The sequence below is a fragment of the Ovis canadensis genome, chromosome 3, assembly GCF_042477335.2.
Source record: "Ovis canadensis isolate MfBH-ARS-UI-01 breed Bighorn chromosome 3, ARS-UI_OviCan_v2, whole genome shotgun sequence".
NCBI lineage: Eukaryota > Metazoa > Chordata > Mammalia > Artiodactyla > Bovidae > Ovis > Ovis canadensis.
In genome coordinates this window covers 60,513,937-60,658,115 of record NC_091247.1, presented here as the reverse complement: position 1 = coordinate 60,658,115, position 144,179 = coordinate 60,513,937, and the positions used below count along the sequence as shown (strand labels likewise).

Genomic DNA, 144,179 nt, shown 5'->3' with positions numbered 1-144,179 from the left:
CCCAGTTTCCCTCACCCTCCTGCCCTCCGCCCCAGCACCCCTTCCCAATAAAGTCTCTGGTTTTGACAGCACTCGTCTCCCTGGACAATTCATTTCAGACTGAAGATGCATTCCATAGTATTGCCATCTTAAGTCTTTTCATCGCTGTGGAAAAAGATTCAATATGAATTACAAAAGGCCTTTAGGAGAAAACACATAAGTTGACCCTAACAGACATGTGGAATTACAAGGGACTCCAAAGAGCCAAAACAATCACATGAGTCTAGAGTTCAAAGTTCCTCTGTGTGTGCTGTGCTAAGTCACTTCAGTCATTTCTGACTCTTTGCAACACTATGGACTGTAGCCCACCAGGCTCCTCTGTCTATGGGATTCGCCAGGCAAGAATACTGGAGTGGGTTGCCATGCCCTCCTCCAGGGGATCTTCCCATCCCAGGAACATCAGCAGTGTCAGGTAGGTTCTTTACCACTAGTGCCACCCGGAGCAAAGGTGCCTGAATGGAGATCAGGAAAACCCAATTAAGAGAAGGGTCTCGGGATCAGGAAAGGAAGTGAGGGAAGGAGGCTCATATCACATTCAGGGAATCCCAGCAGGTAGTTCTGTAGGTGGAAGAGGAAGAGGAAGCCGGCTGGAGCTGTGTAGAAGATGAAAGAGGGAACTAAAGCAGGGACCCCGACCTCTAGGATTTAATGTCTGATGATCTGAGGTGGAGCTGATATAATAATAATAGAAATAAGTGTTAGTCACTCAGCCATGTATGACTCTTTGTGACCCTATGAACTGTAGTCCACCAGACTCCTTTGTCCACGGAATTCTCAAGGCAAGAAAACTGGAGTGGGTTGTCATTTCCTTCCCCAGGAGATCTTCCTGACCCAGGGATTGAACCCAGGTCTCCCACATTGCAGGCAGACTCTCTACCAACCGAGCCAGCAGGGATGACCATAGAAACAGAAATAGAGTGCACAACAAATGTACTTCACTTGAATCATCCCAAAGCCTTCCCCCACCCCTGTCTGTCAAAAAATTGTCTTCCACAAAAAACCCCAAAGTCAAAGAACGAACTTCAAGTGTACTCAGCTGTCCCAGGTTGCTGGCTTAGGGAGATGCTGGATCAGGGGTGTCCCAAGAGATAGAACTTCCCTTGCATGGGGTCCTCAACAGACCTCCAACAGCCTTGGAGATGATGGGAGAGATTTGCTTCATTTTAAAAAAATATCCTGGTGGGATAAACTTAAAACTTAGCAATTCTGTTACGGTCCTCCTAATAAAAAGAGTTCTCTTTCTTTACTAGTCTGTGAAGTACCAACTGTGAGGACCACTGTTGGTCCTCTATGTTGCTGACACTATGGATATAATTATGTGAAACTGAACTTATTCAATAAAAACTATAAAGCACCTGCCCTGTGCCCAGCACTCTCCCAGGATTGGGGATATGGTGAAAATTCTCCATAAGATGCACAACTGGTAGGCACATTCTTTAAAAAAGCCTTCTACATTTTCACCAACAGTTTATCCTCAATGTTAACACTTGCCAATTAATGACTATGCTGTGTACGAAGCTCATTAAAAACCCAGAAGCCAGGGCTCCTGGATGGATATGCCATTCTCCATATGCCAGTCCTCCACCCTCTCTGGGTCTCAGTTTCCTCACTTGTGAAAATATGGCCATCCGACTATAATTCATTCCTGGAACCCAAGCCTATTGAGGGGGGTGGGAAATATCACTCAGGCCTACTCTAAGGCCTGGATGATAGATCAGATTTAAAGAAATAAGATTTAAAGAAAAATATGTCATTGATGGCTTTCAGTCAAGCAGACAGATACAATGAAGGAAGGAACCCCTGGCCCTGTATTTGCCTGAGGACCTAGTCTTGGGAATTTTAATACATCAAGAGATGGCTCTGAGCAGGATTTCCACAAAGAGTATCCATGCAAAGGGCAACCCAGCAGAGCTTTGCACCCATCAGCCACAGGAAGAGACTGCTTCCCAACAGCCAGCAGCATTTACAAGTGGCCTCCCATGGCCTCTGACAAACTACAGGGGCACCGCTGGGTTTTCTGCTTCCTTCCCTCACTGTTTTCTCAAAAAATGCACATGTCTTCACAGAATGCCAGAGTGGAAGGAAAATAGGCCTTCAACTTTTAGACCTCAATTTACAAAAAACTTAGAGGTTCTAGGAGTTTTGTTTTTAAGTTAAAGGACCATATAATTTAAATTTTTTTAATATTCTAATTATTCAGTTACAAGACACCCAACTCATTGCACAGGGTCACCATGGAAAGGCCCCTCTCGGTGGGACAGCCATTGATTGCACCATGAAAGGGCACCAAGGTGCCCTCCTCCCTTCTCTTCTGCCTGGGTGGCTACCAGGTTTTTAAATCCATGCACCTTAGCAAGTTTCTAGGGTGCAATTCGGAGACCCTTCCCTTTCCCATCCCAGCAGGTGGCCAAGGGCCTGCTGGGCTGCAAAAGTGTAGGAAGGTTGGGAGGAGGCAGCCGGCCAGATTGGGAGTTGCGGGGTCCCAGCAGGTGAAATCACCATGTAGGATAAACCCTTGGACTTCCCGTAGGCCAAGGGCGACTCTCTCAGAGCAACGCCCCCTCTCAGGGTCTGCAGAGAACCTCGCTGGGGGCACTAGGCTGCTTGGGAAAACCACGGAGGACGGAGCTTTATGCGAGTGGGTAGGCTTGGAAATGTCCTCAAAGCCTTTACCCCAAAAGCAAGCCCTTTCTGCGACCATCAGGTTAGGGGCTCCGAGACTGTGCCAACAGGGAGGGTATAATACGTGGCTCCCTGCTCCACTCTCCGCCACCGAGTGCCAGTCTCCTACCTGTAGTCCGCACCCCTCCGCTCTGCGCACGGATGCCAATCAGGAGCCAGGATCCCACGAAGTGGGCGCTCGCAGCCACCATACATTGGCTCCCAAGATCCCTGCCAGCTCGCCTGGGACGAATGGCAAGAGCAGAGGGGAGACATGCAAGCACGTGCCAGGTGCCCTCCGCCCCTGACTCACGCCTCTTCCGCTCCACCCCGACACGCCTACTTCAGGGAGAGGTGCGTGGGCCTCGCTGGTGCGCCCAGGTGAAACACAGCCAATGCCGAGAAAATCCCAAACCGCCAAGACTGCGTCCACGTGGAGCCACAGATTTCCTCCCCTCCCCTCGCAACATACACACCCCAAACTGCACTGCGGGAGGCTGGAGCACTTAGGGCTTGGAGTGCCCTCCCCTGCAAGCGACAGGGAGGAACCAGCGCACCTGTAACGCCACTAACGATGCCCAGGTACAGAACTCCCCCTGTATAGAGACCACGCCAGGCTGGACTCACTGAGACCAATGCCACCAAGAGGACCAACCACCTGGCAGACCTGGCTTGGGCCAGGGTGTGCTGCAAGCCCCTGCAAACACACACGTTTTTAAATGGAAAAAGGATTTCAGTAAGACATCTTATCTTCTCCAGATAAGACATACAAATGGTCAACAAGCATGTAAAAAATATTATCCATCATTAGCCATGTTCAGTTCAGTCCCTCAGTGGTGTCCGACTCTTTGCGACCCCATGAACTGCAGCACAAAAGGCTTTCCTATCCATCATCAACTCCCGGAGCTTACTCAAACTCATGTCCATGGTGTCGGGGATGCCGTCCAACCATCTCGTCCTCTGTTCTCCCCTCTCCTGCTGCCTTCAGTCTTTCCCAGCATCAGGGTCTTTTCCAATGAGTCAGTTCTTCACATCAGGTGGCCAAAATATTGGAGTTTCAGCTTCAGCTCAGTCCTTCCAATGAATATTCAGGACTGATTTCCTTTAGAATATACTGGTTCATCTCCTTGCAGTCCAAGGGACTCTCAAGAATCTTCTCCAACACCACAGTTCAAAAGCATCAATTCTTTTGCACTCAGCTGTCTTTACGTCCAACTCTCACATCCATGCAAGACTACTGGAAAAACCATAGCTTTGACTAGATGGACCTTTGTTGGCAAAGTAACGCCTTTGCTTTTTAATATGCTGTCTAGGGTGGTCATAGCTTTTCTTCCAAGGAGCAATCATCTTTTAATTTCATGGCTGCAGTCACCATCTGCAGTGATTTTGGAGCCCCCAAAATAAAGTCTCTCACTGTTTCTATTTTTTTCCCCATCTATTTGCCATGAAGTAATGGGACCAGATGCCATGATCTTAGTTTTCTGAATGTTGAGCTTTAAGCCAACTTTTTCACTCTCCTCTTTCACTTTCATTAAGAGGCTCTTTAGTTCCTCTTCACTTTCTGCCATAAGCGTGGTGTCATCTGCATATCTGAGGTTATTGATATTTCTCCCAGCAATCTTGATTCCAGCTTGCGCTTCTTCCAGCCCAGCGTTTCTCATGATGTACTCTGCAAATTAAATAAGCAGGGTGACAATATACAGCCTTGATGTACTCCTTTCCCAATTTGAAACCAGTCTGTTTTTCCATGTCTAGTTATAACTGTTGCTTCTTGACCTGCATACAGATTTCTCAGGAGGCAGGTAAGGTAGTCTGGTATTCTCATCTCTTGAAGAATTTTTTACAGTTTGCTGTGATCTATAGAGTCAAAGGCTTTGGCATAATCAATAAAGCAGAAGTGGGTGTTTTTCTGGAACTCTGTTGCTTTTTTGAAGATCCAATGGATGTTGGCAGTTCCATTTCTGATTTCTCTGCCTTTTCTAAATACAGCTTGAACATCTGGAAGTTCACAGTTCACATACTGTTGAAGCCTGGCTTGGAGAATTTTAAGCATTACTTTGCTAGCATGTGAGATGAGTGCAATTGTGTGGTAGTGTGAACATTTTTTTGGCATTGCCCTTCTTTGGGATTGGAATGAAAACTGACCTTTTCCAGTCCTGTGGCCACTGCTGAGTTTTCCAAAGATGCTGGTATATCAAGTGCAGCACTTTCACAGCATCATCTTTTAGGATTTGAAATAACTCAACTGGAATTCCATCACCTCCACTAGCTTTGTTTGTTCCTAAGGCCTACTTGACTTCACATTCCAGGATGTCTGGCTCTATGTGAGTGATCAGATCATCGTGGTTATCTGGGTCATGAAGATCTTTTTTGTATAGTTTTTATGTGTATTCTTGCCACTTCTTAATATCTTCTGCTTCTGTTTGGTCCATACCATGTCTGTCCTTTATTGAATCCATCTTTGCATGAAATGTTCCCTTGGTATCTCTAATTTTCTTGAATAGATCTCTAGTCTTTCCCATTCTGTTCTTTTCCTCTATTTCTTTGCATTGATCACTGAGGAAGGCTTTCTTATCTCTCCTTGCTATTCTTTGGAACTCTGCATTCAAATGGGTATATCTTTCCTTTTCTCTTGTGCCTTTAGCTTCTTTTCTTTTCTCAGCTATTTGTAAGGCCTCCTCAGACAGCCATTTTGCCTTTTTGCATTTCTGTACAATGTCACGAACCTCCATCCATAGTTCTTCAGGCACTCTGTCTATCAGATCTAATCCCATGAATCTATTTCTCACTTCCACTGTATAATTGTAAGGGATTTGATTTAGGTCATACCTGAATGGCCTGGTGGTTTTCCCTACTTTCTTCAATTTAAGTCTGAATTTTGCAATAAGGAGTTCATGATCTGAGCCACAGTCAGCTCCCGGTCTTTTTATTTTTTTATTTTTTGCTGACTATATAGAACTTCTCCAACTTTGGCTGCAAAGAATATAATCAATCTGATTTCGGTATTGACCATCTGGTGACCATCCACGTGTAGAATCATCTCTTATATTGTTGAAAGAGGGTGTTTGCTATGACCAGTGCTTTCTCTTAGCAAAACTCTGTTAGCCTTTGCCCTGCTTTGTTTTGTACTCCCAGGCCAAATTTGCCTGTTACTCCAGGTGGCTTCCCTGGTGGCTCAGATGGTAAAGTGTCTGTCTGCAGTGCAGGAGACCCAGGTTCAATTCCTGGGTTGGGAAGATGCCCTGACGAAGGAAATGGCAGCCCACTCCAGTATTCTTCCCTGGAAAATCCCATGGACGGAGGAGCCTTATAGGCTATAATCCATGGGGTCGCAAAGAGTGGGACACTACTGAATGACTTCACTTCACTTCCAGGTATCTCTTGACTTCCTACTTTTGCATTCCAGTCCCTTATAATGAAAAGGACATCTTTTTTTTGGTGTTAGTTCTAGAAGGTCTTGTAGAACAGTTCATAGAACCATTCAGCTTCAGCTTCTTCAGCATTACTGGTTGGGTCATAGACTTGGATTACTGTGATATTGAATGGTTTGCCTTGGAAAGGAACAGAGATCATTCTGTCGTTTCTGAGACTGCACCCAAATACTGCATTTTGGACTCTTTTGTGGACTATGATGGCTACTCCATTTCTTCTAAGGGATTCTTGCCCACAGTAGTAGATAGAAAGATCATCTGAATTTAATTCACCCATTCCAGTCCATTTTAGTTCACTGATTGCTAAAATGTCCATGTTCACTCTTGCCATCACCTGTTCAACCACTTCCAATTTACCTTGATTCATGGACCTAACATTCCAGGTTCCTATGCAGTATTGTTCTCTACAACATAGGACTTTACTTCCATCACCAGTCACATCCACAGCTGGTTGCTATTTTTGCTTTGGCTCTGTCTGTTCATTCTCTGGATCGAATTAGGGGCAGGAGTGGTGGTGCAGCCCCCAGGATAGTGGCTGCCTCCTGACAATGACAGATCTCCACAGCGCCCCCCCTCCACCTCTCTGGGGCAGGGAGCCGAGGCAGCTCGTTTCCCGGATTCCCTGGGGCCCAACACCCCCAAAATCGGGCAGGTCGGCTGGGCGGATAGCTGAGCAGTGGGAGGCTCCATGAGCCGGAGCAGATGTCTGGCTGGAGTCCTCTTGGAAATTTCCTCCTCCGAGGATTCCACCCTTTCTGTGTGGGCTTGGGAGGGGTGCTTGCATGTGTTGAAAGCCCTGAGGATTGAGCTCCCTGAAGGTTCACATAAATTGTCAGGGGATTTGGAAAAGACCTCTGAATTCTGAAAGCAGGAGCTTAAGCTTGTGAAAGCAGTGAGCCCAGCCTGGGAAAGGGCGGAAGGGTGTCTGATTTTAGACCATCCCTTGGCTTCACCAAAGAACATGTTTCCACAGCTGCATATTGAATGCAGATTTTTCGTGACACTGAATTCCCTGCCCTGCTTTCTCCGAGGGAGTTCCCTTCCTGCCCGTGGTTGCAACAAGCAACACCACATCTCCATATCTGCCTGTAGGAAGAGGCTGGGGAAGGAGAGGACCAGCGGCTCCTTTTTAGATGAAGTAATCCAGAAGTTGTACGGATCACTTCCTTTCACATCCCATTGACCTGAGCATAGTCTCATGGCTGCTTCTCACTGCACAGCCATCCAGGAACTGCAGCCTCACTCAAGGTCACCAGTGCACCTGCCAAAATTCCCCTGGGGTTGTTATCCCAACGTATTGCCAAAGAATGGAAGGGGAGGACTGATAACGAGAAAAAGTCATCTGTGCCTTAGAGGGCGTCCCAAAGAGGGCAGTGTCTTACCTCCAGTAGAGAAGACCGTTTTCAGAAATAGGTGTGGTCAGAGGGTGGAGAGATGGAAGAGGCAAAGAACGAAAATAGCCATTTGGAACTGACTTGCCCTTGCTGAGGGCTTCCCTCATGGCTCAGCAGTAAAGAATCCACCTGCCAATGCAGGAGACATGGGTTTGATCCCAAGATGGAGAAGATCCCCTGGAGAAGGAAATGGCAACCCTCTCCAGCATTTTTGCCTGGAGAATCGCATGGACAGAGAAGCCTGGCGGCCTAGAGTCCATGGGGTCACAAAAATCAGACACAACTTAGTGGCTGAAAAACAATAAGCTTGCAGACAGAGCACAGTTGGGGGTAGGGGGCTGTAGATTGTAATGATTTGAGCAATGAAGGGGGCTCACCCTAGGCTTACTGAAATTTCTTTCATTAAAATGGGACCATGAACAACTTTTTCTTCTTATACAAATTTCTAATGTATGATGGGGACTCCATGGAAGAGCTGATTCCAACCCCCAGAAATCCTAGAATACAGAGAATGTGCCTGGAGAGTGCCTTTTGTTAAACTGTCTCCCCAGGAAGCCCCCAGCAAGAGGAATACCTTCCCTGAAAGAAGAAAAACTGCTTATAGCTGAGAACGTTAAATTTCCTCCTTGCTCTCTCTGCTTCCCTGCCTGACAGACTTTCTTCTTTTGACTGGGCGGTACCTGGCTGAAAGAGCTGAGGTTGGAATCCTAAAATTAAAAACGGACAACAATGGCTCAGCGGGGGTAGAAGCAAACCAAATGTTTGGGCTCCACAGTGTCTGACCCTGTCTGGTGCTGCAGAAGGAAACAACCATGCATGAAAGGCGTTCAACATGAAAGGTTTTCAGTGAGTCTTTCTTTTTGCCTACGAGGATTCAAGCTGCATTCCTGCCACTTGCAAACCAAAGAACCCTGCTGGGAGCAGGCAGGTAACCCTGGAGGTCAAGGTGGCATGAAGCAGCGGGATCCGTAGGAGTGCAGTCAGTCACAACTAGAGGAATCCCCTCCTCACGGAAAATGAAAGTGTTAGTCACTCAGTCATGTCCGACTCTTTGCGATCACATGGATGGTAGCCCGCCAGGCCCCTCTGTCCACAGAATTCTCCAGGCAGGAATTCTGGAGTGGGTTGCCACTCCCTTCTCCAGGAAACCTTTCCAACTTAGGGGTCAGACCCTGGTCTCCCACACGGCAGGCAGATTCTTTACCGTCTGAGCTACCAGGGAAGCCTGGAGGCCATGGGGAAAACTCCACAGAAGTCATCCATTGTAGGCCCTACCACTGGGCACTAACCATATGCCAGGCCAGGGCAAGTACTTACAGGGACACTTTCATCAGCCCCCCTCCAGGAAAGTATCAATGTGCCCATTTTCTAGACTAGAATCTTCCAGAATAGCTAAGAAACTCCTCTGAGATCTCAGAACTTGAAAATGGCAGAGGCATACGCCGTCCAGGCCATGATCTGGTTCCTGATCCTGGATTCTCAAAGACTGTGTGCCTGCCAGGTGTGAATTACACATGTGGGCACCAAGAGAACCTTTTCTGGAACCTTTTCTGGGTGTGGTGGTGGGGGTTGGGGACTTTCCAGGTGGTGCTGGTGGTAGAGAACCCACCTGCCAATGCAGGAGACAGAAGAGACACAGGTTTGATCCCTGGTTAGGAAGATCCCCTGGAGAAGGGCATGGCAACCCACTCCAGTATTCTTGCTTGGAAAATTCCAAGGGCAGAGTAGCCTAGTGAGCTACAGTCCATGGGGTAACAAAGAGTCGGACACAACTGAAGCAGCTTAGCACAGCACACAACACGGGAAGTTTTGGTGACTGGAAAGAAGGCTAAGGTGGGAGAGGAGAAGAGATGCTGACTTTCCTACCATGCCCAGCTGTGCAACTGTCCTGGTGATGCCTGAGTGGGCAGTGCAGTCCCCACAGAGTTCCTGAGGGTGTTTCTTGGGGCTGCGCCCTGAGAATCTACAGTGCTGCCTTCAGCGCCTCCGGATGCGCCTGCCCCATGGTAGAAATGGACTTGGGCAGGCTCTTGTTCATCACTGGGCTTCAAGCGCTGGGCCCAGAGTTTCCAGGCCTTGGTGTGACTGCCTTTCCAGGCCCGGAGCTGGGCCACAGCATGGAGGGCCTTGGCTGCCCACTCCTGCTGAAGCCAGTCCTCTGAGTGTCCTTGAAGCATGGGGACCTGCTGGGCCACCTCTTTGGTGAGGACAAGAATGTTCTCCAGAGCCATAAGAAGGTCTTCCTGACAGACCCCGACTCCTGGCCTCCTGCCACAATTCTCTGCACAACTTGGATACCAGACACCATTCTTTGCAGAGAGCTTTCTGGCTGGGTCTGGGGGTCTCAGCAGACAGCCTTGGGCAGAGGGCATCTCAGAAGGCATGTTCATAGTCTGTGTTGCTGCTGCTGAGGTGACCAGTCAGGGCCCTGGCTTGCAGGGTGAGCTCCAGGCAGAGAAGTTCAAGGCGTGTGGACAGGCTGGGAGATGGTTTGGGGGAGGAAGCCAGGATCTGAGCCACATCCAGCAGAGCATCTGTGAGCACATGAACTTCCCCACAAAGGAAGGAGATCTCGCCCTTGACCTGCTCATCTGCACACAGGAGGCAAGAGAGCCTGGCAGCCTCTCGTAGCCTTTGAGAAACGTCTGCTGCCTGAGCCAACCCTTCCTGCAACCCCTGCTAGCCCCTCGCAGCCTGTCTCAAGGGCTGGAGGAACAGGCCTTGTCTCCTGCTGAGCCTCTCCAGGCCCTGGAGAAGGTTCTGGACAGCCACTGACCACAGAAGGCAGTCATCCTTGATGCTCTCCTCCCATGACCTGGGGGCCTGGAAACCATCAGAAGCCAGAACCTTGTCCAAAAGCTGTTTGGCACGGGTCTCTACCTCCTCCAATCTGCCTTGCACTTGTAAACTTGCTTCTGGATGCCCAGTGGAGATAGAATCCTTCTTCCTCGAATCCATGGGCCCACTTTTAGCCGCTAGTTGAACCACTGAGGCTAAATTCTGCTGAAGTTCCGTGAACACTGTCACGTTCTCTTGAAGATCAGAGTTGTTGCAAAACAGCTGTTGACACAGAGAATACCACTCACTGGTTGTGGTTGCCAAACCTTGCCTGATTTCTCTGGTTTTCCCAGACCCTTGGAGAGCCACTTCCAGGAACCTATCAGTTCTAACGGTTGTGGCATGTTCTATCTCCCTTGCTTGGGCAATAATAGGAGGTGCCAGCAATGGGATTTCTTGGAGGCCAGTCATCCTCTCTGACCCCAGTGGTCCCTCGCCAGCCAGGGCCTCTTAAGCTGCATCCACAGCTCCATTCCATTCCTGCAGGATGGTGGGAGTTGGGGTCCTTCCCTGGTGGCTCCTACTATGTCAAGGATGGGGTTGCTGATGGCAGGGAGTGGACAACCCCCACTCTGTGGACTGGTGTCAAGAAACAGGGGACAAAAAATATGGTCTCTAGATGGATAGAAGGAACCTGGGTCACTTTTCCCCAACCCAGGCTCCCTTTGGTGTTTCAGTTCAGGAACTGTGCCACGCTGGAGGCTGGGGAGAATGAAATAAGGCTGTCTCTTTAGTTCAGTTCAGTTCAGATGCTCAGCCGTGTCTGACTCTTTGCACCCCATGAATCGCAGCACACCAGGCCTCCATGTCCATCACCAACTCCCGGAGTTCACTCAGACTCATGTCCATCGAGTCAGTGATGCCATCCAGCCATTTCACCCTCTGTCATCCCCTTCTCCTCCTGCCCCCAATTCCTCCCAGCATCAGACTCTTTTCCAATGAGTCAACTCTTCGCAACTCAGCTTTAGCATCAGTACTTCCAAAGAAATCCCAGGGCTGATCTCCTTCAGAATGGACTGCTTGGATCTCCTTGCAGTCCAAGGGACTCTCGAGTCTTCTCCAACACCACAGTTCAAAAGCATCAATTCTTTGGCACACAGTCCAACTCTCACATCCATACATGACTACTGGAAAAACCATAGCCTTGACTAGACGGACCTTAGTCGGCAAAGTAATGTCTCTGCTTTTGAATATGCTATCTAGGTTGCTCATAACTTTTCTTCCAAGGAGTAAGCGTCTTTTAATTTCATGGCTGCAATCACCATCTGCAGTGATTTTGGAGCCCAAAAAAATAAAGTCTGACACTGTTTCCACTGTTTCCTCATCTATTTCCCTTGAAGTGATGGGACTGGATGCCATGATCTTCGTTTTCTGAATGTTGAGCTTTAAGCCAACTTTTTCATTCTCCATTTTCACTCTCATCAAGAGGCTTTTTAGCTCCTCTTCACTTTCTGCCATAAGGGTGGTGTCATCTGCATATCTGAGGTTATTGATATTTCTCCTGGCAATCTTAATTCCAGCTTGTGTTTCTTCCAGCCCAGCGTTTCTCATGATGTACTCTGCATATAAGTTAAATAAGCAGGGTGACAATATACAGCCTTAACATACTCCTTTTCCTATTTGGAACTAGTCTGTTGTTCCATGTCCAGTTCTAACTGCTGCTTCCTGACCTGCATACAGATTTCTCAAGAGGCAGGTTAGGTGGTCTGGTATTCCCATCTCTTTCAGAATTTTCCACAGTTTCTTGTGATACACACAGTCAAAAGCTTTGGCATAGTCAATAAAGCAAAAATAGATGTTTTTCTGGAACTCTCTTGCTTTTACGATGATCCAGCAGATGTTGGCAATTTGATCTCTGGTTCCTCTGCCTTTTCTAAAACCAGCTTGAACATCAGGGAGTTCACGGTTCACGTATTGCTGAAGCCTGGCTTGGAGAATTTTGAGCATTACTTTACTAGCGTGTGAGATGAGTGTAATTGTGGGGTAGTTTGAGCATTCTTTGGTATTGCCTTTCCTTGGGATTGGAATGAAAAATGACCTTTTCCAGTCCTGTGGCCACTGCTGAGTTTTCCAAATTTGCTGGTATATTGAGTGCAGCACTTTCACAGCATCATCTTTCAGGATTTGAAATAGCTCAACTGGAATTCCATCACCTCCACTAGCTTTGTTCATAGCGATGCTTTCCAAGGCCCGCTTGACTTCACATTCCAGGATGTCTGGCTCTAGATGAGTGATTACACCATCGTGATTATCTGGGTCATGAAGATCTTTTTTGTACAGTTCTTCTGTGTATTGTTGCCACCTCTTCTTAATATCTTCTGCTTCTGTTAGGTCCAGACCATTTCTGTCCTTTATTGAGCCCATCTTTGCATGAAATATTCCCTTGGTATCTCTAATTTTCTTGAAGAGATCTCTAGTCTTTCCCATTCTGTTCTTTTCCTCTATTTCTTTGCATTGATCGCTGAAGAAGGCTTTCTTATCTCTTCTTGCTATCCTCTGGAACTCTGCATTCAGATGCTTCTATCTTTCCTTTTCTCCTTTGCTTTTCGCCTCTCTTCTTCTCACAGCTATTTGTAAGGCCTCCGCAGACAGCCATTTTGCTTTTTTGCATTTCTTTTCCATGGGGATGGTCTTGATCCCTGTCTCCTGTACAATGTCACGAACCTCATTCCATAGTTCATCAGGCACTCTATCTATCAGACCTAGGCCCTTAAATCTATTTCTCACTTCCACTGTATAATCATAAGGGATTTGATTTAGGTCATACCTGAATGGTCTAGTGGTTTTCCCTACTTTCTTCAATTTGAGTCTGATTTGGTAATAAGGAGTTCATGACCTGAGACACAGTCAACTCCTAGTCTTGTTTTTGTTGACTGTATAGAGCTTCTCCATCTTTGGCTGCAAAGAATACAATCAATCTGATTTCAGTGTTGACCATCTGGTGATGTCCATGTGTAGAGTCTTCTCTTGTGTTGTTGGAAGAGGGTGTTTGCTATGACCAGTGCATTTTCTTGGCAAAACTCTTGTTAGTCTTTGCCCTGCTTCATTCCGCATTCCAAGGCCAAATTTGCCTGTTACTCCAGGTGTTTCTTGACTTCCTACTTTTGCATTCCAGCCCCCTATAATGAAAAGGACATCTTTTTTGGTGTTAGTTCTAAAAGGATTTGTAGGTCTTCATAGAACTGTTCAACTTCAGCTTCTTCAGCATTACTGGTTGGGGCATAGACTTGGATTACTGTGATATTGAATGGTTTGCCTTGGAGACGAACAGAGATCATTCTGTCGTTTTTTAGATTGCATCCAAGTACTGCATTTCGGACTCTTTTTTTGACCATGATGGCTACTCCATTTCTTCTGAGGGATTCCTGCCCACAATAGTAGATATAATGGTCATCTGAGTTAAATTCACCCATTCCAGTCCATTTTAGTTCACTGATTCCTAGAATGTCGACGTTCACCCTTGCCATCTCTTGTTTGACCACTTCCAATTTGCCTTGATTCATGGACCTGACATTCCAGGTTCCTATGCAATATTGCTCTTTACAGCATCAGACCTTGCTTCTATCACCAGTCACATCCACAACTGGGTATTGTTTTTGCTTTGGCTCCATCCCTTCATTCTTTCTGGAGTTATTTCTCCACTGATCTCCAGTAGCATATTGGGCACCTACTGACCTGGGGAGTTCCTCTTTCAGTATCCTATCATTTTGCCTTTTCATACTGTTCATGGGGTTCTCAAGGCAAGAATACTGAAGTGGTTTGCCATTCCCTTCTCCAGTGGACCACATTCTGTCAGACGTCTCCACCATGACCTGCCCGTCTTGGGTTGCCCCAGGGGCATGGCTTGGTTTCATTGAGTTAGACAAGGCTGTGGTCCTAGTGTGATTAGATTGACTAGTTTTCTGTGAGTATGGTTTCAGTGTGTCTGCCCTCTGATGCCCTCTTGCAACACCTACCATCTTACTTGGGTTTCTCTTACCTTGGGCGTGGGGTATCTCTTCACGTCTGCTCCAGCAAAGGACAGACACTGCTCCTTACCTTGGTGTCAAATTTCTGGACTCGGTCCCGAAGTGGGCTGAGGATATCTGGGTGGTTTGTCCATCCAGCCCCTCTTGGATGCTCTGAACTGAAGAGATCACATATTTCGCTGCGGTTACAAGTGCATCCGGGTCCTGAGGGCCGTGCCCACCTGAACAGCACTGGGTAGCTGCACCCAGGACCCAGGAGGATTGCTCCAGCTGCTGGATCAAGACTCTCAGGCCATTCCAGAAAATGGGATCTCGATCTCGGTCCACAAACCTGCTCATAACCTGCACTATGTGTCTCGCTCGACCCTGTAAATATGCCAGAAGCGGAGCAAACTCCCTGGGATCTCCACTCCTCCAAACCCACGTGAAAAAGTGCAAGCGCTTGATCATTTCCTGGATAGACACACTCAGGAACTCAGGAATATTGATACCATCAAAAATATGCTAACAGGCCTTCGGATGCCCTGACCCACTCCTTAAGCAAGGCCTGCAGGGCCGCGGGACTCCAGTCCAGACCAGACCCTTGGGGACTTTGTGAGAAAAATTGCTGCACTCTGACCGCAAGCCTCCAAAGGCCAGCTATAGAGGCCTCTATGTCTTGGCCAGTCCGCTGTCGCGAGCAGCAAACCAAGACCAAGTGAGCCACTCAGCATCCGCTTGGCCTGGGCTCGGAGAGCAGCGAGGATAAGCTGGAGACTCGGAGGCGAGGCCTTGCCATCGCACCCGGAGGAACCTGAGGGAGTCGCCAAAGCGGCCCGAACCAGACTTAGAAGAGGACTTTGCGTGTGGGTGAACGTGTCCAGGATCTGGCGCAGCAGCCCCGTGCGGACCCCCTGGGAGAGGTGCTCAGTCGCGGCCCGCAGCACTGCGCACTCCTCCTCCGGCTCCTGGCTGCCCTCGCCGGTCCCCGGAGGCCCGTCGATCGGATCCAGGCGCTGGGCGCCGGAGCTGCGCAGCTCCAGCAGCCGGCGGTAGCGGGCCACCAGGCACTGGAGTTCCGGCTGCGGGGAACAGGCGGCCAGGCGCATACAGCGCCAGACCAAGGACGCCAGCGGCGCGTCCAGACCGCCGCGCAGCCGATCCCGCCCCGGCGCTGCCAGCATCTCCCGCAGCTGCCTCAGCCACCGAGAGAGCGCGCGGTGCGGGGGACCGGCCGCTGGGAGCTCCAGGCGCCCCAGGAGTTCGCCCAGGGTCTTCCTGGCCAGAGAGAAGACCTAGTGCCGGGAGGCGGCCAGACGCGGGTCGCGGGAACTCCGGAGGTGGAGTGGCGGGGGGACGCAGCCCCGGAGCAGGCGGCTGGCGCAGCCCAGGCGCCCCCCGGATCCACGCTCTGTCAGGCCTCCCAGACTCTGCAGCGCCGCCCCCAGGTCGGCGAAGGGACCGAGCAGCGAGGCCGCGGCTTCCGCTGCTTCCAGCGCGTCCAGGCAGGTCAGGCGCCAACCCACCGTCCGCACCACATTCCTCGCCATCGCCGCGTCTTCCAGTAGCAGGACCTGTGTGGACAGTCAGGAGGAGAGAAGCTGGAGAATGCATGCATGTTTCTGCAGCCGAAGCGAGAGCCACGGCAGCTGCTTTACCCGACTGGGCAAATAAACGTCCTCCAAAGACTTCCCTTGGTGCTTCCTTGGTAGCTCAGATGGTAAAGAATCTGCGTGCAATGCAGGAGGCCTGGATTCAGTCCCTGAGTCAAGAAGACTCCCTGGAGTAGAAAATGGCAACTCACTCCACTATTTTTGCCTGGAGAATCCCATGGACAGAAGGGCCTGGCGGGCTACAGTCCATGGGGTCGCAATGAGTCGGACAGGACTGAGCAGCTAACAGACTAAAGAGGATCTCAGCGATAATAATAGTAATCATGATGATGATGTCACTTAACAGTGACCTTTAAAGAAAACATTAGGCTTCACCGAAAATGTAAACCCCTCTAAACTGAGCTACATTTAATGTGGGGTCCAATCTGGCTTTGAAGTGCTCATGTCTCCAGATTAGAGGAGGAATGGTCAATCTTCCATGTGGTAATAACCAACACATCAGGAACCTAAGAGTGATTAGGAAGGACTTAACTATTTGCATGAATTTGATGGGCTCTGGTAGGATAACCTGTCCAAGAAGTGCCTCCAAGAAATCTTTCCTGGTCTGACTCTGCTCCCTGACCACTCTGTTCATCCCCTCAGCAGAGCTGGTACCCAACCACTTCAAGAGCCTGCCTTCTTCCCTTCTTCTCCTCCCATCAACAGGTGCCAAAGCCCTCTGGCTCTGCCTCTCTCATCTCCCCATCTCAGTCTTACTTTAATGAGGATCTGTTAAATTACAGCTATAACCACTCTCCCCCCAGTAACCCACAATGCATGGTGTGTGCGTGCTAAGTCTCTTCAGTTGTGTCTGCCTCTTTGCAGTCCCATGGACTGTAGCCCACCAGGCTCCTCTATCCGTGGGATTCTCCAGGCAGAAATGTTGGAGCCGGTTGCCATGCCCTCCTCCAGTTTTCCAGGCCCAGGGATAGAACTTGCATCTCCTCCATCTCCTGCATTAGCAGGCTGGTTCTTTACCGCTAGAGCCACCTAGGAAGCCCAATAACCCACAATACTAAAAATTCTAGTGATGAGCATTATATTTGATAATATTAGAGGCAAATAGATTCTAACAGGGAGCAATGCCTTAAGCTAAAATAACTGCGTCTGACAGTGGAATGTCAGGATGGAGAAAGGGGATTATTTGGAGGCTGGGGGGTTATCCTGGCCCCTGACATCCTCCCAGCTGCAGGCAGTACAGCAGGTTAGTCAAATAGGCTGAAAGGTGCAGAGGTTTCAGTAGTTTCACCCCATAGCTTCTGGCCCTAAGTTGGGTGGGAAATGCATTCCTTATCATTATGATTTGGTGGCCAAGTATAGGGAATGAAGGGTTGCACGTGGGTTTAAAATCATAGACTCTAACTCAGCATGTCTACTTAGCTCCCTATGGCAGCTTTCCACATTCAGCATTCATTAAATTGGTAATGAATTCTGTGTCTGTGAACTTGGCATAAACTTGGGCAGTTTTCTGTCTCTGGGGTGGGTGTCTCTTGTGGAATGAACTGCCGCATCCATGCTTCCCAGCAATGAGCTCTCTGTCCAGACTAGTCGGCTAGCCAGCTCTAACATCAGCCTCACCTTCATGGTGTCCACCAGGATCTGCTGAGCTGTGGTCACTAGCTCCTCCTGGTGGCTCTGACTTTCCAGCTGAAGATGGAGCTTCTGAGCTACCAGCGTGATGTTCCTTGAGGACAGGAGCAGAGACTCAGCAGCAGCCTCCATTTCCTCCTGGAGTCACTCTTCCTTGGAGTCTCCTTCCAGCCTGAACAGATAGGTTTTAGCTCAGCGTCTACCAGCGTCTACTCCATGAATGTAATGTTACAAAAAAAGAAACAACCCCACACATAAACTATGACGCATAGAAATTACAGAAGACTAGATGGCACAGTCATAAAAAAGTCTGCCTGCCAATACAGGAGATACAGGAGGTGGTGGATTCCATCTCCAGTCAGGAAGAACCCCTGGAAGAGGCACCCACTCCAGTATTCTTGCCCGGAAAAGCCCATGGACGGAGGAGCTTGGTGGACTACGGTCCGTGGGATTGCAAAGAGACAGGATTGAGCAACTGAACACACACACATACACGAAGCCAACATTAGAGATGTAAGGTCTATATGTATGATGACAGAAGCCTCTCTAAGATATGATATTGAGTGAATAAAACCAAACTACAAAATAGTGTGTATGGCAAGATCTCATTTTTTTTTCAGTTATGCACTGATCTACGTAGAGAATCATTTATCTACAAGAATAATTATCAAACTCTGGTTCTATCTTGATATCTTATAATACGGTCCATTCCTTTTGAATTGCTCTTATTTTCTCTGCACTGAACATGTGCATTTACTACAAAAAGCAATAAGCCTCTTTTTGTAAGGAAGAAATCTCTAGAATTTCATTTCAATCTGTGTCATCCAGAGGAGAGGTTTTGTGTAACAAAAATCAGTTTCCATGAACACAGATGTCCACGACAACTGTGTTCATGTGATCGCAAACATTTCTTTTTCAATACTAATCCCTAACCACACAAAACAAAATAAGAAAAGACCCCCTCCTGCCTAATCACATAATAGTTATTCTTTGCACATGAGGCTGAACTCTATGCCTTTGGAATTTTTAAAATATTTTTATCTATTTATTTGGAATTTAAAAAAATTATTTATTTATTTTTATTTATTTATAAGTAAATAAAAATACAATATTTTGTTTATTTATTTGGATCTTAGTTCAGTGGTAAAGAATCTTTCTGCCAATGCAGGAGATGCAGGAGACTTGGGTTTGATCCCTGGGTCAGGAAGATCCCCTGGAGAAGGAAATGGCAACCCACTCCAGTAGTTTTGCCTGAAAAATTCCATGGACAGAGAAGCCTGGCCAGTCACAGTCCATAGGGCTACAAAGAGGACAGGACTGAGGGACTGAGCACACATGGGTCTTAGTTGCAGCATGTGGGATCTAGTTCCCTGACTGGGGATTCAGTCTGGGCCCCCTGCATAGGGAGCATGAAGTCTAAGCGACTGGACCACGAGGGAGGTCTCATGTGCCTTTGGAACTGTAGGATGAGAAGACAAGACACAGACGTACCAGCCTGAGTGATTTCAAAGAAGCTCCTCTCGGTTTTGATCCCTCACCTAGTGGTAGCCAATTTCAGAGCTCCTTACCACTTCTTCCCCCAACAATCCAGCTACCCTTGTGTAAAATATTCCCTGAGTACCCAGTGTGCAGAATCATGCCAACACAAAAAACCCAGCACAGAAAAATGCCAAAACATTGAGGCAAAGGAATTGTGGGGAGGATGTGTGACAGCTGTTGTCTTCCCTTATTTTATTTTTGACTTCTTGTGGAGAACTTGCATATCAGCTGCTCAACCCATAAATTTGACTGTGCCACATCCTGGTAGCTGTTCAGTTACAGAGCTGGGGCTCCCACTCTCTTCCTAATTCCCTGGGTTTTCTCATGGGAGAGATACAAAGCAGTCAAGGATCAGGGTTGTACATGTGAAACGAGGTTGTGGAATCCAGTGCCAAGGCAATTAATAGCAGTGTTTGAATATATGACCTTGAGTACCAGGGACTTCCTCCAGTATTCTTGCCTAGAGAATCCCATGGACAGAGGAGCCTGGCAGGCTACAGTCCATGGGGTGACAAAGAGTCAGACACCAGGGACTCCACACAGAGTTCAAACCTTGCGATGATCTGTCCAAATGAGACCACAGAGTCGGACAGGATGGAGTGACTAACACACACAGAGACTTTATAATAAATAATGCTGGGACAACTGAGAAGACATCTGTTGTTGGATGTCTGTTGCAAATATTTCCCCCCAATCTGTGGCTTGACCTCCAATTTTCTTGTCTTCTAAAAAATATAAAGTGTGATTCCTATCTTAAGCCATACATAAGACTGAACGGATTAGAGAATCTGGATATAAAATAAAAACTATACAACTACTAGGAGAAAACATAAAGAAATCCCTCTTTAATCTTGGTGTGAGAAAACCTTTGTAACTATGATTCAAAACCCAAAGACAGGGGGACTTTCTTGTGGTCCAGTGGTTAAGAATTCACCTTGCAATGTGGGGAATGCCGGTTCGATCTCTAGTCGGGGAACTAAGATCCCACATACCATGGAGCAACTAAGCCCATACACCACAACTACTGAGCCTGTGTGCTTTGGAGCTCACGTACCTCAACTATAGAGTCTCTGCACTGCAACCAAGACCCAACACAGCCTAATAAATAAATAAAACAAGGCTCTCATCCCCGGTGTGCTTGCCTTTCCTTGTGTCGGGGGGGGGGGGGGGGGGTCCTGTGAAAAAGATGAGAAGGCACCTTGTGATTATAGGAAAAGGAGTTTGGGGAGATGTAAGTAAGGTCCTTAATCATTGGCTTGAGTTAATCAAAGGAGGATTATCTTGGGTTAGCCTGACCAAACCAGGTGAGCCCGTAAAAGGGCAAGCGTTTCCTTCTTAAAGAGATTTGAAGCAGCAGAGACACTCTCCTGTTGGCCTTGAAGAAGCAAACTGCCACATAATGGAGAGGGCCACGTCTCAGGGCCTCGGTTTTCCAATCCAAGGACCTGAATTCTACCAGCAACCTGGAAGCTTGGAAGGAGACCTGAGCCTCAGATGAGATGGGGGCCTAATTGACACCTGGGTCACCCAGCTCACCCAGCCCAATGAGACTCCCCAGCAGGCAACCAGCTACCCCAGGCCTAGACTCCTAACCACAGACACTCCGAGATGATAAATGGGTGTTGTTTTCAGCTGCTAACTGGGTGGTAATTTGTAACCTAGCAGTGGAAAACCAATACAATTACAAATGAATTACACTGAAGGGGATGGAGAAGAAAAGAACTAACCTAAATAACTGCTGCTGCTGCTAAGTCACTTCAGTCGTGTCCGACTCTGCGCGACCCCATAGACGGCAGCCCACCAGGCTCCCCCTTCCCTGGGATTCTCAAGGCAAGAACACTGGAGTGGGTTGCCATTTCCTTCTCCAACGCATGAAAGTGAAAGGTGAAAGTGAAGTCGCTCAGTCGTGTCCAACTCTTAGCAACCCCATGGACTGTGTAGCCCACCAGGCTCCTCCATCCATGGGATTTACCAGGCAAGAGTACTGGAGTGGAGTGCCATTGCCTCTAGAGAACAGAATTTTTCCAGGAGAGAGTCAAGGTAAAAACAGTAACAACTACATAAAAATGCTTCCCTTTAGTTAGTCAATCTGTCTCTCATAATGAAAGCCAGGGGAGGCCTTCCCTGGCAGCTCCCAGGCTCTGAAATGCAGGCGCAGTAGTTACGGTACGTGGGCTTTGTTGCTCTGTGGCATGTGAGATCTTCTGGGATCAGGGATAGAACCCATGTCTCCTGCATTGGCAGGCGGATTCTTTACCACCGAGCCACCAGAGATGCTTCCTCTTAATTTTCATTATCCACAATATATCCACTTATTTTCAGCCCTATACATGTGAAGAAATTGCAAATTTAACCTGTAACCATATGATAAATAGTTCATCCCTTCATACTGCTAAGTAGTATTATATTGTACGCCTATACCAGTTTGTTTACTCATTTGTCAGTTGGTGGACTTTGGGGTTGTTTTCCGCTTTTGGTTGGTTACAAATAAAGCTGCGATGAACATTAGTGTATAAGATTTTGGATGCACATATGCTGTCATTTCTCTTGATATGACATTTTTCAGGAAATGACCTAGGGGTGGTAAGCATATGTTTAACTTTCTTTTAAAAAATTACTTTATTGAAGTATAGTTGATTTACAATGTTGTGTTAATTACTGCTGTATAGCAAAGAGACTCAGTTATACATACATATATATATATATATATATATATATATATATGTATTCTTTTTCATCTTCTTTTCCATTTTGGTTTATCACAGAATATTGAATATAGTTCCCAGTGCTATAGGGTAGGACTTTGTTGCTTATCCATTCTGTACATAATAGTCTGCATCTGCTAATCCCAAATTCCCATTCCATCCCTTTCCCACCAGCCTCCTTGGCAACCACATTCCTGTTTTATAGGTAAGTTCATTTCCATATTTTAGATTGTACATATCATGATATTTGTCTTTCTCTGACTTACTTCACTTACTATAATAATCTCTAGGTCCATCTCTGTTGCTGAAAATTGCATTATTTCATTATTTTCGTGGTTGAGTGATATTCCATTGTATTAGTATATATGTACCACACCTTTATCCATTCATCTGTCAATGGACATTTAAGCTGCTTCCGTGTTTTGGCTATTGTGAATATTGCTGCTATGAACATAGAGGTACACATATCTTTTTGAATAGTTTTGTCCAGATGACATATGTTTAACTTGTAAAGAAACTGCCAAAGTGTTTTTCAAGGCAGTTGTACCGTGTTGCATTCTTGTCAGCCCTGTGAGAGGCCTGGTTCCTCCACATCCTCACCATCACTTGGTATAGTCTTTTAAAATTTAGTTATTGCAATCAAGTGTATAATGCTATCTCATTGTGGTTTTCATTTGTATGTCCCTAATGGCTAATAATGTTTTACTTTCATATGCAAATAAATTCTTTCCCAGGAATTTTTTCATATGCTTTCTTGCCATCTGTGTATTTCCTTTGATAAAGCATCAGTTCAAATCTTTTGACCATTTTTATGAAGTTTGTTTGTCATTACTGAGATTTAATGGCTCTTTACACATTTTTGATATAAGTTCTTTATCAGATTGTTGTTCAGTCACTCAGTTGTGTCTGACTCTTTGTGATCCCATGGGCCGCAGCATGTGAGGATTCCCTGTCCTTCACCATCTCCCAGAGCTTACTCAAACTGATGTCCATTGAGTCAGTGAGGCCATCCAACCATCTCATCCTCTTTCATTCCCTTCCCCTCCTCCCTTCAATCTTTCCCAGCATCAGGGTCTTTTCTAATGAGTCAGCTCTTTGCATCAGGTAGCCAAAGTACTGGGGTTTCAGCTTCAGCATCAGTCCTTCCAATGAATATTCAGGGTTGATTTCCTTTCAGATTGACTGGTTGGATCTCCTTGCAGTCCAAGGGACTCTCAAGAATTTTCTCCAGCACCACAGTTCAAAAGCAGCAATTCTTCGACAATCAGCCTTTTTTATGGTCCAACTCTCACATCCATACATGACTACTGGAAAAACCATAGCTTTGATTATATGGACCCTTGTTCAGATAGATGCTTTATTAATATTTTCTCCCAGTCTCCAACTTCTTTTCATTCTTTTAGTAGTAGCTTCTTTTCATCCTCTTCTTTTGAAGAGCAAAAGTGTTTTTTATTTTTAAGTAATTTTTTCTTTTATGGACTATGCTTTTGACATTACATCTATAAAAGCTGTTGTTAAGCCAAGATCTCAAAGATTTTTCCCCTATGTTTCCCTCTAGAAGTTTTATAGACTTAGAATTGGTATTTATGTCTGTGACTCATTTGGGGTTAATTTTTGTATATGATCTATTTTTATGTACCCGAGCCTCCTGTGTTGAAGGTAGATTCTTTACTGACTAAGTCACCAGCAAAGCCCTATGATCTAAGGCTGCTGCTAAGTCACTTCAGTCGTGTCTGACTCTGTGCGACCCCATGGACTGCAGCCTACCAGGCTCCTCCATCCATGGGATTTTCCAGGCAACAGTACTGGAGTGGGGTGCCATTGCCTTCTCCTATGATCTAAGGCAGTGGTCCCCAACCTTCTTGACACCTAGAAGACCATTTTCCCACAGCCCAGGGGGCAGGGAGATGGTTTCAGGAGGACTCAGGTGCATTACATTTATTGTCACTTTGTTTCTATTGTTATTACATCAACTCCACCTCAGATCACCAGGCATTAGAACCCAGAGGGTGGAGACCCCTGTTTTGAGGTATATACCAAAGTTTATCTTTTTGGTATATGAATATCCAATTATTTCAGCACTATTTGTTGAAAAATAACCATGTTCACTGATTTGCCTTTATACGTTTGTATTAATAAAAAATCAATACTAATTTATATTAGAGTCTAAAAAGTTAAGGATTCATGTAATGGACTAACTAATGCACAGTGTACAACATTTAAGGAATAATTTAAAGATACATAACTGCATAATAGAAGAGAAATTGTATAGAGTATTTATTGGACCACAATGTACATTACACTAGGAATCAGAAAGATAACTAGAAAACATTCAACTGTGTGGTCCAGGAGAGACTGAAGTTAGAAGTGAAGAGGAGAGAAGATGTGTTAAACCAACACTTTTCCCAGGTTTGCTGTGATGCCCATACAGACTGTTCAGGCACAGCCCCAAAGGCACTGTTCACCCAGACCCTGAAGCACACAGTACCCCAGGGCCCTTTCCTGTCTGATCTAATATGGCTTCCGAGGGGGCTCAATGGTAAAGAACCCACCTACCAATGCAGGACACACAGAGTTTGATACCTGGGTCAGGAAGATCCCCCAGGAGAAGGAAATGACAACCCACTCCAGTATTCTTGCTTGGGAAATCCCATGGACTGAGGAGCCTGGTGGGCTACAATCCACAGGGTCGCAAAAAGAGTCGAACGTGACTAACTGACTAAACAAGAAAACTACATGATCTAATATATTACACACACACATACAGATATACGCATTTGTGTGTATGTGTGTGTGTGTATCGATGAGTAGATATGCTTTATACGAATTTTTTAGATAAAAAGGGAGAGATAGGGAAGGAAAAAGGATAGGAAGAGGGAGTAGGAAGGCGAGAGAGAAAGAAAGAAAAAAATCTCTGGAATCAGTATATACCAAATGTTCCCAGTGGTTGCCTATGGGCTAGAGGTTTATGGATAATTCTTTTCTTCCTTATCACATCCATATTTTCTAAATGTATATCCCATGATACATTTAGCACGTTCTCTACTGACTATATCCACTTGCATTTTTCTGAGTACCACTGGAGGAGCTGCCCTGAAAGCTGAGGGAACCTGGGTCTCCTGCATTGCAGGTAGATTCTTCACCATCTGAGCCACCAGAATTGCTGTATCATATGATAATTCTATTTTTGGTTTTTTGAGAACTTATGTACAATATTGAATCCTCTTTGCTTCTAATTCACATGCCATTTGAGTTGTGGGATCTTAGTTCCTCAACCAGGGATGGAACCCAGACCATAGCAGTGAAAGCACTGACTCCTAACCATTAGACCACCAGGTTTGATCCCTGGGTCAGGAATTTTCTCTGGAGAGGGGACTGGCTACCCACTCCAGTATCCTTGCCTGGAGAATCCCATGGACAGAGGAGCCTGGTGGGCTACAATCCATGAGGTTGCAAAGAGTTGTACACAACTGAGCAACTAACACACACACACACACACACACACACACAAATTTATTGCTCCTTTGTACATTCTAAGTTTTTAATGCAATGCATTTTGTTATCACACACAAAAAGGGCACACTAAACTTGGGAGAAGTTAAATATAATTTTTGTCTCCTCCATTATAAATGCCTTTGCTGTATCATCCATTATGGGCAAGCAAATTATTTATAAAGACCTATTTATAATGATCTTTGCTCATGACCATGGGAAGTGGTCCAGCCCATCAAATCAGAGCAACACTGCAAGTAATTCATATTCTGACAGGGGTTGATTCCCAGGCCATAGCAGTGAAAGCACAGAATCCTAACCATTAGACCACCGGGGAATTCCTAGGTATTTTATTAATAGATTCAGGTTTTACATCTTTGGAATTGATTTCACAAAAGTGGTGCTGTGTCCTTCTCAATGGACCACATCAGCAGGTATGTGATGTTATTTTTGTCCCAATAATAGTAATGTTAATTTTGATTACTTAGGTGAAGTGATATCTGCCATATTTCTCCTCTATAAAACTACTATTTCCCCTTTGTAAGTAGTAAATACTCTGAAAGGAAATACCTAAAAACAATATAAATATCCTGCTGTTTGTTAGCACTTATTTTGGCATCTACCATGACCCTTGCCTGGAATAGTTATTACTATCATAGATGATTCTCTGTTATATTAATTCTAGTTCTATATTAGCTTGAAAATTTTGTTTGATAGCCTTCTTCCCCATTGTAAATCAATACTATAAATATCTCCCCTAATTAACAAATGTTCATTGACACTTTGGGCTTCTCTGGTGGCTCAGATGGCAAAGAATCTGCCTGTAGTATGAGAGACCCAGGTTTGATCCCTGGGTCAGGAAGATCCCATGGAGAAGGGAATGGCAACCTACTCTAGTATTCTTGCTTGACGAATTCCATGGACAGAGAAGCCTGGGGCCTGGTGGGCAACAGTCCATGGGCTTGCAAAGTGTTGGACACCAATGAGCTACTAACACACATATACACAATCAATATTTAAGCATATATTTTGTTTTAATGTTTCACCATAAGATTCACTAAACTAGATCATTTTGCTTGTTTCTACTTTTCCCAATTTTAAATAATGGCACAATAAATGTTCTGTAAATACATCTTAGCTCATATTTGTCAGTGTCTCCTTAGGATTAATTAGTAAGATTGGAATTAATGAGTCAACAGGTACATATTTCTACAGTCTTGGATCTATTTTATCAAACTATGCTCAAAGAACTCCAAAACTTGAGAACATCAGAGAACTCCTGACTCCAGGGAACATTAATAGACAAGAGCTCACCCAAAAGTCTCCATACCTAATACCTACACTGAAACTAAGCTCCACCCAAGAGCCAACAAGTTCCAGTGCAAGACATACCATGCTAATTCTCCAGCAAAGCAGAAACACAACCCTAGGCATTAAAAGACAGGCTGCTGAAAGCCATGCAAAACCTATAGACACCCCAAAACTCACTAGGGACACTTCATTGCACTCCAGAGAGAAGAAATCCAGCTCCACCCACCAGAACATGGATGCAAGCTCCCCCAACCAGGAAACCTTGACAAGCCACTATTCCAACCACACCCACAAGGAGCAGACTCCACAATAAAGAGAAACCACAAATGTCCAGCCTACAGAAAGGGCACAGCAATCTAAACAAAATGAAAAGGCAGAGAAATATTCAGCAGGTAAAAGAGCATGATAAATACCCACCAAACCGAACAAAAGAGGAGAAGATAGGGAATCTACCTGAAAAAGAATTCAAAATAATGATAGTAAAATCCAAAATCTTGAAAACAAAATAGAGTTATAGATAAATGGACTAGAGACAAGGAATGAGAAGATGCAAAAAATGTTTAACAAGGACCTAGAAGAAATAAAGAAGAGTCAGTCAATAATAAATAATGCAGTAACTGAGATCAAAAGCACTCTGGAGGGAACCAATAGTAGAAAAACTGAGGCAGAAGAGAGGATAAGTGAAGTGGAAGATAGAATGGTGGAAATAAATGAATCAGAGAGGAACAAAGAAAAAAGAATTAAAAGAAATGAATAGAACCTCAGAGACCTCTGAGACAATGTTCATTGCCCCAACATTCGAATCATGGGTGTCCCAGAAGAAGAAGACAAAAAGAAAGGGCATGAAAAAATACTTACGGAGATAGTAGTTGAAAACATCCCTAAAATGGGAAGGAAATAGCCACCCAAGTCCAAAAAACCAGAGAGTTCCAAACAGGATAAGCCAAAGGCAAACCACCCCAAGACACATATTAATTGAACTAACGAAGATCAAACACAAAGAGCAAATATTAAAAGCAGCAAGGGAAAAGCAACAAATAACAAACACACAAGGGGATTCCCATAAAGATAACAGCTGATCTTTCAACAGAAACTCTTCAGGCCAGAAGGGAATGGCAGGACACACTTAAAGTGATGAAAGAAAAAAACCTACAACCCAGATTACTATACCCAGCAAGGATCTCATTCAGATATGAAGGAGAAATCAAAAGCTTTACAGATAAGCAAAAGCTGAGAGAATTCAGCGCCACCAAACCAGCTCTCCAACAAATGCTAAAGGATATTCTCTAGACAGGAAACACAGGAAAGATTTATAAGCTAAAACCCAAAACAACAAAGTAAGTGGCAATGGGATCATATTTATTAATAATTACCTTAAATGTAAATGGGTTGAATGCCCCAACCAAAAGACAAACCCTGGCTGAATGGATACAAAAACAAGACCCCTATATATGCTGTCAATAAGAGACCCACCTCAAACCAAGGGACAAATAGAGACTGAAAGTGAAGGGCTGGGAAAATATATTTCATGCAAATAGAGACCAAAAGAAAGCAGGAGTAGCAATACTCATATCAGATAAAATAGGCTTTGAAATAAAGACCATGAGAAGAGACAAAGTGGGATACTATATAATGATCAAAGGATCAATCCCAAGAAGATATAACAATTATAAATATATATGCACCCAACATAGGAGCACCTCAATACATAAAGCAAATACTAACAAGTATGAAAGGGGAAATTAACAGTAACACAATAATAGTGGGAGACTTTACTTTTTTTTTTTTTTTTTGAGACTTTAATACTCAGCCCATACCTATAGATAGATCAACCAAACAGAAAATTGGTAAGGAAACACAAGCTTTAAATGATACAGTGGACCAGTTAGACCTAATTGATATCAAAAAAAAGCAGAGACATTACTTTGCCACCAAAGGGCTGTCTAGTTAAGGTTATGGTTTTTCCAATGGTCACGTATGGATGTGAGAGTTGGACTATAAAGAAAGCTGAGTGCCGAAGAATCGATGTTTTTGAACTGTGGTGTTGGAGAAGACTCTTGAGAGTCTCTTGGACTGCAAGGAGATCCAACCAGTCCATCCTAAAAGAGATCAGTCCTGGGTGTTCATTTGTAGGACTGATGTTGAAGCTGAAGCTCCAATACTTTGGCCACGTGATGTGAAGAGCTGACTCATTTGAAAAGACCCTGATGCTGGGAAAGATTGAGGTCAGGAGGAGAAGGGGACGACAGAGGATGAGATGGTTGGATGGCATCACCGACTCAATGGACATGGGTTTGGGTGGACTCTGGGAGTTGGTGATGGACTGGGAGGCCTGGTGTGCTGCAGTTCATGGGGTCACAAAGACACGACTGAGCAACTGAACTGAACTGAGGACATTTCACCCCAAAACAATGAATTTCACCTTTTTCTCAAGTGCACATGGAAGATTCTTCAGGATACATTACATCCAGAGCCATAAATCTAGTCTTGGTAAATTCAAAAAAACTGAAATAATTTCAAGCATATTTTCTGATCACAATGCAGTAAGATTAGATGCCAACTATAGGAAAAAAACTGTTAAAAATACAAACAGATGGAGGCTAAACAACACACTTCTGAATAAGTAACAGATTGTGAAAGAAACAAAAAAGGATATAAATATGCATATAAACAAATGAAAATGACAATACAACAACACCAAACCTATGGGATTCAGTACAAGCAGTGCTAAGAGGAAGGCTCATAGCAGTACAAGCTTACCTCAAGAAACAAGAGAAAAGTCCAACAAATAACCTAATTTTACACCTAAAGCTACTAGAAGAAGAAGAAATGAAGAACTCCAAAGGTAGTAGAAAGAAATAAATCATAAAAATCAGAGCAGAAATAAATGAAAAAGAAAAAATGATACTACAGCAAAAATCAACAAAACTAAAAGCTGTTTCTTTGAGAAGATAAATAAAATAAACAAACCATTGGCCAGACTCATCAAGGAAAAAAGGGAGAAGAATCAAATCAACAAAATTAGAAATAAAAATGGAGAAATCACAACAGATTGCACAGAAATGCAAAGGATCATAAGAGGCTACTATCAGCAACTATATGCCAGTAAAATGGACAACCTGGAAGAAATGGACGAATTCTTAAAAAAAGTGTAACCTTCCAAAACTGAACAAAGAAGAAATAGAAAATCTTAATAGACCCACCATGAGCATGGAAATCAAAACTGTAATCAGAAATCTTCCAACAAACAAAAGCCCAGGATCAGATGGCATCACAGGTGAATTCTACCAAAAATTTAGAGAAGTCCTAATACCTGTATTACTCAAACTTTTCCAGAAAATTGCAGGGGAAAGTATACTTCCAAACTCATTCTGTGAGGCCACCATCACCCTAATACCAAAGCCAGACAAAGATGCCAGTAAAAAAGAAAACTACAGACCAATATCACTGATGAACATAGATGCAAAAATCCTCAACAAAACTCTAGCAAACAGAATCCAACAACATATTAAAAAGATCACACATCATGACCAAGTAGGCTTCATTCCAGGGATGCAAGAATTCTTCAATATTCACAAATGAATCAATGTGATACATCATACTAACAAATTGAAAGATAAAAATCATATGATTATTTCAATAGATGCAAGAAAGCCTTTAACAAAATTCAATACCCATTTATGATTTAAAAAAAAAAACTCTCCAGAAATCAGGCATAGAAGGAACATACCTCAACATAATAGAAGCCATGTATGATAAACCCACAGCAAACATTATCCTCAATGGCAAAAAAAATTGAAACCATTCCCTCTAAAGTCAGGAACAAGACGAGGGTACCCACTCTCACCACTACTATTCAACATAGTTTTGGAAGTTTTAGCCGTAGCAATCATAGAAGAAAAAGAAATAAAAGGAATCCAGATTACAAAAGAAGAAGTAATACTCTCACTGTTTGCAGATGACGTGATCCTCTACACAGAAAACCCTAAAGACACCACCAGAAAATTACTAGAGCTAATCAATGAATATAGTAAAGTTGCAGGATATAAAATTAATACACAGAAATCCCTTGCATTCCTATACACTAACAAAGAGAAAACAGAAAGAGAAATTAAGGAAACAATCCCATTCACCTTTGCAGTGAAAAGAATAAAATACTTATGAATAAATTTACCTAAAGAAACAAAAGACCTATATATAGAAAACTATAAAACACTGACGAAAGAAATCAAAGATGACACAAATAGATGGAGACATACACCATGTTCATGGACCAGAAGAACCAATATAGTGAAAATGAGTACACTACCCAAAGCAATCTATAGATTCAATGCAATCCCTATCAAGCTACCAATGGCATTTTTAGAACAAATAATTTCACAATTTGTATGGAAACCCAAAAAACCTCAAATAGCCAAAGTCATCTTGAGAAAGAAGAATGGAACTGGACAAATCAACCTGCCTGACTTCAGACTGTACTACAAAGCTACAGTCATCAAGACAGAATGGTATGGGCACAAAGACAGAAATATAGATCAATGGAACAAAATAGAAGCCCAGAGATGAATCCACACACCTATGGACACCTTATCTTTGACAAAGGAAGCAAAAATATACAGTGGAGAAAAGACAATCTCTTCAACAAGTGGTTCTGGGAAAACTGGTCAACCATTTGTAAAAGAATGAAACTAGAACATTTTCTAACACCATACACAAAAATAAACTCAAAATGGATTAAAGATCTAAATGTAAGACCAGAAACTATAAAACTCCTAGAGGAAAACAGGCATAACACTCTCTAACATAAATCACAGCAAGATCCTCTATGACCCACATCCCAGAGTAACGGAAATAAAAGCAAAAATAAGCAAACGGGACCTAATTAAACTTAAAAGCTTTTGCACAGTGAAGGAAACTATAAGCAAGGTGAAAAGACAGCCTTCAGAATGGGAGAAAATAATAACAAATGAAGCAACTGACAAAAAATTAATCTCAAAAATATACAAGCAGCTCATGCAGCTCAATACGAGAAAAATAAATGACCCAATCAAAAAATGGGCCAAAGAACTAAACAGACATTTCTCTAAAGAAGACGTACAGATGGCTAGTAAACATATGAAAAGATGCTCAACAGCACTCATTATCAGAGAAATGCAAATCAAAACCACAGTGAGGTATAATCTCATGCCAGTCAGAATGGCTGCTATCAAAATGTATGCAGACAATAAATGCTGGAGAGGATGTGGATAAAAGGGCACCCTCTTACACTGTTGGTGGGAATGCAAACTAGTACAACCACTGTGGAGAATGGTGTGGAGATTCCTTAAAAAACTGGAACTAGAACTGCCATACGACCGAGGAATCCCACTGCTAGGCATACACACAGAGGAAACCAGAATTGAAAGAGACACGTGTACCCCAATGTACATCCATTTGACAGATGAATGGATAAGAAAGTTGTGGTACATATACACAATGGAATATTACTCAGCTATTAAAAAGAATACATTTGAGTCAGTTCTCATGAAGTGGATGAAACTGGAGCTTATTATACAGAAAGAAGTAAGTCAGAAAGAGAAACACCAATACAGCATATTAACACATAAATATGGAATTTAGAAAGATGGTAATGATGACACTATATACCAGACAGCAAAAGAGACACAGATATAAAGAATAGACTTTCAGACTCTGTGGGAGAAGGCAAGGGTGGGATGACTTGAGAGAATAGCACTGAAGCATGTATATTACCATGTGTGAAATAGATGACCAGGCCAAATTCGATGCATGAAACAGGGCACTCAAAGCCAGTGCACTGGGACAACCCAGAGGAATGGGATGGGGAAGGAGATGGAGGGAGTTCAAGAAGAGGAGACATGTGTACATCCATGGCTGATTGATGTCGATGTGTGACAGAAACCACCACAATATTGTAAAGTAATTAGCTTCCAATTAAAATAAATTAATTAATTTTTAGAAAAAGAAGTGCAAAAAATAATAATCTGTGAAATAAGAATGACTCCAGAAACCTTTTGATGGGACATACGATGGCTTCTTAGTGGAAAGCTCAGCTAATTCTGAAATGTTTGCCTATTGAAATTACATCCCAACTAGTAAATAACAACATATTAAGTAAGTTTGCTTTATGTTTTTATCAATTTATTTGTCACCTCTGACTTCTTCCCAAAAGTATCTGAGACTATAATAAGGATGTGTTTATACTCTTCAGCAAACTGATGAAAATAAAGGGATCTTTGAAATTATTACCTTTGGGCAACTTGCACAAACTCTTCACTAGCTTGAACCAGCTCCTCTGCCGTCTTCTCCAAAGAGGCAAACACTTCATTCTCCATGCCTTTTTTCTCCATTGAGAGGATCAGATGACAAAGCTGAACAGTCATCAGTGAGATGATTCTCTCGATGGCTTTGTTGTCTATCATGGAGCCGACGTCATTCAAGAGGAAAGACTCCATCTGTGGACAGAAGTGTGACACAAATGAGATGGAAAGAAGAAGGCTTGGACTTAACCATCTAGTTAGGATGTAATAGATTACAACAGGTCCAAGTCCCTGCTATGACAGAAGTCAGAGAAATGGTAAAAATTACATTTCAAGCACATCAGAGAGCTGAGGCAGCAAGGATTATGAGACATTAAAATTCCAGAGATGAGAGAATCTTTTGGAGATGAGTTAGTATAAATGATTGTTCTCTTGGGAGAATTTGTTAATTCTGGGCACAGTTTGAGGAACAGGGCCTGCTGGACTTCCCCAGTGGTACAGTGGATAGGACTAGCCTGCTAATGCAGGGGACGTTAGTTCAATCCCTGGTCCAGGAAGATTACACACACGGAGGAGCAACTACGTCCATGCTACAACTCCTGAAGCCTCAAGCCCTAAAGTCTGTGCTCTGCAACAGAGAGTGGCCCCCGCTCACTGCAGCTAGAGAAAGCCCACACACAGCAATGAAGACCCAGGGCAATCAAAAATGTTAATAAATAAATAAAGAAGAATTAGGACCAAGTTAACCCTCCCAAACTTTAGAAACATTACATAGTCCAATTGCTGAAAACTAAATATAAAAAGAAAAAAATTATAAGCATCCAGAGAAACAGTTATCCTATCTCTAAAGGAATACTGTTAAATTTGACAGGTGACTTCCCCATAGGAAGAAAAGAATCCAAAAGATAATAGAATGACACCTGTAAAGCAATGAAAGAAAATAAATAAATATTTTTAACTTATTTCTTCTGTGTCTCAATGGTTAAAAAAATAAAATATAAAATTTGTTTTTATTTAGTATTTTTAAATTTATTATTTTAGTGAATCATTTTTAATTGGATACCCACACAATATTTCTAGTATGAACTCTGTTCATAAAACATTTTAATGCACCAAAAATGTATTATAAAATAAATTATTCCAGATAAGAAAGAGTTTAAGAGTTTATTCTAGATTGAAAAAAAAATTACTCCATATAAGAAAAGGAGAATATGATTATTCCTGCTTCTGAGTATGCTTAGAGATCATCCAATACCATCTTACAGCAAGAGCATGATTCATAAAAACCGTTTGATTCACCTTTGACTGACAATCATGAAAGTGTAGCCACCCATAGAGAACCAACAAGGGGGGAAACATGGACACTTTTGCTTACCTTGATGGGAGATGCTTTCCACATTCTAAGCCAAAGAGCAGAAGACTGGATTCACTGTATATGTAAAAAATCCAGTTTTTTAAAACCAGCCACAGGAATCGATTCACATCCACACTGCAGTTCAAGACTGTGGTATCTCCTGACTGTTAGCTGACTCTGTCACTGACATCACCGACAGTATTACTGACAATCAAACATCATAATTTATGCATGAAACTATTGAAGGTCTACTGTTTCTGCAATATTGAAAGTCCTGCTTATTTACAGAAACAGGAATCAGATACAATCTGAGAAAGAATCTAAATGTTTTAATCAATTCAGTCATAAAAATAAGACTCAGTTGTGTGTCTTTGAAAAGTTTTGTTGTGGGCAACTGAAAGGAAATTAGGCTTCTAAAAGTAAGATCGCTAAGCAGTTTAATTAACCTGGCTAGTTTCCAGCTCCCTCACGTGTAGATTTTTGCAAGAATCTGGTTTGTGAGTGAATATTCAGGCTGGTGTTTCCTGGGAACAATAAAAGAAATGGAGTCTTAAAGAGGAGAGGAAATAGGATTAAATATGTATTTAATGTGTGTACTGAGTCCCAAGGGCATCCCTGGTAGCTCAGATGGTAAAGAATCTGCCTGCAATGTGGGAGGCCAGGGTTTGATACCTGGGTTGGGAAGATTCCCGGGAGAAGGAAATGGCAACCCACTCCAGTATTCTTGCCTGGAGAATTCCATGGACAGAGGAGCCTGGCACACTACAGTCTGTGGGGTCAGAGTCAAAGAGTCAGACAGGACTGAGTGACTAAAACACAGACACAGACACACACACACACACACACACACACACACACTGAGTCCCAGATGTTTTCCGTACATCATCTTCCTTATTTCCTAAAACAATTTAATTAGATAAGTGTTATGAATTTCACTTTGAATTTCTCTTTACAAGTGAGGAAACAAAAGATTGGGGCACATGAATGGTACCAAAGCTTTGAGAATTATTTCCTATTCAAATTATCACTCATTACTCTGTTTGCAATAAGTTCCTAAAGACTGCATGGTGTCTGAGTTGTGTCTAATCAGGAAATCAGTATAGGTACTTAAAACAGAGGGAATTTGATTCAAAGAATTAAATATGAAAGCTTTGGGAAGGATAGTTGATTTCAGGCAGTACTTCTGGATATGGTTGAGTGAGGAGACTGTAAAGTGTTTTCCCCTAAAAACAACCATGAAGATGGACAGAATTGCCGCCAATCATTTCTGCACTCTGGAAATTGGCCAGAGGCATTTAACAATCTGAGAAGTTTACGCTTGAACAAATGCTGGACTTGGTGGAAATCAATGGCATTCTGGTCTGTGTCTAATCCCATCTCTCCCTTCAACATGGAGTTCTACCAGGGAGGAAAAAGCCATGAGAACTAGCAACTTTTCTTTTGCCACTAAAGGGGACTCACTCAGTTTGGAGCTGCAGACAATGGCCACACTGAGGATCCTTGTCAGGATCCCACTCAGTGAAAGTGGTTTCCCAGAGCCGGGAGAGTCTAAGAGAGTCAAGGACTCGTTTCTACTGGCCAGAGGTTGAGGTTGTGATTGGGGCAAGCACATTCCCAGCTAACACTTTGCATATATGTAAGAGAGATCAAGAATCCTCAAGCTATTTATGGACTCCTGACTGTCACTAAGGTCTTGGACATAAGCATAGAAAACCCAAAAGCACCCATCAGAAATGAAACCACTTGCACAGACCCGAGAACAGCCTACATCATGAATGGGCTCTTCTATCTACATACAAATGCATCCGCATAAGATGAAGCCTAACTGGTTTGAGATGTTTGACTACAATCTCTGTCCAGTCACTGGCTAACCACTGAGCTGTGCAGACATAGGGAAACCATAAAAAACAAGGCTAAAAAATAAAAACAAAAATATATTCTTGAGTAAAGCCATCTATGAATATGTGGTTACACACCACAGAAGAGATAGGCAGATTTCGCAGATATAGTCCAAGCAAACTAGTACATGTTGTTGTTCAGCCACTCAGTCATGTTCGACTCCTTGCAACCCTGTGGACTGCAGCATGCAAGGCTTCCTTGTCCTTCACTATCTCCCAGAGTTTGCTCAAACTCATGTCCATTGAGTCGGTGGTACTATCTAACCATCTTATCCTCTGTCACCCCCTTCTCCTCCTGCCCTCAATCTTTTCCAGCATCCCAACTTTTCTAATGAGTCAGTTCTTCCAAGGTGGCCAAAGTATTAGAGCTTCAGCATCAGTCCTTCCAATGGACATCCAGGATTGATTTCCTTTTGGCTTGACTAGTTTGATTTCCTTGTTGTCCAAGGGGCTGTCAAGAGTTTTCTCCAGCACCACCATTTGAAAACATCAATTCTTCAGTGCTCAGCTTTCTTTATGGTCCAACTTTTACATTCGTTCATGACTACTGGAAAAACCTTAGCTTTGATTCTACAGACCTTGTTGGCAAACTGATGTCTCTGCTTTTTAATACACTGTATAGGTTTGTCACAACTTTAGGAGAAAAAAGAAATCCAGAGTCACTAAAGTGACCAATTTCTAACAAAAATTATGAGACATGTAAGAAAAAGGAAAGTGTTAACAGTATTTAAGAAAAAAAGGCAATCAATAGAAACTGTCTCTAAGTGACTAAAAATGTTAAGTTTATTCACAAAAAAGTTATATTTATTAATGTTTTCAAAGCAGATATAGTATGTTCAAAGAAAACTATGTGCAAAGACTTGAAAAACATTAAGATAACAATGAATTTACAAACAGTGCTTCTCAAGGATGGTCCTTGTCAGGGAACTAAGATTCCACATGATGGAACAAATAAGTTCAAGAGCCACAGTTAGAGAAAGCTCACAAGCAGCAATGAAGACCCAGTGAAGCCAAAAATAGATAAATAAATTTTAAATTTATGCTAAGTGGCAACTTCCTGGATGTCTTGGTTTGAAAAGATGCCACCAATATCTAGTTAAGTTGGTTATTCACAGGTCTGTCACCCTGTGTGTAAACTCTGAGCAGGGATCACATTGCAGAAACATGATCCAGGCGGAAGGAGGGTGTGGGCTCCACTGAATAGGAGGCATGGGTGTCACCTCAGTCACTGGTACCCTGTAAGTCCAGATTTCACAGTGTCCTTTGACTGCAGCTCGCTGAGTTATTTTTCTATTTTCCAATATCTCTGCATGCATTCATTCCAGAAAAAAACATGAAGACAAAGGAAAATTTACTTCCTCCGACATGGTGAGGTGTGAGGTTTCTTGAAGGTATTCTTGTCCCTTACAACTGTCATCCCCACCCAGAACTGCAGCTGCAGAGATAGTGGAAATAAGTGCTCCTCCAGTTAAAATTCCTCTCGCTAGCATCTGGGAAAATCCAGACTTCCCCAGGAACAGAAGTTCTATGCAGGCAGCATCTTGTGTCCTCTGTGCCTCGGGGAGCGAAATCTGCAACAAGGATTTGTTAAATATTGAATGAGCAGTTCATGCCTTGAGAATAAAGCATTTCCTGTGTTGCAAAGCCTTTGTTTCAACCACCCATGCTGCTAGAAATACCAATACAGTCTGCAATCTCAGCATTAAGAAGTTCGATTGAAGTGGGAAATATTCTCATTGTGGTATGAGAGATGCTTGGATGGACCTAAAGATGAAAAGGTCAAGGTACTGTCCTCCAAGGACTTTATACCCTAGTGCGTCAATTTGATGTCCATTGGCTGCGTGGATGGGCTGAATGAAGACAGAGGAGTGCAACACTCTCCAGGCAGAGTGGCTCCAAAAATGTCGAAAAATCTGTTAATTAGCAGATTAACACATTTTTAAAAAATTATTTATTTTTAATTTTAAGGTAATTTCTTTACAGTATTGTGTTGGTTTCTACCATATATCAATATGAATCAGTCATAGGTATACATGTGTGCCCTCCCTATTGAACCTCCCTCCCACCTCCCTCCCCATCCCACTCCTCTAGGTTGTCACAGAGCACCAGGTTTGAGCTCCCTGCATCATACAGAAAATTCCCACTGGCTACCTATTTTATATATGGTAATGTATACATTTCAACGATACTCTGTCAATTTAACCTACTCTCTCCCTCTCGCACTGTGTCCACAAGTCTGTTCTCTATGTCTTGGCAGACACCGCTTGACATAAAATGCAGTACACACACACACACACACACACAAAACCACACACAATTCTCAGGACTTCCCTGGTTTTCCAGTGGTTAAGACTCTACACTTCCAATGTAGGGAACTAGGGTTCAATCCCTGGCCAGGAACTAAGATCCCACATGGCCTGCAGTATAGCTTAAAGATAAAAATAAAGCAAAACAACCCAAAAGAACCCCATCAATTCTGGTATTACCCACCAATGACAGACCTCGTAGCTTCCTGCAGTCCTGTTCCATAGTCATAATTGTGGGTACATTCTGGTCTCTCGTGGTCCTATTTCCATGGCTCTATTCCATGGTTGGATGTGTTGTTGTTCAGTCGCTAAGTCATGTCCAGCTCTTTGTGACCCCATGAACTGTGTAGAGGTAGGTCTCCTCTTTGTGTTCATGGGCTGCAAACCCATCCCACTCTCAAGGTCCAGCAGGAATCTGATGGGAAAGGAGTTATCTGGTCAAAGCTTACCCCGCTGCCTTAAAAGAACGGCACCAGGATGTGCAGTGGGGCCCTGGCTAGTGTGGGGCGTGGGCTGAGCTGGGGTAGGGTCAGGGAACTAGTTCCCACATGCTGCAACTAAGAGTTCACACGCTGAAACCACAAGATCCCACTTGTCACAAATAAGAAGGGTCGCAGCCAAATAAATTTTTTAACTCTTTTATTGAATGTTACAATATTACTTCTGTTTTATGTTTCTAAGTATCTTTTTTTTGCCCCCCAAAACGTGGGATCTTAACTCCCTAATAAGGGATCAAACCCACACTGCCTGTTTCAGAAGGTGAAGTCTTGATCACATACCACTGGGGAATTCCCAGTAAAAAATTATTTAAAAAAAAAAAAAAAAGACCTGTGTGGTTCATGGACTTTTGTATACAGCATAATATGCAGGAAGAGTGCTGAAATCAGTCTATCAAAGGCAGAAGGAGTGATTCCAATTAAACTTTTCCTGTATGTGAAAGCTTTTCATTTCATAGTTTCACGTCCTGATTGGAAAAACAAACAAAACTCTCCTATCATGTGTTCACAACAGTTAGGACTTTTTTTTTTTTTCTTTCCTCAGAAAGTATTAAATACCTGCCATGGGAAAGCCTGACAAGAAATGCTGAAATGTAAAACTGAACATGGTCCTTGAGCTTATGATCCAGGGAATGTAACATCATGTGCTTAGCATCATGAGAACAGCAATGCAGGTTCTCTGGGGGCAGAGGATGTTGTGGGCATTCTTCCTCAGGAAAGGGGTCAATGGCTCCATTGAAGGGTACCTCCAAAATGCTTAGGAGAAACTGAGACCTCAAGCTAAAGAAATAGTAAGTCTTATTTTACTTAGCATAATTATGAGAAAGAAAATGCTGGCTCATTAAAGATTTTGATTAATAAGGACTTTACAATTCATATGGTATTTGGTTCATCTATTTGGGCAGGTTCAGTACACACTCAACATTAAAACACAGTTTCATTTGACCTTGATGATGATCAGGGCACTTTAGAAACTGGCTGAAGGAGTGTGGGAGACACTGTAGGGAACTTCCAATGGAAGACTTAATGAAAGGCTATGAACTTGAAACTAAGGATGCTGGTTTCAATGAACCATTGCAGTTTCTGATGGGTGGATAGACATGATGAATGCTGTGTTTTAGAAAGATTAACCCAGTAATGATGTTCAGGGAAGAGGGAAGATAAAGGAGCTAAAACAAGAAGAACAGCCAGGAGGCACGAGCAGTAACGGAAGCATGCAATGATTGTGGTGATGTTACAGATGGTAGAAAGTAAAACAACTTTGAGTTGCTTCAGTGTCCAAGTAGGAGACACAAAGAGCGAAGAGAGGGGAAAGGGTGGTTGAGGATTTTGCAACTTGCATCTTCAGAGCATTGCCCTTAGGCTGTGTAAAAAATGTCCATCCTACTGTATACTAAAGAACTCTGTTCAGTGTTACGTGGTGGCCTGGATGGGAGGGGAGTTTGGGGGAGAATGGATATCTGTATATACATGACTGAGTTGCTCTGCTGTGCATGTGAATTTGTCTCAACATTGTTAATTGGCTATACACCAATACAAAATTCAAAGTTAAAAAAAAAAAAAAGGTCCTGCTTTAGAAGCTCCCATTCTTTAGAAGTTCCCATTCTAGCCAAGTCCTTCTCTATGTGAGATATCTGTGAGGTCAAGGGGATATGGCCACCCCAAGACTATAATCTTCCCACTTTCTAGACTAGTCTAGATACCTGAGAACCAGAATTCACTGTCCAAGCAACCCAGCTCCTGGGCACTCACAGCCTTCTTCCCTGGGTCCATGCTCCCAAGAGTCAGTGGCATGGCTGGTGTGGGCACCTCTAGGCCTGCAGGGTGGGAGAAGACCAGCTGTTGTGGGAGGTGTTTGGTGAGTGGGTGGAGCTTAAATTCCCTGGCTACCGGGTGTCCCCATGAATGATGCAGGACTCTTCACAGCATAGGATGGAGTCAAGGAGGTGCACTGTGGGCAGGGGCCAGGGCCATTTCTTCTGGTATTACCAAGGTCTGGCATGGAACTCCTATGAGTCACAGAATTCTAAAAATCCTGACCTTCCAGGTCATTCTCATAAATGTATATTTGTAAGGTAAAGGGATAGACGCATTATTTAGCAACTTATTGGCTTGGTTTATACCTTTAAAATATTTAGACATACGGCTCCCTTTTTACTCATTGGAGGATAATTGCTTTACAGTGTTGTCTTGGTTTCTGCCATACATCAACATGAATTAGCCATATGTATACATATGTCCCTCCCTTCTTCCCTTTTCTAGAATCAATCTTTCTAATAGATATGATTATTCAGATTTTGCATTTATGTGTCAGTCTTGGTAAACTGGGTTTTTCAAGGAATTTGTCTACTTTTATCCAAATTGTCAAATTAACTAGCAAAAAGTTATTTCTAGTATCTTATTCTTTCTAATGTCTTCAGGATTTCTAGTGATGTCTACTTTTTTATTTTAATACTGGTTCTTTGTGTTTCCTTTCATTTTTGTTTGTTCGGTTTGAATCTGTAACAATTTGAACTGTCTTTAAAATTTTTTTAAAACCTCCTTTTGGCTCACTTACTTTTTTATTGTACATTTGTTTTCCATTTCCTTGGCTTCTTCCCTTATTCCTTCTTTCCTTTCACTTACTTTGGGTTTGATTAGATATTCTTTTTAAATCTCATAACATGAAAGTTTAGATAGTTGATTTTCAGTCTTTCTTCTAACATATGAACTACAGAATATAAATTTACATTTAAGGACAATTTTAGCTGTGTTATACCAGTTTTGATATACCACATCTTTATTACCATCAGATAGATAACAATGTTTGCATATTATTGTGATTTCTTCATTGACTCAAGGGCTATTTAGAAGGGTTTTACTTAATTTCAGAGCAGCTTGATTCCACCACAGTCACAGGAATTGTTCAGAATCAATTCAGATCTTTGAAATTTGTTGCGGCTTACTTTATGACCCAGCATTCAATGAGTTTTGATAAATTTCCTACAACTTTGCATTCCACTACTGTTATTGACTGTGCATCCTGCTACCAGGAGAAGAAGGAGAAGGCATGTCCAAATTCTAAGGTCCAGACTTGGAAAAAATGCACAGCACTTCATTTACATAATATGGCAAGTCCATATACCTACATGGCCAGGCCTAATGCAAAGGAAGATGGGAAACAACTCTCAGACAGGGTTTTCCCCAACTAGTGTCCCACACAATCTCCACACTAAGCAAGTCCAGTTAGGAAAAGAGAGGCAGAGAATCTTTCAGTTCAGTTCAGTCACTCAATCGTGTCCGACTCTTTGCGACCCCATGAATCACAGCACTCCAGGCCTCCCTGTCCATCACCATCTCCCGGAGTTCACTCAGACTCACGTCGATCGAGTCCGTGATGCCATCCAGCCATCTCATCCTCTGTCGGCCCCTTCTCCTCCTGCCCCCAATCCTTCCCAGCATCAGAGTCTTTTCCAATGAGTCAACTCTTTGCATGAGGTGGCCAAAGTACTGGAGTTTCAGCTTCAGCATCATTCCTTCCAAAGAAATCCCAGGGCTGATCTCCTTCAGAATGGACTGGTTGCATCTCCTTGCAGTCCAAGGGACTCTCAAGAGTCTTCTCCAATACCACAGTTCAAAAGCATCAATTCTTCGGCGCTCAGCCTTCTTCACAGTCCAACTCTCACATCCATACGTGACCCCAGGAAAAACCATAGCCTTGACTAGATGGACCTTAGTCGGCAAAGTAATGTCTCTGCTTTTGAATATACTATCTAAGTTGGTCATAACTTTTCTTCCAAGGAGTAAGCGTCTTTTAATTTCATGGCTGCAATCACCATCTGCAGTGATTTTGGAGCCCAAAGAATAAAGTCTGACACTGTTTCCACTGTTTCCCCATCTATTTCCCTTGAAGTGATAGAACCAGATGCCATGATCTTCGTTTTCTGAATGTTGAGCTTTAAGCCAACATTTTCACTCTCCTCTTTCACTTTCATCAAGAGGCTTTTTAGTTCCTCTTCACTTTCTGCCATAAGGGTGGTGTCATCTGCATATCTGAGGTGATTGATATTTCTCCCGGCAATCTTGATTCCAGCTTGTGTTTCTTCCAGTCCAGTGTTTCTCATGATGTACACTGCATAGAAGTTTAATAAGCAGGATGACAATATACAACCTTGACGTACTCCTTTTCTTATTTGGAACCAGTCTATTGTTCCATGTCCAGTTCTAACTGTTGCTTCCTGACTTGCATACAGATTTCTCAAAAGGCAGGTCAGGTGGTCTGGTATTTCCATCTCTTTCAGAATTTTCCACAGTTTATTGTGATCCACACAGTCAAAGGCTTTGGCATAGTCAATAAAGCAGAAATAGATGTTTTTCTGGAACTCTCTTGCTTTTTCCATGATTCAGTGGATGTTGGCAATTTGATCTCTGGTTCCTCTGCCTTTTCTAAAACCAGCTTGAACATCAGGGAGTTCGCGGTTCATGTATTGCTGAAGCCTGGCTTGGAGAATTTTGAGCATTACTTTACTAGCGTGTGAGATGAGTGCAATTGTGCAGTAGTTTAAGCATTCTTTAGCATTGCCTTTCTTTGGGACTGGAATGAAAACTGACCTTTTCCAGTCCTGTGGCCACTGCTGAGTTTTCCAAACTTGCTGGCATATTGAGTGCAGCACTTTCACAGCATCATCTTTCAGGATTTGAAACAGCTCAACTGGAATTCCATCACCTCCACTAGCTTTGTTTGTAGTAATGCTTTCTAAGGCCCACCTGACTTCACATTCCAAGATGTCTGGCTCTAGATTAGTGATCACATCATCATGATTATCTGGGTGGTGAAGACCTTTTTTGTACAGTTCTTCCGTGTATTGTTGCCACCTCTTCTTAATATCTTCTGCTTCTGTTAGGTCCAGACCACTTCTGGCCTTTATTGAGCCCATCTTTGCATGAAATGTTCCCTTGGTATCTAATTTTCTTGAAGAAATCTCTAGTCTTTCCCATTCTGTTGTTTTCCTCTATTTCTTTGCATTGATCGCTGAAGAAGGCTTTCTTATCTCTTCTTGCTATTCTATAGAACTCTGCATTCAGATGCTTATATCTTTCCTTTTCTCCTTTGCTTTTAGCCTCTCTTCTTTTCACAGCTATTTGTAAGGCCTCCTCAGACAGCCATTTTGCTTTTTTGCATTTCTTGTCCAAGGGGATGGTCTTGATCCCTGTCTCCTGTACAATGTCACGAACCTCATTCCATAGTTCATCAGGCACTCTATCAGATCTAGACCCTTAAATCTATTTCTCACTTCCACTGTATAATCATAAGGGATTTGATTTAGGTCATACTTGAATGATCTATCTTTACCCATAGCTCAGGTAGAAAATTTGGATTACTCTCTTATGTTTTACCAATCACAATGGCAAAAGGGATGGAGCTGGCCTGTTGGACCAAGTCTGGATATTCATTTTCCAGTGCCCATAATGCACAGTGTTGATCCCACCAGAATCACACAAAGTGGGTTACAAGCAGAAAAATGAGTCCATTATCACAGATAAAGGATGCTGTACAAAAACTAAAACAAACAAGATAATGTTCACTACAAAATGTAGGTAAGAAAAGGGAGAAAAGAAACGACTGAATTTAGACAGCTAGAGTCCTAATGAAATTCATGGCTGTGGAGCAGTAGAGAGAGAAGCCAGCTTGCAGGGGTGAGTGGGCAGTGCAGGAGGAGTGAGTGAGGAAGAAGGCTGAAAGTGGGTGTCACTGTCAAGATGACTGGCTGTGGATGGCACTTCCCTGGGAAGTGGCTAAGACTCCATGCTTCCAATGCAGCGGGGCCTGGGTTCCAGCACTGGTCAAGGAACTAAGGGTTTGAATGCCGTAACTGAAGATCTTGCATGCCGCAGCCAAATAAATAAATACTTAAGATGACTGGCTGTGAAGAGAAGCGTTACAGTTTTCACCTGAATTCCGCCAAAAGGTGGCCCTGATAAAGGGATTGAGAGCAAGGAGTTTATTTGGTAAGTGATCCTAAGAGAGGTGGGACAATAAACCAGAAGAAGGAAGGAATCCAACAAGAGAAGATGCATGAATGAACAGGTTACAGCTGTGGACAACTGGAGTGCTTCTGCCGATGACCTTGAATTAAAGTGTAGGAAGTGTGCCTCCCCTCGGATTCATTCACTGGAGGGGTGAGGAAGCTGGGGGACTATCTACCAACTCTCATTCCTCAGGGATGTTGGACTGCTGTGGGTGGAGCTTGAGGGGTGAGCAAATGTAATCACCCCAGCCTTCCTGGCCTGCTCCATTTCCCCGCTGAGCCAGCTTCTCACAGCCAGTGATGCCCCCAGATAGTGGCCCAACTGGAAGCACAAAACAGGCAAGTACTCCCCCCCCCCCCGGGGAGTAAGGGCAAAATGCGCTGGGAGAGAAGAGTAATAGATGTGAGGGCTAATGTGGGTAATTTATAAGGAAGTCTAGGAACCTCTGCGAGAAATCCTCTCTCCTTCCCTCAGATGCATCCAAAATTGTTTCCTAAAAGGAATTCAGAGTGAGATCAGGACTGAACGGACTTCAAAGCACCACCCTCCCCTCACTCATAAGGAGAAATGGTTCTGAAGAAGGGAAAACGAGTGGCCCATCGCTGGTAAGAGCAGGGCAGATCCAGGGCTCCCCTGCCTGTATGCAGGGAACCAACAACCTTAGTCGCTCAATCGGGACCCACTCTTTACGACCCTATGGACTGTAGATCGCCAAGCTCTTCTGGCCATGGGATTTCCGAGGCAAGCCTACTGGAGTGGGTTGCCATTTCCTTCTCCAGAGGATCTTGCCCACCCAGGAATTGAACCCCAGTCTCTTGTGTCTCCTGCATTGGCAGATGGATTCTTTACCACTAAGCCACCAGGGAAGTCCCATGCCAGTGACCTAAGGAATCTAAAGTCACCTCCAGCCTCCGGCTGTGCGCCACCCAGGAGGTCTCAGAAGGTGAAAGGAGCATTCGCCCCAAAGGAAACCAGCAGCCACCGGAACGCTTCTGGTTTTCTGCGGTCTTTAAACAGGAGAGTAAAAGAGCATCGTAGACACAGAATGAAGCCTTAGAACTTGCTTTTAATCCATAAAATGTCCCCTTGAAATAGCAGGTAGAAAGCTACTAGAGCAAACCCCCTGAAAAGTGATCCTCCGACACCGCCCAGTCCCCGCCCCTCGACAGTGACCCTGGGCTCGGGAGGACCGCCCCAGTTTCCGGTCCTCTCCAGGGCCCGCACCTGCCGCCGCGCTCCCCCTCCTCCAGCCAGCCCCCGCACCCTCAGGCTCAGGGGGGCGGCCCGGGGAGGGTGCCGGGCTCGCCTGTGGGTACAAGCCTCCACCCCGTAGCCAGCCGCAGAGCCGGCCGCAAGGAATCACGGGGCGGAGGCGGGGCCGCTCCGGTGGTGGGAGTGGCCACACCCAGGATGGGCGGGGCCGCGCCGGGGGTGGGTGCGGCGTCCCGGCTGCGCTCGCGGCTCCAGCAGACGCGCAGGCGCCATACAGTGGGCAGCCTCCGGGACCCGGGAGTCGCTGGGGGCGGGCGTGGGGGCGCTGTCGGAGCGTGCAGGGCGGGGCCGGAGCGGGGCGGGCACGCGGCTAGCGCCCGGGCTGGTCCCTAGTTGAGCCGCCGCCCGGCCGGCTGGTCTCTGCGGCGGCTGCCGGGGCGGCCCGGGCGCGCGGCCTTTCGCCATGTACACCTTCGTGGTGCGAGACGAGAACAGCAGCGTCTACGCCGAGGTGTCCCGGCTGTTGCTCGCCACCGGCCACTGGAAGCGGCTGCGGCGGGACAACCCCAGGTTCAACCTGATGCTGGGAGAAAGGAACCGGCTGCCCTTCGGCAGACTGGGTGAGCGTCCCCGTTTTGCGCCCTCCTGCTCCTTCCCTCCCCCCGTAGGAGCGCTTTTGTTTAAGGTCGGAAACCTTTTCCCCTCCGTCGTTCCTCGGTCAGATCGAAAACTGCATCCGTAGAGGGCCAGGCGCAGCGTTTTTCTTGCCTTCTCGTGCCCTCGATCGAATTTGGGGCGGGAGTGGCTGTGCGGGCCATTGGGACGGCAGCTGCCCCCTGACAGTGACCGGTCCCCACAGCCCTCTCCCCCCGGGGGCGTCGGTCTCTCCGGGGGCGGGGAGCCGAGACCGCTTGTTCCCCGGATTCCCCAGGGCCCGACACCCCCAAATCGGGCAGGTCGGCTGGGCGGATCGCCGGGCGGTGCGAGGCTCCGCGAGCCGGGGACGGATGTCTGGCTGGAGTCCTCTTGCAAATTTCCTCCTCTGAGGATTCCGCCCTGCCTGTGTGGGCTCGGGAGGGGTGCTTGCGTGTGTTGAAAGCCCTGAGCATTGAGTTCCCCGAAGACTCAAATAAACTGTCAGGGGATTTGGAAAAGACCTCTGAATTCCAAAACCAATGAGCCCAGCCTGGCGGAGGGCGGAAGGGTGTCTGATTTTGGACCATTCCTTAGACCACCAAAGAACACGTTTCCACAGTTGCGTGTTGAATGCAGATTTTTCGTGACACTGGATTCTCTGTCCGGCTCTCTCCGAGGGAGTTCCCTTCGCGCCCACGGTTGCAGCAGGCAGCACAACATCTCCATATCCGCCTGTAGGAAGGGGCTGGAGAAGGAGAGGACCAGCGGCTCCTTTTTAGATGACGTAATCCAGAAGTTGTGCGGATCACTTCCTTTCACATCCCATTGACCTGAGCACAGTCTCACGGCCACTCCTCACTGCACAGTCATCCGGGAATTGCAGCCTCACTCGAGGTCGCCAGTGCGCCCTGCCAAAATTCCCCCGGTTATGGGACCCCAACATGTTGCCAAAGAATGGAAGGAGAGGACTGATAATGAGAAAAAGTCATCTGTGCCTTGGAGGGCTTCCCGAAGAGGGCAGTGTCCTACCTCTAGTAGAGGAGAGTGTTTTTAGAAATAGGTGTGGTCAGAGGGTGGAGAGATGGAAGAGACAAAGAATGAAAATAGCCATTTGAAATTGGCTTGCCCTTGCTGAGGGCTTCCCTGGTGGCTCAGCAGTGAAGAATCCACCTGCCAATGCAGGAGACATGAGTTCAATCTCAAGATGGAGAAGATCCTCTGGAGAAGGAAATGGCAATCCTCTCCAGCATGTTTGCCTGGAGAATCCCATGGACAGAGAAGCCTGGCGGCCTAGCGTCCATGGAATCACAAAGAATCAGACACAACTTAGCGACCAAACAAGCCCTTGATGAGCTTATAGAAAGAGCACAATTGGGAGGGGAGCTGTAGAATTGTAATGATCTGAGCAGTGAAGGGGGTTCACCCTATTCTTACTGAAATTTCATTAAAATGGGACCACGAACAACTCTTTATTCTTACGCAAATTTCTAATGTATGATGGGGACTCCATGGAAGAGCTGATTCCAACCCCCAGAAATTCTGGAATACAGAGAATGTGCCTGGAGATTGCCTTTTGTTAAACTGTCTCCCCAGGAAGCCCTCAGCAAGAATACCTTCCCTGAAAGAAAAAGACCTGCTTATTGTTGAGAATGTTAAATTTCCTTCTTACTCTCTCTGCTTCCCTGCCTGACAACTTTCTTCTTTGGACTGGGTGGTACCTAGCTGAAAGAGCTGAGGTTGGAATCCTAAAATTAAAAGCTGACAACAGTCCTTCAATAAAAAATAAGTAAATTAGAAAAAAAAACAAATGACAATAGTGGCTTGGTGGTGGTGGAACCAGGGGCCATCAGCACTGCTGAGGGGCTCAGCACTAGAGTGTAGAAGCAGAATTCTAGAAGGTCCAAAACCTACACCGTTACCATGAAGTCAACAGTTGCTCAGTAAACATTTGGTTTTTATGAGAAAGCTGAGGGCTTCCTGGGGAGATAAAAGGCAATCTCCAGGCACATTCTCTTATTCCAGGATTTCTGGGGGTTGGAATCAGTCCTTCGGTGCAGTCCCCATCGTACAACAGAAACTTGTATGACATTAACTCCCAAGCATCCTGATTGGGAGTTTGATATTAGCAAATGCAAAGTATTCTATATATGTATAACTGAGTCACTTTGCTGTTTAACCAGAAATAACAACTGTGTGCATGCGCACTAAGTCTCTTCAGTTGTGTCCAACTCTTTGCAACCCTATGGACTGTAGTGCACCAGGCTCCTCTGTCCATGAGATTCTCCAGGCAAGAATACTGGACTGGGTTGCAATGCCCTCCTCCAGGGGATCATCCCTACCAAGGGATCAAACCTGTGACTCTTGCATTGTAGGTGGATTCTTTACCACTGAGCCACCAGGGAAGCCCCAATTCAACTCTAGTCCAATATAAAATAAAAATTAAAAAAAGAAATTCTAAAAAAGAGTGTCAGCCAAAAAATAAACAAACCCTTATACTTCAATAAAATTTTTTTTAAAGATTAGTTTCTTAAAAGCAAGCAAAAAAAAAAAAAAAAAAAAGCAAAACAGCATCCCACAGCCGGGTGGTTATATGACTTCAATGTTAGGGGTATTTACCTTTTATACACAGTGAGAAACCCAAGGAGATGGCCCAGCCAGATAAAGGCCCAAGAATGCTGGTGCCATGGAGATGAGAAGGTGGGCAGTTTAGGTGTGAACCAGTCCACCTGTCTTAGGGAGATAATAAGAGCTAGTTAGTGCCTGAAAATTATTTGATTATATGCTGTCCTCCGATGAACTATTCTTTCATCTGGCATCTTCAATTCTAACTCCCTTTGTTTCATTCCTCTTTTGTGTGGCTGAAAACTCAGTGCATTTTGTTAGGATGTTAAATATACATTGAGGCTTTTGTAGAGATTATCATACTGCGTGAAATAAGTCACACAGAGAAAGACAAATATTATGTGTCACATATATGTGAAATCTAAGAAAAAATAGTACAAATGAATTTGTTTACAAAACAGAAACTGACTCACAGACATAGAAAAGAAACTTATGGTTACCAAAGAGGAGGGAGGGGAAGGGAAAAATTAGGCCTATGAGATTAACCAATCCACACTACTATATATAAAATAGATGAAAAAGAAGGGTTTATTGTATAGCACAGGGAATTATATTCAATATCTTGTAATGGATATGATTATTAAATACTTACAGTGGAAAAGAATCTGAAATATATATAGAGAGATATATGTATAACTGAATCACTGCTGTACATTTGAAAGTAATGCAATATTATAAATCAACTACCTCAATAAAATTTTTTTAATTGAGCATTTTGTTTTTATTTGTATCCTTCTGCTTTAGTTTTATAGAGGCCAGGGCATGCAGTGCAACCTACTGTAAATGAGTTTCCCTGTGGGAGTATGCACAGAAGTATGCACATATTCTCAGGGCTCCTGAATTTATAGACACGACCTCTCCACCATCCCCTCTCAGCTAGCTAATGGCTCTCCTAAAAGTTTGCAGAGGTAGACATGCTCGCAAATAGCAGGATCTTAGTTCTACTGCCTTCATCGATGGCTGTAGAGAGCAAGGGTAGCAACTTCAGAAGTCTGACCATTTGAGTCTTTACTGTATAGAGATTATTAAATCCATGTGTTACGCCACGAGTCGGGTATGGTGGGGATCCAGGAGAGGCAAAATAGAAAATACTTGTCCACCCTAGGAGCAAAGGCAGCAGTGGTCCTTGGCAGACCCATGATACTGGTATAATTTCCACTCTGCGAAGGGTGAGAATTGCGAGCCGAAAACTGAGCAAAGGGGCACTGAGGCGCAGGGCGACAGAATCAGTCTCTTTCCAACACCCAGTCTGATAATGGGGGAAAGATGAGCTAAGCATGACACGCTTGCTCTGTGTCCTGTATGCAGGTGCTGACATTGTTTTCCATCGGAGTAATGGTCTGTTTCCTTTCTGAACCTCCTCTCTGCTTCACAGGTCATGAGCCTGGGCTGATGCAGTTGGTGAATTACTACAGAGGGGCCGACAAATTGTGTCGCAAAGCATCTTTAGTGAAGTAAGTGTTCTTTAAGACCCAGTGTTTTCCATTGTCACATAAACGTAAGATTTCATCCTGAAGCACTTAAGCAGAATGTGGAATTGTCATTTAAGGGTGAAAATACTTTCATTTAGAAAGCAATCAAAGATGAGTTTTGGTGTGTGTGTGTGTGTTGCCACATTGCCGGAATCTTAGTTCCCTGACCAGGGATCAAACCTGTGCTTCCTGCATTGGAAACTAGGAGTCTTAACCACTGGACTGCCAGGGAAGTCCCCAAATATTAGTTTTGATTGTTATCCAAACTTTGCTGTATGTGTCTGGTAAAGCCTGCCTGTCTCTTACATGAGGGGCTTCCCTGGTGGATCAGTGGTAAAAAATCTGCCTGCTAATCCATAGGTTCGATCCCTGGGTAGGGAATATTCCCCAGGAATGGCAACCACTCCAGTATTCTTGCCTGGAGAATCCCATGGACAGAGGAGCCTGGCGGGCTACTGTCCGTGGGGTTGCAGAGTCGGGCACGACTTAGCGACTCAACAATAACAACAGCTCTTAGGTGAGGATTCCTTGAAGCAGAGCCTAAGACAGGGCTTCTCATGGCAGTGATTAATGAGGAGAGGGCTCGCAGGAGAAACTCATTGAGAACCAGGGAAGCCCGGGAAGCAGCCAAGCAAAGAGGTGGTTTCAGCTGAAATCTCAACTCAGCCTGATTCCATGGAAATTGGAGCAAACGGCCCCTTGATAGTCTAGACTCTGATGTCGGTCAGCCACTGGCTATGGGAGGACACACCTTCCCAGCATTTCTAGGCAGCAGCTGGTCCCTGGAGAAGGGGTGCACATGTGCTTATAGCAGTCAACTCGCAGCAGCCAGGGTCCCCTCAGAAGGGACACCTGGGGAGAATATACCAGTATCTACCGCACTGCCCATCTCTGAGCAGTTCGCTTACGGCTTGCTGCCAAAAGAACAGCATCATGGGACTTCCCTGATGGTCCAGTGGTTAAGACTCAAAGTGGTTAAGTCAGTCCAGTGTCCGACTCTTTGTGACCCATGGACCATAGCCTGCCAGGCTCCTCTCTCCATGGGAACCTCCAGGCAAGAATACTGGAGTGGGCTGCCATTTCCTCCTCAATGCAGGGAGCACGAGTTCCATCCCTGGTTGGGGAACTAAGATCTCAAATGCCTTGCTATGTGACAGAACAAAACAAAAAAAGAAGAATGGTGTCATGAGGTGGAAGGGGGCAGCCTGATCCAGTGGTTAAGGTCTAGGATCAGCAGCTTGGGTTTTAATTTCAACTCTTCTTAACAGCTTGGGCAAATTTTCTAATCCCTCTAAGCCTCAGTGCATCCTTCACAAAGAGGTTGTAATGCACAGAATGTCTGTAACAGTGGCACAGACTGAGCATTTGACCCTATGCCTTCGTTTCCTTTTCTGTAAAATAAGGATAATAATAGCAACTACCTCAGGGTTGTTGTTAAGGATTAGTTGAATTAATTTATGTAAAGTCTTGGACTCATCCGAGGGTCAGAGTCCATATTGCATAAATGAAAGAGGGGTGGGGCCCCTAAAATCAGGTCTCCAGGATTCCCTCCACGGTGACTAGTGTGAGTGTGTATGTAGCCAAACACATCACTTGGGTAAGACAACACCAGAAGCCATGACTCAATGAAAACACTCTTTTCCCCAATCACGCTGCTTTTCGGGCTCTAGATATTTACTAACTTGTGTTGATAGGAATATTTCCACCTTTTGGCTCAGACTCACTGCCCTCAGTAACTTATGTACCACTTCTCCCTGTGATGGATTTTCATGGTTTATCAGCTACTCCTAAAGCAGAACAAAGCTTCATAAAGTCTTCTTTTTACATATTTACGTATTTATTTGTTTTTAAACATTTATTTACTTGACTGCATCAGATCTTAGTTGTGACATAGAATCTTTGTTGCATCATTCAAGATCTTTAGCTATAGTGCAAGGATTCTCTAGTTATGGTGTGCGGGCTTAGTTCCATAGCCTTTGGAATCTTAGTTCCCTGACCGGAGATCAAACCCATGTCCCCTGCATTGCAAGGTGGATTCTTAACCTCTGGACCACCAGAGAAGTCCCCTTATTTACATATTTAGAACTCAGAAGTTTGTTTCACAAGAACTAGGAGTAGAAGTGGGATTGTTTCTTGAGGTTATTCATTTAGATATTTTGATAAAATGCTTATTCTATGATTTTTTTTTCTAAAGATAAAGGTAGGATTTTATTTTGAGTAAAAAGCAGAGGATACTGTGAAAAGTAATGTTCTCTATAGTTGCATACTTGGCAGCTAAGATAAAATGGAGAGAGTTCAGAGCTAGAGGCATGAGTAGATCTGAGTAAGTGTCTGGATCTCTGTGGCCTTGGACAATGCCACTCAGAATCCCCATGTCCCATCTGTGAGGATGTCGGGGATCATGCCCGCTTCTTGCCTCCCCAAGGCATGTGACGTGGTCTGTTATGGCACCCTATACATGGCGACGTGACTTACATGGGCTGGGGGTTGTCGTCATCCTCTAAACTTCCTTCATTCTCTCAGGTGTCCTGTGAAGGACTGCGGTCATTCCCTTTGTCCCATAGTTTATACGGCTCAAAGTGAAAGTGAAAGTGTTAGTTGCTCAGTCGTGTCCAACTCTTTTCGACTCGGTGGACTGTAGCCCACCAGGGTCCTCTCCATGGGATTTTCCAGGCAGGATACTGGAGTGGATTGCCATGCCCTTCTCCAGGGGTTCTTCCTGACCCAGGGGTTGAACCCAGGTTCCCTGCATGGCTGGCAGATTCAAAATAAAGTAAATAGAGTGCTAGCTGCATGTATCATTTAAATTGCCTAGTAGCCCCATTAAAATGAGTACAAAGATGGCTCCCCTGGTGGCTCAGTGGTAAAGAATCTGCCTGCCAATGCAGGAGACTGGGTTTCCGTCCCTGATGCAAGATCCCACAGGCCTCAGAACAACTAAGCCCGTGTACCACAACTACTGAGCCTGTGCTCTAGAGCTTGGGAGCCACACTACTGAGCCCACAGGCCCTATAGCCCGTGCTCTGCAACAAGAGAAGCCACCACAATGAGAAGCCCACGTACCGCAACTAGAGAGTAGCCTCCACTCGCCACAACTAGGGAAAAGTCCGTGCAGTAACGAAGGCCCAGACAGCCAAAAAAAATAATTAATTAGTTGATTGATTAATTTTAAAAAATGAGTACAAAGACATTGTACAATTTATTTTAGTAATATATTTTATTTAACCAAATAATTCTAAAATGTCAGTTTGACATGTAATTAATATAAAAAACAACTAATGAGATATATTATTTTTGTATTCAAGTCTTCAGAATCTGGTGTGTATTTTATATTTATAGCATGTCTAAACTCAAACATTAAAGTTTTATTGGTGTGCTTCCCAGGAAGTGTAGTGGTAAAGACTCTGCTCTTCGACTGCAAGGGGGCACAGGTTCGATCCCTGGTTGGGAATTAAGATCCTGCATGCCTTGGGGTGTAGGGGAAGAAAAAGAAGGAAAGACATATGCAGCATGGATATAGGTGGAAAAGTATAAATCACAAGGCCATTTTTTATCTTTGATTATTGTGTGAAATAATAATTGAAAAGAATGATTTGGTAAGCGTTCCTCTTATTTTAAGACAATGTGAATTGGAGTTAACAATACAAGAACCCTGGTAAAATTCTTCTATCTCTTACTCAGGGGCATTGGTAAAGAACACAGTATCATTAAATTCATCATCTTTTGTTTCTTCCATTCTTCATTGTATCATTTGCAAGTATGTACTGAACCATTTTAACAATTTATCCATACTGAGTACAAATGTTTTTAGTATGTGTCGATATGTATCATGCAACAGAATGTAGCAATAAAGCAAAAAAAAAAAAAAAGACACACACAAGCAAACATCAGTCTATTCAGTTCAGTTCAGTTGCTCAGTCGTGTCCAACTCTTTGTGACCCCCTGGCAGCACGCCAGGCCTCCCTGTCCATCACCAGCTCCTGGAGTTCACTCAAACTCACATCCATCGAGTCCATGATGCCATCCAGCCATCTCATCTTCTGTCGTCCCCTTCTCCTCCTGTCCCCGATCCCTCCCAGCATCAGAGTCTTTTCCAGTGAGTCAACTCTTCGCATGAGGTGGCCAAAGTATTGGAGTTTCAGCTTCAGCATCATTCCTTCCAAAGAACACCCAGGGCTGATCTCCTTCAGAATGGACTGGTTGGATCTGCTTGCAGTCCAAGGGACTCTCAAGAGTCTTCTCCAACACCACAGTTCAAAAGCATCAATTCTTCTGCGCTCATTAAATCCCAGTAAATCCAGACTTTAACCCAGGTTAGCTGAAGCAATGTCTGTCACGATAGAAACTGTTTTATCACATATAGATGGAATTCACCTGACAAATGTAAAGATTAGGGAATATCTTTACCATGAGTTTCTATTTTAGGCTGCAGTTTGACAATATTTTTTCATATATTTGGAAATCTTTTGAGGCAAAATATACAAATTATTAATTGGGCAGCTTGTATCACCCAGCTCATCTAAAGATAAGGAAAAATATTTCAAATTTTTCAAATTTTGATTCAATCTTTGATATTGTTAGAAATGCTTTGTACTCTCTGGGCAGTTATTGATGGCTTAACTAAAGACCATTCACTTTTTGTAAAATATTTTTTTAGGCTTTCCTCAAAATTCTTTTACTACATTTCCATCTAAAATGATACTGTTTTTTTGTGTAAGAATCCAAGCCATTTCAGAGCTGAACAAAATTACAAACCCAGATCCTTTTAAAAATGTTTAAAGTTTTTTTTTCCTGTGGAGTTTTTAATTCTGATTTTAGCCACTAATTTCATTGTTTGTTTTTTGACTGTTGAAAGGTAAACACTTATCAAATTCCTTATGTTTCTTGAAAATGTCCCCTTTATACAACAAACTTCATTTTCCCTTCCACTGCTGCTGCTGCTAAGTCGCATCAGTCATTTCTGACTCTGTGCGACCCCGTAGATGGCAGCCCACCAGGCTTCCCCATCCCTGGGATTCTCCAGGCAAGAACACTAGAGTGGGTTGCCATTTCCTTCTCCAGTGCATGAAAGTGAAAAGTGAAAGTGAAGTCGCTCAGTCATGTCCAACTCTTAGCCACCCCATGGACTGCAGCCTACCAGGCTCCTCCGTCCATGGGATTTTCCAGGCAAGAGTACTGGAGTGGGCTGCCATTGCCTTCTCCGAAACACAGCAGATTTTAATTGCTGTCCATGGTGAAATTTGTGACACTCATTTGAATGTATTCTAGTGCTTATTTTTCCTTTATTGTGTGGTTATAGCTCTAGCTTCTGCATCTCCACTCAGTTTTATATCAGTAGTATACCTTTGTTTTAAATTGAAGAACTTGTCCATACACATTTTTTTAATTAGAAAAATAATTATGCTTGCTTACCAATTATGAGTACCTAGCTATTACTAGGGCTTCCCAGGTGGCTTACTGGTAAAGAATCACCTACAGGAAATACAGGTTCAATCCCTGGTTCAGGAAAATCCCCTGAAGAAGGAAATGGCAACCCACTTCAGTATTCTTGCCTGAGAAGTTTCATGGACAGAGGAACCTAGAGGGCCACAGGCTGTGGGGTCATAAAGAGTTGGACACAACTTACTGAGTAAACAACAACAAGGCTATCACTATAACTTGTGCTATGAGCATAATAAGCATGTTATAGCGCATCATCAGTGCCTGGAAAACAATCACATGAATCCATCTATTGTCCACAAGCAGAACAGTGATGCTTTTATGTTTAATTCCAGAAGCAGCATGTGCACCCGACAGACAGGCCACCCTCCAGCAGCAGCATCTTAGGTCATCCACTGGTGAAAGGGAAACATCATCTTGCCAGACAGTACTGTTGTGCTTCATGGAAACTTATCTTACGATGCTTCAACTTTTAAATTAAAACTAGACATAGTTGGAAATTCAGTTCCTGAGTTGCATTGGCCACTTTTCAAGTGCTGCAAAGCACCTGAAAGTTCCATGTGGCTCATGGCCACCATATCAGATGGTGCAGATAGAGCCGAATGGTCTGTGAGTAGAAATGCATGGTTTGGTGGTTTTTTTTTTTTTTTTTTTTTTGGTTATTTTGAGTTCTTTAAGTTAAATTCCATTGCCTCTGACTTAAAAAGAAAGTGAAAGTGAAAGTCACTCAGTTGTGTCTGACTCTTTGTGACCCCTATAAGTCCATGGAATTTTCCAGGCCAGAATACTGGAGTGGGTAGCCTTTCCCTTTGTCCAGGTTCCGGGGTCCAGCCCCGGTGGATCCAGGGAATTCGAAGGGTGGACGGCGTTGGCGTGGAAAGACTTGTTTGTTTATTAATGTAAGATTAGATTAGAAACTATAGTGTAGTAGGAAGATTAAGTGGAGGAAGAGGGCTGAATGGCTTGGTTTACGAGGAAGACCAATAAAATTCCAGACAAGGAATTTGCACCATCTACGTTGGGCCACTGGCACCCGCTTGAATATCTAAGGGTGCCTCGCCTTAAGCTCCCTTTCACGCGGGTCTTAACAGCCAGGGCAAGTAAGTAGACCTGGCGAGCCTCCGCGCCCCAGATGGAAATTCAGCCTGAAATTAAAGTAAAGAGCAGAGGGAGGGAAAGAGAAGAAGAGAGAGAGAGAGAGAGACACGGGGGAGCCAGAGTCCCAAGAAACCAAGCCAAGAGACTAGTTAGAGAAACTGGCCCCCTCCTTTATTGTTCAGAAGGCCTTTTATACTTTTGATAAAACATGGAGATCAATGGGTAACACAAAATTATGTAGCGTTCGCAGCCCAGACTCTTTCCGTATGTCATTTTGTATACAAAAGGTCTCAGGTGATTTCCATTATCTTCTGGCCAAGAGGCTTGTTAACACTTTTTGGCTCTCTTCCTTAATGAATGTTAATTTTGTTTCCCCTGAAGTGTTTTTCTTTAATCTGCATCTCCTTAAAGCATTAAAGTTACATCTCTATAGAACAAAGGTGCAGTGGGTTATAACAAAGAAGGTACTTAACTCAAAGATCTAATGTTGCTAATACCAGGTCTACTACTTGTTTTTCTATATACCAACTATATCTAAAAATAAAGGATATGAAAATTTGGCAGCAAGTATTGACTCAACAAATGAAACTTTTAATCAGTCCTATTCTAAAGATTTTGACTCCTCGGAAGCTCCTACATTCCTAGGATGTTTTTTTTTTTTTTTTTAAGACACAAAACTTAATTTAATAGAAATTTTGTTTGTAGTTCTTACATTCTCAGCATGAGCTGAGCTAGAACCCGCTGCCCCACTCAGAAGTGGCCCAGTCCTGGGGGCAGGGAGAAAGGGGAAGGGATCAGAGCTAAGGCCTTAGCAGCCCCATTCTTCCTCAGTGCTGGAGGGCTGGGGATGCCACCCTCTTCTCCTCCCCCACCCTCTGGGATCCAGGAAGAATAGATGGAATTTGGGGCCCGGGTCTTCTCCACACCACATCCCACCCTGAGTCCCCAAGCTGGAAGGGAACTTAGGGATCTGGCGTGAAGGGGACAGAAGAAAGCAAAGATGTCAATCAAAACAGATGAAGGCCAGGGGGGAGGGCTTTAGAGAATCAGAGACAAAATGCCAGTTAAAAAAAAAAAAATTTTAAAGGTGGGGAGGGGGGAGACAAAAACAAAATCCACCCCAAATTGGAACCCGCCTGGAAAAAAATGAAAGTTCTCCAGTCTCATAGAGACATTATTTGGCGCAGCCGGCTCTGCGGCAGGAGCGCTCAGGCCTCAGTCCAGCCCTGGAAGCGGAGGTGGCCCCTACAGCTCATCCTTGGCCTTTCCTAGGATGTTTTAAGCTTCCTGTGCCTCCTGCAGTCAGGAGGCCTCAAACAATCACATGCGCAGCTGTACGAGTCCTGCAGGCAGGCTAGAAAGCCATCAGAGGGGTTTTTGGATTGAAACACTTTCAAATGCAGAAGACTAAAGCCCTGAATTGACTTTTTCCAGAAAATGTCAGAAGAGTGGAAAAGCAGAGGACAAAAACCGGCAGATTTTTGTTGGGGTACATGCTTAGGAATTTCCAGAGGGGCCCCTGAAGTCTGAGCATGCCTTGCGTATGTCAGCTTCCTTCCTCATGACCTTGTCACGGGCGGGATTCCTCACACTGGCTCCCGGCATCCAGGGAATTTTCACAACCTAGGGATCGAACCCAAGTCTCCCACATTGCAGGTGGATTCTTTACCAGCTAAGCCACAAGGGAAGCCCAAGAATACTGGAGTGGGTAGCCTGTCCCTTCTCCAGAGGATCTTCCTGACCCAGGAATTGAACCGGGGTCTCCTGCATTGCAGGCGGATTCCTTACTGAGCTATCAGAGAAGAGCTTTATTTAAAAATCTCAATTAATAGTTTCTTTTCATTATTTCTGCTGTTGGCTCACCGGCTGAGTTTTGCTGATTACAGACCAGGCTCTGGCATTTCTGTTTTAGAGAGACAAGGAAGTGCAGCTCAAGGGATGCTTGTGAGTGTCTTTGGCTAGGTTCTTCCCTCCTCTGATTCCTGGGGACCAAGGATGGGTTTAGAGTCAGGACTTAGGAACGATTCAGGGCTTGCATCCTGCCTGTTCCTCACTACCTTTATGATGTTGGGAAGTTCACTTCTCTGTGACCCAGTACCTCATCCATGAAAGGTGATGCTGGTGCCTCCCCCTACGGATCTCACTGGGAAGGCGATGCCGAGGGAAGCCCTTGTGTTTATTAAGTGCTTGATGTTATATCCCCCTTGTTTCGTTATTTGGGAGGCAGGAGATGTGTTTAATTATGACCATTAGAGTCCTGTGTTCCAGTAGAAAGACTCTTCCTAGGAATTCCCTGGCAGTCCAGTGACTCAGGTTCGATCCCTGGTCTGGGAACTAAGATCCTTCAAATTCCGAAGTATTAGGCTTTTCTCTCCAGAGTTGGGCCAAGGTAGTATTTTTGCTAGTATTCCAGATAGTTTCCTCAATTCTCCACTTGGTTTTGTTAGTGCAGGTCTAGCTTAGCTATAGCATATTTGTTGGAAATATGTTGTTTCAGGATCACTGCAAATTAAGTTTCCTTAGTGATGCATTTTAAGAGGAGTTAAAGTTCTGGACGTTAAGCCCCTTTGGAATTCCATGGAGTATGCCTGTAAGGTCTTGTGTAACAGCTGTGTGCTGCTCTGTGGTCTGCCGAGTGAGGCCAAGAGTGAGGCGTGGGATAAGGACACCAGCTCTGGGCCCTGGCCATGCCTCCCTGGAGAGCTGTGGGGCGAAGCACTGGCTTTTCTGAATAGAGGGAGAGACTGTCCTCAGAAGAGAGATTGACCTTCTATCATCTGCCAGGCTCATCAAAACCAGCCCAGAACTGGCTGAGTCCTGCACATGGTTCCCTGAGTCCTACGTGATTTATCCAACCAACCTCAAGACCCCAGTTGCTCCAGCTCAGAATGGAATCCATCCACCGCTCCATAGTTCAAGGACAGATGAGAGAGAATTCTTCCTGGCTTCATATAACAGAAAGAAAGAGGAGGGAGAGGGCAACGTTTGGATTGCAAAGTCATCAGCCGGAGCCAAAGGTGAGTTGGCATCACTGCCCCTTCTCCCTTCCCTGCAGGTGCTTGATATGCTTTGTTAGATTCAAATGATGTCTTTAGATGAGTGACTAGAGACCACATCTAGTTACACAACTTAAAATATCTAGGTTCTGATGACCTAGAAATTATATCTCCAAATCACTTACAGTAAGTCCTCCATGTTCGAATTAGTTCCATTCTGAGAGCACATTCATAAGCCCAGTTTGTTTGTGTGTGTGCTTAGTCACTCAGTCGTGTCCGGCTCTTGGCAGCCCCGTGGACTGTAGCCCACCAGGCTCCTCTGTCCATGGGATTCTCCTGGCAAGAATACTGGAGTGAGTAGCCATTCCCTTCTCCAGGGGATCTTCCCGTAGGTACCCAACTAACACAATCAGCCATATAGGACTGTACTGTAATAGATTTATAATCCTTTTCACACAAATAAGACATTTTAAAAAAATAAGCATTTTTCATCTCACAGTACAGTACCTCGAAAAGTACAGCAGCATAGTGCAACGGCTGGCACCAGGGGCTGGCATCGAGTGAATGGGCAAGAAGAGTTACTGATGGAGGAGGGAGAGGAGGTGGGAGATGGTACAGCTGAAGGGTCATCAACAATAGGGGACGAAGGGCAAGCTGCACAACCACTTGCAGAGGATACAGCCTGTGACAGTGTACTCCAGACGCGTGAACTACCTTACGTGATTTTGACATACAAACGCACGTTCTCATCTTTGAAGGTTTGCACCTTGAAGGTTCATGTATAGGGGACTTACTGTATACTAAAATAAAGTAAAATAAAATAAGCAAAAGTGTCTCTAGCTGAGGGCTTTCTCTTTAAGCTCCAAACCCAACGGTAAGCATTTTCAACTTAACATGTCTGATGCAGAACCTTTTGTTTCCTTTCAAACTATACCCACCCCAGCCTGCTCCTCTTTCTGCCTGCTCATGGAGTACATGATCCCACTTTTCACCCAGCCTCTGAACCCCAAACCTGGGAGTCCTTCTTGCCTGCTCTTTGCTTTACAGTCAACCTCTAACACATCAGCAAGTCATGCTAACTCTACCTTTAAAATAGAGTCTCAAATAGAACTTTTCTTACCATTTCCACTGCTCTCACTTGACACCAAAGCTCCTGTTCTCTCTAACCTAGGTAATTACAATGCCTTTCCACAGCAGCTCTCCTGCTCTTGGGCCCAGTGATGTTTTAAAAATGGAAACATGATCATATTACTCCCCACTCAAGACTTACCAGCTGGCTCCCTGAGGCAACTAGAATAAACTCAAGTCCTGCTAGAAGTCGACACCACTTGATATTTGCCCGTTTCTCTGATCTCACCCCCATCCTTGGCCTTGCTCCCTGTACTGTAGCCAGGAAGCCTGCCTAGAGTCCCTCAAATACTCTGAATTCATCTCTGTACCTGGAACGCACTTCCACAAGCTGTTTTCTCAGCTCAGATGGTGCCTTGTCAGAGAGGCTTGTCTGATCTAAAATAGCCTCTATGTCCATTGCTTTCTATCCTTTCCCCTGCTTTAATTTTCCATCCCTGCACTAACCTTTTCCAGCACCCTATTACTTATTAGTTTATCTCTTCATCTCCTCCATAATCCTGCAAGTTCCATGTAAACACAGACTTTGTTTTCTTCATCTCTGTACCTTCCCTGCAGGCTCTTAATAAATGTGTGTGAATGAATGCACTGAAGGCGTAAGGTGTGCCATAGCTCAGGCTTAAAGTAAGGCAGTTGCCAATGTAATGATCACATAGACATGGTCCTTCTCTATAACTACTATCATATGCTGTCTTAAAAACCATTCCATTTTGAACTTATGCTTCTTTGATTGCCTTGAAAGACTGTCTGGCCATTGGTACTCAATTTTTTTTTTTTTTTTTGAATCAAAATCAACTTCATTATTACTTCCAACCTCACTTCTGATCTTATAAACAATACAGGTTCATTATAGGAAGTTAGAATGTACAGATACTATTATTCCCCTATGATAAATTAAAACACCTATTACCATCATTTTGGTAATTATCTCTTTTTTTAAAAAAACTTTTTATTCTGTATTGGGGAATAGCTGATTAACAGTGTTGTGATTTTCTGGTTTAGATAAACAACTAAGGGACTCAGCCATACATACACATGTATCCATTTTCCCCCAAACTCCCCTCCCATCCAGGCTGCCACATAACATTGAATCAAGTTCCCCTGTGCTGTATAGTAGGTCCTTGTTAGTTATCCATTTTAAATACAGCAGTGTGTACATGTCCATCCTAAATTCCCTAACTATCCCTTGTCTCCCTTCTTCTCCCTGACACATTGGTACTTATTTTTATCCCAGGTCCAGTGGACCTCACCTTTTTCACGAACTGTGAGACAGAAGGGCATCACCTAGAATCCTCAGGTGCCTCACCTGCCTCTCCCTCCCCTCCTGTGACCTCTTCTGCAGAACTGTCCCCTAGCTTTGTTCCAGTAGTAAACAGGGGAATTGGAAGAGGAAATAGTCGTCTAGAGTATTTCAGATTCCTCCTGTGGATGGAGACTGGAGTCAGGGTGGCCACCATGAGGACATCTTGCATCCTTGTGTCATGGACTTGACCGGCACGAGAACAAGGAGTGAGGCAGGCCTTGGGCAGAAGGACATGTCAGGTCATGGCGGTGATCCCACCCTGGTGGTCCCTGGACCCTCAGCAACACAAGACAGAGAGTGATGCTCAGCAGCAGAGGGAGATGCAGACAGAATTAATGCCAAACAGAGAAGACATTTCACTTTAGGAGCTGAGGAGATTAGTGATGTGGATTTGTTTTATTTGGGAATTACAAAATGAAATGAATAGCTGAATGAATGAATTGTAATATTATTAAACAAACGCATAGTACCTAGCATTCTGGGTATACTTGGCATAACTTGACACTATTCAGAGCAAGCCAGTGTTTACCATCTCCACCGCCCATCTTGGATCTGAGTCACTTTCACTGTCACCTGGAGCATTGCTCCCTGTCCTCCTATTCTTGGCCATTCTCCCGATCTCTGCACAGGACAGTAGACAGAGATCCTATTAGAGCAGAGTCAGACCACGTCACATTTGTACTCAGCACTGTCTCTGGGACCAGGATAGCACCTGACAATCAACAGAGGATCAATATATATATTGAGTGAATGAATGAATGTATAGATGGATGGATGAATAAGAGAAATAATGAACATTTGGAGGTAGAGATAAATGAGACAGACATGGTTCTCTTGCACTCATGGACCCACAGTCTAGTCAGAAAGAAGGCTAATGATGCTAATTTCCAAGAGAGAGGGAAACATTTTTCAAAAGTTTTTGAAAACAAAAACTATGATACAAATCTCCATAGCACCTTTATAAGACCCAAATATATATGTATATGTATAACTGAATTAACTCTGCTATACCCCTGAAACTAACACAACATTGAAAATCAACTATACTCCAATATAAAGTAAAAGTTTTTTAAAAAGCCAAACAACAGTGGATACAACCCAAATGTCCATTCATTGATCGATTGAAAAAAATGTGGTATAGCCATCCACAGAGTGGAATATTTAGTCATAGAAAGGTGGAAAGGCATATTGACACATGCTGCAATATGGATGAAGCTTGAAAAAAACTATGTTAATGAAAGAATCTAGACCAAAAAAGGCCCTTTACTATTTATTTCCATTTATATGAAGTCTCTAGATTCAGCAAACCTATGGAGATAGAAAGTAGGTTGGTTAGTGGTCATCAGAGGCTTGGGTGAGGAAGGAATGGGTATAAGTGTTTAGTGGGTATGAAGTTTGGGGGGAAGTGATGAAAACATTCTAAAATTAGATTGTAGTAATGGTTGCAAACCTCTCGAATATACTAAAGACCATTGAATTTTACACTTTAAAAGGGTGAATTTTATAGTATGAAAATATCAAAGCTCTTTTCAAATATTACATCCATTATTTAATGTTGAGGGACACTTTTTCTTGGGGTATAGTTGATTTACAATGTTGTGTTAGTTTCAGGTGTACAGCAAAGTGAATCAGTTATACATATATCCACTCTTTTTAGGTTATTTTCCCATATAGGTCATTATCAAGTATTGAGTAGAGTTCCCTGTGCTATACAGTAAGTCCTTATTAGTTATCTGTTTTATATGTAGGAGTTCAGTTCAGTCGCTCAGTCATGTCCAACTCTTTGCGACCCCATGAGTTGCAGCATGCCAGGCCTCTGTTCATCATCAACTCCCGGAGTTTACTCAAACTCATGTCCACTGAGTCGGTGATGCCATCCAGCCATCTCATCCTCTGTCATCCCCTTCTCCTCCTGCCCCCAATCCCTCCCAGCATCAGGGTCTTTTCCAATGAGTCAACTCTTCGCGTGAGGTGGCCAGAGTATTGGAGTTTCAGCTTTAGCATCAGTCCTTCCAATGAGGGACTCTCAAGAATCTTCTCCAACACCACAGTTCAAAAGAATCAATTCTTCGATGCTCAGCCTTCTTCACAGTCCAACTCTCAATCCATACATGACCACTGGAAAAACCATAGCCTTGACTAGATGGACCTTTGTTGGCAAAGTAATGTCTCTGCTTTTCAATATGCTATCTAGGTTGGTCATAACTTTCCTTCCAAGGAGTAAGCATCTTTTAATTTCATGGCTGCAACTACCATCTGCAGTGATTTTGGAGTCCTCAAAAATCAAGTCTGACACTATTTCCACTGTTTCCCCATCTATTTCCCATGAAGTGATGGGACCAGATTCCATGATCTTAGTTTTCTGAATGTTGAGCTTTAAGCCAACTTTTTCACTCTCCTCTTTCACTTTCATCAAGAGGCTCTTTAGTTCCTCTTCACTTTCTGCCATAAGGGTGGTGTCATCTGCATATCTGAGGTTATTGATAATTCTCCCGGCAATCTTGATCCCAGCTTGTGTTTCTTCCAATACGTATGTTCAGGTAAATCCCAGTCTCACAGTTTATCCCCCTCCCCTTCACCCCTGGTAACCATAAGATTGTTTTCTACATCTGTGACTCTATTTCTATTCTGTGAATAAGTTCATTTGTACCTTTTTTTTTTTTTTTTTAGATTTCACATATTAGTGGTATCCTATGATATTTGTCTTTTTCTGTCTGACTGACTTTACTCAGTATGATTATCTCTCAGTTGATGGACACTTTGAATGTATCCAGTGTTTTCTATTATAGTGCTGCAAGAATGTTCTATTACATTTGTCTTCATGCCGTAACCTTACTGATGTTTCTGTAAAATATAGTGTTTCCAGTGGGTTTATTGGTTATAAGCAACACACAACCTTTATTGTGATACCAGTGACCAAGAGTAGTGGCCTGTATTCATCACGCTCAGATTTTGAATATCCATCAAAATGAAATTTCATGGTTGGAGCCTGCCATGATGGTGTTTACAATCCTACGTAAATAGAGAGTAGGATTGGATAATGCAGGTGCTTTTGTAGGGAGACAGGAGAATAAGATGGAAGGAGGGAAGGGATGGAGAAGAAAAGCGAGCCGGCCAGTAACAGCCTCCTATCGGCTGTCAGCATTTCCCTTCTGGCTTTGCAGAGAGCTTTTCTTTTTCCTCTTGGGATGAACCAGACTGATCTGGCTTTGCTTTTGCCCTGTTAGGTGAAGGCATCCTCATCTCCTCAGATGCTACAGAACTGTTGGATTTCATAGACAACCAAGGCCAGGTGCACGTGATCCAGAAGTACCTGGAGCGCCCTCTGCTCCTGGAGCCCGGTCATCGCAAGTTTGACATCCGGTAACACATCCACGTCTGGAGTTTTTGTTTTTCGAATCTGGGAAAAATGCAATCGTGCGTGATGACCCGTGTGATCTGGAGTGTGAGAAAGTACTGGACTGCATTCAATGTCACCCAAGTTGGGCTTCCCTGGTGGCTCAGAGAGCAAAGAACCTGCCCACAGTGCATTGATCCCTAGGTGGGAAAGATCCCCTGGAGAAGGGAATGGCAACCCACTCCAGTATTCCTGCCTGGAGAATCCCATGGACAGAGGAGTTTGGCAGGCTACAGTCCATGGTGTCGCACAGAGCTGGATACGACTGAGTGACTAGCACTTTCAAGCTGAGTGGCTGAACGGGACTGAGTTTCTGTACTTCATTTTCTGGTTTTCTGTCACTCTTTCTCTTGTCTTTCTATAAAATGTGGCTAAGATGATGAATTTCCTCTCTCTCTTTTTCTTTTAGTATTCTCTCTTTTAAAAGCTGTCTATGGCTGCCCCAGATCTCTGTTGCTGCACACAGGCTTTCTCTACCTGCGGCGAGCGGGGACTACTCTCTAGTTGTGGTGCGCAGGCTTCTTGTTGCAGTGGCTTCTCTTGCTGTGGAGCACAAAACTCTAGTTCTAGGGCTTTCGGGCTTCAGTGGTCGTGGCACATGGGCTTAGTTGCCCCATGGCATGTGAGATATTCCCAGACCAGGGATTGAACCCGTGTTCCTGCACTGGCGAGATTCTAAACTGCTGGTCCACCGGGGAAGTCCCTTTAATATTCTTTTTACTGGAGATGACTGCTGCAGCTGCTAAGTCGCTTCAGTCGTGTCCGACTCTGTGCGACCCCATAGACGGCAGCCCACCAGGCTCCACCGTCCCTGGGATCTGGAGATGACTAGTGGATCCAAAAGGAAGGGCATCAGTGTGTGGAGCTTGCTTATGAAAGAAGCAAAGAGATACACACAGAACACATAGTCAGACACAGCAGATCGCATGACCCTGCTAAAGGCTGTGTCCTCCCTCTGTTATCTGAGTCCCACTTTTCAAGGGTTTCTTGAACACACCTTAGGGTTTTGGACTTTATGTTTCCAAGAAAGGACATGGCAAAGAGAAAGAGATTGTGGGTGCTTTCAAAAGCTGCATAGCCCTGGCCCCAGCTTGCCCCAAGCCTTTCTATCATCACCCAACCAGGACTCTCTCACCTTCATGCCTTCACTTTGACTTATTGCTTCTCAAACACCTGTCTTGTCAGACCAGGTTCAGTAGGAACAGTCTTCCTAAGATTACTAAAAGAGTAAACTTGGCAACTGGGGGTTTCATATTAACCATAAAAACCAGCCCACTCAGATCTCTTCAAAATACTGTGTCTTTTGAATGGACCAAAGTCTCCTTGTCAGTTATGGTGAAATGTTTTCTTTGCCTCATTACAGTGATTATTTGCTCTTTTGGCTAATTGTCATGGCTTGCCTCATGTAACTTTATTTATTTTAACATTTGTTTATTTATTTTTGGATGCATTGGGTCTTCCTTGCAGCGCGGGGGCTTCTCTCTAGTTGTGGTGTGCAGGCTCAGTTGCCCCACAGCATGTGAGATCTTAGTTCCCCGACCAGGCATCAAACCTGCATCCCCTGACATTGCAAGGCAGCTTCTTAACCACTGGATCACCAGGGAAGTTTGTAACCTCATATAATTTTAGAAACTACCTCCTTCCTCTGTTTCCTCCCAGAATAGTCAAGGTGTGGGCATGATAAAAAGAACATGGAGAAGCTTTCGATAACTTGAATAAAATAGTGTGTTTTTTTTTTTTGACTTTGCAGAAGCTGGGTCTTGGTGGATCATCAGTTTAATATCTACCTCTATAGAGAGGGTGTCCTTCGGACTGCTTCAGAACCATATCATATGGATAATTTCCAAGATAAAACCTGCCACTTGACCAATCACTGCATTCAGAAGGAGTACTCAAAGAACTACGGGAAGTATGAAGAAGGAAATGAAATGTTCTTTGAGGCATTCAATCAGTACCTAACAAGTGCTTTGAACATCACCCTGGAAAGTAGTATCTTACTACAAATCAAACATATAATAAGGTAACCTAATCCTATCTGTTTTGGTTAAGTGTGTCTTGAAGGAGCTTTGGGAGTTTGTGCCTCTCAAGGAATTGTTCCATTTTAATTGTCTAATTTAAGGACAAAAATTATTTGTTATATCCCTTTATGCTTTTAATATCTATATGATCTGTAGTGATGAAGCTTTTTAAAATCCTTATGCTTAATCCTTCGATTACCTTGTATGGGTAATTTATATCTTCTCTCTTTCACTTGGGCAGGTTGGTTAGAGGCTTATCAGTTTTATTAATCTCTTCTAAAAGTCAGCATTTGGCTTTATAGATTTTGTCTGCCATTTTTGTTTTCAGTTTCCTCATGTTCTTGATTATTTTTATTCTTCTGCTTTTGAGAGGTTTGCTTTCCTCTTCTTTTTCTAGTTTCCCTTAAGTAAAAGGTCAGATCACTGATTTGAGATTTTTTTTTTAATATAAGCCATTAATGCCATCAGCTTTCCTATCAGAACTTGTTAGCTGCATCCCACAGATTTTGCTGTCATGTTTTTGTTTTCATTTTAATAAAATACTTTCTAGTTTCCTGTAACTTCATCTTTGACTTGTGTGTTATTTAGCAATTTTTGCTGAATTTCCAAATATTTGGGATTCTCAAGGAATTTTCATTTCATTATGGTCAGAGAACATACTTTGTATGGTTTTGAATTTGTTAAAGTTTGTTTCATGGTCCAGAATATGGTCTATCTTTACATATTTAAATTTTTTTCTTAATATGGTCCATCTTAGTGAATGTTCCACATGTACTAAAAATAATGTTTATTCTGCTGTAGTTGAGCAGGGTGTTCTGTAAATGCCCATTAGGTGAAGGCAGTTGGTAGTGTCATTCAAGTCTTTTGTATTCTTGCTGATTTTCTGTTTTACTTGTTCTGTCCATTATTGAGAGGTAAAACTTTGGAAGTCTCCAAGTATAATTGTGGACCTGTCTATGTCTCCTTTTCGTTTTATTTGTTTTTTGCTTTGTATATTTTGAAGATGTGTTTTCAGGTGCATATACATTTAGAGTTGTTATTTCTTTGGGAAGAATTGACCTCTTTATCATTATGTAGTTCCTGTCTTTATCTCTGGTAATATTTCTTATTTTGACGTCTGTTTTGCCTGATATTAGTATAGTCACTCCAGCTTTCTTTTGATTAATGATTTGTATGTTTTCTTCCCTTTACTCCTCCTCTCTACTGTTTAATTAAAATGGGCTTCTGATAGACATATCGTTGGATTTTGTTTTGTTTTGCTTTTGATCCAGTGTATCATCTGGTTTTTAGTCGTTGTGTTTGTACCATTCTCATTCTAAGTAACTACTGGCTTGATGAAATTTACATCCACCGTGTTATCATTCATTGTCCATTTGTCCCCTCTGTTTTGTTTTGTTTTTCATTTCCTTGTTTCTTGCCTTCTTCTGAATTGTTTGAACTTTTTTTAGAGTTCTGTTGAGTATTTGGCTATATCTTTTTGTATTTTTGTTTGTTTTAATGGTTACTCCAGGGATTATGATATACATAAACCTAATATGTAATAGATTATCTTGTTGGATTTAAAAAAAGACCAAATTGTATCCTGTTTACAAGAAACCCACTTTACATACAAAGGAGGGAAACACTCTTTTACATTTACCCAGATGTTTGCTCTTTCCTTTGCTCTTGCTTCAGCACTAAAATTCCAAGTTTCATGTCCCTTCAGACTTCAGGATTTCTGTTAGAGCAGTTCTGCTGGTGATAAGTCCTCTTGATTTTCCATCATCTTAGAATGTCTTGGTTTCTCCTTATTCCTGAAGGATTTTATCACTCAGTTCAGTTCAGTCGCTCAGTCATGTCCAACTCTTTGCGACCCCATAATCGCAGCACGCCAGGCCTCCCTGTCCATCACCAACTCCCAGAGTTCACTCAGACTCACATCCATCGAGTCAGTGATGCCATCCAGCCATCTCATCCTCTGTCGTCCCCTTCTCCTCCTGCCCACAATCCCTCCCAGCATCAGAGTCTTCCAATGAGTCAACTCTTTGCATGAGGTGGCCAAAGTATTGGAGTTTCAGACTTAGCATCAGTCCTTCCAATGAACACCCAAGACTGATCTCCTTCAGAATGGACTGGTTGGATCTCATAATATCAAGCAAAAAATTACGAACTGGCCCTATTCATTTAAACTGAAAAACAAGCAAAGCTAAGTAATACATTATTTGGAGAAATGTCCATATATGGTAAAAATCTAGTGAATTTTAAATTATGCATACGTTGATCTAATCATAATGCAAATCAGGATATAAAATATTTACAGCATCCTAACAGATACCCTTGAACTCCCTCAAAATATATACTCTCTGCCAGAGATAGCCACTCTGACTTTTATCACCATAGATTCTTTTTGCTTGTTCTTAAACTTAATATAAGTGGAATTATACTGCAGTTCTTGCTTTGTGTTCTGATTTTTTCAATATTGTTTCCATGTCATATTCCATTGTGTGAGTGGTCCATGGTTTATCCTCTCTGGAGTTGATGGACCTCTGGGTTTTCTCTCATATTTAAGACCTGTAACCTCTCTGAATTGTTTCATGTCAAGTGTCGTGTTTTTCTAGAAATACATCCTGTTGACCCAGGCTCACTTGTACATGTGACTGTCCCTTCCCCACCACGTTTTGGTGTCCCTTCCTGTTGTAAATCAGGTGGTCATTTATGCGAGAGTCTGTTCCTGGGATCTCTGTTCTGTTCTGCGTCTGTTTATCTGCCCTGTCGCTGCCACCCTGTCATGATGACTGAACCTTTTTCCTTAATGTGTTCTTATACTGGGCTTCCCTGATGGCTCAGTGGTAAAGAATCTGCCTGCCAACGCAGGAGATGCCTGGGGTTTAATCCCTGGGTTGGGAATATCCCCTGGAGAAAGAAATGGCAACCCACTCCAGTATTCTTGCCTGGAGAATCCCTATGGACAGAGGAACCTGGCAGGCTACAGTCCATGGGGTCACAAAGAGTCAGACACGACTGAGCAACTAAACAATAAAAATGACAACATTCTTACATAGAGTCCAGCAGAATAATTACAAGGCTCAGAGTTCCATTTCTTCAGGGATTATACGTGCTTAGAATTCTGACACCAGGCAAATCAAATATACTGAAGAAAGAATTCCTATTTTAGGCAGAAGATGTATTTGATATTTGCTATCCCCCTCCTTCCCATTGTTCTGTGCCACTCAGAGAGTGTTCCTACTCAAGAGCTATAAAAGCTCCTCCTGAATCTTATGTTCTTTTTTTTCTCCCCCAGCTAACTTCCCCCAGACTTCCTACTCCAGCTAAAAAAAAAAATTAGATACACTATATTTAAAAAAAATTCTTCTAAAGTGATTTATTAACTTGAACTCCCAACAAATAAAAAATATTTTGTTTTGATTTGGTTCTGACTTCTGATCTTTCCTATAAGTGCTGGAGTGTAATGTTTCTTTTGCTTTTTATTCTTTATCCTTTAGTATTGTTTTTGTATTTAAGAAGAATTTTTAAATGTAATAAACTTTTTATCATGAGAACCCATTAAATTTTAAATTTTTTCTTAATTATAATATTGTAAAGAACATTTTAATTACAGAAGTCAAGGGTATTCTCTCATAGAGATGAAATACAGAAGCTGCAGAATACAGAAGCCCCAGTTCTTCTTTAAAGGCATAAGCCAAAACCTACTTATAAGACACATCTTTTTCCTTCTACATATACAGCTGAGTAGGACAGCTTTCTCTGATATCCTTAGAGTCATCCTGACATACTGTGTTTACTAAGATAAATATTTTTTCCCAACATCTAGTTGAGAGAAAAATCAGGAAAGAGTTTTATAAAATAAAAGCGACTTGGAGGTTAGAGGTGAATGGGAGAAGAAATTTTATTCCAACTGGTTCTTAAATAGCTATCAAAATTATTTTTAAAGGTTTGAACACATCTGTAGAAAGCTTTTCTCCTTTGTAGAAAAAAAGAAGGAAACTGATGGTTTGGGGTGGGGGACTGTTGGAGGGAGGTTGGGGAAGCAAGACCGTGATTCCAAGTTCACAGAAGCCTCAATTCTCTTGTTGTTTATTATTTATTTTAAGATATTTATTTATTTTTGGCTGTGCTGAATCTTCTTTGCTGGGTGGACTTTTCTCTAGCTGCGGTTGCAGGGGCTACTCTTCACTGAAGCGCCAGGCTTCTCATTGTGGTGGCCTCTCGTTGCAGAGCATGCTTGGTAGTTGTGGTACACCGGCATGGTTGCCCTGCAGCATGTGGGGTCTTCCCAGCCCAGGGGTTGAACCCGTGTCCCGTGCATTGGCAAGCAGATTCTTAACTACTGGACCACCAGGGAAGCCCCAGTTCTTCTTTAAAGTCATAAGCCAAAACCTACTTATAAGACACATCTTTTTCCTTCTAAATATATAGCTTGCATAGAAGGAGAGCTGTCTCTGATATGATTAGAGTCATCCTGACATACTGTGTTTACTGAAGTAAATATTTTGCCCCAATATCCAACTGAGGGAAAAACCAGGGAAGAGTTTTATAAAATGGAAATGGCATAGACTTTCTGGGATGTTGTACTGGATAAGAGTTCTTTCTCATTCATAAGTAATAGATTCATGCCTATCCAAAATTAATGATAAATTAATAAAATATACTTGTTCACTAGTAACAGCATTCATTAGATGCCTCCCAGCTTCCAGGAGGTATGACAAGTTCTTTAGGTAGTTATATCACTGAACCATCTCAGCACTGGGAATATGTGTTATTTTTACCCCAATTTCACAGACAATGACATCAACACTTGGCTTAAAGAGGTTAAAAAATTTGTCTGAGATTCTGGCTTCGGCAGCATGACCTCAGGCTTCATGTACTGTTTCATCATGGTTTCTAAGATTCACTTTCAACTTTTCCTTGTCACTAAAATCCTCTAATTTTTGCAAACAGTAGTTGACCTTAATACAGTCCCATATTTCAATATCTTGTTTCAGCATATAAGGCTTTTAGTTAAAAGCAACAAAGTGGAGCTTGTGAAAGAAATGAATGAGATCAGCCTTCTCCTTGCAAATTCTGTGTCACAAAATGGTGGGCCATTTTTTTTAATATGGCAACAATATATAGAAGTGTTTTGTTTATTATCAGCAGATGTGGTAGCAACCCACCCGTTGGAGGAACCCACATTTAAAGGAACTGTGATGACTCAGCGCTTGCTGGGAAAGCAGCCAATACTTATCAGAATAAGAGTGATGGCAGAATTTTCTAACAAATAAGTTGCATCTCCTTGAGTAATCTATTGGTAATACATTTAAAAGAGAGAATTAAGCCAAGGCCAGTTTTCATCGGCACACTGGATGTAAAATCATGCAAGCACCCCTCCCCTGGTCTTGCTGCCCAGACCACCCCATCCTCAGCAAGCTCTTCCCTGTGCCCTGTAGGAGCTGCCTCATGAGCATAGAGCCCGCTATCAGCACCAAGCACCTCCCTTATCAGAGCTTCCAGCTCTTCGGCTTTGACTTCATGGTGGACGAGGAGCTGAAGGTCTGGCTCATCGAAGTCAACGGCGCCCCTGCTTGTGCTCAGTAAGTCTGAACACCACTGGGGTTTTTTGTGTGTGTGTGTGTTTTTATTGGGGTATAGTTACTTTACAATGTTGTGTTGATTTCTGCTGTACAACGAAGTGAATCAGCTACATGGATAATATATCCCCTCCCTCTTGAATCTCCCTACCACCGCCTCATCCCACCCTTCTAGGTCATCACAGAGCACCCAGCTGAGCTCACTGTGCTACACAGCAGCTTCCCGCTAGCTAGCGGCTTTACACTTGATAGTGTATATATGTATCAGTCCTAATCTTCCAGTTTGTCCCACCCTCCCCTCCCCTCGTGTGTCCACGTATTCACTCTCTACATCTGCATGTCTGTTTCTACCCTGCAAATAGATTTGTCTGTTCCACTTTTCTAGATTCCACATACATGCATTAATATGTGGTATTTGTTTTTCTCTGACTTCACTCTGTATGACAGACTCTAGGTCCATCCGTGTCTCTACGAGTGACCCAATGCCATTCCTTTTTATGGCTGAGTAATATAGTCCACTGTATACGTACCACATCTTCTTATTCATTCATCTGTTGATAGACACCTAGGTTGCTTCCATGTCCTGGCCATTGTAAATAGTGGTTCAGTGAACACTGGTATGCCTGTGTCTTTTTGAATGAGATATCACCTCACGCGGGTTAGAATGGCCATCATCAAAAAATATATAAACAATAAGTGCTGGAGAGGGTGTGGAGGAAAGGGAATCCTGTAGCACTATTGTTTGGAATGTAAATTAGCCAGAATGGAGAACAGTATGAAGGTTCCTTAAAAAACTAAAAATGGAACTACCACCACTGGATTTTAACAAGTGGGAATTTGGTTCCACAGGTGGGGTAGTCTGTCTTGACACGGGGTGAGCTCCCATTTCCGGGGTGTCTAAGAATGCTTGCTAAGTCCTTCAGCATGTCCAACTCTTTGCAACCCCATGGAGCCCACTAGGCTCCTCTGCCCATGGGATTCTCCAGGGGATCTTCCCAAACCAGGAATCGAAAGCATGTCTCTTGGGTCTCCTGCATTGGCAGGTGGGTTCTTTACCACTAGTACCACCTGGGAAGCGCATTACTGGGTCTTCTAGCGTAGACCCTTTGAATGATGTCAAGGAGGATGTACCAGCGATGGTAGTGCTTTGGTTGGACCCTGGCCAGCAGGGGCCCTTGTCGAGTCATTCCCTTTTCCATCTCCTTCCCATATGAGCTGAGCATTTAGCCTGTGCTGAGGTGGGTGGTGGATGCCGTGAAAGTTCCAAACAAAGCCAGTAGTAGCAGCCAAGACCCTCTTGTGTGGCAAGGTGATGGGTCAGCTGGTCCCGTGAGCGGGGGAGATAGTGATGAGCAAGCATTTCAGGGGCTCCCTGGACAGGACGTGGTCTGAGAAGGTGCCGTGGACATGGTGGAGCTGAAGCTGGGTTGGAAGAGGAGAGAGTCACCTGTGCCAAGGGGAAAGGGACCCAGCCTCCAGCCGCACCTTGCTCTGGGCCAGGCTCTAGGGGAGATGTGCAGATGAACAGACCCTGCCCTCAGGGAGCTTCCACTCCTCCTGGGAGGAGTCTGGCTGCAGCATGGCGTGAGTGTTGTGGGGTAAGAAAAGGTGAGGGTATAGGTGAGTTGGAGTCTACCTATGGGAAACCTTCCACGTATGGGAGTCATTCGGACTTCATCCTCAAAGGTTGCAGCTTCATCCGTGCCTGCAGCTAACGGTACTTGTTAGGTCCCTGTCACCTGCCTGGCCCCGGATTGGGCTCTGGGTCTCAGCCTTTGTACCGAGAGACCTAGGTCCACCCTTTGTAGAGGGAGACTGGGAAGGACCAAGGACAAGACAAATATAGATGACAGACTGGGATACACGCTGTCATAGAGTGAAAGATGTTAGAAGATAATAAAATTGAGCACAAGGTCCCCTTGGGAGGTGATGCTTGGGACTGAGATCTGAAGGAGGAGGAGAGTGGGGGAGGCTGGGGTGGAGGGGTATGGAACCTTTCACATTCTCCCTTCATCACATCCTTAGGGGTGCCTGCCTTCTCCTGTCCTTCCTGTCAGCTGTACATCCCTCCTTGTGCTCTGACGCAGTCCCCTCCCTCCAGGCAGGAGGGCAGGATGAGGATGCTGTGCTCAGCTACATTCTCCCTCTTTGCTGAATACTTCCCACCAGCATGTGGTACCCAGCAGATTTCCCCAGTGATTACAAAGAACCCTCCTGGACTGCCCTGGTGGTCCAGTGGTTAAGACTCCATGCGTCTTATACACAGGGCACAAGCTCAGTCCCTAGTCAGGGAACTAAGATCCCACACTCCCGCTGTGCAGTGAGGCCAAAAGGAAAAAAAAAAAAGGCCCTCCTCTGATGCCCTGTCCTGCTCCACTGACCACTTCCTCCCTGCTCCCTTCACAGCCACACTTCTTTTTTTTTTTTTGGCCACTCTGCATGGTGTGTGGGATCTTATTAGTTTCCCGACTCAGGATCAAACCTGCACCCCTTGCACTAGAAGCAGTCTTAACCTTAATCCTTAATCCTTAAGTCTTAACCTTAATCCTGGACCGCCAGGGAAATGCCCACAGCCACACATCTGGAGAAGCCACATCTGCACACACTGTCTCCTCTTCCTCAGTCCCCATCCATACTGTGGTCCGCTCCAGGCTGCCTTCCATCCACTCTCACAGAAACTGCCCTTTCCAAGTCTCCAGCCAAGCCCATCTTGCACTCCTGGATTTTAAAGCCAGCCAATTACATTGTATCCCTGAGTCCCAGGCCAGTATCTGCACCTGTCTTCCCAGCATCCTGCGAGGAGCTGTGTGGATGTCCAGTGGGCGTCCCACCCCAGAGCTGCCCATCTCAGTGAATGTCCAGCTCCCCTCTTTGGGGGTCCTGAGCCAGAAACCCAACTAAGACCCAGCCTCCCCCTTTCCATGACCCCCAAGGTTCTGTCCATCAGGCCTGGTCAATTCTGCCTCCAGCTTTGGCTCAAGGGTTGACCTCTAGTCTCTGGATAGGAAAAGGTGGATCTCCCTCTTTTATTCCTGTAAGGATTGAAGGCTAGAGAGGGCAGAGAAACAGCAATTTCTCAGTTCACTTGGAGTGATGAGTAATATCCTTGACCTCTTTTTCCATTAGTGGCATCCACACGCTGGCGAAGGCTCGCTTGCTGAGATGCTCTGCAGGATCTGGTCATGCTGGAGCCTGACAGAGGCCTCTAGTGAAAAGCCACTGGGCATCAGGGTTTGCTGTCTTCTCTGGGCTGCATCTCGCTAGCTCCTCAAAGCTACTTCCCATCTGCTGGATCCCCTTTGCTCAGAGTCCTGATGAGAGCAGTGGGGTCTAGCAGAAGAGCAGGGTTTTGAGAAACATGTAAGAATGAGCATCCTTAAAGAGTCCACTGGAGGAGGGAGCTGGACACTGTCCAGTCAATTATTGTATGAATTATTTTGAGTTATAGTTGCTGTCATAGAAAAGAAACAGATTCTATCTTCTAGAAGAAGTGAAGTGAAAGTGTTAGTTACTCAGTCGTATCCAACTCTGCAACCCCATGTACTGTAGCTTTCCAGGCTCCTCTGTCCATGGGATTCTCCAGGGAAGAGTACTAGAGTGGGTAGCCAATCACTTCTCCAGGGGACCTTCCTGACCCAGCAATTGAACCCAGGTCTTCTACATTGCAGGTGGATTCTATACCACTGAGCCACAAGGGAAGTTCGTCTGTCTTTTAGGTGCATAATTTTGAGAAGGGAGAGCTCTTGAAATGGGGGGCTTATTGTGAGGTGTCTTGGAAAGCCCCTTGGGACCCAGGCCACACCATGAGGTGGATGGGTTCTGTTCTTATGCTGAAGGAAGTAAACTTTTTTTTATATACAACAATGATATATGATTTTTCCTGATTTTTTTTTTTTTTTTTGGCCATGCCTCAAGGCATGGAGGATCTTAGTTCCCCAACTATGGATCAAACCTGTGCCCTCTGCATTGGAAGGGAAAGTCTTAACCACTGGACCATCAGGGAAGCCCATGAAGGAAATAAACTTTCAAATGCCTTTATCCTTGCTTCCTAAAGGACAAATGGGAAGAGAGTTGATGGAGATGATGATACGATGGTGTAGTCAAAGGAAAGTCTTTATTCAGGAGGCACGGTTTCATTGTTGTGCAGATGTTAAAACAGGACTTACTTATCTTGCTGTGTGAACATAGCAGGATGTTCAAAGACCCATACTTGCTTGTATATTGGGTACCTCCTATGCCAGAAATATCGAAGTTGTTAGTTGACTTGACGAGGTTGAAGCTATGTCCTCTCCCCCCACCCCCAGCATCCCTTTCAGAAAAGCTTTCCCAAGGTGACTAATGACACGCTTCATGGAACACCAAACACTGTCTGTTTCAGTGGTTCTGGCTCTTGGTGACTTGCCAAGACCCAAGACTACTAAGACCCAAGCTACCACCCTTCCTGTGCGGGCCTCCTGATCATTGTCCCTTCAGAAGGGGAAGGTTGAGTGGTGTAGCCTAGACCCTGGGGCTTGATCCATGTAGACAGAAGAAGCAGGGGCGGGGGGGCTGGGGGGAGGGGAGATAGGAAAGAGCAGACATCTCGCAGGAGAAACGAAGGTCAGCCGGTAGTTAGGGCTTACCAAGACAGACAAGAGAAGCATGGCTTTGCACGAGCTCTCTTCCCAGAGGGCCTTACAAAAGGTTAGGACATAGCAATTCCAGCCTCAAGGGCAGTAGAAGGGGATGAGGGTGGGAGAAAGTTTCTATGAGGAGAATAGCAGAGATTTGCCACTGGATCAGGAGGGACCGGAATTTGGTTGTGAAGATTCCCCACCTGGTGGAGACTGGGAGATAGCATCTTCTGGAAGTCAGGACAGTGAAGACCTCTGTTCCTCCAGCTTGGGCTGGCCTAGACTCCTGCCACCTGTATCCCAGCAGTCCTGAGCAAGTTAGGCACATAGCAAATAGGCACATCTGGCCCAGAGCATCGTCTCAGACGTGGGTTTTCTCTTTGAACCATATGTCTCTGGTTTTTCCCTGTGTTGACATGAGTGTGTGCTAAGTTGCTTCAGTCATGTCCAACTCTTTGCAACCCCATGGACTGTAGCCCAACAGGCTCCTCTGTCCATGGGGTTCTCCAGGCAAGAATACTGGAGTGGGTTGCCATGCCCTCCTCCAGGGGATCTTCCCGACCCAGGGATCAAACCTGAATCTCTTACATCTCCTACATTGGCAGGCAGGTTCTTCATCACTAGCGCCACCTGGGAAGCCCTCCCTGTGTTGGAGCCAGTCCTAAAAGAGCTCGCCTCATACACTACTGTGTGAAGCAGACAAAAGTCCTGTAGGGAACAAGGGGGTGCGGAGTTTGAGGGCCTCCTTATAGCTCTGGATGGGAGGTTTTCCTCCTTGGCTTTGGTGGTTCCTTGGCCTCTGGCTGAAGTCCAGGTGCCAGCATGTGGCGTCAGGCCCCACCTTGTCCCCTGCCTCACACTGCAGTGGTCTCCTTTCCCAGATTTCCTGAGTTCTCTGCCTGGTGGGTGCCCCTCCCTGTATTTGCATGGCCCTTCCTCTCTCTCACCCTCCTCTCTCTTTCTCTCTCCCCTCCTTTGTCTCTGTATCTCACCCTCATTCTTTTTTATTTATTATTTTTAATTTTTATTGGAGTATAGTTGCTTTACAACAAAGTGAATCAGCTGTACAACAAAGTGAATCAGCTATGGAAGTGTTTGTCACTTGGTCCTGTCCAACTCTGTGACCCCATGGACTGTAGTCCATCAGGCTCCTTTGTCCATGGGATTCTTCAGGCAAGAATACTGGAGTGGGTAGCCATTCCCTTCTTCAGGGGAATCTTCCCAACCCAGGGATTGAACCTGGGTCTCCTGCATTGCAGGCAGGTTCTTTACCATCTGAGCCACCAGGGAAGTCCACGAATCAACTATACTTATACATATATGCCCTCTTCTTTAGATTTCCTTCCCATTTAGCTCACCACAGAGCACCGAGTAGAGTTCCTTATGCTATGCAGTAAGTTCTCATTAGTTATCTATTTTATATAAATGCATAGTATATGTGTGTCAATCCCAATCTCTCAGTTCATCCCACCCACCCCTTCCCGCTTTGATGTCCATACATTTGTTTCTACGTCTCTGTCTCTATTTCTGCTTTGCAAATGAGAGGACTTGTAAAGAAGTGTGGTGTGTGTATACAGTGGAACACTACTCAGCCCTAAAAAGGAACAGAATTTTATCATTTGTAGAGACATGGATGGAATCAGGGAACGTCATACAGAGTGAAGTCAGTCAGAAACAGAAATATTGTATATTAACATGTATATGTGGCCTCTAGAAAAATGGTATTGATGATCTTACCACCCTCGTTCTCTGTGTCTGACTCCCCCCTCCTTCCTCCTCTTTTCTGCCCTGTCATCCATTCTCTGTCCGTTGTCACTCATTCTCCAGGTCTCAGATGAGCTGTTACTCTGAGGAGTCTTCCTTAAAGGCCCCTCAACCGCAGCCCGTGGGTGCTTTCCTTGGGGAGAGCCTGTGTCTCCATGTGTACCCCCCACAGACAGGCAAGATGGCCCTGTTCTCTTTGGAACTGCCTGTCTCCCCTGCAGTTAGTTAGAGCAGGCGTTGCCTTGTCTGTTCACTTGCAAGACCTTCCAGAAATATCCATTAAGTGGATGCTTTATCTTCATGCAGTAGTACTTCCTATAGTATTTGTATGGACAGTTGGCATGTGTCTTATAAATACCAGGTGGAATTTTGGGGCAGATCCTGGTGAAAGAGCTTCCTAGGTGGTGCGGTGGTAAAGAATCCATCTGCCAATGCGGAGAAACCAGAGACTCGGGTTCAATCTCTGGGTCAGGAAGATCCCCTGGAGAATGAAATGGCAACCCACTCCAGTATCCCATGGACAGAGGAGCCTGGTTGGCTATAGTCCATGGAGTTGGAAGAGAGTTGGATAGGACCTAGCAACTAAACAATCCGGATTTTTTTTTTTAAACCACCTTTGATTTTCTCCTGCACTTTGATGTGCATCCTCAATAATAGATCTCCGAACCTGTTTCAGGAAGCTTTATGCAGAGCTGTGCCAGGGCATCGTGGACATAGCCATTGCCAGCGTCTTCCCGCCCCCGGACGCGGAGCAGCAGCCCCCCCAGCCGGCCACCTTCATCAAGCTGTGACCCAGGGAGGTGCGCAGAGTTGCCTCAGAAGAAGCACGCGGGGGGCCCGGCCCCAGGGGAAGGAGATGTGTCTGAATTGCTGTCAAGCACAACTCGGAGAGACGTGCTGGGAGACAACAAAGGAGCTTCCCCCAGGAGTGATTGGTTGCCCAGAGGTCCCCAGGTGAAGCTCTCGGCCCTGCTACGGAGATTGGAAAACTGCAGCACATTTCTCAGACGGGAGAGCCAGATATTCTTCTAAGGGGCAAAAACAGGGATGTACTTACTTTACCTTCTCATTCTTTGAAAAGATCTGAATTATATCCTAAGGCAGCGCTCTGAGCAGCAGGGCGTCTCCCGCCCAGGGGTGGCAGCCGTCGGACCTGGTTGGTGACTGTCCACTGCTGCGTTAGTGCCTTAGCTCTGTGCCCAGCTGCGGCCTCCGGTCTAGGGTGGGGACGGGATGTGAGAGCACTCAGGAGGTGGCCGATGAGTCCCTCCAGCTCGTCCCCGTCACTCCCCCAACCATTGGGACACGTGCTCACCATCTGTCCCTGGGGCCTGGCTGTGCAGGCACCGCCTCGCCGCCAGGGGGCGTGCTCACCCTGATCCTGATGGTGTCTGGCCGGTCACCAGTCAGGGCTGGCGTGGACTGGGCGCCGAACGCTGCTCAGTCTGCTCTCTGCATGTTTTAGAAACTAAGCAGCAAAGTTTGCTGTGAACCCATAAGCATTCAATAAGCATGAGAGAGGAAAAAACACGATGTCTTGCTTTACTTAATAGCTGGGTGTGTGTGGGTGGTGGGATGGGTCTTTGAAATATGACGATTATGGTGATTCTCAAATCTCCTTGTTTTAACCAGAATTCTACATGCCCTTTGGACAGGTTCTCTTTTGTTCATTTTTCGGAAGATTTAACTTTTGTTAGAAAGCCCTCCAGGAGAGTAGAATTCCCCTTACCCTACCCCACCCCAGGGGGCTCCTCCCCATTTTGTTTTTCTTGCTCTTTATACACCTTTTTTAGGAGTTGGAAGGTTAGGTTTTGTTCCAGGGAAGATTTTTCGTCTCCTTGTTCCTCTCAATGTCTGGGAGAGCCTGTGGATCAGTGTATGTCTCACCCGAAAGGGAGAATCTCTTGAAATGGAAAAGGTGTGGTTTCAGAGCATCACATGGCACCCTGTCAATCAGCAAATGTTAGCAGTGTCTCCTTAGGTGTAGTTTCTACTACCCACGGCATGGATGAATATTCTACAGACTTTCCGGGAGGCCACCTCACTAGCAAGGAGGAGCCCCCACATGCCACTGGTGTCCAGTGTGAGCTGAGCGCACAATGCATGGGAATCCCCGCAGACCCACTGAACAGGCATGCACCCTTCACCCCCGGACCCTGGGCCTGGGGGTGGGGATAGGTGTCGTCCTTCTCTCTGGCACAGGTGCCCTCCCTTATTCATCTCCATTTGTCATCAGAAAAGAGTTCTGCAGCCAGGAGAGACTTTTTTACAAAGCAAAGAAAAAGCAGCCTCAAATATGATGAGATGTGGGAGCTGATGGTAAAAAAAGGAATGATGGAAATGATTTCATGGATGCACCAGTGGGTGTGGGATGTGAAAGTATTGTGTCTCAGTGAAGTGGAGGAAGGCCCAGCCGGCTGGGCTCGCCCGGCAGTTTGGAATTAAAAAATAAACATGCCAGTGGTTACCCAGAATGTATAGATGATGAAGTTTGCATCCAGAGCAAAATAAAACAAGTGTTACTGGAATCCTAGAGGCCCAGAGCAGCTGATGGGTTAGTGTTTGGGGAGATTCTGAGTAGACTGTGGGCAGGTGCGCACCCATGGAGAAAGTGTAGGGTTCTGGGGCTTGGGAAGTCTGTGTGGGCCGGTGATGGGAAAAGTAGGGAGGTTTTGGGGACTTCCCTGGCTGTTCAGTGGTTAAGACCCCACACTTGCACTAGAGGGGGCACCGGTTCAATCCCTGGTTGGGGAACTAAGATCCTGCATGCTACCCAGTGCGGCCAAAAAACAAGATGGAAAAAAAAAGTGGGGAGAATTTTGTAGTCCCGTCACAAGCAAATGCAGATTTGTAATGATCTTTTGGACCTAAATTACAGGGACATTTGAGAATTTTCCAGTGTCTTTTACAGTGGCACAACTAAGAATCCAGGTGTTAGGAAGTCTGTGGATTTTGATGGGTTTTCTAAGAAAACAGAATCGATAGCAATATATGTGAGGGAAGAAAGGCTTTAAAGAGGAAATTATGCTTCATTCCTCACGTGGTTTCAAATAAGTATCTGTTTTGTGCATTTATGTCTGATCAGGGAGAGCAGCTGGCACAGAACTCTTCCATATCCTTCAGTGGTATCTGTGGCACAGATGGTCATGCCTCGCCCCCGTCAGTCTTCATCCGTGTAGTCTGTGTTCATGTTGCCAGTTGCTAGGGAAGGAGGTGGTGGTGGTGTTTGGAGATGTTGATTTCAGTCTCAACTCATTGGCTGCACAGCATCAGAAAAACCCATGAACCTCTGTGCCTTAGTTTCTTATCTTGTGGAAGAACTTGTTGCCTGATCCAGGGACTACCTCAAGGGCATTCAGTGAGAACACAGGAGATTAGGAAGGCTGGAGAGCCCTGAGGACCAAGGTTCTCAATGCAGATAACTTGCTGGAGTCACTGGGGAAGCTTTAAAGAATGTTGGTGTCCACACCTCCCTCCTCATGACCCCTGGCCCGTTAGGCCTGAACCTCAGGCGTCAGATGCATTGAGATGCCTCTAACCACTGCTGGAGAAGGAAGGACAGATAACATTATTACCTTGGAAGAATCCAATAAGGGTTAGAGATTTTTTTTAAAATTCCTTTTGGAAGGCCAGGCATTTCTTTAAGGATGACCGGATGCTGACGTGATATACAGCATATTCCATCCAAACAAGTTCTCTCTCTCTGCTCCCCGTCATAGCCTTTGGAAACTCAGCCGTGCTTTCATCTACTTAAATCTGCTTTCATCTACTTTGTGAAGCCTTGTTGTCAAATGTAACCAGACATGAATTTATAAATCTGCTAAACATGTGTTAGGGTTACAAATGAATTATTGAGAGGAAAGCCCCTTCTGTCTCACTGGACTCCTATGATGACTGTAAACTCTGTTTCCCCAGGACATGAAAGTGCCTCAGTGTCTGTCTGATAAAGTGGAGCAGGTGCTGGTGGACTTAACCAGCTAATGTGGTGTTTCAGGAGCGCCTCAGGGTGATGGTCCCAGACTTGGAACGTCTGGTTGTGCCGGAAACAGACGGACCCACGAGCTGTGGTAACGCTACGAAGGGTGTTTCCATTAAAGTGGAGGTTGTGTCAAGCAGGGGTGCGTCCAGCCTTGCCATGGGTCATGGGGACTCTACCAGAGAAGACAACGTGCTGTAGAGGGTCCCCACAGCACTAGTGGGTGCCGTGGAGAAAACTGTCTCTGCTCCTGGACACAGAATCTGTACCTAAGAGGAAATGACTTTCGAAACAAGGCAGTTCTATGAATGTTTGAATGCCTGGAGCATTAAAGGAATTGTATTCAAGTGTTTTTGTCCCCTTTGGTTCTCTCATCTTACTGTGGGTGTTGACTGTCCTCTGATATGCCTGGTTATTGGAATCCGTGATTCTGTTAAACTAGAGGCAGGCAGACTTTCTCTGTAAAGGGCTAGGTAGAAAATATTCTAGGCTTTGCAAGCCCAACTAGGTCTCTCTTGCATATTCTCCTTTTTTTTCCTTAACTCTTAAAAAATATTAAGAAAACAAAACTTAGCTCACGGGCCATGCAAAAATAAGCACACACATGGCCATTGTTTGTTGACCTAAGAATGTTGGTATGTAAGCCAATAGACTTGTCCTTTAAAACTGTGAGCTGCTCCAGGATGATGCACTGAGCAATTTCAGCTACCAAAATCGAGTCCATCATGTTTTACATGACATGTGTGTTATCTGAATCATGCTGTAGATTGTGTGCTTTAAAGTGAGGCTCCTTCTCCAACTAGCCAGAAGTTCAGGAAGTCCTTAAGACTTTACTAAGGCCATATAAATACCAGCAGGCATATCTTAGCGGCTTCCCTTGTAGCTCAGTTGGTAAAGAATCTGCCTGCAATGCAAGAGACCTGGGTTTGATTCCTGGGTCAGGAAGATCCCCTGGAGAAGGGAATGGCAACCCACTCCAATATTCTTACCTGAAGAATCCCATGGACAGAGGAGCCTGGCAGGCTACAGTCCATGGGGTCATTAAGAGTCGAACACAATTTAGCGACTAAACCATCACCACATCAGTACCTGCTGGTCTCACCTCAGACCCTAGAAAGGGCTTCACTTATGTAAACTGTAATTAAACTTGTAACTTGTGGACAAACCATCCAACTGAGGCTGGATGCTTTGAACTCCTTTCCTGTGTATAGCTGGCCTGCCTTGCATAGCAGCTTCCACACCAGAAACCTTGGCTTAAACACCCCGCTCCAAACAGGTTTCTGATGTGACATAACACATACCCACTGGATTCAGTGGGGACTGCGTGGGTAGGGTGCAGAGATCAGCAGACATGCATGGACCCAGGCAGGCAGCTACTTATAATCCTGAGAGTGGATAGGTTCAAAGAACTTCTTTTAGAGTCTGGTCCCATTTACTGTTAGTAGCTGCCCCCTCCCCTTAAGCTGATATTCTCCCATGGCCTAAAAGTTCCAGTAATATTTTAAAGAGGTTTTCCCCAAAGCATCCCTAAAGACAAAGGAAAATGAGTCCCTGTCCATGGGATACTTGCTGGCACAACTTGAAGATTGCTACAATCAAAATTCGTTTTCAAAATTCACAGGTGAAGACATCAGGGGGAATAGTGGAGTAAGAGCCTCTGAAAATCCCATCTTGTATAAAAGCAATGAGAACAGTGGCAAATTAGCCAAAAGCTTGCAACAATCCAGGAAGCATTTATTAAAGAAAAATGTTTGCATATTGATAAGAACAGCAAGTTTGGTGATGTTTTAACTTGCCCCATTTTCATCTCCTTTATACCATCTCTGTGATGTCATCTTTATATCATCTCTGTGATAGCCTTGGAAACCAAGAGCCTCAGAGTCTTGGTGAAACCCAGCAGCCTAGCAGCCATTAGAGGGTACAGAATGGTGCTGGAGCTCAACCAAAGCTCCATCCCTAATGAGGTGTTCTTATTTGGCCTGACTGGCAGTTTCATGTAAGTCCTCATCTTAGAGTTGATTTTATTTGACCCGTCTTAGAGTGTGCCCACTGTGAGCAGCCTATCCCCTGGGTGCATTTGTTAAAAATAATCAGCAACAACTGTTTAACACCTCAACTTGCTGAGATGGTTTTAGCAGCTGGAAGAACAAAAAACTTAGAAGGGAAAGATGGGGAATGAGATGTTCATAAGTTTTGAAAAGCTTCAGTATATTCCTAAAAATACAAGTGTAGGCTGTGTATGTGCCCAGAGGAGAACTGAATTCCCTCAGCCTTCACCTCTGACTAGGAGGATATTCACAAGCAGGAAGTGAAGACTAAGGCAGGGATGTAAACTGCTTGCCTGAGCATGAAGGTATACCTTTCACACACACACAAACATACACACACAGTCCTGTGCCAAAGACTGGGAGATGTACTTGTTCCAAGTGTTTAAGGAAATCTCTGTAGAATCATTAGTTGACCACTAAGCTGATAGAGCAGACCCTTCAGTGGCCATACATCAAAAAATACAGGCTTGACAGAACTAGTTCAGGAAAGTCACTAAAAAAACAATAAACCCTGAGGAGGGAAGAGTGGTTTTCCAACATTGCCCCATAGTATTATCAACGTTTTCATCACAAGTTATGGGACATGCAAAGAAAAGGAAAGCATTCCCCGCAGAGGGAACAGTCCATAGGAATCATCCCTGAAGAAGCACAGGCATTGAACTTAACTACATAAACACTTTAATTCAGCTATTTAAAATATGTTTAAAGAAATAAAAGAGAATGATGTGTCACCAAAGACATAATATCATTAAAGAAATAGAAACTTTTCTGAATAAAGCAAAGTAGAAATTTTGGCATTGGAAAGTATGATAAAGCAAATGAAAAATTTAATAGAGGTGTTCAAAAGCAGGTTTGAGCTGGCAAAAGAAGAAGGAATCAGTGAAGCTGAATTCAGTTGAGATCATCTAGTCTGAGGAATAGAAAGAAAAAAGAATGAGGAAAAATGAACAGGCTCCAGAAATATATATGTACAGCAACATAGACATAACAGGAATCCTAAAACATACTAGAAGAAGTAGTCAAAAACTTTCCCTCTGATGAAAACCATTAAAACGCATTCAAGAGGTTCAGTGAACTCTAAATAGAATAGATTCAAAGAGATCCACCCCAAGACACATTAACCACTAAGAAAATGACTTTAATATATAGTAAAAAGGGACATGGGAACTAAAATATTACACTGTGCCGCTTAGTCACTCAGTTGTGTCCGCCTCTTTGTAACCCCTATGGACTGTAGCCTGCCAGGCTCCTCTGTCCATGGGGATTCTCCAGGGAAGAATACTGGAATAGGTTGCCATGCCCTCCTCCAGGGGATCGTCCCAACCCAGTGCAGGTCCCCCGCACTGCAGACGGATTCTTTACCATCTGAGCCACCAGAGAAGCCCCGGTGGAAAATATTACACTAGAAAATATTTAACAAAAGAAAATGCAGTAATGAAGGAATGGGGGGAGATAGGAGGCAAATACAAAGCAAATAGCAAAATGTAGACATAAATTCCTATCTTATCAGTAATTTCATTAAATGCAAATGGATTAAAGACTCCAATCAAAAGGTAGAGACTGGCAAAATGGATAAAAAACCAAAACAACCACAATCCAACTCTATGCTATCTACAAGAGACGGTCTTTAGATTCAAAGACACAAGAGGTGAAGGTATGAGAAAAAATATACCATCAAACAGTAACTCAGAGAGAGCTTAGATGGCCAAACAAATATTAGATAAAATAGGCTTTAAGAAATAAATTGTCACTACAGGCAAAGGACATTTTATAATAATAAAAAGATGAGTCCATCAGGAGATACAACAATTATAAACACATGCACCTAACAAAAGAGTCCCAAGATACATGAGGCAAAAAATGGCAGAACTGGACAGAAATAGACATTCAATAACAATAGGAGTTTTCAATCTCCCATTTTCAATAATGTCTGGAAGATCAACAATGAAATAAAATACCATATAACTAGCCAGATCTAACAAGTATCTATAGAACACTCTACCCAACTATATATTTAATATATTTGTATAGCAAATATACATTTTTTCAAGTACACATGGAACATTCTCAGGAATAAACCATAAAGCCTCAATGAATTATGAAATCATACTACATATGTTCTCTGACCACAATGAAATAAAACTAGAAACCATTGACAAATCTGGGAAAATCACAAATCTATGAATATTAAAAAACACAGTCATAAGCAGCCAATGGATTGAAGAAAGAAGTCACAAGGGAAATTAGAACTTTGAGATAAATGAAAATGAAAACATTCCAAAACTTCTGGGATGCAGTTAAAGCCATGCCTAAAGGAAATTTTATATCTTTAAAAGACTATTTTTAAGAAAGATCTAAAATCAATAAGCTAACCTCCCACCTTAAGAAATTAGAAGAGTAATCTAAATTCAAAGAAAGTAGAAAGAAACAATAAAGGTGTGTGGAAATAAATGAATTAGAGAATAGAAAAACAATAGATAAAATCAATGAGTCCAAAAGTTGGCGCTTCAAAGAAGATCAACAAAATTGAGAAACCTTTAGCTAGACTGGTGAAGAAAAAATATAAAAAGCTCAGATTACTAAAATAAGGAATGAGACAGGGATATTACTACAAATAAAAAGGATTATAGGGGAATCCTATGAACAACTGTAGGCCAGCAAATTAGATGCCATGGGCATAGTCCTAGAAAGACATTTAAACTGATGAAACTGACTCAAGAAGATAAATGCTGAATAGACCTAAAAAGAGACTGAAAAATGGACCAAGTATCTAAACAGACATTTCTCCAAAGAAAATATACAAATGGTAACACATGAAAATGTGCTCAATATCACTAGTCATTAGAGAAATACAGAAATCACGAATAGATACTACCTCACATGTACTTCAGTTCAATCATTCAGTCGTGTCCAACTCTTTGCGACCCCGTGAATCGCAGCACGCCAGGCCTCCCTGTCCATGTACTTAGGTGGATATAATTTTTAAAACACAGAGGGTAAATACTGGTGAAGACAGGAGAAAGTAAAACCCTCATACATTGCTAGTGGGAATGTAAAATTGTACGGCTGCTTTTGGAAAACATTGGCAGTACCTCAAAAAGTTAGTTATCATATGTCCCATAAATAGCTGTAGCACCCAAGAGAATTGAAAACATGTCTGTACAAAAACTTGTGCATGGATGTTTCTAGCAGCATTACTCCCAACAGTCAAAGGCGGAAACAATCCAAATGTCCATCAAAAGGTGAACAGATTAACAAAATGGGTCTCCATACAATGGGTTCTTAATCAGCTGTGAAAAGAATGAAGAACTAAATATGCTGAGACATGGATGAACCTTGAAAGCAGTGGAGAGACAGGAATGATGATCAACCTTTTTAAGATCCGTGTTCTAAAGGGGACAAGAAAGAGATCAGCGAGCTGTCTTCTAACAGCTTTTCCAGCAAGTTTGTATGCTGATGGAAATGGTTGCACCTGTCATAATCCCCTCATTCTCCTACCTTCCTGACCAAGAGAGAGGGAATAGAGGAAGAGAGTTTTTCCTAAAAGTAGCAGTCGCTGTAAAGGAAGAGAAGGCAGAATTTAGGTCACAACTGCACACATCTTGGGAGATTTGATGGTGTAAACATAAGAAAGAAACAGAGGATAATTTTTAAAATTGATACAGGAATGAGAATTACCACCTGACCTAGGTAAAGGTGGAATTGCGTCAGGTGGACATTTCTCTAAGTGGTGAATGAGTTCATTATCTTAATTGTGATGATAGCTTCATCACGGAAGCCCAGGAGGCATATACCTAGGTCAAAACTTACCAGCGCGTACCCTTTAAACAGGTGTAGTTTATCTTGTGTCAGTTATACCGCGTACAGGATAGAGCTGTTAAACGCACATACACAGGAAAGATTACGCTGAAAGACAGCTGCAGTCTCCGATAAATCGTTTTCTGGGGAGATGAATGGAGTATAGGATTTAGAGACTCAAAGTATCCCTGGAGGTCCAGTGGTTAAGAGTCTGCATTTCCACTGCAGGGGGCACAGGTTTGATCCCTGGTCAGGGAACTAAGATCCCCGGATCCCTGGGTTGGGAAAGATCCCCTGGAGAAGGGAATGGCAACCCACTCCAGTGTTCTTGCCCGGGCAATCCCATGGACAGAGGAGCCTAGAGGGCTAGAGTCCATGGGGTCGCAAGGAGCTGAACATGACTTAGCGACTAAATAACTAAAGGATATTAGGGCTAGGACGCCCGCCTGCACACACGTTGCCGGCTCCCGCTCAAGACTCGAGTCTAGACGACGCGGGGAGGGGCTAATGGGGGTAGGACCACCGCTAGACGGTCCCAGTGATGAACCTTCCCGACTTAACCCCTTACCCTGGTCTGGGTAGAGGGCAGTCGGTTTGGTGCCTAACTGCTTTTTCCTTGAAGCCAGAACTCTGGTTGGGTGTCACCCCGAGAGTCTGCATCAATATTGGATCGCAAAGTCGTCAAGGAAAGAGAAGGAAATCTTTGAACATCACTCTCCGCCGGTCCTAAACCGCAAATGAAAGATGGAGATTTCACACGCGGAATTGGCCGTGGAGCGGACTTCCCCTTTGTGAGTGGAAAACGGAGATCTACAGGGGTGGACACCGGAAGAGAGGAGACGGAGCCGATCCGCCGCTCTCCGACTCTGCAGGATTTTGAACGGGCCCACTTGCTCCAAGTATTAGTTTCTAGTCGACCCTGTAAAATCTGAGGACCCAGGGCCGGCAGACCAAGAGGAACTACATTTCCCAGCAGGTCATGGGTGCTGGGCGCCGGGTGGTGTTTCCGGCGCGTGTGGAGCAGTCCCTGGCGCCCGGTGTGCTGGCAAACTCATGGATCCCGGCGGCCGGTGGCGAAACCTGCCCAGTGGGCCCAGCCTAAAGCACTTGACCGACTCGTCTTACGGGATCCCGCGGGAGCAGCAAAAGCCAGCGTTGCAGGAGCTGACGCGGGCGCATGTCGAGTCTTTCAACTACGCTGTGAGCGAGGGGCTCAGCCACGCGGTGCAGGTGAGCTTGGCCTCCTCCCAGCCGTTCCTCAATTTTGGGTTCTCCGGCGCCTCTAGCCCCTGCTACAGGCGGGTGGAGCAAAGGGGCCTGGCGGCGCGGCGGATGGGGTGCGGGGTGTGTGAGGCGCTGGAGAAGGAAGAGGGAGAGGTGAGTGAGGCTTGGGGCCTGGAAGAGGGGAGGAGGGATCCAGGAGACGGGGGAGTTGGGCACAGGCCCAGCGCCGGGCTATGTCGAGGAAGGTGCCAGTGAGTCATTAAAGCGAGATTCAGTGGGAAACCTTTGGTCCTCCTTAAGAGATTGGTAACGTCATTAGGTAACATTTACTCCATACTAAAGTGATTGGTCTAGAGGGTGATGGTAGCAGGCTTCAGGTTAAAATAATGGGGTAGGGTCTCATTTAGTAAGCATCCCGGTGTCTCCGGGCACTGGGCTCTGACAGTGAGGGAGAGGCAGACCTATGTAAGAGAGAGTTCTTGCTTGCTATCTTGTTTTGGGTGGAGGTGGTGGAGCTGTGATGGAGAAGGAAATGGCAACCCACGCCAGTATTCTTGCCTCGAGAATCCCAGGGACGGAGGAACCTGGTGGGCTGCAGTCTATCGGGTCGCACAGAGTCGGCACGGCTGAAGCGACTTAGCAGCAGCAGCAGGTGGAGCTGTGAAGGCAGTCAGTGCCAGTACTCTGGAGCAATTCTCTTGCCAAGGGGCTATGTGCGGGGGCACAGAGGAGGGAGGTGCAGCTAACCCAGGGCAGGACCTCATGAATCCAAGAGAAGAGTACGTTCCCTCCAGGGGGAGTGCAGGAGCAGAGCTCAGGGGTCTCTACCCTCTGCTTTTGTTGGGTAGGGCTTGTTCTGCAGGAGGGGTGGAGAGAATGTTGAAAGCTGAGCCAGTTTCTGATGCTTGAACTCTCTTCTGCAAATAATGGGGGAACCATCGAGGCTTCTTTGAAGATTAATACTGCTTCACCCGTTTGCAAAAGATGAGATATTTTTGTCTGATGGGAAATAATTTCTATCGTGCCTGGACTCATTGTATCATGTCTATGAGAAAAATTGTAAATCTGCTTATAAGTTAATTGACTCTGGGATTTATTAAAACAATGAAAAAGAGTCCAGCTTTGAGATGATCAAGGAATCTTTCCGCTAAAATGGGTTCTCTGGTAGCTCAGACGGTAAAGAATCTGCAATGCAGGAGACCCAGGTTCATCCCCTGGGTCAGGAAGATCCCCTGGAGAAGGGAATGGCAACCCACTCCAGTATTCTTGAGGTAGAGCTTGACGGGACTACAATCCATGGGGTCGCAAAGAGTTGGACACTGCTTAGCAACTGAACAACAACATATGCACAAAGAGAGTACAAGGTAAAATGTGAAGCAGAAATAAATTAGGAGTTTGGGATTAACATATACACACTACTGAAGTCAGGTACTTGGTTCAGAGGACAGCTTTGTCCGTAAACAGCTGTATCCCTAGAACCTATTATAGAATCCAACAGTGAGTAGACCAGAAAGTCTTCTTAATGCTGTTTTAGGTACTTAGGACAGGAGTAGCCCAGATGTAGTGCTGGCTCTTTTTAGATGTGTTGCATTAGGATGATAGCCATCAGTGCTTGTAGAACACCTGAAATTTGAAAGAGTCTGAGAGAAAGTGCCTTGCAAGTGCAAGCGGTTGACTGTCTCAACTGTATTTCAGGCCGTCCCTCCCTTTGAATTTGCTTTCAAAGATGAGCGGATCTCTCTCACCATTGTGGATGCCGTCATCAGTCCTCCAGCCGTTCCCAAAGGGAGCATCTGCAAAGAGCTCAACGTTTATCCAGCAGAGTGCCGAGGCCGGAGGAGCACCTACCGGGGAAAGCTGACAGTGAGTATGAGTGACAGCATGCGACTCACACACTGTACATTTTTTTGAATAAGCCCAGTGCCTAATACGGTTTATACCAGAATTTGGCTTTCTCAGTGCTGTCGTCCGAGAGATCCCATCTTTTAAACCTAAAGCATAAAATCATTTAGTTTATGGTCCTCTGCCTTAATCTTTTAAAATACTCATCTATTCTTTTTTTATATACATTTTTTTTTCAGTATTCTATTGTGGTTTATCACAGGATATTGAATATAGTTCCCTGTGTAGGACCTTGTTGTTTATCCATTCTAACTGTAATAGCTTCCATCTACCAACCCCAAAGTCCCAGTCCATCCCTCTGTCTCCCTCCCCTAGAATACTCATTTATTCCTACAGATCTAGATAGTCCCCCACTTTTTTTTTTTTAACTTTTTTCTCTCTCTCATTTTCACTTAGGCCGATATCAGCTGGTCAGTGAATGGAATCTCAAAAGGAGTCATTAAGCAGTTTCTGGGCTACGTTCCCATCATGGTGAAATCCAAGCTTTGCAACTTATACAGCCTTCCTCCAAAAGCCCTCATCGAGCACCATGAGGAAGCAGAGGTACCCACAGGGGAGCCGTGCCCTGAAAGACCTGGTAACAGTAGAAAGGGCCAGAACTGGGAGTGTGAGAACAGAAAGCTTGTCAGGGAGTTCAGTTTTCTTACTCTGCTTTAATTTCTAGATAGGTAACAGGGGCCTTGATGTCTTGTCTATGCTCTGTGTAGGCTTCATAACAAGTCTCAGATGAGACAGTGTATGAAAAAGAACACTCTAGGGGCTTCCCTGGTAGTCCAGTGGTTAAGACTTCATGCTTCCACTTCAGGTGGTATGGATTCAGTCCCTGGTGGGAGAGTTAGGTCCCACATGCTGTGTGGCATCAGCAAAAAAAGGAAAAAGAGGAGGAGCAAATGGCAACCCACTCCAGTGTTCTTGCCTGGGTAATCCCATGGCCAGGGGAGCCTGGCCGGCTACAGTCCATGGGGTCACAGTTGGACATGTCTTAACGTTTAAGCAACAACAAGATGGATTTGTCAGTTTCTATTATGTGAGTGCTATAAGAAACTAAATACTTAAAAGCATTATTTGTGATTTAAAAAAAAAACAACTCTCCAGTTAGAGAATATTACTATTTGTGGGGGGTAATTGGTAGGTTTTTCCCTCATTTTCTGAATGATACATATTTAGAGATGTATTTGAATTTTTACAGCTCTCTCAACATTTTAACCCACAAAACGTGTCTAATATGTCTGCTTTACCTACAGTCGAACTCTGTGGATGTATTAAATGCTTCATATACCCTCCCTTCAGCTCGGTTAGGTGGCTTGGGTTGATGTGCAGACTCTGCCTACAACAGGGAGACTGTATTATGTGGTGGGAAGAGGCCTTTGATGGCAGATCTGGGTTTGACAGCCAGCTGTTCCACTTTACCCTTGTGCACCTTTGGGAAGTTTAATCTCCCTGAGGCTCAGTTTTCTCTTTTGAAAATGGCATGTAGTTCTCCCACTTGTGCTGACATAGAGCACCCAGCATGATACACCTGCTGTGTGTGTGTGTGTGTGCGTGTGTGTCTGTGCATGCATGATATACCTGCTCTATGTGTGTGTGTGTGCGCACACACACACGGACTCAGTCGTGTCTGACTCTTGCAACCCCATGAACTGTAGCCCGCCAGGCTCCTCTGTCCATGGGATTTCCCAGGCAAAAATACTGGATCAGGTTGCCATTTCCTCCTCTAGGGGATATTCCCAACCCAGGGATCAAACCCACGTCGTCTTGTGTCTCCTGCGTTGGCAGATGGATTCTTTACCACTGAGCCACCAGGGAAGCCCATGCCGAATTCATGAGAAACCATACTCGTGTGGAAACAGAACCATTACTGTTTTCAACTTTAGACTTTGGAGTAAATTGTTTTTGGTTTTTAATGTCATTGAAGAGTGCAGTCATTTTAGGGATAAGAATGTGGCAGGTTATGTCCAACCTGTCTGGTTGAAGGAAGTACCATGGTTTCCTTCCATACTTTTCTCCCAAGTCTTTACAGCCTTTTTAATGTGCTTGAGAAGATTTAATTAAGTCAGCAGTTTCCCAGGGACCCACAGGTCCTCTTGCCTAAGGGCATTTCTTGTGCACATCTGGTTAGGAATGAGGGTGATACTTGCCCTTGTTCAGTATCATGTTTGTGGGTAGTTATGTGTCTTTGTTTAAAAAATTTTAATTCATCTCTTTGGCAGGAAATGGGAGGCTATTTTATCATCAATGGCATTGAAAAAGTCATCCGAATGTTGATTATGCCTCGCAGAAATTTCCCCATTGCAATGGTAAGACCAAAGTGGAAAAGCAGAGGGCCTGGCTACACTCAGTATGGTAAGTTGCAGGGATATTTGGAATGTTCTTTCAGAAATATTTAAGCTGTTTTATTAAAAGTAGATGTATCCACATAGAGTCTGATATTTTTCTCTCATATATATAATTTTTGGTTTGTTTTTCTGTTAAGCAATTCTGTGCTATAAATTCATAGTGGGACACCTAGTTTCTACTGTGTTCAATTTTTTTTTTTGAACAGAATGAACTTTTTTTTTTAAGAAATAATTTTATTTATTTATTTTTTGTTGTGCTGGGTCTTTGTTGCTGCCCAGGCTTTTCTCTAGTTGCAGCGAGCAGGGGCTACTCTCTAGTTGCAGTTCATGGGGTTCTCGTTTCGGTGACTTTGCACAGGCTCTTAGGGTGCCGTGGGCTTCGGTAGTTACCCCATGTGGGCTCAATAGCTGTGGCTCACAGGCTTAGTTACTCTGTGGCATGTGGGATCTTTCCAGATCTCAGGGATCAAACCCATGTCTCGTGCATTGGCAGGTGGATTCTTCACCACCATCAGGGAAGCCCCTGAACATGAGTTTTTATGTTATTGCTTATGATACTGAAGGCTGGCTGACTTGGCCAGAGGTGGGTCTGGGCCTCTGAATTCTTCCAGTTCAGGAGGCACGGCATTTGCCTTGATCTCTGACTGATAGCAACCTGACTTCTGTTTGATCACGCTCCATGACAGGGCCTGGCTTCTCAAGATAGCATTTTGCAGTCTGGAATCCTATAGTTAAACAGTTTATTCTTACAGTTGAGCTAAAAATCTGTCTCTGATTATAGCCGTGGATACTATGCTTAATGGTAGTGTTGCTGAATTTTTGATTATTTGCTTTGTTTGTTTCAATAGGAGTTTCAATGCACTGTGTGAGAGAGGAACATTCTGCTGTCAATATGAACCTTCACTACTTGGAAAATGGCACGGTTATGTTGAACTTTATTTACCGGAAAGAACTGTTTTTCCTTCCTTTGGGATTTGCACTTAAGGTGTGACTTACCGAATATACTTCTTCTGTTAGGAAGCGAATCATTGGAAGTGCAAAATGAATAGGTCGTCCTCATCAGCATTCATGCTATGCTAATATCCACTGCTCCATAACAAGTTACCTCAAAATGCAGTGGTTAAAACATGACTAAATATTTCTCTCTCTATTTCTGTGGTCAGAAATTTGGAAGTAGCTCCTGATTTGGGCAGTTCTGGCCAGGGTCTCAGGAGGTTGCCATGAGATGTCAGTGGGGGCTGCTACTGTGTAGAAAGGTTGCCCAGGGCTGCCGAATCCCCTTCTGAGGTCGATTGAGCTTGGCTGGCAAGTCAGTGCAGGCCCTTGGCAGGGGGTCTCAGTTCCTCTTCACAGGCCTTTCCACAGGCTACTTGAGGCACCTGTCTTCTCCAGAGAGTTCACCAGGAGAATGAGGCTGGAGCTGCAGTGCCCGTCACGACCTAGCCTTGAGAGTCACACTTCAGCTTCTCTGCCATACTCCCTTAGTCACACAGGCCAGTGCTGTTCAAGGCAGAGGAGACCAAGGTTGTGGGTACCAAGAGGGAAGGGTCATTGGGACATCTTGGTGTCTCCCATACAAGTGTGACCCTTATTTTGAAGAGCTCGCTTAGACTCAGCAATAGTAGAGGGCTGATTTTTCTTGGGTTTTAAAAAGAAATAGGAGAGAACCATTACTAAACGATGGTTAACAATTTTGAAAAAACAACTTTTTTGTATATATGTGGAATTTTAAAAGTGGTAATGATGACCCTATATACGAGACAACAAAAGAGACACAGAGATAAAGAATAGACTTTTGGATTCTCTGGGAGATGACGAGGGTGGGATGATATGAGAGAATAGCATTGAAATATGTATATTACCATGTGTGAAATAGATGACCAGTCCAAGTGTGATGCAGGAAACAGGGCACTCAAAGCCGGTGCACTGGGACAACCCAGAGGGCTGGGATGGGGAGGGCGGCAGGATGGGGGCGTGGGGTGGGGGACACATGTATACCCGTGACTGATTCATGTTAATGTATGGCAAAAGCCACCACAATACTGTAAATTAATTAACCTTCAATTAAAATAAATTAATTAAAGAATCTTTTTTCTTTCTTTTTTAGGCACTCGTCAGCTTTTCCGATTATCAGATTTTTCAGGAGCTCATCAAAGGAAAGGAGGATGACTCTTTCTTTAGGAACTCGGTTTCTCAGATGTTAAGGATCGTAATGGAAGAGGGATGTTCCACACAAAAACAGGTCCTTAACTATCTGGGGGAGCGCTTCAGAGTGAAACTCAACCTTCCTGACTGGTACCCAAACGAACAAGCTGCAGAGTTTCTGTTCAAGTACGTGAAACTGTTTCTTAGGGTTGGGCAGTAGTTACCAGTAAGGATATACCTGGGGCTGGTGAGTCATCTGGAAATCAGAATAGCCCTGGGGGTGGGATTCTGGTGTAGCGAGATAGGGGCTAACTTTGTTCCTGCAGCCATCCTCACCTTTCTCTTCCTGCAGCCATCCTCACCTTTCTCTTCCTGCTAGCTTCCTGTTTTATATTGTACTTTTAAGGTTTTATGTTGAAATAACTTCAGACTTCCAACTCACCAGTTTATTAACATCTTTCCTACTTTCTCTGCATATATGTCATTTTTCTTTGTGCATTATCTGAAAGCTGCAGGCATCATGTCCCTTTATTTCCCCAAGGCTGGGACTCTGTCTTCTGTATCCACTGTGTAATTGTTAAAGGAGCCCTGCTGTAGTCCTCCACTGAGCAATCTGTAGCCACAAGCCACATTCAGGGCCATTTCAACTGAGAAACAGTGTTGTTGTTTTTTTTTAATTGATTTAAATTTAAATAGCCACTTATGGCCTGTCCCTACAGTCCTAGATTTTGTGAGTCTGTTCTGTTCTTTTGCTAATGTTACCAGCAAAAGTGAAAAGCAGTTTTTGGAAAATGACTGAAGACGTCTGGGGTAAATGTGGATTGGGGACCTTGGTTAGTAGGACATCGGATAGTATCAGTAGCTGGATTAAGCTTTCTCTTTCGGCAGCCAGTGTATCTGTATCCACCTGAAATCCAACACTGAGAAGTTCTATGTGCTTTGTCTCATGACCCGGAAGCTCTTTGCTTTAGCCAAAGGAGAGTGCATGGAGGAGAATCCTGACAGTTTAATGAACCAGGAGGTTCTAACTCCTGGTCAGCTCTTCCTCATGTTTCTGAAGGTAAGTGCAGGCTGTTTCACCCTGGAGCATCGTAACCTCTTGTGGGATGGTGTGGCCATATTCAGCAGTATTGTTTCTTGCATGCTTATAATTTCTAATTTGAGCCGTTGTGTTTTATTTTTCCTTCTATTTTTGTTTGTTTAGCAGTAAGGGACTTAATCAGAGGTCTTAGCTTATGGCAGGTTCAGGACTTTCTTTAGTATCTTTTTAGACGCTAAATAAAAACTGTCAAATCTTGGTTGTAACATTAATGAAGTGTAAATGGCCAATATACTCACTTATAGTCAGTCCTCATTATTCACAGATTCTGTACTATTAAATTCAACTACTCACTAACGTTCATTTTTAACCCAGCAATATCAGTACTTGCGGCACACTCTTGGTCATTTGCAGACATGTACAGAGTGCTGAAAAGTTAGTCTTTTGAGGCACAAGGCCCAGCTCAGTTCTGATAAGCAGTAAACGAGTATCTCCTCAGTGCCATGTTTTTCACATTTTTCTGCTTTTTCTTGGTGATTTTGCTGTTTAAAATGGCCCCCATGCTCAGTGCTGAAGTCCCTTGCCGTGGTCCTAAGCTCAAGAAGGCTGCATTGTGCCTGCCTTATAGAGGAAACACTTGTGTTAGACACGCTTTGTACAGCGTTGAGTTATGATGCTGTTTGCTCTGAGCTCAGTGGTAAAGAATCAGCAGTGTAAACTAAGATGTCTGTTCACAAACACAGAAAACAAGGTCATATGTTGACCAGTTGACAAAGATGTTGTCAGTAAATGAACACTCACATCTGACCCTGCATTTCCTCTGGGAGCAGGGGTTCTGTGCAGTGTTCACAGAGATGTTGTAGGACATGATTACTGTAAATAATAACTCTGGGTATCTGTGTGTGTCTAGGGAGAGAATGTTAACAATAATTTTATAAGAAAGTTGATTGGATAGCATTTTATATTTTTAATATTATCCCTAAAAAGAATTTAAGAGATAACATAATGACAGGAAAGATGGAGAGGACTGAAGTAAAAATCTCCAAAGTCATTATCAATAATTAGGGCTTCCCAGGTGATGCAGGGGTAGAGAATGCGCCTGCCAATGCAGGAGGTACATGAGATACAGGTTTGATCTTTGAGTTGGGAAGATCCTCTGGAGAAGGAAGTGGCAACCCACTCCAGTATTCTTGCCTGGAAAATTCCATGGACTGAGTAAATATGAAATTTGTGGTTTAAAAATTAAACTGTTTTTCTTATTTCAGGAAAAATTGGAAGCTTGGTTAGTGTCTATTAAAATAGCTATAGACAAGAAGTCTCAGAAGACCAATGTGTCCTTGAACAGTGAAAATTTGATGAAGATTTTTAGTCTGGGAATAGACCTTACAAAACCATTTGAATACCTTCTTGCTACTGGGAATCTACGTTCTAAAACAGGTGAAATTAAAGAGAAGGGCTTCATTTTGTTACAGTTTTCAAATTATTTGCTTAATGTCAGTTTGTATATTGCTTTGAGAGATGTTTTTTTGTTTTGTTTTGGTTTGGTTTTTTGGGCACACCACATGACCCATGGGTTCTTAGTTCCCTGACCAGGGGTCAAACCTGTGCCCTCTGCAGTGGAAGCTCAGAATCTTAACCCCTGGACTGCCAGGGAAGTCCCGGGAGAGGTTCTTTTTGAAAGTGAGCTGCTCATTCATTAAAGACCAATTTCTCGCTGTGAATTTTGACAGGTGTATATTGGGCTGAAGGGCTTTAGACAGGTTGTCTGTATAGCTTAAATCTGATTTTAATGAACAAATGCATTTCCCGTGCCTCCTTCTAGAAAACCGGAGACTGCTTAGATTTCTGAGGAAAGGTTAACTAGGTGGTAGTCTGCGAGGGTTTTTAGACATACCCATCCCTAAAGCAGTCATATCAGAACAACTGGAAAACTTTACAAAGTGGTTATTGAAGGCTCAGAAATCTTTTTTTTTTTTTTTTTTAAAGGAGATGGTACTGATGCAAATTCCTTAAGGGCTAACAAGTGCTTGTGTGTTACACAACTCTCTCTCGGATGAATCCCATTTAATTACTTGCTGTTTTGTAACTCATTTATGTTTCTCCATAGAGATCACGTGGAAGAGACGGGGAAAGAGTTAAGGCTAATACAGTTTGTGAAATCTGGAGATTTTTACTGTATTTTTTTCCTTTGTAAGCTCTTCCTCTCACCACAGCTGAATAAACTTTGTGATTACCCACTCTGTGATCTCTAGTGTGGGCTTCCCAGGTGGCTCAGTGATAAAGAACCTGCCTGCTGATGCCTGAGTCGGGAAGATCCCCTGAGAAAGAAATGTCAAACCACTCCAGTATTCTTACCTGGGAAATCCCATGGACAGAGGAGCTTGGCAGGCTATTGTCCACAGGGTCCCAAAGAGACACAACTTAGCAACTGAGCATGCATGATCTCAAATGTGTTCTGAGGTTTTATTATCTTTTCAAAGCCTCCAATAAAAAGAAGCTTTTTCTTTTTTTTCAGTTTATTCCATTTTTCAATGATGTCTGTTTTATTAAGGTCTTGGCTTCCTGCAAGATTCTGGACTTTGTGTCGTGGCTGACAAGCTGAACTTCATACGCTATCTCTCCCATTTCCGCTGTGTGCACAGAGGGGCCGATTTTGCTAAAATGCGGACCACCACTGTGCGCAGACTGCTGCCGGAGTCCTGGGGCTTCCTTTGTCCCGTGCACACCCCTGATGGGGAGCCCTGTGGTCTGATGAACCACTTAACCGCCATCTGTGAGGTTGTCACGCAGTCTGTGTACACAGCATCTATTCCAGCTCTACTCTGCAGCTTGGGTAGGTGGTTCTCGGCAGTCAGCAGTCTGTCTTGTTTGCTTGTGTGGGTTTTACAGGTGCAAAGCTATTAAGTTGTGCTTCTCTGGGGTTTGAGCAGAGAGTTCATATAAGGGTGATGGTGTCATGCTGTAGATAACCTGTGCCATTTTGTAAAGCACCTTTACAGAGGGTGTTGACAGCTCATGGATGAGTGTTCTTTACTTAGCTAGAGTAGACTCTTGTTGTATGCGGTACTTCTCTAAGTCACCACTGGCACTGAATTAGCAGACACTGAGTCGTTGGTCCTGGGGAAGAAAAGGTTAGGTTTCTGCATACCTCTCACGACAGCATTTTTATCAGCTGCTGGGTCCATAGCCTTGCTTTATGCATGTTTCTGTTTAAAGATGCCTTATTTAATATATATTATTGATTCATTAATGCTGAGCTTTCAGCTAACTACACTGTAACTATAAGCTCATCTAACATGTAGTTTTTTCATAAGGCTCGGCAGAGCCCTGTGCTTAGGGGCCAGCACTTTGGCACTGTGCTTGAAGGCCATTTTAAACAGCAAAAGCACAAAGATGCGAAAAATACGGCACTAAACAGTGCAGAAAGAACCCTTATTTGCAGTATGAGCTGCAACTGCATCCCCTTGTGTGACCTCAGCCAGAAACATGTTTCTGGTGACTCAAAATTTTCAGTAGATGTCCTCAAATGATGTGAGAGGAGGCACTAGTATTGATGCTGGGGTTACAGATACATTTTAGCAAGTTGGCAAATTTGTGATGTGTGAATAATGAGCAAATGTAATTAGATTTCGGGGGAAAAGTTAATATGTTTACCTGGCTCAGAAACAAAAATATAAAAGGTATACAGAAAAAAGCTTCCTTTATACCCCTGCTACTCTTCTCAAAGCCAGAGACCTTAGACCTGGGGGTCCTTGCTGAAAGACTTAAATGTTTCCTCAAGCAATATAAAAACGTTCTGGTCTAGAGACAAGGTGACTAGAAAGGTAAAGCTGTTGTTGAATCTGGAGGGAAATTTAAATGTTGGGAAAGCATCCTGATGAGATCATTCCATTTGTTCACTTCACCAGGAGTCACTCCAGTTGACGGAACTCCACATCGGCCGTACAGTGAGTGCTACCCTGTCTTGCTGGACGGTGTCATGATTGGCTGGGCCGATAAGGAGATTGCCCCTGGCATTGCCGATTCTCTCCGACATTTTAAGGTGATCTTGAGTCTCTGTGAATTGTTTTGTCCCTCCATCTTAGGTTTTCATGTCTTTTCTGATTGTTGAGTGTCAAGGGGTTGGAGGTCAGAAGCTAATTCTGGAATTGCACATACAGTCCTGGTGGCAGCATCTTGCCTTACACTGGCCTCATTGGTTAGGGTCAGTGACAGGTATTTGAGCTACATGCTTTTTTTTTTTTTTTTTTTGGTTTGTTTCATTGAGGCCCTAGTCTACATTCTAACACATTTCTAACTTTTTTTTTCCCTTTGTAAATACTAGTGGCAAATAGGGGATCTCAAAATATGGCCTTCTATTTTAAGTAATACTGAAGCTAATCAAGGTAGCAGTCATAACCACTTGCCTTCTGTTTCTTAAAATACTTTTTTAAAAAGTCAAATAGAATAACATTCTTTGAATAACTAATCTTTAGAATTTTCTCTGGGAAAGAGTCTTTGCTGCCTAGATAATGGCTATGAGTTTGGCAGTAAGGTAAATTTGTAGTTTATGCTCTATCCTGTTTAGTTGGGTTATTTTAATTTGTTTTTCAGTTTTTTCATTGTTTTACTTTGATGGTTTTACACTGAAAGCATGTTTGAGCAGCATAGAGAGCTCACATATGCCCATTACCCAGATACACCAGTTGCTATGTTTTCCCCACGTGCTTTATGCTCTATAAATACTATGTACATTTTACATCCAAACCATTTGAAGGCAGTATACAGACATGTCCTCCTTTCCATGAAGATTTCAGTGTATATTTTCTAAGAACAAGGATTTTCTCTTTATTAACCACAGTGCGCTTAAAAAATCTCAGGTTGGTGAAGTCTGCAGCTGATACCCCGATTTTTTTTTGTCTGAGACCCAGTCCAGAATCCCATGTTACATGTGGTTGGCGTGTTTTTTCAATCTCCCTTAGTGTGGGACAGTTCCTCAGCCTTTAGTGTCTCCCTTTTTTGTTTTTGAAGAGTATAGGCCAAATTGTGACCACTGTCTCTTGATATGTGTAGCTTTCTTATGATGAGACTCAGGATATCATTTCAGGAGGCACTAATGTAGGCTGGCCGCCTGGCTGCCGATGCTAACTGTGATCACTTTAAGACTGTGTTCTTTAGTCCCCACACACAATTCTTTTGCTTGCATACCTCGCCTATGGAGAAAAAAATTGTGAGATTTTCTCCGTAGACATATTAAAAGTATTGCATTCATTCCCTGACAAAGATCGTTCTTTAATAATAAAGATGAGTAACAAGTCTTCCATTCCTGGAGTAAATCCCACTGGGTTATTATTTTAATACCTAATAAATACAGGTACTTTCTCAATTTTATTTAAGATTTTTTAAAAAGTCAACATTCACAAATTTCTGCTTGATAAAAAGCATTAGAAAGTTTTCCTTGGTGTTCATTGCTCTGGAGCAGTTGGCACAGCAGTGTGTCCTCTGGTCTTAGGTCTTCTAGAATTCACCTCTGAGGCCATCTGGCTCTAGTGTTCTCTTTGGGGCAGCTCCTTGATACAGAAGTTGGTCTTGAAGCTTTTTACCTCTGCTGAGGTCTGTTCTCGTCACCTGCATTTTATCCATTTCATCTTGGTTTCAGAGATATGCAAAGCAGGCTCATGGTTTTAAAATTTTGTTTCCATGCTTTTCCCTCCTTTGCCTTTTTTTACTCAGTATATTCATACCTTTGGTTTCCCCACAAGGAAAAAGAATACCCGTCCCCTTCTCAATTACATCAAAAGAACTAAAAATGTTTTATTAGTTTGAACCTTTCTGTTCTCTGCTTCTTTATTTCAGATTTTATCTTTTATTTCTTGTACTTTGTTGTTTTACCTTTGGGGCTAAGAATTAATTCATCTATTTTTATTCTTTCATTTTATTAATAATATATTTAATTGTAAATATATAAGTTCTTATATATTTAAGTATTACATATACTTAAATAAAGTTATACTTATTGCCATCAGTTCTACTGTACAGATTTCTTTTTTTTTTTCACATTTCTGTAATTTTAGTATTTCTCCTTTCACCCAAGTGTTCATAGATTTTTTGTTTTTTTAAATGCCAAGTGGAAGAGTTTTTGCATTGAATACATTTTAAAATAATACCAGTAACCTTATATTTTAGACATCAGCCAACAGAATTTCATATACTGTGTTTACCCACACATTCTTGGTTTACCTTTTGCTCAGTCCCAGTCATTACTAGTTTGCCTGATAGTGAGATTGAGTCCCCAAGAAAGTAGGGCTTTTGCCAGCTCTCATTGTGGGGTGAATAGCCATCTGTGGGGGGCTGAGGCTGGCAGGGTACTAGGTGTGTTACCTGCAAACCTTTCAAGATGTTGCTTTTCATGTTAGATCTCCTTCTCCATACCCACCTCCTAGGTGGCAGGGGAATAGACATCACTTACTCTTCATTGAACTCTTTTTATTGAAAACAGGTGTTGAGAGAAAAAAGAATTCCTCCCTGGATGGAGGTGGTCCTGATCCCCATGACAGGAAAACCAAGTCTGTACCCAGGATTGTACCTTTTCACCACTCCTTGTCGACTGGTGCGGCCTGTGCAGAACTTGGAACTAGGCAAAGAAGAACTGATTGGAACTATGGAACAGGTACATAGACCCCTGTGATTATATAATATGCAGCTTTCAGAGACTCAGTAACTGTTAAAATGTTACAGTTCTCATGACAGTCAGGCATTTGAAAGAAAGTCACAACTTATTTTCTTCCTCCTCTGTGATCAGCATGAAGCAGTTTTCATGCTCATCAAACCTGAGAGGGTTGGTGGTCACCTTAGCTGCCTTTCCCATCCCACTCAGCTCCCCAAGTTTCTTTGCACCCGGCTCTGCCTTGGGTGGTGAGACTGGAACATTCTGCTAAAATCACTCACAATCTTTGCTTACATCTCTGTAGTTGCAAAACTCTAGGCTTTGTGCTGCTTATAAAAAAGTTTTCCTCCTTCCTATCCCCCTTCATAGCTGGACCAGGGTAGATTTAGAATGAAATGTTTAAGATGTGGTATTTCTTACTGTTCATCCCTTCAGTGTTCGTGATACTGGATGGGTGGGAAGGTTTTCTTAAACTCTGATCAATAGTAAGAGCTAATATGTGTTCGCAGTCACAGTTACCTTGTGCCTTGAACTTCCTGGTCCTTCCTCTTTCCAGATCTTCATGAATGTTGCCATCTTCGAGGATGAGGTTTTGGCTGGAGTCACCACGCACCAGGAGCTCTTCCCTCACAGCATGCTGAGTGTGATCGCCAACTTCATCCCTTTCTCAGATCACAACCAGAGTCCGAGAAACATGTACCAGTGCCAGATGGGTAAGACGGAGCAGAGTGGTGGTGGTCACAAAAGGAAACGGACTGCAATTTTTAACTCTTGAGATTACTTCAAACTCAGGGAAAAGCTAAAAGTTATAAGAATAGTACAAAGAACTTCCATAGACCCTTTACCTAGATTTTGCCTCATTTGCACTATTTCCTATTGGAAAGTGAGCTGCTCCTTTACCCCCTGAGCATCCTACTATGTATTTCCTAACAACAGGGCGGTCTACTTACATAACCAAGGACAATTACTAAAGTCGGGAAATTTAACAATAATATTTTATAGCATAATAAAGTTTGTGGAAATTTTTCCCTGGGTAGCACCTAGTCTAAGACCATATGGTGTATTCAGTTCTCTTGTCTCTTTAGTTCTTTAAGTTAGATCTTTAGCCTTAAATGTCTGTCTTACCTTATTTTTAAGGAAAAGATAACTTATTTTGTAGAATGTCCATCAGTTTGGTTTTGCCTAAGGTCCTGTGGTTAGATTTGTTAAGAGTACAAGCCATGTGGTCACCTGTCATTATCATCTCTAGTGTTTTCTTTCTTTCGTGCCTGATGATTCAGGTTTTCATGGAGTGTCATTTCAGCCTGAAATTTTCAGCCTGAACAACTCTTTAACATTTTTTTATAGCTGCAGGTTGCTGGCTGCAAATTCTCTTAGTTTTCATTTATCTGAGGATGTCTTTTTCATCTTCACTTGCAGAAACTGGATATATAATTCTGGTTTGACAGAACTTTTGGGTTCCCCCATCCCCCAGCACTTAAAAGATGTTGTTATGCTCTGTTTTTGATCTTTGTCAATTCTAATTAGAAGTCAGTGGTTTTGTGTATTGTTGTTTGCTTGATTATAGTGTTATTTATTTTTCTTCTGTCCTTAAGATTTTCCCATTATTTTTGGTATGTAAACTGATTGACTGTGATACACCTAAATATATTACTGTTTGTATTTACCTTGCTTGGAGTTCGCTGATATTCCTAAACCTGTTTTAAAAAATTAAGTCAAATCTATAAGATATTGTGTCATTATTTCTAGAAATAATGAGACTGTTCTGTCTCATGTCCTGAGATGTCTGTTATGCATCATATATGTTAAGCCTTTTAACACATTATTGACCAGAGGACTTTTGCAGAAACTAAGGCGTGTGGCCAATGATTTGTTACGTAAGTTAATATTGAAATGTCTCTGGTAAATAACATTTGGGTAACAAAAGACATACTAATACATCTCCAGTCAATAAGTTGTTAATATTGTCCCATAAGCCATTGAATTTCTGTTCTTTTTTCCATCTTTTTTTTTTCTTTCTCCTTCGAGATTGGGGCATTTTATTGATTTGTCATATTCACTGACTTTTCTGTCATTGCTGAATTTTTATTTCAGATACTTAATTTTTTAGCCTAGAGCTTCCATTTGTTTCATTTTTATAGTACCTGTTTTATCTGAGATTCTGATCTCCATTCATTGTGGACGTATTTTCCATTACATTTTGAACACAGTTGTAACAGGTATTTTAAAGTCATTACCTCCCAATTCCAACATTTGGATCATCTCAGGATCAGTCTCCACTGATTGCATCTTTCTTGAGTCTAGGTCACGTTTTCCTGTTTCTCTGTAGGTCTAGTAATACTGGATTGTATTGTAGCTGGAAAATATGCGGTAAAAACTGGAATTCCGTGGTGGTCCAATGGTTAGGACCCAGTACTTTCACCTCTGGTGCCCAGGTTCAATCCCTAGTTGAACTAAGACCCTGCAAGCTGTGTAGTCAAAGGAAAAAAAAAAAGTGGATTCTATTCTGTTCCTCTGGCGAGGGCTGGTTTTCAGATTTCTGGAAGCAAGCTTCCAGTGGTTGAAATTTGCTCTTTAGCCTTAGCTGGACTGCTTATGTCTGTCCCATAGTTCTAGAGTCCACCAAAGATTTGGACTGCTGTTCTGACTGGGCCATCAGACAAAACATGAAAAACAAAACTGAGAAAACTGGAAATTCACTCAGCTCAGTTCCTTTTGTCCAAGTGTTAATCCCTCTCTAGTTTGTAACTTCCTGTGGTTACATTCCAGTGCTTTCAGCTAGTATGTGTATGTATATAATTGGCTTTTGTTTTTCTTCTGGATCTTTTACTTGTACATGTTGAAAGTGATATTGTAGGAGTGGCCCTCTCTTACTGGAAGCTGCAAATCTCCTTTTCTGTTTTTCAGAAGTTCCCCTATGTATATATTTATCTATTTTAGTTTTTAAAATCATTTTGTTTTGAATTGATTATCTATACTGTAAGGAAGTACCAAAAAAAAAAGTATCTATCCCATACCTGACTACCCACAGTTAACAGATACTGACATTTTGTTCTGTATGTGTGTGTGTGTAGGTGGATGTCCGTGTAAGAAAGTAATCTAATTAGATAATAGTTACTATCACTCCTCTCCCACCAGTAATAGTAATATCCCATAATTTTGTATTTATCCTTTAAATCCTCTTTTTATGCTTTTTTTACATTGCACGTTTCCATAAACTAGGTCTAGAACTGTTTGGATTGTGTGGCAAATCTACACGAATATATCCTAGTAAATGTCATTCCCTACTTTTTCTCACTGAGCCTTGTTTTCTTGGTTGAGTCATGTTCATACACATTTGTCTACTTCATTTTCACACCAGCTATTACTCTGTAGTAAACATAACCAGCAGGACTTACTCATTTATTCATTCCCTTATGACAAAATGTTAATTTTTTTTCCCTTTGTAGGTAAGCAGACCATGGGCTTTCCACTTCTCACTTTTCAAGATCGATCAGATAATAAACTGTATCGTCTTCAGACTCCACAGAGCCCTTTAGTAAGACCGTACATGTATGATTACTATGACATGGATAACTATCCAATCGGGACAAATGCCATTGTTGCTGTTATCTCTTACACTGGCTACGATATGGAAGATGCCATGGTAAGTGCTGCCAAGAGATGCACTTCCACCCTTTCTCATTTTTTAACTTTTCTGTTTACCATCAGATCACTGAAGGAGTATTTCTTATGTGCCCGAGTACCTAATATTTGGTGTATGAATGTTCTATTAATTAATTCCTGGTCTAAGTTAAAAGTGACAAGGGGACTTCCCTGGTGGTTCATTGGTTAAGACTCCGTCCTCCCAGCGTTGGGGGCACAGGTTCCATCCCTGGTTGGGGACCTAAGATCCCATATGCTGCTCAGCAAGGCCTCCCACCCCGCAAAAAAGTGACAAGCTTTGAGGTATATCACTAGATATTTCATATGCATATAGCCTGCATGTTTGAGTGCACAATACAAGCAGATGTCAAATGAATGTAAAGTAGTCTTAGAAATATCTACTTTTCATATTTATGCATGATTGGGTTCTAAGCCATCTTGTGTCTGGATTTTAATAGTTAGCACAGGTGATTTGGGAGATATGAAGTTTTTCTTTTTTTTTTTAATTTTTTTTTTTTTTTAAATTTTAAAATCTTTAATTCTTACATGCGTTTCCAAACATGACCCCCCCTCCCACCTCCCTCCCCGATATGAAGTTTTAAAATCAAATGCCAGTTATCCTAAACCAGTTATAATGCTAACCAGGCCTCAGCCTGTGAAATGAATGATCCTCTGACTTCACAGATTGTGAATAAGGCCTCTTGGGAACGAGGCTTTGCCCATGGGAGTGTCTACAAGTCTGAATTCATAGATCTGTCTGAAAAAATTAAACAAGGAGATGATAGTCTGGTCTTTGGAGTCAAAGCTGGAGACCCACGGGTTATGCAGAAGTTGGATGATGATGGATTGCCATTTATTGGAGCACAACTGAAGTATGGAGATCCATATTACAGCTACCTAAACCTTAACACCGGGGAAGGCTTTGTGATGTACTATAAGTAAGTTTGCATACCTGGGGCTATTTCTTGTGGACTATTTCTCAGTGAAATCTCTGGAAGTCAGTGAATGTTATTTTTTAACAGGAGAACTTTTGGAGTATTACAAAGGGTAGCTTAGTTATTAACTGAATGGACAGATGAAGTTCTGTGGTCTGTTGTACTGCCTTTGTTTTCCTACTTTTCTTGTCAGTCTGTTACATCTCATGAGTTATCTGTGATTTATTTTACAACTGTTATTATTCAAACTTGATCATCTCTCTCAGACATGTTAATAATGTATCTTAGCTAAAAAGTTGAATTCATTATCCCTGTTACTAAAACTGGATTTTTTAGGTCTTAGCTGCCTTTCTTGCTACTGTTCTTCCAATCAGTTCTGTAGTGAATGTAATCAATAGCCCTGTCCATAAGTTTTTTAGGGATACCAGCTCTATTTGTAGTGAAGAATAGAGGTAAGAATAATTTTTGCAAATATCCATTATGAAGCACTAAATATTAATATATCAATAAAATTATATCTAGACATCACAGCTGTGGAGGGTCAGAGTCCCAGATCAAGGTGAAGGCAGGTTTGGTTTTCTCGAGGCCTCTCGGCTTGGAGGTGGTCAGCCGCCTTCTCCTTGTCGAACATTGTATTTTTTCCTGTGCACGTGTGCCTCTCTTGTCTCTCCTTATATCCAAATTTCCTCTTCTTATGGTGACACCAGTTATTAGATTGCATTCGGGAGGGACCAGCCTAATGGTCTCGTTATTAACTTCTATTACCTTTTTAAAGCCCCGATGTCCAAATACAGCCACACTCTAAGGTACCCTCCATTCATTTTAACAAATATTTTGACATTCTGTCCGGTTTACTTTTTCCTAGGAGTAAAGAAAACTGTATTGTGGATAACATCAAAGTGTGCAGCAATGATACCGGAAATGGCAAGTTCAAGTGTGTGTGCATCACGATGCGAGTCCCCCGGAACCCAACAATTGGGGATAAGTTTGCCAGTCGTCACGGGCAGAAGGGCATCTTGAGCAGGCTGTGGCCAGTGGAGGACATGCCATTCACCGAGAGCGGGATGGTCCCTGACATTCTGTTCAACCCCCATGGCTTTCCATCCCGCATGACCATAGGCATGCTGATCGAGAGCATGGCCGGCAAGTCTGCAGCTCTGCATGGGCTCTGCCACGACGCGACCCCCTTCATCTTCTCAGAGGAGAACTCGGCCCTGGGATACTTCGGCGAGATGCTGAAGGCCGCTGGCTACAACTACTATGGCACCGAGAGGTTGTACAGTGGCATTAGTGGGTTGGAGCTAGAAGCAGACATCTTCATAGGCGTGGTATACTACCAGCGTTTACGCCACATGGTCTCCGACAAATTCCAAGTGAGGACCACAGGAGCCCGAGACAAAGTCACTAACCAGCCTATAGGGGGGAGAAACGTCCAGGGTGGAATCCGTTTTGGGGAGATGGAGCGGGATGCCCTTTTAGCTCACGGTACATCTTTTCTCCTCCACGACCGCCTCTTCAACTGCTCGGATCGGTCAGTGGCCCACGTGTGTGTGAAGTGTGGCAGTCTGCTCTCCCCGCTGTTGGAGAAGCCGCCCCCGTCATGGTCCGCCCTGCGCAACAGGAAGTACAGCTGTGCCCTGTGTAACCGCAGTGACACCATTGACACCATCTCCGTGCCTTACGTCTTTCGGTATTTTGTAGCTGAACTGGCAGCTATGAACATCAAAGTGAAGCTGGACATCGTTTAACCTGACGTAGGTCTTTTGGGTCAAGACTGCTATCAGATTAAAACAAGATGTTGTTCTGGTGAGGCTATTAATAGTTATTACTCTGGAGTTTTTCATAGTTGTCAGAGCTCTCAACCAAGACCTGGCAACTCAGAAGGCAGACTTTCTCAGTTGCTTTAGTAAAACTACTGAAGGTGACTTTCAGTATATTTGTTCTTTAAAAAGCATACATTGACAAATAAAAGGATATTCAGGGAAAAGTCTGTCTAACCCCAGGTTCTCTGCATCCTGCTTTCAGCAGGCAGTGACTGTCAAACATTTATCTGTCCATGTGGAGCAGAGCAGTTCAGTATAAACACAGTGTAAGCATATATGTAATTTTATATTTTCTTACATTAAAAAATGAAAGGTAGAAATTTTTAACAGCTTTATTGAAGTGTATGTTTACCCAAAAAGTGCACATATTTAATGTATATAATTAGGTGGGTTTGAACATATGCATATACCTGTGAATGATCACCACAGTCATGGTAATAAACATTACCTCCAAGTTTCCTTGTGCCCCTTTGGGTTGTTTTTTGGTGTTTTTATGGTAAGAACACTGAACTTGACATCTATGCTATGGACTATGGATAGAACACAAATTAATATATCGCTCCATAAAAAGTTATTCAAAAGATTGATGTGTGTCTCCAGAAACTGGGTCTTTGTATAAGAAAAAAACAATGTCTTTATTGAAAGTCATGTGCGACTCTGTGACCCCATGGACTATACAGTCCATGGAATTCTCCAGGCCAGAATACTGGAGTCGGTAACCTTTCCCTTCGGCAGGGAATCTTCCCAACCCAGGGATTGAACCCAGGTCTCCAGCATTGCAGGCGGATTCTTAACCAGCTGAGTTATCAGGGAAGCCAGTCTTTACTCAAGAAGTGATAAAATTGAATCTGTATATAACATATCCAAGAGTGAATTGTTGCTAAAACCCATAAAAAGATATAACTCAAAATTGATGTTATACTTACGTGACTATAACAAAAATGAATCTAAAAGAGCTATATTCAACATGGAATGATATGAAATATATTAATATCTATGAATGAACAGTTTGTATAAAACAGTTTACTCAGAGGAAATATCTGAATAAAAGAATGATTGGTATCTTTGAGAATAAACTACTGTAGAGTGGGAACAACTGTACACACCCAACTCAGCTATATGCTATGTATCTATAATAGGAAAATAGAATATAGAAGGAAATATTTCAACATAAGAGAAATTTCTGTATACATAATTGAATATATCTTTTATATCTCCATGAATGAAGTTTGTGCATCTAAATGAGTGTATCTACTAAAAGGAAGGATTTACACACAAAAGTGAGTGATAGAAAATATGTCTAAATGGCATGTTGGTAGAAAACAAAAAAGTTGTCAGGAATTCCTTAGTGGTTCGTGTGTTAGGACCCCATGCTTTCACTGCAAGAAGCCTGGCTTCAATCCCTGATCAGGGAACTTAAGGTCCCACAAAAAGTACAGCCAAAAAGAAGGGGGAAAAAAAAGGTGTCTACTGAAAGGAAACATCTATATAACACATGCTATGAATTTGGAATAAAATGTGGCTAAAATGGAAACGAATATATCTACTCAAGAGAATAGCTGAATCATTGCTTGCTTATCTCTGAATTGAATGTTGGTGTAATGACGAGTGTATCTAATCAGAATGAGTGATGTGTTTGTATCTATGAATGAAGTGTTTGTGAATACAAGTGATTTACATGGAGTACTAGAATACAAGTAACTGTCCCTATTAATAGGATTTAGAAACAAGACTGTAAGGTTTCTTCCCTATGAATGGGTTGCTGGGTGTCTGCGGAAACGAGCTCCACATTGAATGATGTTTTATGTCTCTATGAATGGAGTGTTGGTGAACCCAAGTGAATATATCCACTCAGATAAGGTATATACAAGGTCTATGTGTGTGTGAGAAACTCATGTGTAAATATATATATAAATATATAATCTCAATGAACAAGCAAAAAATTACTTAAAGGAAAAATACATTCAAAAGTTTTAATTATATGTTATGCAACTTGCAGAAAAATATCTTCAGTGAGAGGATAGGGCTAAACTTAAAACTGAGTAAGTAACATATCCATGAATGGAGTGTTAAATAATGAAAGAATCTGAGTATCTCAAAGAAGTAAATACCCAATTGAATGGCAGATTTTGGTTCCTGGTGATACCCATCCCTGGGTGCGGCTAGAAGCCAGACCTCCAGATCTAGCCCACTTGGAGACAAATCCATGGGATAGGTTCAGCCTTCGATCCGTCGGGCAGTCAAAATGCTTTCACCTAAGTTCCTAATGAGAAGCCGCTTTTGATTCCATCTGTCTTCTTATACAAGAGGCTGTATCACAGGGCAGCACCACAGCCCCACTCACCCAGATTTGTTAGGGGTCCTGCATCACTCTTTATCAAGCTGTGCAGCATGTGGATCTTAGTTCCCCGACCTGGGATGGGATCCATGCCCCCTGCATTGGGAACCAAGTTTTAGCCACTGGACCACCAGGGAAGTCCCTATCTCTTGCCACTCTTGGCACATCTTCAGGTTATATAGGGTTGCTGTAACAATCCTGCCAACTCTGTCCACCCAACTGTGCCCTTGAAACACAGACCTGCCAACACACTAAGTGGTTGTAACTGGTACTGTGTGGTGTATTATAAAAATGCGTTTCAGTGACTGGAGTGATTGTCTTGATGGTAAGAGTTGCTCCCACTGGGAAAATGTTAAAATGACAACAGCAGTAATGGGATGAGCACACTTCTGGGACCTGTCTGGCACCCCCAGCCCAGCCATGTGGTGTGGCAGAAGCAGTGTAGGACTAGAGGGGAAACCACTGCACTGGCATTTAAAATGTGGAGGCAGGTGTGCCTAAGAAATCAGCCAGCAGACTACAGACTGCCCTTCCACTCACACCAGTCAGTCCTGGAGAGCCTTTGAATTTCAAGTGTTAATTACTGACAATTATACAGAGTGCAGCCTGTGGCAAAGGATGTGAGCAAACATGGCCCCTAGAGCTTGGGGCTTGGTATCTTTACAAGAGGAGAGGACACAGACAGAGGAGGTTGATGTAAGTGAAGGCTGAATGAGTATCTATTAGTAGAGAAAGGCCAAGAACTGTTGGCAACCACCAGAAGCTGGAAACAGGCCTGAAGATTTTCCCAGTCTCCTGAAGGAATCAACCTGCCAGCACCCTGATTCTGAACTTCAGGCTTGAACTGTGAGAGGATATGTATCTGTCTCCTCACTTTGTGGTTGACTGTTCAACAGCCTCGGGAATCTAAGGACTGAGCTCGGCGCCAAGCAGAGCACACTGTTGGATAGTATGTGCTCTAAGAGTGAAATTTAGATGCCTCCCTTGAGACAGTATGTTTAACACTGAGGTCAGTGAAGAGGGGGTGAAGGGGCCCAATGGAGGCCACTCTCTCCCTGGCCAGTCACCTGGCCAATCACCTTCCAGGCGACCTGCTCCCCTTTGCCTTTCTTTTCACCACACCCTCCTCCCTTCCCGCTGAAATGTACAAATCTCACATAAAATCAAACAGCTGATTCCTCCTCCCTTCTCAACCTCTCCCAATTCTTAGTGCTATTCTCGGCTAAACTATCAAGAACAAAGTAATCATTAACCCTGCCCAGAGGGGTTTGCATTTGTAACTAGGTACTTTTTAACCCAAATTAATTCAAGTGAGTGTACTCAGTCCCTTCAGTGATGTCTGACTCTCTGCGACCCTAAGGGCTGTAACCTGCCAGGCTCCTCTGTCCATGAGATTCTCCAGACAAGAATATTGGAGTGGGTTGCTATTTCCTACTCCAGAGGATCTTCCCTATCCAGGGATCAAACGTGAGTCTTTCGTGTTCCCTGCATTGGCAAGCGGGTTCTTTACCACTAGTGCCACCTCAAGGGTGAGCAGTTTTTGTGTGTTTGAGTGTTTCTGCTTCTAGGACATTCCTCAGCAGAGGGCAGCAATACTAGGACCTCCCTTCTAGATAAATTGGCCTAAAGAAAGGGCTTCCTTTCTGACTGTCTGGCTTCTCACTGAATCCTCAAACACTATTACAGGTAGATTTGCCTTGGGAAGCTTACTGAAAATACAGAATCCGGAGCCCCACACACCATCTCACTCAGTGTAAAAGCCAGAATCCTGGTAACTGCCCCCAAGGCCACATGCATCCAGCCTCCAGTAGTGCCTTGACCTCCCTCATTGTTCACCCTGTACTCCAGTTAAACTGCCCTGTCCTCGTGCTCCTTGAATGGATCCTGCATGTTCCAGCCTCAGGTGAGGGCCTTTGCATTTGCTGTTTTCTCTCCTGGGACACTTGTCTGCTCCCTCTCTCCCCGTCTCAGGTCTTTGTTCAATGTTCCCTCTCTGGGAGGTCCATAAAGTTCTGCAGCAATTCCAGTGGGTGGAGGTCTCCACAACTCAATTTTTCAGATACCAGCTGGGTGGCCTACAATTCAACTGAAGTCTGACCCTACTGTTACCAAGCCAGGGGGCTGCAACAAAGAAGGAGTTTATTCACAGAGCAGCCAAGTGAGGAGATGGCAGAACAAGTCTCAGATCTGCCTCCCCAAAGGCAAGGGGATATTTATGGGATAAAGAAGCAAGGTGGCCTTAGGCACTGGGAGGGGTGGCCGGCCAGAAATGGGAAAAAGATGAGGTTGTTCTGCACAGGATATCCAAGTTACATGCTTCTTCATGAGATGCCTGCTCAAAGGTGGAGGCATTAGCAGGATCTGAGGGTGGAGTTTCCAGCCCTCTGATGTCAAAAAGTCATTCATCCAACACTTGTGCAGGCCCAGTTTCAGGGCTGGTGGTCTCAACCAATCTTAAGGAAATTGAGTGGAACCCTACAGGGCTATCCTAGTTGCAGTCCCCTCCAGGTTCCTCAACCTCCTGCCTTCCTTAAATAAATAAAAAAAAATCCACCTTAGTTTCCCTGCCCTCTCAAGTTTTCAGAAGAGAGACTCAAGCAATTAATTATTTAAGAAGGGACAAAAGCAGGGAAATTCCCTGGTGGTCTGGCGGTTAGGACTCAGTGCTTTCACCGCCATGTGCCCAGGTTCAGTGCCTGGTCAGGGAAGTAAAATCCCACAAGCTGCATGGCGAGGCCTCTCCACCTAAGGAGGAGGGGAGGGCAAAAGCAGGAACTAAGAAAAGTTCAATCAGAAGAAAGCAACACACACAAAGAAGAAGAAAGTCACACAGCCTGCAGCCTTCACCCTATATTGTCTATAAACACACCCCCCCACCCAAAAAAAAAAAAACTTTGGAGGGTTTGGGGTTTTTGAGTACAAGCTACCCATTCTCTTTGCTTGCCCCTGAAATAAACCTTTTGCTGCTCCAAACCTCCAGGTTTCAGTTTTTTGTGTTTTTTTTTAGCAAGCTGTTTCCTTATCTGCTATAAGATAAGCTCAAGAATCTCTATTAGTCACCAGTTTCTGTTAACCAGGTGGAGCTGGGTTTCCCTTTCTACAGAGAGATAGTGTCAGATTCCACAGGTTAAGGGCTTGGTCCTCCAAGGCTGCCTTCCTTTGCCCCTCCCCTCCCCTCCCCGCCCCACCGCCCCGCCCACCCTCTACCCCCCACCCCCCACCCCCACCCCGCCCCATAAGCAGGTACATTTCAGGGGCTAACCCTGAGCCCAGGCTGTGCTAACCTGTACTTCTGGCCAACTGGCTAGAGAAGATGGGAGTTTTCAACAGACCCCTCCTTGTGTTCGATTAATTTGCTAGAGAGGCTCACAGAACTCAGAAAATATTTTACTTGCTGTTGGACCAAGATATAACTGAGTATGTCACTTGGAAACAGCCAGATGGAAGAGGGGCATAGGGCAAGGTATGAAGAAAAGGCAGGAGCTTCCAAGCTCTCCACCAGGCCACCCCCTCAAATCCTTTTGGGTGTTCATCAACCTGCTAGTTCTCCAAACCTCTTCCTTTTGGGTTTTTAATGGAGGATTCATTACATAGGCATGAGTAATTAAGTCACTGGTCATATGTAACTGATTTAACCTCTGGGCCCTTCCCTCTTCCCAGAAGTCAGGAGGGTGAGACTGAAAGTTCCAACCATCTAATCACACGGTTGTTTCTCCTAGCAACCAATCCCCATTTAGGTCATTCAGGTATGACCTAAATCAAATCCCTTATGATTATACAGCGGAAGTGAAAAATAGATTTAAGGGCCTAGATCTGATAGATAGAGGGCCTGATGAACTATGGAATGAGGTTCATGACATTGTACAGGAGACAGGGATCAAGACCATCCCCATGGAAAAGAAATGCAAAAAAGCAAAATGGCTGTCTGGGGAGGCCTTACAAATAGCTGTGAAAAGAAGAGAGGCGAAAAGCAAAGGAGAAAAGGAAAGATATAAGTATCTGAATGCAGAGTTCCAAAAAATAGCAAGAGGAAATAAGAAAACCTTCTTCAGCGATCAATGCAAAGAAATAGAGGAAAAGAACAGAATGGGAAAGACTAGAGATCTCTTCAAGAAAATTAGAGATACCAAGGGAACATTTCATGCAAAGACAGGCTCAACAAAGGACAGAAATGGTCTGGACCTAACAGAAGCAGAAGATATTAAGAAGCGATGGCAAGAATACACAGAAGAACTGTACAAAAAAGATCTTCACAACCCAGATAATCATGATGGTGTGATCACTCACCTAGAGCCAACACCCTGGAATGTGAAGTCAAGGGGGCCTTGGAAAGCATCCCTACGAACAAAACTAGCGGAGGTGATGGAATTCCAGTTGAGCTGTTTCAAATCCTGAAAGATGATGCTGTGAAAGTGCTGCACTCTATATGCCAGCAAATTTGGGAAACTCAGCAGTGGCCACAGGACTGGAAAAGGTCAGTTTTCATTCCAATCCCAAAGAAAGGCAATGCCACCACACAATTGCACTCATCTCACATGCTTATAAAGTAATGCTTAAAATTCTCCAAGCCAAGCTTCAGCAATATGTGAACTGTGAACTTCCAGCTGTTCAAGCTGGTTTTAGAAAAGGCAGAGGAACCAGAGATCAAACTGCCAACATCCGCTGGATCATCAAAAAAGCAAGAGAGTTCCAGAAAAACATCTATTTCTGCTTTATTGATTCTGCCAAAGCCTTTGACTGTGTGGATCACAACAAACTGTGGAAAATTCTGAAAGAGATGGGAATACCAGACCACCTAACCTGCCTCTTGAGAAATCTGTATGCAGGTCAGGAAGCAGCAGTTAGAACTGGACATGGAACAACAGACTGGTTCCAAATAGGAAAAGGAGTACGTCAAGGCTGTATATTTTCACCCTGCTTATTTAACTTCTATACAGAGTACATCATGAGAAACACTGGACTGGAAGAAACACAAGTTGGAATCAAGATTGCCGGGAGAAATATCAATAACCTCAGATACGCAGATGATACCACCCTTATGGCAGAAAGTGAAGAGGAACTAAAAAGCCTCTTGATGAAAGTGAAAGTGGAGAGTGAAAAAGTTGGCCTAAAGGTCAACATTCAGAAAAGGAAGATCATGGCATCTGGTCCCATCACTTCAAGGGAAATAGATGGGGAAACAAGGAAACAGTGTCAGACTTTATTTTTTAGGCTCCAAAATCACTGCAGATAGTGACTGCAGCCATGAAATTAAAAGATGCTTACTCCTTGTAAGAAAAGTTATGACCAACCTAGATAGTATATTCAAAAGCAGAGACATTACTTTGCTGACTAAGGTTCATCTAGTCAGGGCTATGGTTTTCCCTGTGGTCATGTATGGATGTGAGAGTTGGACTGTGAAGAAGATTCAGAGTGTATGCCCCGGGTAGCGGTCACAGCCTGGGTAACCCAGCTTGAGTAACGGAGACTTCCAGGTCTCCCGGTACAGCTGTTGGGGTGACTTCCCCCTTCCCGCCCACTCAGCCACGCGCAGGACCAGCCTCCTGAGTAGCGGTGAGCGCATGCGCAGACAGAAGGTGCAGCGCGGCCTCAGGGGTCAGTTTCCGCGTCCGAGCGCTCAGCAGCAGGCAGCCACAGAGCCCAACCAAGCAGCGAACAGCAGCATGTTGAGGGGTCGCAGCAGCGGAAGCCGCTCGCCACCAGCTCCAATCGGGAGGCTTAGAGAACGATCGGCGACGGCGAAGTACCACCGTCCCGCAAGTCTGCACAGCGCTCCCAGTATGGCGGAGGTACCGCGATACTTCCCAGTACTTCCGGGGAATTCCTCACGCAGCCACGGCAAGCCGGAAACAGAAGGGCGTCAAGTACCCAAGCCGGCCGGAGGCGGAAGTCGCTACGCAGGGCGCCGCCATGACTGTTTGGGCCTGATGGGAAGGGGATTTCCTGTCCGCTTTGCGACCGACCGAAAATAGGAGTCAAGGAGGCTGGGCGCCGCCATGACAACTTGATATCGGAAAAGGCGGGACTATTCTCCCTCATTGATCCTCCTCCAGCATCGGCCTCAAGATGTGAGTAGCTGGGTCGCCTGCCCCTTTCCTACCCCCGTACTCCTCCTCTTCCCCAGTTTTCTGGACGTAGGCCAGGACCCCGGGAAGGATTGACTTCTCTGTTCCCTGAAGATTCGAGCCTCAGGATTCAGCTCTGTCCTTCACAGACCCCAGTTCTCTGCGTGTTCACAGAGCCCTCTGAGCGTTTAAATCCCACTCCTTTCGGGTCCAGTCTCTTAATACCCCAAACTTTGCCCCTGAAACCCCAGGTCTGGTCATTCACCCTGTAACCCTACCACTCTGGACTTGTCTCAGGAGCTCTAGGACTTTTAATAAACCTGTCCTTAGAGCTCCATATTCCTCCCCCTGGATCATCTGACTGTACCTGTTGAACCTTTCAGATTTGTCCAGTACTTCAGACTTCACCTATAAGGCCCACAGACTTGTTCCTAGACACCTCTGATCTCACTCTGGATTTCCAGACCGTGTTCCTGAGAGTGAGAAAAGCTCAATTGTAGAACCCTCCAGATTTACCCCAGAGCCCCGGCCTCACCCAGGGGTCATGTCCCTAGGACCCTGAGACCTCCCCCAGGACCCCCAAATCCGCCCCTGGGCTTCAGGTCTCACTTTCAGTACCCATGTCTTCAGGCCTCATCTCTGAGACCCTCTGGTCAAGAGACCCTTCCCCAGGACCCAAGAGGTCACCCACTTGGACCTCTAAACCTCACTTTTAGGGCTTTCAAACTCATTTAGGGCTCCCAGGTTCTCTCGGAGAATTCTAGGTGTTAGTCCTAAGGCCCTAAGACTTCTCTGCATGATTCCCAGGCCTAAGTCCAGTCCATGCTTGGACTCCCAAGACCCCTCTTGCAGGACCCTTAAAATCTGCCTTAGATGATCAGACTTTTTTTGTTTTTTTTTTCCCCAGGGCCTTCCCTATCTCCCCAGAAGCTTCCAGCCTGTTCCATAATCCCCAGGGCTCATGCTTAATTCTCTACTCCCTGGCCCTTTTCCAGGATTCTTTAAACTTTCAGATTTACCCAAGACCCCAGTCCCACTCCTGACAGATCAGAACTACCTCCCTTTTTAAAAAAGCATTTCTTATTTATTGTTTATTAACTTAGGAAAGGTCACAAACAAGCAGAACCATCTTTTTGATGTGACAGTAAAAACATGTGTCATTTCTTTTCAGAAAGTCTTTAAGAACAGAATTTTAAATTTTAGTTTAGGTTTAGAAATGGTCATGGTTTTTCTTTCCTAATGGTAATAGCTAAATGCAGTGTACAAATATGAATGCTTGAACAGTATAAGTATAGGCACTTTTTTCAGTTGTTCTGTTGTGTCTTAATCTTTTCATTGGATGCATTGGTATAAGCAGATGCTTTTAAAAAACAAGAGCCACTAATAGCTTGTCTTCTACAGTATCTAAAATGAGATGGTACACACATATACTTTCATTTATTCAACAAATGATTTTTGAACCCTCACTCTACACTGAACACTGCTATATGCACTGGGGCTACAGCCGTGAACAAAATGGGCCAAGTGCCTGCCCCTGAGTGCTCCCTTTCTTGCCTTCTGCCTGGAATTTTCCTAGTGTATCGTGTCCCACAGGCAGGCGGCCCTGGAGATCACTGCTCGCTACTGCGGCCGGGAGCTGGAGCAGTATGGCCAGTGTGTGGCGGCCAAACCGGAGTCATGGCAGCGAGACTGTCACCATCTTAAGATGAGCATTGCCCAGTGCACATCCGCCCAGTGAGTGTGGGCAGGTACGGGACAATGGGGGTGGGCAGTGTAGTGAAAGTCTCCCTGGCTTGAAATGCCCTGCGTCCCACAGCCCAGTCATCCGTCAGATCCGCCAGGCCTGTTCGGAGCCTTTCGAGGCCTTTGAGGAATGTCTTCGACAGAATGAAGCCGCTGTGGGCAACTGTGCGGAGCATGTGCGCCGATTCCTGCAGTGTGCAGAGCAGGTGCAGCCAACACACAGACCCTCCACCTTGGAGGTAAGATGGGGCTCAGCACTTTGTCCCACCCCATCATCCTTCTGCTTGCTCAGAGTAAAGACCAGGGAGTCACCCTCAGCCCCACACAGAGCTTCACCGTGCATCCTGACCCCAGGACATCGGAACGCAGTCCTCTCTCACCCCTTCCATAGCCCCTGCTTTAGTCCAGCCACCTCCACCGCCAGGAGACCTGCCTCAGCCTTCTCCCTGGTCTCCCTCAATCCCCTCTTACCTTTCTAAAGATTTTTTTTGTTTGTTTTTGTCTTGAGGTTTTGGCTGTGGTGAGCTTGTTGCAGAGCACAGGCTCTAGATGTTCAGGCTTCAGTAGTTGCAGCGCATGGGCTCAGTAGTTGTGGCTCCCAGGCTCTAGAGCACAGGCTCAGTAGTTGTGGCCCACAGGCTTTGTTGCTCCACAGCATGTGGGATCTTCCTGGATCAGGGATCACACTGGTGTCCCTCGCATTGCAAGGCAGTTTTTCAACCACTGAACCATCAGGGAAGCCCCCCTCTTACTTTGTCTCCCTACAATGGCCAGAGAACATTTAGGAACTGAAAACTGATCACATTACATCTTTGTCTAAAGTTCTTCAGCAGCTTCCGATCCACATTGAGAACAGAATCCCAGCTTTCTGCTGGTTCTCTGTGTTCTTTTCCAGGCCAACCCGATCTGCCTCCTGCCTTACCCCCATCCCCCCTCTCTCCTCCTCACTGCCTCTCAGCTCTGCAGGGATGGGGCAAAACAAATCATAACTCGTTTTAATGTATACAGTACATAAGCACATGTACGATATATCTGTGGTATTAAAATGTCATGGATGGGTGCAGTTTTTTGTTTTTTTTTTTGACTCCTTGGGGTGGGGAAGCAGTAATTTTAAAAACAGAAAAGTTGAGAAATGCTGGTTTAGATATTTACTGTCTCCTCCACTGGACTACAAGCTCTGAAGGTGAAAGATCTTTCACCAGTTCCCTCTCAATCCCCCTTCATTTGCCCCCCTCTCTCAGTTCTTGGGGTGCCATCTTCTCTTCTCAAACCCAGAGGAGAAGCCTTCTCTTGGGCCTCCATGTTCTGTCTTATTCTTTCATTCCATTCTCTGTGATGGTTCCAGGGTGATTCCAGAGGAAATCTGATAATGTACTGCTTTATTTAGAAAACTTTTCACGGGGGAGTGGGAAGGAGGCTCAAGAAGGAGGGCATATAGGTATATATATAGCTGATTCACTTTGTTGTATAACAAACTAACACAACATTGTAAAGCAATTATACTTCAATAATAAAATTTAAAAAAAGAAACCTTTTCATGGTACTTATGTTGACCAGGTCTAGTCTACCCCTCCTCCCCAACTCTGGCACAGCCTCCAGGGCCCTGCAGGATGTGGCCTCTGACCCTCCTTCTCCCCATATCCTCCTCAAGCCCTGTGTTCCCGCCCCAGTGAACCTGCAGTTATTCAAATGCCCGTTAAACTCGCCTGCTGCTAAGCTTCTGTCTCACTGTTTCTGCCTGGACTGCCCTTTCCTACTCCATCTGACTCATTCCATTTCCAGCTTAGATGTCCCCTCCCTCAGGAAACCTCCCTGTGGCCTATCTCCCTGCTCCCAGGATCCCTGAGCTCCTTCCACTATGGCTTATATTTTACCCCTTGTAACGGCTTCCTTCCTATCACCAGTTTCAGAGGAGTTCTTGGCTAAAGACTGGGGAGCCGCCCTTTTACCAGATCCTGTAGTCAATGGGTTTTTTTCATAAGGCAGAGATGAGTTCAAATCCCAATTGAGTCATCTGTGAGACAGACTTCTTTCCAAAAAAATATTCAGTAAGGACTGCATACTATTTATACTAGTTTATTAATCATATGTTGGTGACGTTTCTTTCAAGTTATTGGGCATCTGACCAAAGACCTGTCTGCCCATGTCAGGGCCAGTTCCTCCCTCCCTCCCTCCCTGAGTGAGCAACCAAGCCTCTCCCTTGTCTTCCTGTGGTCACCCCTGCCCTGCTCCTCAAGTCTACTCTCCCTTTGAAGCCAAACGAGCTTTTTATTTGTTTTTTTAATTATTATTGAAGTATAATTTATTTACAGTGTTGTGTTTCTGCTGTGCAGCAAAGTAAATCTGTTATACATAAATATATGTCCACTCTTTTTTAGATTCTTTTTTCATATAGGTCATCATAGAGTATTGAGCAGAGTTCTTTGTGCTATGCAGTAGGTTATCTATTTAATTCATATATATATGCTTCCGTAGTGGTTCAGACAGTAAAGAATCTGCCTGCAATGCAGGAGACACAGACAGAGGTTCAGTCCCTGGTCGAAAAGATCCCCTAGAGGAGGGAATGGCAACCCACTCCAGTAGCCTTGGCCGGAGAATTCCATGGACAGGGGAGCTAGTCTATGGGGTTGCAAAGAGTTGGACCGACTGAGCGACTATCACTGATTTTTTCTTGTATGTGTTTGTATATATATATATATATATATATATATATACACACACACACACAATCTGTTTTATTTCAATTTATCCCCCCCTTCTTTTTTCTCTTCGTAACTATGTTTGTTTTCTACATCTGTGAGTCTATTTCTGTTCTGTAAATAAGTTCATTTGTACCATTTTTTAGATTTCACACATAAGCGATATCCAGAGGAGCTTTTAAAAACAGAAATTGGGTCGCATCTGCTCCTTTAAAGCCAGGTGGTTCTCCAGTGCACTCACAGTAATTAACCCCACACCCTCTCCTCCTCAGTGTCCTCTCCTGCCCTGTGTTAACATCCCAGTTGTAGCTTTTCCTCTTTGATGGGGGCATTGAGATTCGGGCCTCCTGTATTCTCTGGTCTCCAAAATAGCAAATGCACAGACTCATTTAGTATAAAGTAGTATAAAGACATCTCGTATTAGCTTAGCTGACAGCATAAAGTACTGCTTGCACCACCATACACACACACCACACACTTCTGCTCTTCACCCTGATGTAGCTGTAGTTATTTTGTCTTTTCTTTCCTTTCCTTTTTCTGTTTTTTTTTTTTTCTGGTCTGAGGGGCGTGTGGAATCTTAGTTCCCTGACTCGGGATCTAACCCGTACCCCCTGTAATGGAAGCTGGAAGTACAGACTCAACCACTGGACCACCAGGGAAGTCCATAGTTTTCTTCATGGGATTTATCAGCTAACAAATTTTTGTTCACGTGTTATCTGTCCCTCCCTGGAGTCAGAGATGTGTGTCTGTGTCCACTGCTGGCTCCCTGGAACCTGTCACAATCCTGTATGTACACAGCAGGTCCTCTGTAAACCCAAAAGAACGCTGCATTTCTGACCCCAGTGACAGTTCCCTGCTCCCGAGGTGTTCACATGACAGACAACTGAGGTCATCACCTGACACCCTTTCCCTCCAGTCTGAGCTCTGCCAGGGCAGCCTCTGCTGTGTCTACACAGTCTCCCCAGCATGGTCCCAGGGCCAGCCAGGCACACAAGAGGTGCTGGTAGATGCTGATGTGTTTTTTTTCTCAGGCACACCCACTTCCTGCCTCCTGAGGACCCTTTGGATTGTAGGAAAACTGGACGTGAGTGATTGGCCACAGGATATTCCCGCCCCTGAAGAATGGCCAGGTGGAGTCCTGAGGGCCCTGCATGTGGGCTTGGCTTCCCTGGACATCAAGATTCACAATAAAGACTGTATCAAGACTGTATACCAGGCTTGAGTCCTGCCTTCAGCACCTGAGGGGGTCCCATTCCCCACCTTAACCTAGTGTACCAAAGGGGTCCTGGGGCACCGGCCAAGCCAGGCCAACTGTTCACCAGGGTTAAGACAACCCCTCTTCTGTCCTTAGGTCTGCCAACATCTGTTTCCTGGTTCCTGCTGCACGGATATGGAGAAGAGCTCTCTCTCCCTTTAACTCTAGCATTTACCAGGTCTTCACTGTTTCCTTGAGGCTTGGGGGGCAATAAATAACATACCTTCTTGCCGCCTGAGTTCAGAACCAGCTGGATGATAGACACGGACATGAGGCGATGTAGGTGAAAATACTTGATTTTGTATTGAAAACATCTGCATTGAAGGATGTGGCTTAGGGTTTGCCGCCCTGGACTTCTCTTCTGTGATGGTTTCCATCCTTCCAGGGTCTAACCCTGGCTTCCTTGGTGGCTCAGTGGTAAAGAATCCTCCTGCCAAGGTAGGAGACGCTGGTTCAATCCCTGGGTCAGGAAGATTCCTTGGAGAAGGAAACGGCAACCCACTCCAGTATTCTTGCCTGGAAAATCCCATGGACAGAGGAGCCTGGTAGGCTACAGTCCAAGGGGTCTGAAAAGAGTCAAGACACGACTGAGCTATTAAAACAACAACAACAAAGGAGTGAGTTTGAATGCAGGTAGTATTTGGGGGGCGTGATTCCAGGAACACCAGTAGGGAGTAGACAGAGAGGAAGGTGCATCATCAGGCCAATGATTCCTGAGGCTCTGTCCCACCTGGGACTTCTGGGAGAGAGCAGAGAACATCCCTCAGTTTCCCCTTCCCAGGGGCAAGGAAGTCAGGGTGTATGTACACCAGCTCCCCATTTGACATTGAGGGATGTTTTCACAGGCGTTGACTGCCCTGTATGTAGCCAGGTGCCCTCCCACCAGCGGAAGAACCCTGAGCAGAGGGCAGCAGGGAATGAAGTGAGCAGCCTTCAGCACACAGGATGAGCGTGCTCAGGGAATGGGTAGGTGCCAGCTGTGGCTCCTGCAGCTTCTCCGTGTTTGTTTTCAGGATCACAGCCTCCACTGGCACAGTTGGTTGATCTGTCTTCCTGCAGAGGCAAGTCCTAAAGGGCAGAGAGTAGATGGGCAGGTGTGCAGGAGAGAGCGAGTCCAGAGTCTGCACCCAGCTTCACTATTCAGATAAGTTGTTCCTCTTTTGAGGGGACTCGTGTCGGAGTGCTGGCCAGATCCTAAAGCTTACACTCTGGCTTGGAAAAATGAGCCGGGGGTCTCTCCAGGGGATTTGATTCCTGAAACAAAGGGCATTGTTAGTTGGCTTAGGAGCCAGGGTGGAAGTCCTGTGCAGCCAAGGCTGATGCTGTGAGACCCAGACAAGAAAACCCAGGTAGTGGAGAGTGGATTGTTCTCCCTTCCTGTGGTTCCTGAAAGGGTGGTGTGGGTCTCGGTGGCTTTCTGTTCCCAGCTTCAGTTTCCCTGGGCTGTAGGTTGAGCCCTCAGATCTCTGTGTATGTTTTCAGCCTAGCCCTCTCTACTTGAGTAAGGTGCTATGGGGTTCTCTCCAAGTGACTAGAAGAAGTGGTAAGAACAAACAACGTGGAGGTGGAGACTGTTTTAGAATATCTCTAAGGGGCCTCTCTTTTAACAGGCTGGACCAGCTTCCTAATAGGTGAGTCTCAGGGTTCCTGGAAAAGGAGATGGCAACCCACTCCAGTATTCTTTCCTGGAAAATCCCATGGATGGAGGAGTCTGGAGGGCTGCAATCCATTGGGTTGGAAAGAGTTGGAAACCACTAGGCAACTAACACTTTACTTTTACTCAGGGGTACCACATTCTATTAGTCAAATAAGTCATGAGGCCAACCCAGATTAAAGGTACAGGAAGAGGGGAGACTGCCTCTTGATGGCATTTGCCTGCAAAGAGTTTTTGCCTATATTTGCCCACAGAAACTTCACAGTTTCTTTCTATTCCTGTGTCTGTTTGGGTAAAATATATTTTCTAGGAATTTTTCACATGATTTGAATTTTTTAATTGCTGTTAATTTGTTTTTAATATCCTCAATTTTTTTAAGGTCATCAAATCTGTAACAAAAGGCCCCTCTTTCATTTCAGGTTTTGTTTTTGTTTTTGTTTTTTTTTTTGGCTGCACTGCCTGGCTGTGGCATCTTAGTTCCCACCTGGGCTCTGGGTAAGATTTTTTTTTTTTATGTGGACCATTTTTAAAGTCTTTATTTGTTACAATATTGCTTCTGTTTAGCCAAGATGCAGCTGGAACACGCTGAGTGTGGGTTGAACCCACATCCCCTGCACTGGAAGGCAAAGTCTTAACCCCTGGACTACCAAAGATGTTCCCTTTCTCATTTCTGATGTTGGTTATTGGTGCCCTCTTTTTTTCTTTGTCAGTCCTGACAAATTTATCTATTAATCTTTTCACAGAATCTACTTTGGCTTTGTTGGTGCCCACTTTCTATATTTATTTTTAACTTAAATCTCTTCTTTATTATTAAATCCTTCTTTTCTTGGATTTAATTTTGTTTTCTACTTTTTAAATGTTTAGCTCACTGATTTTTAGCCTTTTCCATTTTCTGATATACACACTTAAGTTTCCTCAAAGCATAGCTATTTTGCTTTTTTCACTGATATCAGATCACTTAGATGTTTAAAATTATGTTTTTAAATTTCTAAACATAGAGATTTTTCTAGTTACCTTGTCTAATTGCAGTTGAGCTGGGAACACATTTTATATGATTTCAGTCTTTTGGAAAGATGTTGGACTTTATGGCTTGGCATATGGTCTGTTTTTGTTATGTGCCATATGTGCTTGAATCATCATCCTGGGTTCATGATGCATTATCTTAGCTTGGATTCCCCCAGAAACAAACTCTGGGACAAGGATTTGGGAGATGATCCCGGAAAGCACTGAAAAGAGTATGGAGAATGAAACGGATGGGAAAGCAGCTCATCAGAGGTGCATTAGCAAGCAAGTTACCACCGTGGACAACAGCTTCATCCTCTTAGAAATCTGGGAAGTGGTGGAAATAGGTTTCCCACTCAAGTGGTGAGGGTGTCTGTACACCGACCCCCACCACTTATTTGATTGAGGGCTGCTTAAAGGGATGGGCTTTGTTTTTATTTTTATCTTAGTTTGACCTGAAAGAATCTTAGTTCCTCAATCAGGGATGGAACCCGTGGCCCCTGGAGTGAAGTGTGGAGTCTTAACCACTGGGCCACCAATGAAGTCCCAAGGGTTGGGTTTTTAATTTCCTGCCACTTCTTGCTTGCCACACACTTGGTTGGGGTGAGCTCTGTAGAGATTTCTCCAGCAAAGAGCTGCTGTCTTGGCTGCTTCACCCACTGAGTTCTCTTCAGTGGTCTCCACCTTGTGACCATTCACCTCTGTGGCCACAGCTGCTATCGCTCCTGTCTGTCATGGCTGCCTCATCAGCAGCTACCATTATCCTGACCACCTTTGCTGTCTGTCATTCCTGACGCCATCACCACATCACACTACAGCCTCTGTTGGTGGGAGCATTGAGATAGTAAGAATGCCTTCAAAATGCTTGACTCAGTTCACAAGGAACAGCTATAGTCAACCCAAGAGGCCAGTGAGAAATGGTGGGCATGAAGCGGGTAAGAGCTGGGAAGAGTGTGGGAAGGGCAGGCAGCAATGTTGAGGGAACTTGTGTGGATGCTGAAGTGGTTGAGTGAGCTGACAGTGCTCAGAATTCTGAGAAGGCAGAATTCCAGTCAAAGAAGTGTGAAGGTGATGAGGCAGGAGTATGTGAACCAGGAAGCAGCGTCTTCAAGAATCATTATTTTCATCTCTGATGGTTGAACTGAGCATTTTGTGCTTGTCACTGAACATACTTAGTTGATAATCATTCACTGTGTGAATGATAATAAATAGTTCAGTCAGTATTTATCTTCAAAGGATAAATACCTCATTTATACCATCAAAAACTTTCAGGCAGAATGTGTGCAAATAGAAGCCAGATCTCTCAAGAAATGCACAATCTTGAAAGAAAGCAAACTAGCTTTTATCATAAAATGTGCTGCTTTTCAAAAAAGTTCTGTTGCCGCATCCTAGACCAGTTTAATCAGAATCTCCTGGGGAAAGACCCAGACATTGATTTTTTTTTTTTTTTCTTTTTTTTTGGCTTCAAGGCATGTGGGATCTTAGTTCCCCAACCAGGGATCAAACCCATACCCTAAGCATTGATAGCCTGGAGTCTTAACCACTGGACTGCCAGGAAAGTCCCTAAAAAGCAATTTCAAAATTGATTTCAATACGCAATCAAGACCCACTGCTTTGGTGGAATTCCTAATTTTTGAATGAACTACATTTTATGACACTAACTTGCTTGGAAATAAGGTTCTCAAAGTTTTTGACCCTATTCTGAACCCCCTGATAGAACAGAATTTGCAGATTCTGGGAGCCTATGAGTGTCACAATATGTATTTTTAACTTTTTTTTTTTTTTGGCTGTGCTGGGTCTTTGTTGCTGTGTGGGCATTCTCTAGTTGCAGTGAGTGTGGGGATACTCTCTAGTTGTGGTGAACAGGCTTCTTTTGTTTCGGAGTGTGGGCTCTAGAGCACTTAGACTTCAGTAGTTGCAGCACGTGGATTCAATAGTTGAGGCTCTCAGGCTCTAGAGCACAGGTTCGATAGTTGTGGCACGTGGGCTTAATAGCGCCACAACGTGGGATCTTCCCGGATCAGGGATCAGACCTGTGTATCCTGCATTGACCGACAGATTCTTTATCACTGAGCCACCAGGGAAGCCCACGGTAGTATTTCTTTTTAACACAGTGAATATTTACCAGTGAGGTGGTGACATACAAATAAGGTCAGATTCAAATAACATCCTTTCCTCCTCCTCTGATGGGCCAGAAATTATGGGATGCAAGGTGTGTCAGTTCAACCAGTCAGAAGGAAAGGGTGTCACTCTAAAAAGCATTAAGCAGTAAAAAAGTGTCAAGAACATAGACAAGTTTGTGCAATAAGGGGAACCCACCCTCCTGAGTCTCCCAAGGGCCAAGGGCTGGACACCGTCTCTGGGCTATGCTGGCTGCCAAGCATGGGTAGATAGCCCCAAAACAAAATCTCTGACTTCCCAGTAAGACAACACTGAGGATAAAGTGGTAACTGCGATGCAGCAGTGTAAGGTGCTTTCAAGGAAAAGGGGGAAATGCAGATGGGAAAAGGGAAAAAAAAGAACAACTCCAAAGAGTCTGTACCTGGCAGTGTGCAAGCCACAGGAAACCTGGCCCAGGGAAGCATGTGTGTTCTCAGCATATAGAAATGTGAGACTTTAAAAAAGAAGATGGCAAATAAAATAGTACTAATTTAAGTAGATATAGGACCTGCCTTATGGCACAGTGGATAAGAATCTTTATGTGAAGGCAGGGGACACGAGTTTGATCCCTGGTTCAGGAAAATCCCACATGCTGCAGGGCACCTAAGCCCATGCACCACAGCTACTGAAGCCCCTGTGCCCCGCATAAGAGAAAACATGGCACAGCAACGAAGAGTAGCCCCCATGTGCAGCAATGAAGACCCAGCACAGCCAAAAGTAAATATTATTTTAAAGTAGATGTATAACCTATCAGTTCAGTGTAGTTCAGTCGCTCAGTCGTGTCCGACTCTTTGCAACCCCATGAATCGCAGCACGCCAGGCCTCCCTGTCCATCACCAACTACCGGAGTTCACTCAGACTCACGTCCATCGACTCCGTGATGCCATCCAGCCATCTCATCCTCGGTCGTCCCCTTCTCCTCCTGCCCCCAATCCCTCCCAGCATCAGAGTCTCTTCCAATGAGTCAACTCTTCGCATGAGGTGCCCAAAGTACTGGAGTTTCAGCTTTAGCATCATTCCTTCCAAAGAAGTCCCAGGGCTGATCTCCTTCAGAATGGACTGGTTGGATCTCGTTGCAGTCCAAGGGACTCTCAAGAGTCTTCTCCAACACCACAGTTCAAAAGCATCAATTCTTTGGCGCTCAGCCATCTTCACAGTCCAACTCTCTCATCCAGAAAAACCATAGCCTTGACTAGACGGACCTTAGCCAGCAAAGTAATGTCTCTGCTTTCGAATATGCTGTCTAGGTTTGTCATAACTTTTCTTCCAAGGAGTAAGCATCTTTTAATTTCATGGCTGCAGTCACCATCTGCAGTGATTTTGGAGCCCCCAGAAATAAAGTCTGACTGTTTCCACTGTTTCCCCATCTATTTCCCATGAAGTGATGAGACCAGATGCCATGATCTTCATTCTCTGAATGTTAAGCCAACTTTTTCACCCTCGTCTTTCACTTTCATCAAGAGGCTTTTTAGTTCCTCTTCACTTTCTGCCATAAGGGTGGTATCATCTGCATATCTGATGTTATTGATATTTCTCCCGACAATCTTGATTCCAACTTGTGTTTCTTCCAGTCCAGCATTTCTCATGATGTACTCTGCATAGAAGTTAAATAAGCAGGGTGACAATATACAGCCTTGACATACTCCTTTTCTTATTTGGAACTAGTCTGTTGTTCCATGTCCAATTCTAACTGTTGCTTCCTGACCTGCATATAGATTTCTCAAGAGGCAGGTCAGGTGGTCTGCTATTCCCATCTCTTTCAGAATTTTCCACAGTTTGTTGTGATCCACACAGTCAAAGGCTTTGGCATAGTCAATAAAGCAGAAATAGATGTTTTTCTGGAACTCTCTTGCTTTTTCAATGATCCAGCGGATGTTGGCAATTTGATCTTTGGTTCCTCTGCCTTTTCTAAAACCAGCCTGAACATCAGGAATTTCATGGTTCACATATTGCTGAAGCCTGGCTTGGAGAATTTTGAGCATTACTTTACTTTACTTTTGAGCATTACTTTACTAGCATGTGGGATGTAACCTATACAGATGTAACCTATACAGAATAAAAATAATGACATATTTCTTCCTGTCTGATGATACAGTATTTAATAGTTTTGCTTTTTCTGCTTCCTTTTCCAGTAGTAATTCTGTAAACTGCCTGCAGTCTTTAGGGTGTCTTGTTTTCTTTCACTTACTGGTAAAACAGAATTCTCAAGATTCCATTTTCAAAGCTTTTGTTGAGAGAATGTTTAACTTGATGTCATCACATTGGCCTGACACAAGGAATCAGTGTGATGTGGGCCTGTTGAGAGTAGAGTTTCAAGGCAAAGTGAATTTTATGTAATAGAAAAGTTAAAAAATCATTTAATTCTTAACATTTTGAGGAAGTGGCAAAATGACAAAAATGTGCATTATGAAAGCCTTGATATCACAGGGAAGTAATCACATCTCTTTTTAGCAAAATATGTCCAGGATACTTAGCAAGTTAACATCTTTTCATTTTCTTTGGTAAGCAGTTTATACACTGAATGGGATTTGCCAAAATTTACAATTGCATTTTCTGCCAAATATGCAGATTAATAAACAAAGTCTTGGTAGCTCAGTTGGTAAAGAATCCACCTACAGTGCAGGAAACTGGGTTCAATCCTTGGGTTGGGAAGATCCCCTGAAGAAGGAAATGGCAACCCACTCCAGTATTCTTGCCTGGAGAATCCCATGGACAGAGGAGCCTAGTGAGCTATAGTCCTTGGGATCCCAAGAGCTGGACATGACTTAGCAACCAAACCACCACCACCAGTTTATATCTAATAAGAGATCAGCAATCTTTTGTCTTCTGCAATTTCAAGGCAACCTTGGTAGAAATTAAAGAGATTATTTGAAACTCCAGTTTTCAAATCAAAGAATCTAATCACTAGGGGAACATTTGCTGTGGCTGCCCTGCCTTGGCCGAGTCTGTGTGCTACGTGGGATCATTGGGGAGAGCTGCTGGAATCAGTTTTGCACTGTAAGGATCCAGCACATCTGTTATGCTTTAGCATTTCCCCTTTTGTTCGCCCACAAGATATTTTAGTTGCAGTATCTGAATGAGGAAATGTAATTCTGCTCAGTTTCATAGAACAGCCAAGGGAACAATGCACTAATTGTGCTTGTTTGTGTCAATTTAGTGGCTGCTGTTTCCAGCTGAGCTTTGATGTCTTTTGGGGAGAAAAACAAATGCACTTTTGCTAGATTTAGAAGAACTTGCCTATCTCATCCTGAACTAGTTTCAATTTCCGCATGTGCTTTCAGATACTCTTTTCCACCGTGTGCAATCACAGATTCTTTTCTGTACAGTGTACAGTCTGATCTATTTTGATTACTTACTTTCCTAATTCAGTTATATGTGTCCTTCCATTTGTGCATCGTGCTTAGTCATGTCCGACTCTTTGTGACCCCATGGACTGTATTCCCCCAGGCTCCTCTGTCCATGGGATTTCCCAGACAAGAATACTGGAATGGGTTGCCATTTCCTTCTCCAGAGAATCTTCCTGAGCCAGGTATTGAACCTGTGTCTCCTGCAATGGTAGGTGGATTCTTTACCACTGAGCCACCTCAGAAGCCCACATAAACATTTAGTCTGTATTTTATGTGCTATCTGGATCATGTTGGCATTGTTGGGTTTTCTTTTTTTCTTTTTTTTTGGCTATGCTGTGCAGCACATGGGATCTTAGTTCCTGGATCAGGGATTGAGCCCATGCGCCCTGCAGTGGAAGAGAGGAGTCTTAAACACTGGACCACCAGGGAAGTTCATGGCATTGTTATTATGATCATTCTCGTTTTCATTTTCCTGACTCCTAGGAAACAAAGTCACTATATTCACAATGTTAAAAATTAAACCATCACTGTCCCAGTGCAAAGCACAGCAATTAATCTGCTAAGACTGTTCACATACAACTGCAGTATACTGCAGTTACACGTTTAAGCTGTATTAGAGTGAGGGAACAAAGGAGGATTCATTATTCTGAGTCACAAATTATCAACTGGGGGAGAAATAGCAACAGCAACCACTGGGGAATTTGGTCGTGGTCCAGTGGTTAAGTCTCCGTGCTTCCACTTCAGGGGGCATGAGTTCAGTCCCTGATCAGCTAAGATCCCCCAAAGAATATAGCCAAATCAAACAATGGCAGGTGGTCAACTTTTGAAATTTAATCTCCACTCAGGCATCTCTCTGAAACTCCAGACTTGCATATCCATTGCCTACCCACATTTCCATTTTATGTCTTGAAACATCTCAGTATTACAGTGTTCAGAGCTGAACCTTTGATTCTGCTCCTAAAACTGCTCTACTCCTGCTTTTCCTAAATCAGGCAGATCCATTCTTCCAGCCGCTCAGGTCAAAAGCCTTGGGAGCCTCCTTAACCCTGCTTTTGTCTCACACCCAGTGTTCGATGTGTTTGGAAATCTTGTTGACTCCTTCCTCAAAATATATCCACAATCCCACTACCTCTCAGCATCTCCTTTTCCCAAATCCAGCAGAGCCACCATCCCTCAAAGCTGGATTTCCATGTCCCTTCTACCCCAGTTTCTCCTTCCTCCTGCCCTGAGTGTGTTCTTAATACAATGGCCAGCCTGGAAAATCCCATGGACGGAGGAGCCTGGTAGGCTGCAGTCCAGGGGGTCGCTAAGAGTCAGGCACGACTGAGTGACTTCACTTTCATTTTTCACTGTAATGCATTGGAGAAGGAAATGGCAACCCACTCCAGTGTTCTTGCCTGGAGAATCCCAGGGATGGAGGAGCCTAGTGGGCCGCCGTCTGTGGGGTCGCACAGTCAGACAAGACTGAAATGACTTAGCAGCAGCAGCAGCAGCAGAGGGATCCTTTTATTTTTTACATTTTTTGGCTGTGCTGTGCATCATGTAGGGTCTTAGTCCCCCAACCAAGGACCCAACCTGTGGCCCCTGCATTGGGAGTCTTAACCACTGGACTGCCAGGAAATCCCCAAAGGGGATCGTTTAAACATGTGAGTCAGAATATCTGTCACCTCTCCATCTAAAACTGCAAATGTACATCATCTGAGAGCAAAAGCCAAAATCCAGAGTAGCCTCCGAAGCCCTGGGCCATCTGGGCACCCTTCTCCTCACTCACTCCTTCTGACCTCATTTCCTGCCAAGTTCCCAACCACAAGATCTCTTGGACCGCTCTAGGCATGCCCCTGCCTCAGGGCCTTTACTTCATTGTTTTACTGGGAACCTTCTCACAGAGAAACACATGACTGTCACCTCTAAGTCTCTTCTCAAATGTCACCGTCCTACCACCCTACTTAGCATGGACACCTACCTCATGCCTTGTGCTTCAGATAACCAGCTCTTTTCCCTTTATCACCTCTTCACGTGTTTGTGCATGTGTGTGCGTGTGCTCAGTTGCTTCAGTCGTGTCCAGTTCTTTAGACCATAGCACTCCAGGCGCCTCTGTCCATGCGATTTCCCAGGCAGGAATACTGGAGTGGTTTGCCATTTTCTCCTCCAGGCGATCTTCCCAACCCAGGGATTGAACTCACGTCTCTTATGTCTCCTGCGTAGCAGACAGATTCTTTACTGCTGAGCCAATGGAGAAGCCCTATTACCTCTTCACCTACCTTACTTATTAGTGTTATTGCTTATTCTCTGTCTCTCTCACTTGAACAGGAAGGAATCTTTGTCTCATCTGTTCACTGGTATTTCGAAAGGCTTGAGAATAATATCTGGTAGATGCTCAGTAGATATTTTGGTGTGTTCTTTTTTGAAGATTTATTTGTTTTTAGCTGTGCTGGATCTTTGTTGCTGCAAGAGGCTTTCTCTAGTTGCTGAGAGCAGGGGCTACTCTAGTTGCGGTGCTCCAGCTTCTCATTGCAGTGACTTCTCTTGTTGTGGAGCACAGGCTTTAGGCACTCAGGCTTCAGTAACTGCAACACGTAGGCTCAGTAGTTGCAGTGCGTGGATTTCGTGGCCCTGTGGCATGTGGGATCTTCTCAAACCAGGAATCAAACCTGTGTCCCCTGCATTGCAGGTGGATTTTTAAGCACTGGACCGCCAGAAAAGCCCCAATATTTTACTTTTTTGATTAATTTTAATTTTGGCCACACTGCAAGGCCTGTGGAGTCCCGCATGCACTAACCAATATGGAACTGGTGACCTCTTCTATGGAAACTTGGAGCCCTAACCACTGGACCATCAGGGAAGTCCCCCAATAAATATTTTAGAATGAATGAAGGAGGTGATCACCATGCTTTCACCTCCTTTTTTCAGGAATAGTATGCCCAGATGGTGTAGGGCTTCAGAGACTACTCTAAGGACTTTAGCCTGAGAAATGTGGCCAGCGTTGTCCTGGTGAGATACAGGGCCCCAGAGTGGTGGTGGAGTGGTGAGCTGAGGTCTCGGGGCCCAGTGTTTGACCACTGTTCTTCCTCACCTCTGCCCTAAATGGCTCCAGCCAGTTTTTCAAGGTTGCACCATCATCTAGGGAAGAAGGGTCATTGGAAGTGCAATTATCAGCTTACCTTGGAAGACAGCCATGTCCCTCAAAGTTGCTCAGATATATAGGGCAGGGGGCAGGAGGCTGTGCTAGGTTAGGTGGTGGGGATACCCTTTGAGAAGTTCACATTTGAGCAAAGACTTGGTTCTAGCTCCACAGCCTGGGATCAACTCCCAGGGAAGAGAGAGGGGAGGGGACAACAATGAGAGATGGTAAAGTTCTTTTTAAACATTAATATATCCATAATCCCTTTTTAAATAATCATTTTTATTTACTTATTTGGCTACACCACATCTTAGTTGCAGCATTCTTTGTTGTGATATGTGAACTTTTAGTTGTGGCATGTGGGATCTAGTTCCCTGACCAAGGAGCCCACCTGGGACTCCTGATTGGGAGTGTGGGGGCTTAACCACTGGACCACCAGGGAAGTCCCCTGGTAAAAGTTTATTTCTCTGCTCAACCTAATGTTCTAGGGCTCAAAGAGCTCCTCACTTGAACTTCTGCACAGGTCAAGCAGATGAAGGAAGAGAGAGAGAGAAACTTGATCATGGGAGGATTTTTAGAAGCCAGTTGTGCAAGTGCTGGTGTATATCTTTACTGCCACTAACCAGGACGTAGCCTCACCTCATGGCAAGGGATGCAGGGAAATGTGGGCTACTTGTCTGTCCTGGAGGCAAAGCAAGTGAGCACTCAGTATTGTCTTTGCCACAAAGGTACCCTGCACAATTTGTGGACAATGCACAGGGCTATAGAATAGGTACAGTACTAGAAACACACTGGTGTGGAAGGGAGAGGTGTTTGGCCTGGAACAGCCTTTCTGGAAGGCAGTGTGGAAGTATCTTGTTCCATTTGTAAGCACTTATGCTTACAGGATCTGAAGTATACACAGACTTACCTGGTGGTCCAGTGGTTAAGACTCTGTGCTTCCAATGCAGGAGATGTGGGTTCAGTCCCTGGTCAGAGAACTAAGATCAATCCCACATGCCATGCAATGCAGCCAGAAAGGGGAAAAAAAATCATGAGTGTACACATGTGAATGTACAAGAACGCATCTTGAAATCTAATTCACAATAATAAAAACTTGAAAACACTAGACAAAAAATGGGATGCATATAATTTAAAAACAAAGACAAGGACTTCCCCAGTGGTCCAGTGGTTAACACTCTGCACTTCCACTGCAGGGGGCACAGGTTCCATCCATGGTCGGGGAATTCGCATCCCACAGGCCATGTAGCATGACCAAAAATAAATTAATAAATAAAAAAGGAGACAGATCTCCTTATATTGTCATCTGAACAGATAGCCAACAAAATGCAAATTGTACTATAATTATAGTATGATCTCAAGAAGAATATTTATTTACACATTAATTTTAAATATACATAATACAAAAACTTGAAAGGTAGAAAAAGCTGTCTACTGAAAAATCTCCCTTTAACCCTTGCTTCATCAAGTTCATTTCCTTAGAGGAAACCTACGCTATCAGTTTCTTGTGTATCTTTCAAGAAGCATCTTATGTATACACCAGTAAATGCGCATTCCCGCACGTATGAATGTGTATTTTTAAAAAATACTTGTTTGGCTGTGTGGTATTTAGGATCTAGTTCCCTGACTAGATCCCTGGTCCCCCTGCATTGGAAGCTTGGAGTCTTAGCCACTAGACCTCCAGGAAAGTCCCTGTATGTGTATTTTGATCTTCTTTTTTTATGGAAATGCTAAATTATTAATATTATACATTTTTTTCAAAATAAACAATTTTTATTGAAGTATACTTGATTTACAATGTTGTATTATTTTCAGTACAGCAAAGTGATTCAATTATATAAGAATATTTCAGATTCTTTTCTGTCTCAGGGTATCACAAGTTATTGAATATAGTTCCCAGTACTACACAGTAGGTCCTTGTTGTTTATGTATTTTGTATATAATAGTGTGTGTATGTTAATCCCAAACCTCTAATTTATCCCTCCCTCTCCCTCACTTTTCCCTTTGGTAACCATAAATTTGTTTTCTATGTCTGTGAGTCTATTTCTGTTTCGTAAATAAGTTTATTTGTATCATTTTTCAAGATCTACATATAAGTGATATCATGTGATATTTTGTCTTTCTCTGTCTGATTTACCTCACTTAGTATGTTAATCTCTACATCTTTTTCCACCTAAAAATTTAACTTGGTAATCATTCCATTATGAGTATCTAAATGAGAAATATCAATAACCTCAGATATGCAGATGACACCACCCTTATGGCAGAAAGTGAAGAGGAACTAAAAAGCCTCTTGATGAAAGTGAAAGTGGACAGTGAAAAAGTTGGCTTAAAGCTCAACATTCAGAAAACAAAGATCATGGCATCTGGTCCCATCACTTCATGGAAATAGATGGGGAAACAGTGTCAGATTTGATTTTGGGGGGCTCCAAGATCACTGCAGATGGTGACTGCAGCCATGAAATTAAAAGACGCTTATTCCTTGGAAGAAAAGTTATGACAAACCTAGATAGCATATTCAAAAGCAGAGACATTGCTTTGCCGACTAAGGTCTGGCTAGTCAAGGCTATGGTTTTTCCAGTGGTCATGTATGGATGTGAGAGTTGGACTGTGAAGAAGGCTGAGCGCCAAAGAATTGATGCTTTTGAACTGTGGTGTTGGAGAAGACTCTTGAGAGTCCCTTGGACTGCAACGAGATCCAACCAGTCCATTCTGAAGGAGATCAGCCCTGGGATTTCTTTGGAAGGAATGATGCTAAAGCTGAAACTCCAGTACTTTGGCCACCTCATGCAAAGAGTTGACTCATTGGAAAAGACTCTGATGCTGGGAAGGATTGGGGGCAGGAGGAGAAGGGGATGACCGAGGATGAGATGGCTGGATGGCATCACGGACTTGATGGACGTGAGTCTGAGTGAACTCCGGGAGTTGGTGATGGACAGGGAGGCCTGGCGTGCTGCGATTCATGGGGTCACAAAGAGTCGGACACAACTGACTGACTGAACTGAACTGAACTGAACTGAAATGTGTGTGTGTGTGCTCAGCTGTGTCTGACTCCTTGAGACCTCATGGAGTGGGTTCCCATTTCCTTCTCCGGGGGATCTTCCCGACCCAGGGATCAAACCTGGATCTCCCACTTTACAGGCAGATTCTTTACTGTCTGAGCCACCAGGGAAACCCAAGTATCTAAATAGTCTCCTATTCTTTTTATGGCTACATAATATTTCTTTGTATGGATATTAAAAATGACATTTAAAATTAAGTATTTTCAGTATGTATATACATATAACCATTTGAAAAATATCCCTACACTCTATACAGCTCTGGCTATGGCCACAGTGACCCCCACATGCAGTAAGTACCTTTCAGTCCTCGTCTTGGTCACTTGTGACTGGTTGTCTTCTGACAAAGACTCTCTCCTTAATCAAATTTGAGTCAGTTTCAGTTTGCATCTGCTAACCCCAAACAGGATTTCCCCTGTAGCTCAGTCGGTAAAGAATCTGCCTGCAGTGCAGGAGACCAGGATTCAATCCCTGGGTTGGGAAGATCCTCTGGAGAAGGAAATGGCAACCCACTCCAGTATCCTTGCCTGGAAAATCTAATGGACAGAGGAGCCTGGTGGGCTGCAGTCCATGGGGTTGCAAAGAGTCAGGCACGACTGAGCGACTAACACTTACTTGCTGCTGCTGCTGCTGCTGCTAAGTCGCTTCAGTCGTGTCCGACTCTGTGTGACCCCATAGATGGCAGCCCACCAGGCTCCACCGTCCCTGGGATTCGCCAGGCAAGAACACTGGAGTGCGTTGCCATTTCCTTCTCCAGTGCATGAAAGTGAAAAGTGAAAGTGAAGTCGCTCAGTCATGCCCGACTTTTTAGCGACCCCGTGGACTGCAGCCTACGAGGCTCCTCAGAGGATTCTTTGCTATGAAAACCCACTGAATCAATGGGATTTTCCAAGCAAGAGTATTGGAGTGGGTTGCCATTGCCTTCTCCTTATTTACTTACTTAACCCCAAACTCCCAGTCCAACCCTCCCCTTTCTCTCCTCTCCCTTTGCAAACACAGGTCTGTTCTGTCTGTGAGTCTTTAGTATGGTAATTTCTAGGTCCATCCATGCAAATGGCAAAACAAAACAAAACTTAAGTCAGTTTCTCCCAGGCATTTTCTTGACTAAATCTTAACCTTGGCTGCCATCCTATGTCCGTCCTGCACTGCCTAGTCTTAGCAAAGAATCCTCTGAATTAATTTAGGGAGAATTCCCTCAGGTGGTGCTAGTGGTAAAGAATCTGCCTGCCAATGCAGGAGACTCGAGAGACTTAGGTTCGATCCCCTGGAGAAGAGAACAGTAACCCACTGCAGTATTCTCGCCTGTTAAATTCCATGGACAAAGGAGCCTGGCAGGCTACAATCTGTAGGGTCACAAAGAGTTGGGTGTGACTGAGCACTGCACTGAGCCCTCACTTTTGACAAGTGATCAACTTCCTCATCCCCCACTTTTGATACATATGTCCTTCACCTGCCTTAATAGCAAGAATTCTGCTGTTACTTTAACAAGAATCCTTTGAAGTCTCCTCTCAGTCATTTTCTATCCACTGAGCCCTTCAAGCTGCCTTTTGGCTATAAATCCCTCTTGTCCTGGTGTGTTCAGAGTTGAGTCAGATATTTCTCCCCTATTGCAATACTGCTGTTGCAATAGTCCCGAGGAAAGTCTTTTTTTTTTTTTTTACCATTTTAACAAATGTCAGAGTTAACCTTTAACCTTGCTCCTCATTCCCTGAAATTCGTATTCCCGTGTCTTTCTTTACTTCTTCTGCAGGCCTCCTCTTGCCTCTCTGGCCATCCCTTCACCTGCTCCCACCCCTGGTGATATTCTTCAAGGCTTAAACTAGGTGTCTTCTATCCTGTACTCTCTGCAAGGATGTAATTTGTTATAGAGAATTTCAAACAATTCATTAGGTCACAGATGGTTTCCTTGAGCCCACATCTCTGCCACAGGCTTCCCCTGACTACCTGAATTTTTTTTTAATTAATTTATTTTTTACTGTTACTGGACCTTTGATGTTCCACACGGGCTTTCTTTAGTTTTGGCGAGCTGAGGCTACTCTTTGTTTCATTGTTTGGGCATCTCATTGCAGTGGCTTCCCTTGTTGTGAAGCACAGGTCCTAGGTGCGCAAGCTCAGTAGTTGCGGCTCGTGGGCCTTAGAGCACAGGCTCAGTAGTTGTGGCACATGGGCTTAGTTGCTCCACAGCATGTGGAATCTTCCCAGACCAGGGGCCAAACCTGTGTCCCCTGCATTGGCAGGTGGATTCTCATCCACTGTGCTGCTAGGGAAGTCCTGGACTATATGGACTTCTCTTCAGATTTTTCAAAGGGAACCCTCGCCATCCAGAACTAAAGGCATCATCTTCCCCAGCCTGTCATTTCCTTTAGCCCCCTTGCTCTTTCTAGAGGCCATAACATTGTACCTGGGTGTGGAGCGATCTTGTTCCCAAAGGCCAGTATGTTTACTTAATTTCATCTCATCATTCATACTTGAGCTAAGCCCAGAGTCTCTTAGAGAGTCTGCTCTGTCCCCACACTCCTCAGAGTTCAGGTTCCACAACTGTATGTTTCCACAGCAGTACCATAATCCTCTCACTCATGACCCCGCTTGAAAGAGGGAACCTCAGACAAATCCACATGGAGCATCTGCAAAACAACCATTTCAGACTCTTCAAAAATGCCAGTGTCATGAAAGACAGAAAAAGTTCAGGGACTGGTACAAAAGATGCATTGCTGGATTATCTCCAAGGCGTTACAATATTGGCGTGATTTGGAATATTTTAACATAGACTGCATGTGTGCATGCTCAGTCGATCAGTCTTGTCCAACTCTTTGTGACTCCTTGGACTGTAGCCCACCAGGCTTCTCTGTCCATGGGATTTCCCAGGTAAGAATATTGGAGTGGGTTGCCATTTCCTCCATCCAGGGGATCTTCCTGACTCAGGGATAGAACGCAGGGCTCCTTCATCTCCTGCATTGGCTAGCAGATTCTCTACTACTGAGACACTTGTATATTAGATAATAAATATTAAATGTCTTGGATTTGATGATGATACTGAGTTAATATATGAGAATTATAGGGAATTTCCCTGTAGTCCAGTGGTTAGGACTCCAAGCTCTCACTGCCAAGGGCGTAAGTTCCATCACTTGTCAGGGAACTAGTATTCTACATGAAACATGGCTTAGCAAAAAAAAAAAAAAAATGTTGCTTAATATATGAGAATTATGATATATAATATATAAGAATTCTTTAGGCGAAAAACATTGAAGTGCCTTGGGATAAATTCCAATAAGAAATGTAACTTATTCTCAAGTAATTCAGAAAAAAAAGTCAGTGTATATATCTATATACCTATAAATATAGGTGTATACGTATGCCTGTATTTATCATTCACATATATTTATACATATGTACATGTATATATTTATACATATATACATGTATATATTCATATTATATGTAATCAAGGGGCTTCTGTGGTACCTTGGACAGTTAAGACCTGCTTGCAATGCAGGAGACCTGAGTTTGATCCCTGGGTTGTGAAGATCCCCTGGAGAAGGAAATGGCAGCCCACTTCAGTATTCTTGCCGGGAGAATCCCATGGACAGAGAAGCCTGGCGGGCTACAGTCCAAGGAATTGCAAAGAGTCGGACATGACTGAGTGACTCACACACACACACACATACACACACACACAAACATATCTAGCTATCTATAGAGAAAACATGTATTAAAAGCCTAAAAATAAAATCAAAGTAAAGGGTATATTGTATCATTTTTGCAACATTTATAGGTTTGAACTTTTCCAAAATAAAAAAACTGAAGAAAATGAAGTAAAGTAACGCTCAAAATTCTCCAAGCCAGGCTTCAACAATACATGAACCGTGAACTTCCTGATATTCAAGCTGGTTTTAGAAGAGGCAGAGGAACCAGAGATCAAATTGCCAACATCCGCTGGATCATGGAAAAAGCAAGAGAGTTCCAGAAAAACATCTATTTCTGCTTTATTGACTATGCCAAAGCCTTTGACTGTG

General features: G+C 43.9%; 3 protein-coding genes across 5 annotated transcripts; all 3 read left to right on the top strand.

The window, feature by feature from the left end:
• The first annotated feature begins 46,217 nt into the window (after positions 1–46,217).
• TTL (tubulin tyrosine ligase) lies at positions 46,218–84,529 on the top strand. Its single transcript, XM_069583206.1, has 7 exons — positions 46,218–46,773; positions 50,787–50,865; positions 60,205–60,437; positions 66,075–66,210; positions 67,995–68,264; positions 73,689–73,832; positions 80,883–84,529. Exons 1-7 carry the CDS (start codon positions 46,617–46,619, stop codon positions 80,995–80,997), a joined length of 1,134 nt encoding a protein of 377 aa, XP_069439307.1. The 5' UTR covers positions 46,218–46,616; the 3' UTR covers positions 80,998–84,529.
• Positions 84,530–89,871: 5,342 nt separating this feature from the next.
• Positions 89,872–113,261, top strand: POLR1B (RNA polymerase I subunit B). Its single transcript, XM_069583204.1, has 15 exons — positions 89,872–91,258; positions 92,948–93,115; positions 93,551–93,697; positions 95,365–95,497; positions 96,339–96,475; positions 97,598–97,821; positions 98,524–98,695; positions 99,940–100,111; positions 101,226–101,507; positions 102,583–102,716; positions 105,153–105,323; positions 105,877–106,033; positions 108,770–108,966; positions 109,650–109,903; positions 110,766–113,261. Exons 1-15 carry the CDS (start codon positions 91,082–91,084, stop codon positions 111,646–111,648), a joined length of 3,408 nt encoding a protein of 1,135 aa, XP_069439305.1. The 5' UTR covers positions 89,872–91,081; the 3' UTR covers positions 111,649–113,261.
• Positions 113,262–119,601: 6,340 nt separating this feature from the next.
• Positions 119,602–125,778, top strand: CHCHD5 (coiled-coil-helix-coiled-coil-helix domain containing 5). 3 transcript variants are annotated; one of them, XM_069583209.1, is made up of 4 exons: positions 119,602–120,129; positions 121,720–121,860; positions 121,943–122,108; positions 125,600–125,778. In XM_069583209.1, coding segments are annotated over exons 1-4 (333 nt in total). In that variant the 5' UTR covers positions 119,602–120,127; the 3' UTR covers positions 125,624–125,778. The 3 variants fall into 3 exon arrangements, with proteins under 3 accessions (XP_069439310.1, XP_069439309.1, XP_069439311.1); XM_069583208.1 differs by lacking the exon at positions 125,600–125,778 and adding an exon at positions 122,765–122,932; XM_069583210.1 differs by lacking the exon at positions 125,600–125,778 and adding an exon at positions 122,765–122,932 and having other exon boundaries at positions 119,611–120,129; positions 121,034–121,860.
• The last annotated feature ends 18,401 nt before the right edge of the window (positions 125,779–144,179 follow it).

Excerpts from the sequence above, each read along its gene's own strand:
- CHCHD5 (XM_069583208.1), top strand. Across the intron at positions 121,861-121,942 it reads GCCCAGTGCACATCCGCCCA|CCCAGTCATCCGTCAGATCC; the intron begins GTGAGTGTGGGC and ends TGCGTCCCACAG. Across the intron at positions 122,109-122,764 it reads ACAGACCCTCCACCTTGGAG|GCCAACCCGATCTGCCTCCT; the intron begins GTAAGATGGGGC and ends GTTCTTTTCCAG.
- TTL (XM_069583206.1), top strand. The coding sequence starts at position 46,617 with ATGTACACCTTCGTGGTGCGAGACGAGAACAGCAGCGTCTACGCCGAG. Across the intron at positions 46,774-50,786 it reads GCTGCCCTTCGGCAGACTGG|GTCATGAGCCTGGGCTGATG; the intron begins GTGAGCGTCCCC and ends TCTGCTTCACAG. Across the intron at positions 73,833-80,882 it reads GGCGCCCCTGCTTGTGCTCA|GAAGCTTTATGCAGAGCTGT; the intron begins GTAAGTCTGAAC and ends AACCTGTTTCAG.
- POLR1B (XM_069583204.1), top strand. The coding sequence starts at position 91,082 with ATGGATCCCGGCGGCCGGTGGCGAAACCTGCCCAGTGGGCCCAGCCTA. Across the intron at positions 98,696-99,939 it reads TCTTCCTCATGTTTCTGAAG|GAAAAATTGGAAGCTTGGTT; the intron begins GTAAGTGCAGGC and ends TTCTTATTTCAG. Across the intron at positions 109,904-110,765 it reads GGCTTTGTGATGTACTATAA|GAGTAAAGAAAACTGTATTG; the intron begins GTAAGTTTGCAT and ends ACTTTTTCCTAG.